The sequence below is a fragment of the Musca domestica genome, unplaced genomic scaffold, assembly GCF_030504385.1.
Source record: "Musca domestica strain aabys unplaced genomic scaffold, Musca_domestica.polishedcontigs.V.1.1 59, whole genome shotgun sequence".
Classification (NCBI taxonomy): domain Eukaryota; kingdom Metazoa; phylum Arthropoda; class Insecta; order Diptera; family Muscidae; genus Musca; species Musca domestica.
Window position 1 is genome coordinate 404,354 of NW_026712362.1, and position 144,179 is coordinate 548,532.

The window sequence follows — 144,179 nt, forward strand, 5'->3', positions numbered from 1 at the left end:
GAGAAAGTATCACTCTCTGTAACCGTCCGTAACCCTTTTTTGAAAATGAGTGGGACAGAGGAAGGAGAGATAGAGATAGAGAGAGTATCACTCTCTGCACATATATGTAGATACTTACTCGTGAGAGTAACTAGTTTGAAGGGACTAAATGATTAAAAATACATTTTCTGTGAAAGACTCATGGATGTTCTTTTTATATCCTCCACGCTTCTGTGGATGGTATATTAGCTTTGTCAATTCGTTTGTAACTCTTCGAAATATTCATGATAGAACCTGCAAAGTGTATATATTCTGGCTCAGCGTAAAATTCTATGACGATTTAGCGATGTCCGTCTGTCAGTTGTAATCACGCTATCTTTCGAACGAATTGAGATAGAAGCATAAAATTTGGCACACATGTGTATTATGCCAGTAGGCAGGTTAAGTTCGTAAATGGGTCATGTCGGTGTATGTTTTCGTATAGCCCCCATATAAAGGTACCCCCTGATATTCGGTATTTTAATGGTTTTAGTCACATTTTTGAATGGAATTGTCTGAAATTCTACACAGGGAGATCCTTCTGAGTACTGTACCCCCTAGAAGAGTATTGTCTATATAGGTCCACGATATCGTATATCCTCCATATAACAGTACCTCCCGATATTCGGTATTTTAATGATTGTAGCCAAATTTTTCAATGGAATTGTGGGAAATTCAACACAAGGAGTTCATTTTGAGTACTTTACTCCCTGAAAGAAAACTGCATATATATGTCCACGTCTTCGTATAGCCCTCAACCAACGGTACCCCCCGATATTCGGTATTTTGATGATTTTAACGACATTTTTTACCGGAATTGTTTCAAATTTCGTATTTGAAGCTCGTAATGGGTACTACAAGCTATGACGGAAAATTTCGTATGCAGATCCCCGTCTTCGTTTATCCCCCATTTAAAGATACCTCCCGATATTCGGTATTTTGTTGATGTTACCGAAATTTTCTACCGGATTTTTATACCCTCAGTCATATGGCTATAGAGGGTATATATCATTTGATTCGGCCAAAATGGGCCTCATCGAAATAAGGGTTTTAGACCCTAGGTGTCTTTGGACCAAATCCGTTTCAAGATATTTGGAGTCGATCTACTGAAGCCCGTCCGTCCGTTTCGACGTATGTCTGTCTGGCTGGGGCGCAAGATAACTCTTGAAGGGAATATCCGATTTGGCCCAAACTTGGTACATCGTAATATTATCATCAAACTTAGATCGAGTTTGGAGATGGGCAATATTGGTCCACTACTTCTGGTACCTCTCCCACAAAAGGCCGAAATTTTCAAAAACGATGTCTTACTGCACAGAAAGAGAAAGGATAAACCGATCTTGTTCCAATTTTGCGAATTATAATATTTGCATCAGTGCTTTACAAGTGCGAAAACTGACAATATCGGTCCACTCCACCTCCCTTGGGGGAGATACCCCCACAAAGTGACAAAATTTGGAATGATTATAACTCTTATAAAATGTAATGTAATAGTCCGATTATCTTCAAATTACAGACATCACAAAATTTTTATTAACCCAAGGTCAGGTGTGAAGATGAAATATATTGGTCCACTCCTTGTGGTACCTCCCCCACACAGGTTCAAAAATTTGAGTAGATATGAAGCTCATAAAAGGCGAAATGAACATCCGATTCCATTTAGACTTGACACATCTCAATTTTTCTATCAACATAAGATCTGCTATGCAGATGGTAGAGATCGGACCATTCCTTCTGGTACCTCCCCTAAAACGGGTTAAAATTTTAAATAGCCAAAACGATCATAAAATGCAAAACAAAGCATCCGTTTGTCCTAAAATGTATCACATCACAGTATTTCTATTAACACAAGCTCTGGTGTGAGGATGGTAGATATAGGTCCACCACTTCTGGTAACTCCCCCACAACGGGCCAACATTTTGAATAACCACGAAACTCATAAAACGCGAAACGAGCATGTGATTATTTGCAAACTCGGCACATCCCAATATTTTGATCAACACAATATTAGGTGTGAAGATGCTACCTTTCCCACACCAAGTCAAAATTTTGAATATTTATAACTCTTATAAAATGCGAAGCATGCATATGTTCTCTACAAATTTCGCGCATTCCAATATTTATACTAACGCAAGATCTGGTGTGAAGATGATATATATCGGCCTATCCCTACCTACCTCTTTGTTTTTTTTTTAATTTTTGAAATACGTAGTTCCTTTTGATGGTCTGCATAGAATCACATTCTGAGTCGATAAATGCAAGTCCGTTCGTCCGTCATTCTGCTCAAAATCGGTTCAGATATAGCTGTAGATCTCATATACATATTATTATTCCGATTTGTTATTTTTTGTCTTCCACAGCCGTAATATGCTCTCCCTAATAACGATATTTGGGAAAATATATTAAATAGAGTTCAGAATTACCCTAGCCAAATTTTATCGAGATCGATTCAGATTTGAATATAGCTCCCATATATATCTTCTCCTTTTATTTTGCACCAAATGTGTAACATTATCCCAAATAGGATGAAATTGGGCACACACAATCATATTGAGCCTAGAAAGATGTATATAAAATTTGGTGAAAATCCGATCAGATATAGCTATAGCTCCCATATATATTGTTTATCCGATTTTATATTTAAGTCCCTTACACCCACAAAATGCTCTCCACAACAACGATATTTAATCTCAGCTATCAGATACAGCATATAAATACCTCTGCTAAATTTTATACAGATCGGTTCAGATTTTGAACGTTCAGTGTGCCTATGAAGCGTAATATCAGTTTAAATAGGATGAATTTTGATGAATTTTTAGTATAAATTAAGAAGAGGATATTAGTTGCTGCTGCTTTAAATTATAGCTGCTCTACAGCCATAATACCCATTGAAAAACGATCATGATTGGTATGATTTAATTTTTATAAATTCCCCATAAAAACGTTTATTTGTTATGGATAGCTCTACTAAATAGGCAAAGTGGTGTAGAGAATCATAGAGTCGACCTGCCCGACCTTTCTTTACTGTTTTTTTTTACAAATTTCATTTTTTTTTAAATTATTTTTGGAAAAGGCCCAAATTAAACATTCATTCATTATTAGTTACTCAATTAGTACACTACAGCCATTCACCACTCTCTCTCTTTTTCTCACCTAAGCAACAATGTATGAGATATCTGTGTGTTCACCAACACAATTGTAAAAAATAAATTGTTTTGAATTTTCTGTCAAAATGGTTTTGGGAGAATATTTAGTTTTGTTCGAGCAGTCGATGAGGAAGTTGCTGTCGGACATTTTTATGAATACACCGTAAGAAATATTGGAACACATAAATATATCAACACTCATATTTGAAAAAAAAATATTTCCGAAATTGTTAAAATTAAAAATGTTAAGATTATCTTTATCAATTGAATTTTATTTGACAGAATTTGTATTCGAATTCGCATGTTAGGAATATAAATTCATTTCATATTGATCGACAAATTTATTGTCCTTCCAAATTAGAGAAATTTTCATATCCCTTGATTTCTATGAAATGATATATACGTTCTTGGTCAATATTGGTGAAAAATAACAGGTTGTGATGTTTGTCATTCTGCTTGTGATGAATAAAATTTTGCTCAAATGTATATTATGTCTGCAGGACTTTTGGTATTGAAAATGGGCCATGTAGGTCCACGTTTTGGTATTGCCTCCATATAACGGTACCTCCCGATAATCGGTATTTTGATGATTATTGTTACATTATTCACAGTTTCTTTTATTCAAGTTTCGTATTTGAATATTGTAATGGTTTATGACAAAAGTTACCTATGCAGGTCCACGTCGTCGTTTTGACTCTAATATAACGGCAACATTCGGTATTTTTAAGATTTTAACTGAATTTTTAACGGATTTTATTTTTTCGAAAATTGCCAAATTCGTTCCAGATGGTGGAGGGTATTCGAAGTTCTGCCAGGCCGAACTTACAGCTCTTTTACTTGTTTTATATTAAAATTAATAATAATTGAAATAATTGTGCAAATATATCTCCGAATTGTCTAATCAAAATATTAATTTTTAGCAACAAAGTTGTTTTGAAAACAGAAAATTTTAAATTGAAAATGTAAAGATAACAAATTATTTCTCACTCTGTAAAGAGAGGCAAAAAAGCACTTGCAATATTTTGTTATTTCAAAACACATACAATCACAAAAAAAATTTGAGGCTCTCTGCCTTGCCCTGCTTTAAATTGCATGCTTAACTTGTAAGTGAGTGGGAGTGTGTGTGTGTGTGAGTGTTTTATGCCCCCCCTCCCCTCTTCCCACATTTGTTTTCCTTTAATTATGTGTCACTTATCCACTAATAGTGGTTTTAGGCCCTTTTTGACAATGACATTCTTTCTTCTATTTCCAACCCCATTTCAATTTACAGTTATGTTGAATGGTCTCTGCATAATCCCAAGGATGGTGTCTACGTCTGGGATGGCATTGCCAATTTGGAGCGTTTCATTAAATATGCCATAGATGAGGATTTGCTGGTCATACTGCGGCCGGGGCCGTACATCTGTGCCGAAAGAGATTTTGTAAGTGAGGGGTGGGAGTATTAAAAGAAATCTATTATGGGGGGACTTAATGGAATGTAATTGTAAGCAGTGATGTAGGGAGTCACGGTATTGGAACTGATGTGATTTTCAGGCAAGAAATGCAACATTGGCCTATACCTCGACTCCCTAACTCTGTTTTGTTACATTCTATTGTCCTCAGAAAATAATTCAATTTCTAAATAAAAAAGTAGTTCCTGTAATACGTTTTTGTTTTTCAGGGAGGCTTTCCTTATTGGCTACTGTCCAAATATCCCAATATAAAGCTGAGAACATCGGATATAAGTGAGTATTGTCATTGTTATAGCAAACACTAGTTATGGCATCTGGTTGACAGATACCTATCATCTTCACAGCAGATTTTGGATGTGTAAAATTTGAAGAGAGTTGGATGCTTTGTTTGCGTTTTTTGAGCGTTTTTTTATTCGAAACTTTGACCCTTTGTGGGGGAGGTACCAGAACGAATGGTCCGATACCATTTTTATAACAAATCTTTTGTTGATGGAAATATTGAGATTTGCCAAGTTTAAATGGAATCGGATATTAATTTCACGTTTTAGGAGCTTCATGGATATTCAAAATTTTCACCCTTTGTGGGGGAGGTACCAGAAGGATTGGACCGATACAATCCATTTTCACACCAGACCTTGGGTTAACAAAAATATTGTGATGTGTGTAATTTGAAGTGGACCGGATGCTTATTTCGGATTTTATAATCGTTTTGGTTATTCAAAACTTTGACCCCTTGTGGGGGAGGTACCAGAAGGAATGGTCCGATCTCTACCATTTTTATAACAGAACTTGTGTTGATGGAAATATTGAGATTTGCCAAGTCTAAATGGAATCGGATGTTAATTTCGCGTTTTAGGAGCTTCATGGATATTCAAAAATTTGACCCTTTGTGGGGGAGGTACCAGAAGGAGTGAACCGATTTCTCCCATCTTTACAGCAGATTTTGTGCTAGTAGATATAATAAGATGTGTGCAATTGGAAGAGAACCGGATGCTTATTTCGGATTAAATTATCGTTTTGATTATTCAAAACTATGACCCTTTGTGAGGGAGGTACCAGAAGGAATGGTCCGATCTCTACCATCCTTATAATAGATCTTGTGTTGATGGAAATATTGAGATGTGCCAAGTCTGAATAGAATCGGATGTTAATTACGCGTTTTAGGAGCTTCATGGATATTCAAAATTTTGACCCTTTGTGGGGGAGGTACCAGAATGAGTGGACCGATATACCCCAATTTCACATCAGACCTTGGGTTAATAAAAATATTGTGACGTGTGCAATTTGAAGAGAACCGGATGCTTATTTCGGATTAAATTATCGTTTTGATTATTCGAAATTTTGACCCTTTGTGGGGGAGGTACCAGAAGAAATGGTCCGATGTCTACCATCTTTATAACAGATCTTGAGTTAATAAAAATATTGAGATTTGCCAAGTCTAAATGAAATCGGATGTTAATTACGCGTTTTAGGAGCTTCATGGATATTCAAAATTTTGACCCTTTGTGGGGGAGGTACCAGAGAAGTGGACCGATATATCCTATCTTCACACCAGACCTGGGGCTGATAAAAATATTGCGATGTGTGTAATTTGAAGACAATCGAACACTTACATCACATTTTATAAGAGTTCTAGTTATTCAAAATTTTGACCCTTTGTGTGGGAGGTACTTGATGGAGTGAACAGATATTGTCCATTTTACCACCTGACCTAGTACTGATGCAAATATTAGGATTTGCAAAGTTAAAGCAAAATCGGATTATCCTTTCCCCTTTTTGTGCAGTAAAATATTTTTTTGAAAATTTCGCCCTTTTGTGAGGGTGGTACCAGAAGGGGTGGACCGATATTGCCCATATCCGAAATCGATCTAAGTTTTATAATAATATTACGATGTACCAAGTTTGGATCGAATCGGATACTTCCTTCGAGAGTTATCTTGGGCACCAACCAGCCAGACAGACAGACGGACGGATATCACTAGATCGCCTCCAAATGTCCTGAAACGGATTTGGTCCAAAGGGACCTAGGGTCTGAAACCTTTATTTCGACAAGACACGTTTTGGCCTCTTCATATATACCCTCTCAAGCCATATGGCTGAGGGTATAAAAATCGTTTCCAGAGTGTTTTCAGTCATTGGGAACACCTGAGAAGTTTATTTGACATTTTCGAGGCATCCTATTATACCCTAAACTTCTTCAGATTTAAAAAGGCATTTCATTTTCCCTTTTTTTCCAGATTATCTCTATGAAGTTCGGATTTGGTACTCTCAGCTAATGGCGAAAATGGATACCTATCTGTATGGCAATGGAGGTCCGATTATCATGGTTCAAGTTGAGAATGAATATGGGTCGTATTACGCCTGTGATAAAAAATATCGTGCCTGGTTGCGGGACGAGACATTGGGTCATGTAAAGGATAAAGCTGTGCTCTTTACAAATGATGGACCCAGTGTGTTGCATTGTGGTCACATAGATGGTGTGGTGTCGGCAATGGATTTTGGGGCGACAAATAATCTGACAGATATTTGGAATAAATTGAGAAGGGTACAACCCAGGGGTCCGTTGGTCAATGCTGAATACTATCCGGGGTGGTTGACGCACTGGGGTGAGGGTATGGCCAGGGTTAATACCAAATCGATTACCAATACTTTTATGTGAGTTTAAAAGAGAGAGGGCTGAGAGAGAGAGAGAGAACTTTCCCTTATTTAAAAATATTTTTTTGATTTTCGTTCCAGAGAAATGTTGAACGATGGCGCCAGTGTCAACTTCTATATGTTTTATGGCGGCACAAATTTCGGTTTCACGGCCGGCGCCAATGATGGCGGTCCTGGACGTTATATGGCCGACATAACCTCCTATGACTACGATGCACCCATGACAGAGGCTGGAGATCCCACATCCAAATATTATGCCCTACGTGAAATTATTTCCCGTTATCTACCCATGCCAAATATTTCCGTACCCGATCCAGTTCCGAAGAAGAAATATGGCACCATAAAACTGCAAAGCTGTTGCTCATTGCTCTCCAAGGCTGGACGCCAACAATTGGCCACCGGAGTGGTTATGTCAAATAAACCCAAATCTTTTGAGGCCTTGGGCCAGTTCTCCGGTTTGGTATTGTATGAGACTTATTTACCCAACACCCGCAAGGATCCCGGGGTGCTACACATACCCGGCCTAAGAGATCGTGCCTTGGTCTATGTGGAAAATGATTTTGTGGGGATTTTATCCAGAGAATCGGTTATCTTTGATTTACCCATACCCCTGAGATCGGGTAAAAAACTGCAGATTCTTGTGGAGAATCAAGGACGCATTAACTACGGACCCATCACAGATGCCAAGGGTATCATTGGTGATGTGGCCTTCGACAAGAAAATCCTTACCAATTGGAATATGACGAAATTCCCATTGGAATCCTATGAGGATATAGAGCGATTAATACAACAGGAAGGTTCCCGCCTCAATGAAATCGATTCGTATAAAATGCTCAACGATGGCCCCACGATATTCTACGGTTCCTTTGAGATCAAAGACTTACACACCTGCGACACCTATTTGGATACGACGGGTTGGAGCAAAGGCATTGCCTTTGTAAATGGTGAAAATTTGGGTCGCTACTGGCCCATGGTGGGGCCACAGGTCACTCTCTACGTCCCAGCCGAAGTACTTAAGGTGGGCGTCAACAATGTTGTACTTATCGAATATCAAAGCGCCGCCGCCACAGCTGAAATCACCTTCACCGATAAACCGAATTTAGACGGGCTTCGGAATTGAAGTCAAGGGGCCGGAGTAGCAGATGGGTTTAGTAAGAAATTATATTTTTATTATATAATTATGTTTTTTAATATATTAATATTACTTCTTTGTGTTTTAATAAAAGTTAATTTTTTAAAATAAAAAAAATAATCGATTTTAAAGGAGTTTTAATTGGCGAAGGATATGTTAAAGAGACTTGGAGACGGATTAAGGATAAAGGTGAGGAGTATAGAGGAGCTCTTCTTAAGGTGCCAGGTTTTCTTTTCATAGAAGACAATCTAAATGCTCAAATGTAAACTCAACTGTCAAAAATTGTTCTTTTGACTGATTTTCTGGATTTTAGGGCTATGGATGCCCCTACGTCCGTCCATCTGTCTGTCTGGCTGGCTAGTGCTCACTATAACTCTCGAAGGGAGTATCCGATTTCGTCCAAACTTGGTACATCGTAATATTATTATCAAACTTAGATCGAGTTCGTAGATGGGCAATGTCGGTCCACCCCTACTGGTACCTCCCCCACAAAAGCTCGAAATTTTCAAAGAAAATATTTTTCGGCACAGAAAAAGAAAGGATAATCCGATTTTGCATCAACTTTGCAAATTCTAATATTTGCATTAGTGCAAGATCAGGTGCGAAAATGGGCAATATCGGTCTACTCCATCAAGTACCTCCCCCACAAAGGGTCAAAATTTGGAATAATTACAACTCTTATAAAATGTGATGTAAGAGTCCGATTGTCTTCAAATTACATACATCACAATATTTTTGTTAAACCAAGGTCTGGTGTGAAGATGGTAGAGATCGGACCATTCCTTCTGGTACCTCCCACACAAAGGGTCAAAATTTTGAATATCCATGAAGCTCCTAAAACGCGAAATTAACATCCGATTCCCTTCAGACTTGGTACATCTCAATACTTCCATCAACACAAGATCCGTTATAAATATAGTAGAGATCGGACCATTCCTTCTGGTACCTACCCCACCAAGGGGTCCAAATTTTGAATAACCAAAATGAGCATAAAATCCTAAATAAACATCCGGTTCTCTTCAAAATTTCACATTTCCTATTATTTCTACTAATACAAGATCTGCTGTGAAGATGGCATATATCGGTCCACTCCTTCGGATACCTCCCCCACTGAGGGTCAAAATTTTGAATATCAATGAAGCTCATAAGTCGCGAAATTTACATCCGATTCTATTCAGACTTGGTACATCGCAATATTTCTACCAACATAAGATCTGTTATAAATATAGTAGAGATCGGACAATTCCTTCTGGTACCTCCCCCACAAAGGGTCAATGTTTTGAATAACGAAAACGATCATAAAATCCGAAATAAGCATCCGATTCTCTTCAAATTGCACACATCCCAATATTTTTAATAACTCAAAGTCTGGAGTGAGGATGGGATATATTGGTCCACTCCTTCCGGTACCAACCCCCCAAAAAGGGTCAAAACTCTCTTCAAATTTCACAAAGACAAACATTTTGTACGAATTATCCAGGATCAGCTGCGAAAAGTGCACCCCAAAATTTTAGATTCGTCCCAACAGTTTATTCCAATACCGACAGGGATCTCAATACAAAATTTCAAAATTCCAGCTTCATCCGTTCACTGTACCAAATACAGTACCATTTAGTACTTTTCGCACTGTTATAATACACACTTCAAAAAATCACCCGTATATCTCAAATCCAGATACCAACGGAGATCTCAATATTGAATTTGAGGATTCCAGCCCTTTCACTTCACCCAATACTAAATTTAGTACCATTTAGTACTTTTTCTACAAATATAGGTTGCATTTCCAAACCACCGCCAAATCTCAAACACAGTTATCATCAATAATCGATATATCAAATTTCAGAATTTTATCTCTATCCCTTCACTCAATACCAAATATAGTACCATTCGGTGCTTTTCGAACAATTATAGTACACACTACCGAAACCACGTCCATATGTCCAGGCAACATATGAATAGCGATCCTAATAACAAAATATCAGATTTCAAGCACTTTCTCCAATACTAAATTGTACCAAATATGGTACTATTTAGTACTTTTTTACACCTTTAGTACCATCAGGAATCCTAATAGAAAGATTTCAAAATTCCAGCTGCATCCGTTCACCTTAAACCAAACTGTACCAAATTTAGTACGATTTAGTACAGTTCACGCACTTTGTACACATTTCCCAAACCACCTTTATATCTCAATCCCAGATACCAATAGAGACCTCAATATCGAATTTGAGGATTCCAGTCCTCTCCCTTCACTCAATACCAAATTTAGTACTATTCGTACAAATAGAGGACGAATTTCCAAACCCACTGCCAAAACTCAAACACAGTTGCCATCAATAATCAAAATATCAAATTTCAGAATTTTATCTCTATCCTTTCACCCAATACCAAATTTAGTACCATTGAGTACTTTTCGTACAATTATAGTACACATTTCCGAAATCAACTCCATATGTCCAGGCATTATAACAAAAGATCCTAATAACAAAATACCAGATTTCAAGCACTTTCCCCAATACTAAATTGTACCAAATATGGTACTATTTAGTACTTTTTTACACCTTTAGTACCATCAGGAATCCTAATAGAAAGATTTCAAAATTCCAGCTGCATCCGTTCACCTTAAACCAAACTGTACCAAATTTAGTACGATTTAGTACAGTTCACGCACTTTGTACACATTTCCCAAACCACCTTTATATCTCAATCCCAGATACCAATAGAGACCTCAATATCGAATTTGAGGATTCCAGTCCTCTCCCTTCACTCAATACAAAATTTAGTACTATTCGTACAAATAGAGGACGAATTTCCAAACCCACTGCCAAAACTCAAACACAGTTGCCATCAATAATCAAAATATCAAATATCCGAATTTTATCTCAATCCCTTCACCCAATACCAAATTTAGTACCATTGAGTACTTTTCGTACAATTATAGTACACATTTCCGAAATCAACTCCATATGTCCAGGCATTATAACAAAAGATCCTAATAACAAAATACCAGATTTCAAGCACTTTCCCCAATACTAAATTGTACCAAATATGGTACTATTTAGTACTTTTTTACACCTTTAGTACCATCAGGAATCCTAATAGAAAGATTTCAAAATTCCAGCTGCATCTGTTCACCCTAAACCAAACTGTAGCAAATTTAGTACCATTTAGTACAGTTCGCGCACTAAGTACACATTTCCAAAACCATCTCCATATATCAGTCCCAGATACCAATAGAGACTACAATATCGAATTTGAGGATTCCAGTGCTCTCCCTTCACTCAATAACAAATTTAGTACTATTCGTAAAGATATAGGACGGATTTCCAAACCACCTCCAAATCTCAAACACAGTTACCATGAATAATCTAAATATCAAATTTCAGAATTTTATCTCAATCCTTTCACCCAACTTCAAATATAGTACAATTCAGTACTTTTTGTACAATGATAGTACACATTTCCGAAACCACCTCCATGTGTCCAGGCAAGACATGAATAGGGATCCCAATGTCAAATCTAAGATTTCAAGCACTTTCTGTTGATCCAATACCAAATTGTACCAATATTGTACTATTTAGTACTTTTCGAGCACTTTTAGCACACATTTCTAAAACTACCTTTTTTATCTCCCAATACAAAATTTCAAAATTCCATCTTCATCCGTTCACCCAAAATCTAATTTAGTACCATTTAGTACAGACCGCGGCCTTAGTACACATTTCCAAACCTACCTCCATATATCAATCCCAGATACCAATAGGGACCTCAATATCGAATTTTGAAGATTCCAGTCCTTTGCCTTCACCCAATACCAAATTTTTGTACCATTTAGTACTTTTCGTACAAATATAGGACAGATTTCCAAACCCTCCGCCAGTTACCTTCAATAATCTAATAGTTATTTAACTAAAAAAGGTTAAAAATCTCAAAGAATTTCTTTAAACAATTTCCCAGTTATTCAATTTTCTCTTTAATTAACTCTTCCGCAGGTGCGTCCTTGTTGCTTTGATTTTCTCCTAGGCTTTAATCCTAGCAATTACAGATGATTAAGGCTCTATTGCAATGGCACATTTGAGGCTTGCTACGTGATTCATTTCAAACACAAACAACAACGACAACCGCATTTCATTTATTTTTAGCATAGATGTGTTTGAAACATCCTAAAAGTATGCACCACTTTTTTAATGGCTCTCAAATTAACACACCCACCACACATTATTAAATGGAACTTAATGAAGTAAAGCAAGACTTAGTATTTTCACAACATCTTAGACATGTAATTGTTTTGAAACAAAACGTAAGGACCATAATGTAGTTCGGCATTAATTTTGCGAAGATATCTTCCGTCTTTTTTTTTTCTTATTTCTTATACTAAAAAAACACACAAAAGTAAAATTTTAAACCTACCACCCCCCAGTAGGTTGAGTAAACAGTCTCAGCGTCATCAGGTTAAGGCATTCACATTCAGTCAGTCATTCATTTGAGCCGTAGGCTCTGTGAAAACAAAATATGACGATTCTGAATGACCACCAACGGAACAATAAGCCAAGGCCAAAATGTCAAATGTTCGTTTTTTTTCTGTTCGTCTGTTGTTTGTTTGTTAGAAAAGATAGCAACAACAATAACAACTGTTGCCAGCATTATGAATTAGTTAAACGGGGAAAATGGTTAAATGCTGCTACTGCCGTTGTAAAAATAAATGGCATATATTTTAAATTCAATAAAAACAAAATTTGAGGATGACTGGGGGGGGACAATAAAATAAAAAAAAAATAAATAAAGATATTAGAAAAAAATGTATAGAGTTAATAAATACTGATTTGACATTTAATTGAAATAAATTATTATAGCTTAAAAATACAGTATTGAGAAGATTGAACTACAAATTTAGTGGCTTAGAAGAGGATTTTATTATATCAAATATTAAAAAAATAGAGATTAAAAATTATTAAAAAAAAAAAAAAATTTAAAAAAATAGATTTCTTGCCGATTATCATTACAAAAATAATGGGTAAAAGTCCGCGTCTTGAAAAAATCATGGAAAGGAAAACCAGTTAAAAAATATTGTCGGTTTTGTCGGCAGATGTATACCCTCAGCCACGTTTATTGAAATATAAGAAATATAAGTAAAAGATTTGTGAAATAACTGACCGAAGCCAGAATCTTGAAATTTTGCATAGAATCTAGAATCTTGGTGCGTAGACGTCTGATGAGGCTGGATTTTTGGAAATTCCAGGCACTCTGGGATTTAAATGTGAGTAAATCTTTTGTGTCTCGTACCATTGCTCGTTACCGTAGACGAAAGTGGACGGAAGAAAACAGGAACATCAGCAGAAAAATGGCTCGTTAGCTGAACATATCGCAATATTCCATTCGGTAAATATTGAAAAATGAGCTCGGAGTAAAACCATCGATCGATTCCAAAAAGTGCATGAACTTACACCGCAACAGAAAGAAACCAGTAAAGAAAGTCTTAAAGTCGGACGGGACCGTCTTTATGATACCCTACACCACTTTGCTAATTTAGTAGAGCTCCACATAACAATAAAAAGTTTTTATGGGAGAATTCCATCATACAAGCTATGATTATAATTGTAATTTAAAGTTCAAAGGAATAAATATGCCGAAGCATTTGTATCTTTTAAATTCGGACTTGTGTTGGTGCCCATTTGGTGCAAAATTAATTTGAAATCAGATAAAGATATATATGGGAGCTATATCCAAATCGGAACCGTTCTCGATAAAATTTGGCAAAGATATTTCTGAGCTGTATTTGATATATTTCCCTGAATATCGTTGTTACGGAGTGCATATTACGGCTGTGGGTAACAAATACAATAAATCGGATGAACAATATATATGGGAGCTATAACTATATCTGAACCGATCTTCACCAAATTTGGCATACTAGCTTCTAGACTCAATTCGGTCGTATGTGCCAAATTTCATCCAATTTGGGCAAATATTAGACGTTTGGTGCACAATCAAAGGTAAATCGGACGAAGTTATATATGGGAGCTATATCCAAATTTGAATCGATCTCGATAAAATTTGACAAAGATATTTCTGAGCTGTATTTGATATATTTCCCCAAATATTGTTGTGAAATAGTGCATATTACGGCGGCGGTGGACAAAAATAACAAATCGGATAAACAATATATATGGGAGCTATAGCTATATCTGAACCGATTTCGATAAAATTTGGCATACTTATTTTCAGGCCTAATTTGGTTGTATGTGCAAAATTCCATACTATTCGGGCTGATATTACACGTTTGGTGCACAATCGAAGGCAAATCGGACGAAGATATATATGGGAGCTATATCTAAATTTTTACCGATTATCTCCAATTTCAATAGGGTTCGTCCTTGGGTCAAACAAATGATTTGTGCAAAATTTCATCCGGATAGGGCAATAAATGCGAACTGTACTCTGTTTACAACAATACATGGACAGACGGACGGACATCGACTCAGAATGTGATTCTATGCAGATCATCAAAAGGAACTATGGGTCTATCTCGTTTCCTTTTGCCTTTTACAAACAAATGCACAAAGATATAATACCCTGACCACCTTGTGGTGTAGGGTATAATAATGTGTTTAAGATCCACGTCTTGAAAAAACCATGAAAATCAAGTAAAAAGGTGAGAGTACATAAGTAGCTTGATATCATGGCTAGGCATATTAATGGAAAAAGGGACGCCGACGACAGAATTCAAGTCAAGAATGTCGGAAATAGCATCAAATTTTAGAATAAGTTTGGATTTGTTGGAATTGGTAACCTTTGACACGAATTATGGCCTTCAAACGGCCAATGAAACCGTCACACGCTGCCCGAATGTTGCTCTGCGGTATTTTGGGCAATTTCCCGAGAAACGCTTGCTTGAGGTGATCGACACTTTGGTATTTTTTAGTGCCAACCTTGCTTTCCAAAATACTCCAGACACAATAGTCCAAAGGATTGGTATCCGGAGATTTTGGTGGCCATTGTGCGCTGGAAATGAAGGGAGGAACCTCATTTTGCAGCCATATTTGGGTGGCGCGTGCTGAGTGCGATGGTTCTGAGTCCTGTTGGTATGTCCAAGGTCTGCGGCCGTTTTTCGGTCACTGCGACGCAGGTTTCGATCAAGTCGCTTCTTTACTTTTCGAACCATTTCTGCTGTTGCTGTTTTCTTCCGTTCACTTTCTTGACGTCACACCTTATGACTTGGTGCGTAGACGTGTAATACGGCTGGGTTTTCTGGAAATTCGTAGCAAAAGGGTACGAATTATTTTGATTTGGAGAAACGAACTGAGCTAGAATTCGGAATGGGAGTCACTGATAGAGTGCAGCGTAGATGTTCCAAATGGTTTTTGGAAATTAGAACATTAAGGTTACGAAAAGTTCTGAAATTATACTAAACTTCTAAAATAGCTCAATTTGGTATTATGTGAACGGATAGAGCTAAATACTTGAAACTTGGTATGAGAATGAAGGTAGGAAACGTACCTTTGAAGCTGTTTTTGGTAAATTGTACTAAGTGTGCGAACTGTACGAAATGGTACTAAATTTGGAACACTTTGGATTGGAGAGAACGGATGAAGCTGGAATTTTGAAATTTTGCATGTCGGTCAATTTTGTTGGGAAAAGATGAGATAAGGCTGGATTTTTAAAAATTCGGACTAGAAGTACTAGAAGTACTAAAAGCACTAAATTTTGTACCTCTTGAGATTTTTTGAACGGATACAGCAAAAATCTTGACATTTGGGATAAAACGTAACTTTGGGAAGTAGCGTTGATGTAAGTAGGTGTTTTTGGAAATGTGGAAATTTAAAATGTCGGTATTTGGGGGCTCTGCTGGTGGTTAGGGCTAAGATAAAGAGTTGGTTTTAGTACTAAACGGTACCCAACTTGGCATTGCGAGACGGGTTACTGCTTAAAATCTGAAATTTGGTATTAGAATCACTTTTGGTGTGTAGGGTCGAGATTCGGAGTTGGGTTTGGAAATACGCACTAAAAAGTACTAAATGGTACTAAATTTGTAAGTTGGGTAAGGTATTGAGTTGGTAATCTACAATTTGACATTAGGATCACCTTTTGAGCGGATTGGTTGATATATGGCGGTTGATTTGAAAATACGTACCAAAAAAGTACGAATAGTACCAAATAGTATAAACTTTGGTATTTGGGGAAGGGATGGAGCTGTATATCTGAAATTATGTGTCTCTGATGTTGTGTAGGATAGAAAAACTACTGGTTTTTCGCAATTCTAAAAATACGTGTACCAAAAGTAATAAAATACACTAAATTTGGTACCATTTGAAATTATATGGGCGAATAGTGGTAAAATCTTGACATTTTGTATCATTTCTGGGAAATAGGCTTGACGTATGGTGGTGGTATTGTTAGATCTGTACTAAATGGTACTAAATTTAGTTCCGTTTGGGTTAGGGTGAACGGTTGAAGCTGGAATTTTGAAATTTTCTATTGGTATCCCTGTTGGTGATTGGTTTGTGGTAAAGAGTTGATTTTGGCAGTGTGTACTACAACTTTATGAAAAGTACAAAATAGTACTATAATTGGTACAATTTGGTATTGGGTGAACAGATAATACTCGTTATTTGGAATTTGGTATTGGGGTCGTTGTACATGTTTAGCCTGGACATATGAAGGTGGTTTTGGAAATGTGTACAATAATTGTACGAAAAGTACGGAATGGTACTATATTTGGTATTGAGAGAAGGGAAATTGTTACAATTCTGAGAAATGGCATTTAGACTGATGGTATCTGGGGTTGAGATTCAAAGGTGAGTTTGGAAATGTGTCTTATATTTGTACGACAGAGGTCACATTTTGAAATTTGATATTGAGATCTCTGTTGATATCTGTAGTAGAGATATGCAGATGGTTTTGCAAATGTGTACTATAATTGTACGATAAGTACTAAATAGTACTAAATGTTGGTATTGTGTGAAGGAATTGAGCTGAAATCCTGACATTTGATATTTAGATAACCGTTGGTATTTGAGGTTGATATTTGGATTGGTATTTGGATTGGTATTCGAAGTCTGCACTATAGTTGTTCGAAAAGTAAAAATTGAATTAAATTTGGTACTGGGTGAAGGGATAGAGCTAGAATACCGAAATTTGTCATTGAGGTCTCCCTTGGGATTGAGATTTGGCGGTGGTTTTTGTAATACGTACTATAATTGTAATAAAAGTACTTAATTTGGTATTGGGTGAAGGAATAGAGCTAAAATCCTCAAATTTCATATAAAACCTTGAAAATCTGAAACTTTAGTAGTTTTGATAAAAAAAAAATGTTGTTTAATTTGACTAATTGTGAATTTTGAGTACTAAAAAGGCCTAAAACGAACTATTGCAATGAATCTAAGCCTTTAAGGTGGCCTTTTGCTGACGACGTATCGGGTAGTCGCTAGTAACAGATATAAATATTGAAAATTGGTACCTTTGTGGGGGAGGTACTGGAAGGGGTAGGCCGATATCTATTATCTTCACCCCAGATCTTGCGTTAGTGGAAATATTAAAATGTGTGAAGTTTAGAAAGAATCGGATGCTTATTTGACATTTAAATCAGCATTTTGAAAATCCTTTGTGGGGGAGGTACCAGAAGGTGTGGCCCAATATGTTCCATATTTACAATAGATCTTGTGTTGATGAAAATATTTGGATGTGCCGAGTTCGGAAGGAATGGGATGTTTCTCTTAAAATTTTTGAACATTTAGTTTATTCAAAATGCTGTGCTCTCTTTATGGGGAAGATACCAGAAGTAGTGAACCGATATAGTTCATATTCACAGCAAATCTTGTGTTGATAGAAATCTCTGGATGTGCTAAATTTTAAAAGAAGGGAATGCTTATTTCGCATTTTATGAGCGTTATGGTTATTCAAATTTTTGACTCCTTTGTGGGGGAGGTATCAGAAGGAGTGGTCCGTTTCATCCGTCTTTTATACCAGATATTTTGTGGTTAGAAATATTGGGATGTGGGAAATTTTGAAGAAAGGTGGACTCTTATTTCATAATTTATAAGAGTCATAAGTATTCCAAATTTTGTATCTTCGTGGGGCGATGCTTAATGGAGTAGGCCAAGATTGCCCATTTTCTCACCTAGCGCTGATAAAAATATTAGGATTTGCAAAGTTTGCCCAAAATTAGATGATATATTCATGTTCTATCAGGTAAATTTTTTTCTGTAAAAAATTTGGGGAGGAGGTACAAGAAAGAGTGAACCGATAATACCCATATCTGAACCTAATCTAAGTTTGATAATAATATTACGATGTACCAAGTTTGAACCAAATTGAATATTTCTTTTAGAGTTATCGCCAGAGGGACACCCTTAAATTGACTCCAAATATCGTGAAATGGATTTGGTCCAAAACCGTTATTTCGATGAGTCCCGTTTTGGGCCTGCACAACTCTCGTGAAAAGACGTTTAAAGAATAAAGAGCCTCTTCGTGTAAGTTCTTAGGAAAATTTCATATCCCTTTAATAATATTTTATTTTTTTTTTAAATTAACTACAATTTTTCTTCCAAGTTTAAAAAAAAAATGGAAAAAACATACTTCCCAGTAAACAATTTTTGCCGAATTCGGTCCGATTTCTGTCAGAATCTCTGAAAAAATGTCCGATTCTGATTCCGAATTCCTTCTGATTTCGGTACGAAAGTTGTATGGACGTGGTCACCGAATTCGGAAAGATTTTCTGAAAAAAATCTGAAAAAATATTAGATTTTCTGGACGAATTCGGTCCGAATTCGGTGAAAATTCTTGAAAAAATAGGAAAAAAAATTAGATTTTCGGAAAAGATTCGGAGGACAACTCCGAATTTCTGAAAGAAATCGGGCAGAATTCGTCTGGAAATTCGGCGGAATATTCAGATTTTCTAAAAGAAATCGGTCAGAATTCGAAAGAAAATTCGGAATAAAATTCAGATTTTCTGAAAAAAAAAACGCTCAGAATTCGGGAGAAAGTTCCGATTTTCTGAAAGAAATCGTTCGGAATTCGGAAGAAATATCGAAAAAATCGTCACACCACTTAAAAATGAAAAAAAAACACATATTTATTTAAAAAACAAACAATTTATTTCGGGTTTCGTAAAAATGTAGTTTAAATATTACATCTATAATACATTTACATTATAAATATTGTTTTTATTAGGAACATAACATACAGTATTTTAATGCACAAAAGAGTTGAACAGATAACAGCACGTTTCTGTTTCAACTGCTAAACGAGAACTAAAAATAAAAAGCAGTGCACACAGAAAACCGGTATGTAGTTGTTTTTGCAATTTTTTTCCATCATATTTTTTTGGGAACGAAAGAGAAAGAGGCTGATTCACAACAACAACAAAACGCACATATTTACAACGGAAAATCTAACAGTTCACAATAACAATAACAAATAGCATTTTTGCTTTGCGCTTTGTTGTTGTTGAGATCTTGAAATGAATGATCACAACAACAACTACTATGGGAGAGAATGTGTCAAACCACCACCATCCGTTTACATGTGGGAGAGAATATGCCAGAGCAATAGACAATCTACTCTCTCCGTTTGTACATTTTTCGAGTTTTTTTCGCTTAAAAACAGGAAAATGTGCAGAAATTCTAAAAAAAAAACGTTTAGAAAATCGGACCAATTTCTATCAGAAATTTCTGAAAAAAACGTCAGAAATTTCGGAAAAAAATCTAAAATCAGAGCAGTCGGAAAAAATTGTTTACTGGGTTCATACAAAATAACATACATATGTATTTTCATATGGACATAGGCCATTCATTCATTGTCTTACAAAATTGTTTATTTGTTCACTTGGATGTCGACAGCGATGTCAAGTAGCCGTTGGACATTCGCATTAATGGCAGCGGTAGTGACCGACTCCCACACACATACATAATTACATACATCATATATATGTATGGTATGATGGACAGTCGATTTGTCGTAGAATCTTATACAACAGATGGTTAATTCTTCATTATTGTTGACATTGTTGCTGTTGTTGATGTTGTTTTAATGGAGAATCTTGTCAAGAAATGTAAACATAACATAGAAGTTGTTTTTTTTTTTTTTTTTGTAATTTTGAAATTATAACATATTCCATGGAATTGAAATAGTCAAAGATCGAATGATTAACTTTGATTTCCCGAAGTCACCAACACATATTTTTAACAACTAATTACGGATGTTTTATGTTCATCATAAATTCCAAGTTTAGCTCAACTTTAAAAACAACCAGAAAGGAAAGCTCAAAAGTCGGGCGGGGCCGACTATATGAGATTCTACACCGCTATGCATATTTAGTAGAGCTCTCGTAAAAAAATGAGCATTTCTGAGCTCAATGAGATATCAGGTGAAAAATATGATTATGGTAGAGACTAAATTCCGAAAGTTGGAGATCTAAACACCAAATCGGATGCAACATATGTATTGGAGCTATAGCTATATATGAAGCGATTTCCATCAAATTTTAAGCATTAGCTTTTTGAACTTTGGGCTGAAATTTGCCATTTGGTGCACAAGAAACCTAAAATCGGACGAAGATATATAGGGGAGCCGTATCTAAATTTGGACCGATCTTGATAAAATTTGAATCATGTATTGCTGGGCTGAATCTAATATCTGGTACTAAATATCATTTTTGTCGGGTGTATATTACGAATGTGAGGCACCAAATCGGATGAAACATATGTATGGAAGCTATAGCTTTATCCGAACCGATTTACACCAAATTTAAAGTACTTATTTCTATATTAAATTCGGTCGAAAGTGCCCAAAATTCACTCCATTTGAACTGATATTAGCCATTTGGTGCACAAGCAACCTTAAATCGGATGAAGATATATATGGGAGCTATATCCAAACTTGAGCCGAACTTGATAAAATTTGATCTATGAATTGCTAGGCTGTATCTGATAAATAAGGGACTAAATAAGGGACTCTGATAACTGGGAGTAAGGGACTTAAACACCAAAATCGGATGAAACATATATATGGAAGCTATAGCTATATCTGAACCGATTTGCACCAAATTTAAAGCACATGCTTGTGGGTTGAATTCGGTCGGATGTAGCAAAATTCACACCATTTGGACTGATATTAGCCATTTGGTGTACAAGAAACCTAAAATCGGATGAAGATATAGATGGGAGCTATATCTAAATTTGGACCGATCTTCACCAATTTCAATAGGGTTCGCCCTTGAGCCAAACAAATGTTATTTAGAAAATTGCATCTCAATCGAATAATAAATGCGACCAGCATTTTGTTCACAAAAATACATGGACAGACGGACAGACAGACGAACGGACAGACGGACGGACATGCATAAATCGACTCAAAATGTTATTCTATGCTGATCACCAAAAAGAACTATGGGTCTATCTCGTTTCCTTCTCCATGTTACAAACAAATGCACAAAGTCATAATACCCTTGCCACTATGTGGTGTAGGGTATAAAAATCATCTGCATTTTCATTGAAAAATACTCCCTAAAACTCTACGTTTTTACTATTACCCCTTAAAATCTATGTATTTTGGGTTTCCAATCTCTGAAGAATTGCTGCTAAAAATCCAAACTTTCTCTTGTAAAAATAATTTCTAAAAATCCACCATTTAGAGGCTGACAGTGATTGAAAAAATACTCCTTAAAATCCACACATGGCGGTGTGATAGACCTTGAAAAAGTAATTTTCAAAAAATCCGCATTTCATAGGCTGATAGACCTTGAATTTGGTTTATAGTCCTTGAAAAGATATTCTTTTAATACCAGATTTTTCAAAAAATACACTTGTACACTACATTTTATGAGCCGATAGTCACAAAAAATCTAAAAAATAGAACTTTCATGCTCTGTTGACCCTTGAAAAAATATAAATTATAAATCCATGTTTTATGGGCTAAAATTGGTGGACTATTAGTCCTTAATACCTTAAAATCCATATTTTATGGAATGGAAGTTTTTTAAAAACTACCTCACGTTTTATGGTCTGATAGTCCTTGCAAAAATGTTCCCCAAAAACCGATGAATAATATTCTAACAAAATTTCAAGTTTCATTGTCTGATTTTCCAAAAAAATCACTTGAAATCTATGTCAGATAGTCCTTGAGGGTGAGATAAAAAAATCCTACAAAGTCAAACGCCATAATTTTTTAATCTTGTTTTTAAAATTTTATAGAATGAAAGCAAAAAATATCGGAAATAGCATCAAATTTTAGAATAAGTTTAGATTTGTTTGAATTGGTCACCTTTGGCACGAATTAAGGCCTTCAAAGGGCCAATGAAACCGTCACACGCTACCCGAATGTAGCTCTGCGGTATTTTGGTCACCTTTGAGGTGATTGCCAACCTTGCTTTTCAAAATACTCCAGACACAATAGTCCAACGGATTGATATCCGGAGATTTTGGTGGCCATTGTGCTCTGGAAATCAAGCGAGGAACCTTATTTTGTAACAATTCATAGGTGGCGCGAGCTGAGTGCGATGGTGCTGAGTCCTGTTGGAATGTCCAAGGTCTGCGGCCAAAATGTTCGAGTGCCCAAGGCTTTAATACACCTCTAGAATATTTTCGCAATAATATTTGGCATTTATTCTAATGCCAAGGTCGATTAATACGAGCGGAGCGGAGAGCAACCATCGGCTGTTATAATGGCCCACACCATCACCATGGCCGGCGCTTGAGTTCTGGTGGCCAACCGAAGGTGCACATTTTCAGCTGACCTCTTTGGCAAGTAAACGCGATCATTCTGTTTGTTTACAAACTACTGGACAACGAATGTTTTCTCATCGGAGAAAACAAAATTCGGCAGTTCACCACTTTCGGCCAAGCGAATCAACTATTTAGCTCCTTTGAGTCTATTTTCTTTCTGTTGCGGTGTAAGTTCTTGCACTTTTTGGAATTTCAATGGCTTTACCCCGAGCTCATCTTTTCAATATTTACCGAATGGAATATTGCAATATGTTCAGCTCACGAGCCATTTTTCGCCAACTGCGACGCGGGTTTCGATCAAGTCGCTTCTTCACTTTTCGAACCATTTCTGCTGATGTTGCTGTTTTCCATTTCCGTCCACTTCCACTTCCTTGACGTCGGACTATGCTACCAGTATCGCGATGGCCAGTATAGCGATGGTAGGAGACACAAAAGATTTATTCACATTTAAATGCTGGAGTGCTCTAACGATAGCCACTTGTGGTTTTCCAGCCAAATATAAAGAAATTAGACTATCACGTTTGAGTTCCATCACGAATAAAGGTGCAAGTACATAAAAAAAGCTTGAAGTCATGGCTAGGCATATTAATGTCAAATTATAATGGAAAACGACGGCAGGATTTTAGTGCGGCTCTGTAATCCCTTTATTAAATGTCACAAAATATTCCTATATCCCATGTCTTCAAGCTTCTTATGTACTTACAGCGTAACTTTTTTTCTGGAAAATTCTCATCAAAATGCCCTGGTTCGCTTGTAAACAATATAATGAGCTGTCACTGAAATAATTTTAACAGCTGTCGGACGAGTGGCTTAGAAATGATAGCAGTCTGTAGTTGGTTGCACTTTTTTCATGTCACCCGCAGACCTTGGACATTCCTACAGGACTCAGCACCATCGCACCCAGCACGCGCCAACCAAGAATGAGGTTCCTCGCTTCATTTCCAGCTCACAATGGCAACGAAAATCTCCGGATACCAATCCGGTGGATTATTGTGTCTGAAGTATTTTGAAAAGCAAGGTTGGCACTAAAAAAACACCAAAGTGTCGATCACCTCAAGCAAGCGCTTCGCCGGGAATCGGCCAAAATATCGCAGAGCAACATTCGGGCAGCGTGTGACGGTTTCATTGGCCGTTTGAGGACCATAATTCGTGCCAAAGGTGACCAATTCGAAGAAATCTAGACTTATACCAAAATTTGATACTATTTCCGATATTTTTTGCTTTCATTCAATAAAATTTAAAAATAATGTAAAAATAATGGCGTGGGACTTTGTTGCAGTTTTTTAGCTCACCCTGTAGATTAAATTTTATTGCTTAAACGGTGTTTATAAAATGTACGTTTCTGCCTCAGATTTAAATTTAAAATCTTCTATTCTTAATTTATTTGTTTTTTTTTTTTCAAGAAATTGTTTAAGTCTTCATGATTGCGATCCAAAAAAAGTATAAATTTAAATAAAAATAAACACTAATTCCAACTCATGAGAATTAGGGAATCAGTTTTTGAATCGGATGTAATTTCCATCTCCCTCAACATAATTAATGATTTCGCCGCGAGTTGCTTGACATGATAATGTCTTGGAGTAAACAAAGAGATGCCAAACATCCAAGCACACACACACGGATAAACCGCACGAACGCACTCATACATTGGCAAATGTCTGTGCATTTCTACGATTTTTACACATTTGAGTATCTAATCCTTAATGAAGTTTTAATATTTTAAATAAAGAATTAAGGAAAGCCCATTCCGTTGCTCATTCTGTTGCTTTGCTACTCACGTTCCCGGCAGCCAACCAACCAACCAACCAACCAGTCAGCCACATAGTATTAACACATCCGCATTAATTATTATTGTTGTTGATGTTGTTTTATGATGCTATTGCGGCGACATTTTGCCGCTGGTTGTTGAGGATGTTTCACAATAACCCCATTCGAATAAAAAAAGAGAGAAATGTTCAACATAACCAACGAATCCGGTATGTGACTATCTGTCATATGTCATAGACGTCCTAGGCCATAAATAGCCATAATAGAAGAAGAAGAAGAAGAAGAAGCATCAGTAGCTTCTTCATGCACGCACACACTCACACACTTACATGATATGGCCAGCCTACAAAAGAAAATCTTTTTATAAGTGAATTTAATGCCGGTATTAATCCCAACTGATTAATGTGCCACACTTTGTCCGTACATCGTAGAGGTGCTAACGACAATGTCTTTCGCATCCTAGAAGCCGATGGTGTTGTTGCAACAACATATCACCGGTATTTTTAGGCCATAAGCATAAAGCGGACTAAATGAAGATACAAGCAGTTAAAGGTATTATTAAAAAATTTTAATGATTTGGACGTGCAACAATGACCAAGGAACTAGCAAGTAATAGTCGGCATTAATGCCTAAAAGTAGGCAACGTGGGATGTTGTAATATTGTTATGTGGCTTTGTGGAAATTTTTAGGTTATGTTGAATGGAAGTTGAAGGTATTTCTTTGAAGGACTTCCAAGATTATAATTGTGGATTTTTAAGCCGGACTTTTTCAAGGATCGTCAGAACAGGAAACAGGGGCTGTATTAAAGAATACTCTTTTTCCAAGGGCAAGTTCAGATTTTTTTAAGAATACATTTTGAAGAACTACTTGATTTCTGTAAGGATTTTGCAAATACTTTTGGACCATGAACCCTGGATTTGCTGGATTTTTTTTAAGGACTGTCAGTTAATAAAATGTGGATTTTTTGTGAGAGCCATGAATTGTGTTTTTTTTTTTTTGAAAATATTTTTCAAGGACTGTGAATAATTTTTTTCCGAAATAATTTTTAAAGGAGAAGTGGATTTTTTTTAATGTGGATATTTAAGGATTATGTATCGTGGATTTTTAATGACAATGATAATATCCATGGACAATGAATCAAACAGCCTTTAAGGACAATTGTTTAAGGGACTGTCATACCATGAAGCGTGGATTTTTTAAGGGATTCTTAAGGATTTTAAGCTCATAAAGAGTAGTTTTTTTAAAGGACTTTCTGTCCATAAACGGTACGAAAAACATTAAATAGTACTAAATTTGGTTTTGGCTAAAGGAATAAAGCTGAAATCCTGAAATTTGATATAGATGTCACTGTAGGTGTCTGCGGTTGAGATTTGGGGGTGGTTTTAGAAATAGGAGCTATAATTGTTTGAAAAATACTAAGTGGTACTAAATTGAATATTGGGTAAAGAGATAAAGCTGGAATCCTCAAAATTACATTGAGGTCTCTCTTGGCATATGATATTGATGCGGGGTTTTTTCGGAAATATGTACAATTATTGTACGAAAAGTACTAAATAAATATATGTTTGTTATTGGGTGAAAGGATACAGCTGGAATCCCTAAATTATATATGGATCTCACTGTTGCTGTCGGTGGTTGAGAGAAGCAGCTGTTTTGGGTACTAAATGTTATTAAATTTCTTAATGGGGGAATTTATAGAGCTGAAATTTAATATTGAGGTCACTGTCGGTTTCTAGGCATTACATATGGAGGGAGGCGTTGGAATATTTTTAAGGAGTAATTTTTAAAGGATTTTAATCCCATAAAATATGGACTTTAAAGGAGAACTTTCTCAGGAATACTAGTTAGATTTTTATTAAAAATTTTTTCAAGGACTTCCAGTCTTAAAAATTTGATTTTTAAAAATAAATCGATTTTTAATAAATTCCTTTGAAGGACATCTAGTCTCAAAAAAGTTAATTTTTAAAGAAATATTTTTAAAGGACTGTAAGTCCATAAAACCTTGACTTTTAAGTATTTTTTTAGGACTTCCAGTTATCGCTCGTGCATTTTGATTTTATTTTAATAAGGGAAATATGTTGATTTTTTCGCTTTCTTGGAGCATCTTGTTTTTCAAAATCTTGAACCCTGTGTGGGGGGGGGGGGGGGGGGGGGGGGTAAAGAAGAAATGGTCCGATCTCTACCATCTTTATGACAGATCTTGTTTTGATGGAAATATTGAGATGTACTAAGTCTTAATGTAATCGGATATTAATTTGGCGTTATATGAGCTTCATGGATATTGAAAATGTTGACCCTTTGGGAGGTACCAGAGGTAGTGGACCGTTGTAACCCATCTTCACACCAGATCTTGGGCTTATAAAAATATTGTGATGTGTGAAATTTAAAGACAAGCGGATCTTCACATCACATTTTATTGGAGTTATAATTATTCAAATTTTCGATTCTTTGTGGGGATGGGCACTTGATGGAGTGGGCCGATATTGTCTATTTTCGCACCTGATCTAGCACTGGTAAAAATATTAGGATTCACAAGTTTTAGCAAAATCGGATTTTCCTTTCTCTTTCTGTGCAGTAGAGTATTTTTTTTTTTTTTTTTTTTTGAAAATTTCAACCTTTTGTGGAAGAGGTACTCGTAAGAGTGGACGGATATGATTCATTTTTGCACCTGGCCTAGCACTATTGTAAATATTAGGATTTGCAAAGTTGGAGCCAAATCGGATTATTTTTTTTTTTTTTTGTGCAGTAAAATACTATTTTTGAAAATTTCCACCTTTTGTGGGGGAGGTACCGGAAGAAGTGGACCCATATATTCCATCTTCATACCAGACCTTGGGTTAGTAGAAATATTGGACTGTCGGAATGTTGAGAAAGTACCAGAACGTTATTTCGCATTTTATGAGAGATGTAAGTATTCAAAATGTTAACACTTTGTGGGGGAGGTGTGAACCGACGTTGTCCATTTTCTCACCTGACCTAGCACTAATGCAAATATTAGGATTCACAAAGTTTGAGCAAAATCGGATTTGCCTTCCTCTTTCTGTGCAGTAGAGTATTTTTTTTTTTTTTTTTGAAAATTTCAACCTTTTGTGGAAGAGGTACTCGTAAGAGTGGACGGATATGATTCATTTTTGCACCTGGCCTAGCACTGTTGTAAATATTAGGAATTGTAAAGTTAAAGCTGAATCGGATTATTCTTTCTTTTTCTGTGCAGTAAAATACTATTTTTGAAAATTTCCACCTTTTGTGGGGGAGGTACCGGAAGAAGTGGACTGATATATTTCATCTTCATACCAGATCTAGGGTTAGTAGAAATATTGAAATGTTGGAAAATGAGAAAGAACCAGAACGTTATTTCGGATTTTATTAGAGATGTAATTATTGAAATTTTTAACACTTTGTGAAGGAGGTGTGAACCGATGTTGTCCATATTTTCGCACCTGACCTAGCACTGATGCAAAAATTAGGATATGCAAAGTTGGAGCCGAATTGGATTATCCTTTCTCTTCCTGTGCAGTAAATTAGTACTTTTTAAAAGTTTGACGTTGTGTGTGGGAGGTACCAGAAGGAGTGGACCGATATTGCCCATCTCCGAACTAGATCTAAGTTTGATAATAATATTGCGATGCACCAAGTTTGGACCAAATCGGATACTGCCTTCGAGAGTTATCGTGAGCACCAGTCAGACAAGCGAACGGACGGACGGACATCTCTAGATCGACTCCAAATGTCCTGAAACGGATTTGGTTCAAAAAGACCTAAGGTCTAAAGCCGTTATTTCGATGAGTCACATTTTTGACCTTATAAAATGATATATATCCTCTCTAGCCATATGGCTGAGGGTATAAAAAGTATACCTAATATAAAACCTTGTTCAGATTGTTAAGATTACAAGGAAACAGATATAGATAGAACCATAAAATCTAAACTGGAATTTGAACCAGGAAAATTTGAAGTGTCAATATGTAGGTATTCAAAAGAGGTCGTTCGAACTAAATGCCATTATATATATTTATATATTGAACTGTTAAATTGGGCGACGGGAATTGTAATATTTTGTGATGCGGAATTATTTATGAAATATTGAACAAACCCTATTTTGCCTTCAAATAAAATTTCGATGGAAATTATTTTTTGGGGTGAAACGAATTCCATTTAATTAAATAAATTTAAATACTTTTTTCTTGCCAACCCCTTATTTTTTGCAGTTGAAATATGAAATTAGGTTCCAATTGATTTTCAAAAAATCGCCAGTTACTTGGAAATTTATGTAAAATAATTTTTAAAATTCAAACAAAACAAGTAAAAAAGCTGTAAGTTCGGCTGGGCCGAACTTTGAATACTCTCCACCATTTGGTAAAAATTTAACAATTTTCAAAAAAATAAAATCCGTTAAAAATTCTGTTAAAATCTTAAAAATACCGAATATTGCCTTATATTAGGGTCTATACGACTACGTGGACCTGCATAGGTAACATTTGTCACAAGCTATTACAATATTCAAATGCGAAACTTGAAAAAATCTGTTTATAAAGTCGCTAAAATCATAAAAATACCGAATATTTGGAGGTACCATGGTGGTTATAAAACGTGGACCTACAAAGACAATTTTCTGTCATAGGCTGTAGTATCCATTATGAACTTCAAATACAAAATTTGAAATAATTCTGGTAAATAATGTTGCTAAAATCATCAAAATTCCGAATATCGGGGGTTCCGTTATATGGGGGCTATACGAAGACGTGGACCTTCACAGACAATTTTCTGTCATATGCTGTAGTATCCATTATGAACTTCGAATACCAAATTTGAAACAATTCCGTTGAATAATGTCGCTAAAATCATCAAAATACCACATATCGGGAGGTACCGTCATATGGGGGGCTATACTAAAACGTGGACCTACATGGGCCATTTTCAATACCAAAAGTCCTGCAGACATAATACACATTTGAGTAAAATTTTATCAACCTACTTCATTTCGTTCGGAAGTTAGAAGCCACAGACGGATGGACATTGTTAAATCGGAAAGAATTTTATGCTGATCAAGAAAATATTTGTTTTGTGTTGTTTAAAATGTAAATTTCGAGATGTTTCAAACAGAATGACAAACATTATATAACCTCCATACTATGGTGGAGGGTATAAAAAGAAAGAGCTATATCAATTTTGCCGTAGTTGTATTAAAATTTTGATGGAAATTATTATTTGTGCTGGAAAAATTACATTTTATTAAATAAATATTAAATATAAACCCATAAAATATTAAATTAAGTTCCAATTGTTTTTCAAAATATCGCCAATAACTTGAAAATGTTTATTTTATTTTTATAATTTGAAAAATGCAAAAGAAACACAATGAAACGTTTAAATTCCATATAATTGTTTTTGAATTCAGTAAAGTGGAATTAAACCAATATTTAATTTATCATTAATATGCACAGAGTAAATTGTCCTCTATTTCCAGCAAATTACACTCTAATTTAAACGCCTATAATATATTGTATTTAATACATATATTTATTTTCCTCCTAAAAGTATGCAAAAATTTATATAAACATACCTTGTTGGCACAATAGAATAATACTGCTTTTATTATTGTTACAATCGCAAAAAATTCACTCACGCACACACACTCTCGCACTGAAATCAATAATTCCACAAAAATTAACTATTTAAAATAATACTATTGTTAATAAAATAATGTTTGCATAATTTACTGCAGTTATTTCGTTTTTAAATAAAAACACACAGCGAGAGAATTTCGTTTTTTCTGTCGCACAACCAATGAAAAATGTAATGCAAAACCACTTCGCGGGTAATAATTAATTTATTTGATAGTTTTTTTATTTTCTTGTAACGGTATTTTTTGTTTTAACTTTTTTTCTCAAAATAAAATCAAAAATTATTATTTTTTAAATTATTGTTTTTTTGTGGCCTCTTTTTAGCCTTTAGTGTGGTGTGTTAACACGCCAAAAGATATGCAACAACTGAGTTGAAGATCAACCACGACACGATGTTAAATACGCCGAACAAAATGTACCACAGATGGCATGCAGAGCCATTGAGAATGCACAACAACACTGAGCACACACACACACACCAAATGGGATATGCTGGTATGTATGTGTGTGTGTGTATTGTCTAACAGTTGACTCCCACAGTACTGGTGGCAGTGGGCAAGGTAAAAAGATAAACATCACACACAGCTCACACACACACGGACACAAATTTAATGCAGGGATGGAAAATCATGTTTGTATTTATGAAAGACCGAAACAAGATACATTTCCCTAATGTTAGCTACATATTATGTTGGAGTCATATGTAAAGGAAATTTTTGACATTTATATTTATCACTTTTATAGCATACTTTTAAGAGCTCTCTACAACTTAATTATTTAAAAAAATAGCCCATACAATTGGGCTGTTCCAGGAACTGCAAAATACCACTAATTTTGCATTTTTTTTTTTGATATCTGAAAGAAAAAATCGGTTATCGTCGTAAAATGTTGTACATTCTTGTATTTCCGGAACAGAGCAAAAATAAACTATATACAATATAATACTATATAATATATTTATGCCATACAGGGCGAGATGAAAAAAACTGTAACCAACTTCAGACTGCTGTCTTTTCTAAACCACCAGTCCGACAGCTGTTAAAATTATTCCGGTGATAGCTCATTATATTATTTACAAGCGTACGAAAAAGCATTTTGGTGAGATTTTTCCAGAAAAAAAGTTATTCGTGATGGAATAACTCAAGCGTGATAGTATGATTTCATTAGACTTGGCTGGAAAACCACAAGTGACTATCGTTAGAGCACTCCAGCATTTAAATGTGAATAAATCTTTTGTGACTCGTACCATCGCTCGTTACCGTGATCCTGGTAGCGTAGCCCGACGTCAAGGAAGTGGAAGTGGACCGAAGAAATCAGCAACATCAGCAGAAATGGTTCAAAAATTAAAGAAGCGACTTGATCGAACCCTGCGTCGCAATGGCCGAAAAATGGCTCGTGAGCTGAACATATCGCATTATTCCATTCGGCAAATATTGAAAAATGAGCCATTGAAATTCCAAAAAGTGCAAGAACTTACACCGCACCGCAGCAGAAAGAAAATAGACTCAAAAGAGCTAAAGGGTTGCTTCGCTTGGCCGAATTTGGTGGTGGTGAATTCCCGAATTTGGTTTTCTCCAATGAGAAAACATTTGTTGTCCAGCAGTTTGTAAACAAACAAAATGATCTTGTTTACTTGCCAAAGAGGTCAGCTGAGAATGTGCACCTTCGGTTGGCCACCAGAACTCAAGCGCCGACCATGATGATGGTGTGGGCCGCCATAACGGCCGATGATCGCTCTCCACTCTGCTCGTATTAATCGACCGTGGCATCAGAATAAATGCCGAATATTATCGCGAATATATTGTGGAGGGTGTATTAAAGCCTTGAACCCCGGCAAAAAGGTCACTATAAGCTTTTCTAATTATAGCAGACTTATACAAAATTTAAAATATTTTTGGTCTGTGAAAGACCTATAGTATACCTCCTGTCTGTGGAAAGCCCAATGAAGGTCTCATTTATGGAAAGGACTTCCAAAAAATGCAAACTTTGAAAGATCTTTAATCTGTTACATACCTTCAAAAGCTTCTTTTTCGTAAGCTTTGCTTCCTATGTAAGACCTTAAAATTATTTGCTCTCCATTGGACATTAAAGTCCTTTAGAAGTTTTTCTATATTCTTTCCTATACAAGACCAACAAGCTCTTCTCTAAAATGAAGGGCTTTAAACGTTCTTCCCTTTATCGCGAACTTTCGAAAGTTTTATTTCTCTATTCAAATTCTCTGCTCCCTAAAACAGACTCACTTAAAAACTCGTCTATCTGTTCAAGACATTAAGAAAGCTCTTCGCTCGATTAAAATATCGTACAAGTGCTATTCTCTCCTAAAATACCTCAAAATCTCCTCTCTTCACTAGCCTTAAAGAGAAGAGCCTTAAAAGTTATTTTCTCTATTGAATAACTTGGAATACTCTTTTCACTAGAAAATATACTCAAATGCTTGGCTTCCTAAAGAAGACCTCTAAAAGCTGTTCTTCCTATGAAAATCCCTCAAAAGCTTTTCTGCCTATTGAAGACCTTCAAAAGCTCTTCACTCGATTGAAATGTCTTCCAAGGACTTTTCTCTCTATTAAATAACACAAAAACTCATTTTTATATTCAATGCCTATAATAGTTTTTCCCTAAAAGCTTTCAAACGTTTCCATATAGCTCCTTTGTCTATAAAATATTTTCCAAAGCTTGGTTTCCTAAAGAAAAAACAAAAGCGCCTTTATCTCTTGAAAATCTTCGAAAGCTCTTATCTGTATAAAATAACTAAAAAAGTTCTTTTCATTCTGTTGAGGACACCCAACAGCTATTCACCCGATGAAAATAATTCAAAAAGGCATTTATCTGCATTAAAGACCACTAAAGCTTCTCTCAACATAATGCCCAAAAAAGTCCATTGAAAGTCATTTGAAAGTCCTTTTCTCTATAAAAAGAATAGTCAAAAGCTCTGATTTTAACAAACCCTCTCTGTTAAAATATCACCGAAAGTTTCTTCTCTTCTCGTCTTTATATTCAATACCAATAAAATCTCTCCTCTCTGTTGGAGACCTTGGAAAGATTTTTTTCTCTATAAAAAGAATAGTAAAAAGCTATACTTTCTAAAAAGGACCTCTAAAAGTTCTTATTCTCATTGAATAAGTTAAAAAGCTGTTATGTCTATTGAAGACCTTCTAAAAGCTCTTTTCTGTATTATATAATATAAATAGTTCTTCTCTATGTTTAAGAAAAAAAGCTCTTATATCGATTTCAATATCATCCTAAGGCTCTTCCCTACATTAAAGACCACAAAAGCTCGTCCTTTTATTCAATGCCTATAAAAGCTGTATTCTCTGTTGGAGACCTTATAAAAAGAATTGTCAAAAACTCTGATTTATAAAAAAGACCTCTAAAAGCTCTTTTCCCTATTGAATAACTTAAAAAGCTGTTATGTCTATTGAAGGCCTTCAAAAACTCTGTTCTCTTCAAAGCTTACCTTAAAATGTTCATCTTTTTATACAAGACCTTCCAAAGCACTTCTCATTGCAAAGAACCGTGGGAAGATTTATCCTATTATGAAAGACCTTCAAAAGTGTGTTTCCAAATATAGAATACTTCCTATTTTAAAGTTGAAAACTTTTAAAAGCTGTTATCTCTATTGAAAGCTAAAACAGTCATTGCCCTATCCTCTCTTCAGATTTAATTTCAAAGATTTTTTTTTTTGATATAAAGATCTTTAAGGGTTGTTCCCTCTACAGAAAACCATAAACTGGAGGGCCTACAAATAGTCCATTAGTCCTTCATAAAAGTTCTCTAAAAGATCTTCTTGTTATGGAAGGCCCCTTCTTAATGGGCCATCCTACAATTCTATTATCTTTATGGAGGACCTCTCCCTTACAGAAGGCCTTTAAAGGGTATATTTAGGAAAACTTTAGAAAATATTTGACATGATTCCTGATGATAGAAGAAATTCCATCCATGGAAGTCCATAAAAATATGTTCTATGTTAAAAAGGTCTTACAAAGGCCTTTCCTTAAAGGATGGCCCTAACATTGTATTCTCTTTGTGGAATATCTTAAGAAGAAAAACATCTACGGAATCTCTTCTTTTTAAGAAAAGAAAAAAAGAAAACCGTTTAAGACTATTCCGTCTATTAAAGGCCTTCAAAAGATAAGATTGCTCTTCCGAAGGTCTTTAAAATCTCTTCTTTTTTAAAAGGTCTTTTCTATGATAGACTTTAAAAATTTATTGTCTCTATTAAATATTTCCATAAGACCTGCTGACTGCTACACAACTTCAAAGGCTGATTTTTAAAAGCATTTTACTCTACCGAAAATATTTGAAAGATCTAGGTTCACTTCAGTAACTCTTCCATCTATTAAAGACCTTTAAAATATTTCGCTCTACCGAAGACCTTTAAAATCTCTTCTCTTCTTAAAAGCTCTTCTCCATTAACCACTTTAAAATTTTATTTTCTCTAATCAATATTTTCATAGGATATGCAGAATGTTACACACCTTCGCTGTCCTCTACTGGGTATTAATGACTTTTAAAAGCTTTTAATTGTACAGAAAATATTTGAAAGCTCTACGCTCACTGTGGAAATATCTTTATTCTATAGGAGAATATGAAAAAGCTCAGTTTTCTTTAGAAAACATTTATTATTTATTTTAGCAATAAAATCTTAACTTCTAAGTGTGTTCTTCAGATATAAGACCTTCTCAAGTCTTTACAGGGTTCAGACAAATATAAGCACTTTTACCCCAAAAAAAGTAATTTTGGTGGGTTTCCCTTTGTATAAAATTTGTAAGTCTATTTTTCCATCCCTGACATCAATCACAGTTGCCATTAAAACTGTCCTCTTCACATACAGGACCTTCTTAAGCCTTCATAGGGTTCAGATAAATAAAAACTCTTTTAACCAAAAAAAAAATTCATTTAGTTGGGTTTCCCTTTGTATACAATTTTGTAAGTCTACTTTTCCATCCCTGACACCAATTAAATTTGCCATTAAAACTGCCCTCTTTAGATATAAAAACTTCTTTAGTCTTTCTAGGGTTCAAAAAAAAACTCATTTAGGTGGTTTTCCCTTTATTTACAATTTGCTATTGTACTTTTCCATCCCTGACACCAATCACATTTGCCATTAAAACTAGAGAAGCAACAATTGGCTGTTTATTTGTCATAGCGTGCCATGAAAGGGAAATCTGTAAAATTCACACAAACATGCATACACCCATACATCGGCAATACACACACAACAAATTTGTATGGATGGGCCTCCTCTCTGAGTGATGCCAAACAACACAAAAAGCCGTACACATTCAAAGAGCCTAAAAGTAGGCACAGGAAAAGATATCATCAGTGAGTGTTCGTTCGTTCTTCGTTCATCGATTCAATGGCATTGCTGGCTGCTGTTGTGATTTGTCAATGTGTTTGTGGCAAACTAAAGAGAAAGAGAGCAAGAGAAGCAAAAAAAGAGAGTTTTTCTGCTTTCCAAATCTCAAGTAATGACAGTAGATTGGGTCGCCTTTAATGTTTGCCTTTCGGTAACACGTTCACACTGAACGGTCATGCGTAATGGTTTTGCTTGTGTGTGTTTCGCAAATGCATGTTTGAGTGTGAACGGCTTTTGTTGAGTTGTGTTTTGGCCAAGTGAACAACAATTTTTTGAATTGTCACACGGATGTATGGGCATTATTGTTCTAGGCATAATTTAAACAACGAGAAAAAAAAGTGAAAACAACAAAAAACACAAAAAAAGTAAAACAATAGCAGCAACAGCAAAAAATACATTTCATTCATATTCAAAATACATTTACAGTTCTTAAGGCGCGAACACACAAACACACATAGGCACACATAGACTCGCACACCACCCAGACACTTAACATTGCCATTGTAATTCTTAACAGCATCAACATCATTGTCACATTTTTGCGACGTTTTTTTTTTTCGCATTTTCCCCTCCCGCCAGCTCCCTCTTTGCATATTATGCCGAAAGAACATTGCCCATTTGGGACCAAGTCATGTACGACATCGAGGGGCAGGCAAACCTAAAACATAATGCAAATGTTTAACAAATATGAATATAATTTTGTGTGTGTGTTTTTTAAGGAGCAAACGTTCTTAATTTCAGCTGAAAATAGTAACATTTATTTTATTTTAGTGTGGAAAAGAAAATTGCACCCTTTTGGCCATTAAGTCTGGGCGGATGTTACGATGACGTGTAGGCGAGTTGGTATTTATGGTATTTGTCCCACATTCGAGGAGTTAGAAAAGTTTTCTGGCACGTAGTGGCAGAAGTGGGGATATCTCGATCGCAAAGACATAATTGTGGGAGAATGAAAGATTTATGAGAAGAGTAGAAAATTGTTACTTGGAAAGAAAAATTTATTGTTCTGTTTATGACTTGACCTGGATTTACAAAAGACAGGACAATAAAAATCATACATAAATTGTCAAAATACCAAAAATTGTTTTTGTGACGTAGGCGTTCAGATAATTGCAAGATCACCTATAAAATATTTTTTTTTGTATATTTTCCGCTGCCTTATTTGCTTGTTGTTTTCTGTCTTTTTTCTCAGTAATATTTAATTATTTTTCTTTTCTTTTTCTTCCTGTTAACAAAAAATTTTAGCATTTACTGTCTTTATACCCTACACCACATAGTGGTAAGGGTATTATGTCTTTGTGAATTTGTTTGTAACATGGAGAAGGAAACGAGATAGACCCATAGTTACTTTTGAGAACCTTCATAGAATCACTTTCTGAGTCGATTTATGCATGTCAGTCCGTCTGTCCGTCCGTCCGTCCGTCTGTCCATGTATTCTTGTGAACAAAATGCAGGTCGCATTTATTATCCGATTGAGATGAAATTTTCCAAACAATATTTTTTTGGCCCAAGGACGAACCCTATTGAAATTGGTGAGAATCGGATCAAATTTAGATATAGCTCCCATATATATCTTCATCCGATTTCGGGTTAAATGTGCACCAAATGTCCACTATCAGGCCAAATTACCTGAATTTTGGCACACCCAACCGAGTTCGGCCTAGAAGCAAGTATATCAAATTTGGAGAAAATCGGTTCAGATATAGCTATAGCTCCCATATATATCTTTCATCCGATGTGATCTTTAAGTCCCTCACATTCCTACTATTCACTCCACAGCCGTGATATTTGGTACCAGGTATTAGATGGAGCACAGAAATAGCTGTTTTAAATTTTATCAAAATCGGTTCAGATTTGGATATAGCTCCCATATATATCTTCATCCGATTTCGGGTTAATTGACCACCAAATGGCCAATATCAGCCCAAATGGCCCAAATTTTGGCACATGTGACCGAGATTAGCCTTAAAGCAAATACAACAAATTTGGAGAAAATCGGTTCAGAAACAGCTATAGCTCCCATATATATCTTCATCCGATTTCGGGTTAATTGTGCACCAAATGGTCGATATAATTCCAAATGGACTGAATTTTAGTACATCGGACCAAATTCAGCCTAGAAGCAAGTATATCAAATTTAGTGAAAATCGATTCAGATATAGATATAGCAACCATATATATGTTTCATCCGATTTAGTGTTTTAGTCCCTTACATTCGTAATATTCACTCCACAACCGTGATATTTGGTAACAGGTATTAGATGGAGCGCAGGAATAGCTGTTTTAAATTTTATCGAAATCGGTTCAGATTTGGATATACCTCCCATATATATCTTCATCCGATTTCGGGTGATTGACCACCAAATGGCCGTAATAGCATCAATTTTGGCAAATCCGACCGAAACCAGCTTAGAAGCAAGTACACCAATTTTAGTAAAAATCGGTTCAGATATAGCTATAGCTCCCATATATATCTTTCATCCGATTTGGTCTTTAAGTCCCTCACATTCGTAATATGCACTCCACAGGAATGATATTTGGTACCAGATATCAGATAAAGCCCAAAATTAGTTGATTTTAATTTTATTAAAATCTCTTCCGATTTGGATATGCCTCCCATATATATCTTCATCCGATTTCGTGTTAATTGTGCATCAAATGGTCAATATCAGCCCAAATCACCTGAATTTTCGTACATAAGACCGAATTCAGTCTAGAAGCTAATACGTCAAATTTGGAGAAACCCGGATCAGAGGTAGCTATAGTTCGTAAAATGCACGATAGAAATAGATAGATTTTAATTATGTACCAAATATCTCATAGAGCTCTAAAATGCCCTGTATAAACCTTTTTACGAGAGCTCTACTAAATATGCATAGTGGTGTAGGGTATCATATAGTCGGCCCCGCCCGACTTTTGAGCTTTCCTTACTGGTTAAAAATTGTCAGACTACGACGAAAATAAAGGCTACATTACACACGGTGTTAGAGTCTTATGAGAAATGACATTTTCTATAATTTTCAGCATTATTTTTATAGCATACCTTTGAGCGCCCCCGGAATTTTTAATATAAAAAACCCCTTAGCAGGGCTGGGCAGAGATACGCCATTTATGTTCTCTCAATTTTGTTACTCTTTGATTATATTGTTTTAAAGTGGCCCTGATTGTGAGTGTGAAAAATATATGCACGCGTACCTCTTGACTGGCCCAGCTTATTAACCCATTCCGCTCCTCTGTTCCATTTTTCGGACAGTAAAAAATTCTGTTTTAAGGGCATTCTAAAGGACTTAGGAACTTTCAAATGTTTTTTTTTATAGAAATAAGACCTTTAGAATGTCTTCAAAAATTCCGAAGGGCGCTTCTTTCAGAAGGCATTCAAAAGAATTAAAGGCCTAACAGGAACTGTTAGAATGAATCTAAAATGTTAACGTCGACTTTTCGCTGACGAAGTTGCGGGCACTGTCTAGAATTTTATAAAATCCACGATTTTTGTTCTGAAAGTCTTTAGAGAATATTTTTAAATTTTCCAGAAAAAAAGTTATTCGTGATGGAATTTTGGCTGGAAAACGTGATACTGGAAGTGGACGTAAGAAAACAGCAACATTAGCAGGAATGGTTCGAAAAGTAAAGGAGCGACGCGAAACGCTCGTCGCAGTGGCCGAAAAATGGCTCGTGAGCTGAACATATCGCAATATTCCATTCGGCAAATATTAACAAGTTAAAAAGCAGTAAGTTCGGCCGGGCCTTTGAATACTCTTCACCTAATGGAACGAATTTGGAATTTTTAGCCGAATATAGCCGTTATATTGGGGTCTATACGACGTGGACCTGCATAGGTATTGTTTGTCATAAGCCATTGCCATATTCAAATTCGAAACTTGAAATAAACGGTGAATAATGTAGCTAAAATCATCAAAATATCGTATATCGGGAGGTATCGTTATATCGGAGCTGTGCGAAGAACTGGACCAGCATAGACAATTTTCTGTCACAGGCTGTAGCATCCATTACGAACTTCAAATATGACATCTTAAACAATTTCGGTGGGTATTGTACCTAAACTCGTTAAAATACCGAATATAGGGAGGTACTGATATATGGAGCCTATACGAAGACCTGGACCTGCATAGACAATTTTCTGTCACAGACTGCAGTTTCCATTACGAACTCTAAATACGTAAATTGAAACAATTCCGATGAAAAATGTCGCTAAAATAATCAAAATACCGAATATAGGGAGGTACCGTTATATGGGGCCTATACGAATACGTGGACCTGCACATAGATAGCGTGATTACAACAGACAGGCGGGCATCGCTAAATCGACTTAGAATTTTACGCTGTACTTTGTTGGGTCTGACATCAGTATTTCGAGGAGTTACAAACGGAATGACGAAGTTAATATACCCTCTATAGTATGGTGGAGGGTATAAAAACACTTTATTGTAGAGCTGAGCAGAGAGTGACACATTTATGTTTTCTCAATTTTGTTACGCTCTAAATAACACTGAAAAAAGTTCTTCCATGGGAGAAACGGTCTTCAATAGGACAAAAAAACCTTCTAGAGGTCTCTTTAATTTTTCCATGGGTTAGAAAGCCTTCAAAAGGTCTTCTCTGTGGACAGAAGAAAAATTTCTTTGGACCAGAAGTAAAACGAAAAATTTTCAAAAAGTTCTTCGAAAAATATTTTTTTAAACAATGGTTGTAGATCTGAAATGTTTTGTAAAAAATCCAGAATTGTAGACCTGAAAGTATTTAGAAAATGGTATTAAAATATTATAGCTCTGAATGTCCTTAAGAAAATATTTTTAAAATGCAGGATTATAGCTCTAAAAGTCCTTTGGAAATTATATCTGTAAGTCCATGATTATAGCTATGATAGTCCTTTACAATAATTTTTTAAAATTCATGATTATGGCTGTGGTAGTCCTAAAGAAAACATTTTTTCATTCTCTACTGTGGCTCTAAAAGTTCTTCGATATAGGTATAAATCTAATTCTGATAGTCCTTTAGATTTCTTTTTTTTAAATCCACTTCTAAAGCTCCGGTCGTCATATAAAATTTTTCTACTGGCTCTTCAGAAAATATCTTAAGAAAGTACAAAATTATATCTCTGTTAGTCCATTAGAAAACCTAAATTTAACTCCACAAGAATAGCTTTTTGGGCATTTTGAAAATATGTTCAAAAAATCAGCAATTGCAGCTCTAATAGTCCTTTTTAATATTTCAGTTACGGCTGTAACTGAAAAAGATTCTCAGGCGGGGAGTTGTGCTTGTAATGTGCCAGTAAAAACCGATTACGTTTATTTCTATAAAAAAAAAACACTATTACATACAACACAATAATCATAAAAAACGGACTTACTTACAGTTTTTGTACTCCCTCACTTAACGGCAATCAGACAAACAATAATCTCAACGGCAGAAATGATCACAACCATGCAAATGAAAGACAAAGAGAAATGCAAAAACCGCGGCTTACAAATGTCATTGTCGATGATCGATTACTATCGATAGATACAATAAATAAACGGCGTTCAGCTGGAACACAATTGGGCGTTTGGCGTCAAATATATTCATAAGAATTCCCTATGTATGGTAGAAAATATTAATAAAATATACCATTTCTTAGATTTTTTCTTTGATTAATAAATTCCATTCAATCGTAAAAAAGTCTGTTGCAACTTATTAAGAAAGGAAGGAAGTAAACGACCAGCTGGAAATGTTTTTAACCCATTCTCTGGAATTAGATTAAATAATAAAATCTATTCCACACATATGTTTGTTTATTTCTGTTTGTTTAATGTCAAAAGGTTAGAAACCAACAGAAAGTATATCCGCTGGCCTTGTTTCTTGGAAATTTTTGTTAAAATAATCAAAGTAAATTTCGTTTTTTTTTTGCATTTATTCATAAATATGTGGGTTGTTTATTTTTATTGATTTTTCATGCAAAATTCCAAGCGGCAATCAGAAGAGTTTTGTAAATTTAGTCGACTGTTGTTTGTTTGTTCAACAAATGGAAACAAGCAAAAGTACTTTGCCAACACCTGGGGGCATTGGGAACAAGGACGAGGCATCATCAGCCATTGAATATCGTAGAAAATGAAAGGCTTGCAAAACAAAAACGGAAATTTTAAAGGAACTCAATTTCCAACAAAAGTTACTATTTTTGTTTATTCGCAAAATCATGATTAATCAAATCCATTCACCTGTCTCCAATTGTCTGGATTTTATTATTAGTTTTATTAATAACAAATTGTTTATCTTACGTCCTCACAACAACACGATAAAATAGTGTAATTAGTTTATAGGCCATATTGCTGTCATAAACTATTGCTGGATATATATATATATAACTTTTATCCATACCCACTTCCTGTTCGTTCTATTTTTGTATCACTTTGTAAAAATCTAAAAACCCCAATAATTATTAAATTAACTTTAGCTTTACGCAAATATGTTTTTATTAGCCAAACAAATGCGCATCGATGTTTTTGTTTTGTTAGTTGTTGTGTGTGTGTTAGCCGCAATATTAATTATAATCGAATTGAATATTGAAATTCGAGTCTAATACAAATATGGCTGATAAGAAATATTTGTTTTCAATAAGCAATTTACCGCCAGATAGACAATTGAACGCCGATTCACTGTGTCTACGGCGATTGGAGGCAATGAAGATATATTCGGTGTCTGTGAGTCATAAATTACACAGGGCAACACAAAAACTCAAATTGCAAATGGAAGCCGGGAAATAATGCCATCTATGTATAAATAGAAGAGGTAATCATAAACTGAGAATTAATAAACACTCAGCCTAAATGAGAGAGGAAAGAATCGATAAAGTTAACATGATGTTCGCAAAGAGCTCAATTTTTAGATATTTCCCTTAGAAAAGGGCTGTTGGAACCAGCCCTTTTCTAAGGGAAATATCTAAAAATTCACACAAAGACTTCTAATAATTAATTATTTTTTCTGTACGCAGCGACATCTTGAGATTGATGTATAGAGAACGTGTTGCTGTATTATAAATAAATGTGCATACTTTACGGCTGAAACGTGTAACTCATGCCTAGTTCTCAACATTTTCAAACTTAAAAAACATTTTTTAAAATTTCGAAAGTTCTTCGAAAAATTGTATGCGAAATCATAAATTCCATATTCATCTCTGTTTTATGGTTAAGAGAAATATTTGACCCTTTGTTGGGTAGGTACCAGAAGGTGTGGACCCATGTATCCCATCTTCACAGCAGATTGTGTTAGTAAAAATAATGGGATGTGTGAAATATGAAGAGAACCGGATGCTTATTTCGGGTTTTATGGTCGTTTTGGTTATTCAAAACTTTGACCCTTTGTGGGAGAGGTACCAAAAGAAATGGTCCGATCTCTACAATCGTTATAACAGATCTTGTCTTGATAGAAATATTTAAATGTACCAAGTCTGAATCGGATATTAAATTCGTGTTTTGTGAGCTTCATGAATATCCAAAATGTTGACCCTTTGTTGGGGAGGAATCAGAGGGAGGGGGCCGATATATTACATCTTCACACCAGACCTTAAGTTAATAAAAATATTGTGATGTGTGTAATTTGAAGACAATCGGACACTTACATCACATTTTATACGAGTTATAATTATTCAAAATTATGACCCTTTGTGGGGGAGGTACTTGTTGGAGTGAACCGATATTACACCTAACCTAGCACTGATGCAAATGTTAGGATTTGCAAAGTTGGATTATCCTTTCTCTTTCTGTGCAGTAAAAGTTTTTGTTTGAAAATTTTGGCCTTTTATGGGAGAGGTACCAGAAGGATTGGACCGATATTGCCCAGCTCCGAACTCGATCTAAGTTTGATAAAAATATTACAATGTACCATGTTCGAGAGTTATCGTGCACACAGACAGATGGATGGACGGACATCGCTAGATCGACTTCAAATGACTTGAAACGGATTTGGTACTAAGAGACCTAGGGTCTAAAACCGTTATTTCTATGAGCCACGTTTTGGCCGTATCAAATGATATATTGTTCTGAAAGTCCATATTTTTTTTTTTCTTAGAAATTAAATATCGTAGTTCCAATATTTCGAAGAAAATTCCTATATAAAACAACGAAAATGTAATTAAAGCTCCCAAAATTTCCTCCGATAATCCAAAAATTTTGGAAGAATTCAAGAAGGTTTCAAATGATTACAAAGATCTCTAATAAATAATTGTATTATATACCCAGCTCCACCTTGATATTGATATACAACGAACCAGAAGTTGAATTAGAATTAATGAGCATACTTTTCGGCTGAAATATCTTTTAGCTTCTCAAGCGTTAACTGCTTTTAGAAATGCAATTTTTTGGACCCTATTGTTAGTGATGAACGTACAATTTATAAAAATGCAATCTCTGACGATATAAATCGAGAAGCTCTATAAAAATTATGTCATGCAAAGTATAGAATATATCCTACAAAGCAATAGGATTGGAAACATTTTTTCAAGGATTTAAGAAATTATGAAATTTTTTCCTTCACTACAACTCTCATGAACAGAAGACTTTTAACAAATGATCTTTTAATCATGAAATAAGCCTCCAAATGGAAGCAATGCCATCTACATATAAATAAATGATTTTGGTGCTGAATAAAATCAGCGACCTGATTAATTGACTTAAGCTAATCGACTTTATTTTGAATTACCACTTTTTTGAAGGTGTGAGAAAAATTTGGAGCTTCTTCTGAGTTTTGCATAAATATATTGGATTATGTGTCTATATGTTATTAAAAGCGCCATCTTGATATTGATCATTCATTAGGTAGAATCAATGCCATCTACATGTAAAAAATGAGTTTATTGATGAATTACAAACTTACTACTTACAAACTTAAGCTACGATCTTAAGAAAAATAAAACAGTTTTGAAGCCTTTAAAAACCCATCCGAAATTTAAAAGAAATTTTGAAAAATATATCAATACGTAATAAAGAGCGCCATCTTGATATTACTATTAGGCAACTAAGTAGTTTTTGCCGAAATTTTTGTTGATGAAACTACTTTTGGTTACTAACTAACTTTTTGAGGTTTACTTATCACAAATTTCTGAAATCTTTTTTTTTAATTAGATTTAATAAAAAATCTATTCCAGAATATGTATGTTTATTTGTATTTATCAAATAAATAAATCAGTTTGGTGATAACTTACTTACTCGAAAATCAGCCGCCGGGTAAATGACTAAAGCTAGTATCTTACAATTTTGCATAACTAATGTTGTAAAGAAGTGATAACTTTTTGAAGTTTCTAAAAAAAATCTTTTCCGAAATGTTCATAAACATCTTGGATAAGGAGCGCCATCTTGTATAAATGAGTTTAGAGATGAACTACTAAAAGTGGGAATACATAGACAGTTTGCCACCATTGCATGGCATATTAATGCCAAATTATAATGGATAACGAAGACAAAATTCAAGTGCCACTCTGACATTTCTTTATAAAGTGTCACTAAATATGACATGCGTCCATACCAAAATGCTTTTATATCCTAACTTTAAATTAATCGAAAATAATGAGCATGAACATCATTTATGTTGTGGAGGTGGGGAAGTTTTATAAACCCCATTCGGCTTCTACATAAAAGTCTAATTTATTGTACCCTTATGTTATCAGGAGCGCCATCTTGATGTTGATATTGAATAATCAAGTAATTTTCCCACAAATATTTATTGATGAACGTACTATCAATTATTATTTGGGAAACTCACTCATTTGACGCTTTCCGAATCACAGCCAAATTTTTGGAATGTAATGTTGTTTTTTTGTGCTACAGTGTAAGTGCTGCATGAATGTATCTCTTTTGTCAATGAACTGTGGGCCTTGACAATACAAATACATAATTAATTAATATATTTCAATTATTGCATATCAGTCAATAAAAACAGATTATACAAAATTGATGTCTACAAAGTGCCGACCCAAGGTGGGTACAGCAATTGAATTGAAGTTATCGCGGGGGAAATGCTGCAATGATTTGCAGAAATTGTGAAATGCGATCACGCGATAGAAAATGATAAATTAATAGGAGAGATAAATGTCTCCCATTTTTTACTAGAGAGAGAAATCTTTTAAACTCACCAGGGAAGGCCGATATATCTTGTGTTAGTAGAAATAATGGTATGTGTGAAATATAAGGAGAACCGGATGCTTATTTCGGAATTTATAATCGTTTTGGTTATTCAAAACTGCCCCTTTGTAGGGAGGTACCAGAAGAAATAGCCCGGTGCTAAGTTTCAATGAAATCGAATGGTAATTTTGATTCTTTGTGAGGGAGGTACCAGAAGAAGTGAACCGATATATTCCATCTTCCCACCAGATCTTGGGTTAATAAAAATATTGTGATGTGTGTAAGCTGAAGATAATCGGAATTTTACATGACCATTTATAAGAGTTATAATTATCCAAAATTTCGAGCTTTTGTGGGAGAGGTACCAGAAGGAGTGAACCGATATTGCCCATCTCCCAACTCGATCTAAGTTTGATTATAATATTACGCAGTACTCCCTTCGGGAGTTATAGTGCGCATCAGCCAGACAGAGAGACACACAGATAGACGGATATCGCTAGATCGACTTCTAATGTCCTGAAACGGATAAAGAGACCTAGGGTCTAAAATCGTTATTTCGATGAGGCACGTTTTGGCCGTATCATATAATATATACCCTCTCTAGCCATATGGCTGAGGGTAAAATTAGTATTTTTTGTGATTTTTGCATAGTCAAATCGTTGCTGGTTATTTATCGGTTTCAATTTTTGGACATGTTGAATTGTGTATGAAATCATTCGTACGGTATGCAAAATCTCCTGAGAGGCCAAGATATGTCGAACGTCTCCTGGTTTATGATTCTGGGTCCTCACGAATACTACGTCTCCTGTAGCACTTGAATATTGTCAAACTGTACACATGTTCGTAGTCTGACGGAACCAGAATGGTTCCTTACTACTTCTTGTTGTTGACTGACTGAGAGGGTGCACATTAAATTGACGACGGTATTCACGCCAATCAATGGATCATTGATTAAAAACATAAATTTTAAAGCTAAAGAGTTGCTTTACTTGGCCGAAAGTGGTGAACTGCGGATTATGGCCGCAGACCTTGGTCATTCCAACAGGAATCAGTACCATCGCATTCAGCACGTGCCACCCAAGAATGGTTACAAAATGAGGTTCCTCGCTTCATTTCCACCACACAATTACCACCAAAATCTTCGGATACCAATCCGTTGGCCTATTATATCTGGAGTATTTTGGAAAGCAAGGCTGGCACTAAAAAATACAAAAGTGTCGATGTTCATAATTCGACATATTTTGAATGGCAATCGGAGCTATAACAAGTAAAAAAACATTACGTTCTGCCGGGCTAAACTTTTAATACCCTCCACCTTAGGGTAAAGGAAACATTAGAGCCCATTATGACTCACATATACCAACTTTTAGAAAAATTCATTGGAAAATGTGCCAAAAATCATCAAAATACCGAATGTCGGGAAATACGGCTATATGGGGCTATACAAAAATGTGGACCCATACATACAGTGTTTCGCCAAAGGAGATAGAACCCATTATGACCTGCAACTACCAGTTTTTAGAGAAATTCGTGAAAAAATCAATAAATAGAGTATCGGAAGGTACCGTTATATGGGGACTATACCAAAACGTGAACCTATACATACAATGTTTCGCCACACGAACTAGGGCCCATTATGAGCTACAAATACCAATTTTTAGACAAATCAGTGAAAAAATATGGCAAAAATAATCAAAATACCGAATATCGGGAGGTACCTTTATATGGGGGTTATACCAAAGCGTGGACCTATTATTATGATTATGAATATATATTTTATTATGGGGTCTACGACGAATATTTAAGGATGTTACAAACGGAATGACAAAGTTAATATACCCTCTATTCCAAGGTGGAGGGTATAAAAAATTATCCTTACTTTATGAAACATTTTGTTAGATTTAAATTTTGTTTTATCTATTAAATGCTTTAAACTTTTTCCCGTACGAAAGGACTTCAACTTGAATAAAAGTTCTATGCAAAGTAAATTTTTTATACTTTCCTTCTTATTGGGTTTCTTTATGGAATACCTAATTTCTTTTCAGGAAACAACGCATAATTCCATTTAAACTGTCGTTAATCACATTTTTACAAGCGCTCTCTCCATCTATCTTTTTTTAAATTATTTCCATTTAAACTGACAGTTAAATCGGAAAATAATCTTTTTCCGTGTATAAATAAATGTAATAGAGTTAATTAAATTAAACAAATACAATTGCATATGGGCAGATGTGTTGATATATCCTCTTTGGAACGCATGTCGGCATGCCAAGTGAGTCCCGGTGTAACGCAATCGTATTTCAATTAAATTGTCATTGCAACAATTTTTAACAGGCAAACAACAAATGCAATCACGCACACACATATGTAGGCAGACAATGATGTCAGAGAAAATAATTCAGGCGGATACGAAATAGTTAACAGAAATGTAAGCGGAAGGAAATGGATGGGATGATAGCCATGTAAATGCGAAGATGTAATAATTTGTAAAAATCCTTATTTGGATAGCCATTTCAATGAAATCAAGGATAATGAGGGAGGAACGGTCCTTCGTTTCGATGTGGGTCAAAGACATTAGACTAGCCTATTATATTATAAGAGAGAGAGATACGGGGTGAGAAAAACAACTGCAACCAACTTCAGACTGCTGTCATTTCTAAGCCACTCGTTTGACAGCTGTTAAAATTATTCCAGTGACAGCTCATTATATTGTTTACAAGCGTACAAAAGCATTTTGGTGAGAATTTTCCAGGATAAAAATTATTCGTGATCGAATTCAAGCGTGATGGTGTGATTTCTTTATATTTGGCTGGAAAATCAAGTGGCTATCGTTAGAGTACTCCAGCATTTAAATGTGAATAAATCTTTTGTGTCTCGTACCATCGCTCATTAGCGTGATACTGACATCAAGGATGTGGACGGAAGAAAGCAGCAACATCAGCAGAAATGCTTCCAAGAGTAAAGAAGCGACTTGATCGAAATCCGCGTCGCAGTGGCCGAAAAATGGCTCATGAGCTGAACATATCATATCAATATTGAAAAATAAGCTCGGGGTAAAGCCATTGAAAATTGCAAGAACTTACACCGCAACGGAAAGAGAATAGACTCAAAAGAGCTAAAGAGTTGCTTCGCTTGGCCGAAAATGGTAAACTACCGAATTTGGTTTTCTTCCATGACATTCCGAAAAAAATCGTTGTCCAGCAGTTTGTAAACAAACAAAATTATCGTGTTTACTTGCCACAGAGGTCAGCTGAAAATGTGCAACTTCGGTTGGCCACCAGAACTCAAGCGCCGGCCATGGTGTTGGTGTGGGCCGCCATAACAGCCGGTGGTCGCTCTCCGCTCATATTAATACGTAACCCGTGGCATCAGAATAAAAGCCGAATATTATCCTGAAAATACTCTGCAGGGTGTATGAAAGGCTTGGGCACGCAAATATTTTGGCCGCAGACCTTGGATATTCCAACAGGACTCAGTACCATCGCACTCAGCACGCGCCACCCAAAAATGGTTACAAAATGAGGTTCCTTTTCAACGCATAATGACCACCAAAATCTTCGGATATCAATCCATTGGACTATTGTGTCTGGAGTATTTTGGAAAGGAAGGTTCGCACTAAAAAATACCCAAGTGTCGATCACCTCAAACAAGCGCTCGGCCGGGAATGGGCCAAAATACCGCAGAGCAACATTCTGACAGCGTGTGGCGGTTTCATTGGCCGTTTAAAGGTCATAATTCGTGCTAAAGGTGACCAATTCGAACAAATCGAGACTTATTCTAAAATTTGATGCTGTTTCCGACAATTTTTTGCTTTCAGTCAATAAAATTTAAAAAAAAAATAAAATGCTGGCGTTTGACTTTGTTGCAGTTTTTTTTATCTCACTCTGTATATTATCCATGGTAGAAGAATGTGGGTAGATGTATCATGCTTGGGAACATTGATATGTCAACATTTTGAAGAGTTTTATCAACAAGTAAAAAAATATTAAGTTCGGCAGGACCAAACTTTTAATACCCTCCACCTTAGGGTAACGGAAACATTAGAAGAAATGAGGCAAAAATCATCAAAATGCCGAATATCGGGAGGTACCGTTATATGGGCTATGCCAAATCGTGGACCTACACATGCAATGTTTCGCCACCGGAGCTGGAACCCATTATGACCAACAAATACCAATTTTCAGACAAATCCGTGAAAAAATGTGGCATAAATTATCAAAATACCGAATATCGGGAGGTACCGTTATATGGGGACTATACCAGAACGTAGACCGATATATCTCATTTTCAATACCAACCATCCTAGACAAAATACAAATTGCTCTGCTAAATTTCGGCGCTCTACGTCAAATAATGTGGGCTGTATCGTGATTTCAACAGACAGACGGACATCGTTAAATCGACTTATAATTTTATGCTGATTATGAATATATATGAAAATATATACTTTATGGGGTCTACGACGAATATTTAAGGATGTTACCAGCGGAATGACATAGTTAATTTACCCTCCTTTCCAAGGTGGAGGGTATAAAAATAAGTAGATTTTCATTTCATTGGACGCAAATCGGATGTTGTTACGATATTTTTTTTACAAAATTCAATAATTTTTCATTTAACATTTTCAATTTCAATATCGGTTTGACATTCATTGTTCCTGCAGCTATGTCGATGCGACTACCTCTATTCTTCTACCATGATATTATCAATATAAAATATGCTACAAAATTTTCAAAATATAATGTGAAAAGGTCAGTTTGTGGCATATGCCATTTATGTGTAATCTGGCCTTTATTTACCGGCCTACTCATGTTAGAAGAATACATACAGTCACAATGGCAAACCAATTCTGAAATTGAACATTTTGAACGAAAAGTTATTAAAATTCGTTAAAATTTTTGATAAATGCATTTCATAACAACCTCCGATTGGCGTCGTATAAGAAAACAAATAAAAATCTATTTATTTTTGAGAAACAAAAAAGATAATTAAAATTCTTGACATATTAATGCTTCCAATCTTAATGCATCTACCTGTATTCTTGTACCGTGTAGCTTCTCATTAAGTACTTAAATATCCATAATTGGTTTCGCCTCTAAATTAACTCTCTTAAAAGGAGGGACTCTTAAGGCTCCTCCCATAAAACCGTCATTTTTGCACAAAAATAGTAAATCTTAAATTTGTTTACATTTTGAACCCGCTGCATGTAAGTATGCCATCATTCAATCATCTATACGACAATGTTCGACGTCATTCCCGTTTCATGAAAAAAAATGACAATTGAAACAGTTGAGGCATTCTATTTACATAGCATCATCATAGACAAATTAGGTATAGACTAAAAAGTTGTCTCATCTGTTATCTTCGAAAAAAGTGCTTCAATAGATGTCGTTCATGCTGTAAGAGAGGTTCAGTAGACTCACTCAATTCTCTCAAAATACAAAATATTGAATATTTTTATGATTCTTTATTATTTATCAATTAAAAACGAAACAGTGACTTTGTTTACTTTAACATTATCCAAATATGTAGTGAAATATAAAAATATAGGAATTAAATATCAGAAAAATGAATAAATTGTTTTCGAAGTCGAGTGACTTCACTAGCACTGAGTGACTTGACTGGCCCAAGATCAACAATAGTGACATCTGCCGGAAGGGGTAAATTTTAAAACTTTTTAGTCTATACCTTAATTTGTCTATGGCATCATCCCATCATACTCTCTCATACTCCATGTCATGTTTTTTCTCTCTCGCATCTGCCACATATGTACCTGTGCAACAGATAGTCGACAAATATTCCATTGTTTATAAATAAAAATGTCAAAAAAAATGGGCATGCGGAAAAAATGCAACTCAGGATAATTGTATTTGTTTGGGGAAAATTGTTTATTGTTTTCAATCACATTTCGTTGGGTGAACATTTTAATAGGGTTAAACAATCATGGAGCTGCATACATACATATATGTATACACACACATCCATATGTAGTGTGTATGGGGACAAAGTAAACGGATTGGCTTAAAACTAATTTCATATTAAGCGATATTAAAGAGTATGTATGGAATACCCTCCAAAGGCTTTCTTTAAATAAAAATCTGTTACAAATATAACCGATCGAAATAAAGGTTAATTTAAGGCTTCTTCAGAAAAGAACCACTAGCTCCTTCTTGTGTCATAATAAATATGACCTATCTTCCTAAATATAAATTACAACATGAGTTCCAAATTCATGGCATTTTTTCATTACTTTTTATTAAAAGTTTTTATTTCTCTATTTAATTTCGATAATTGGTGTTATTGTAAACTAAAATAAAACACACAATATGCAAATAAAACCCAATTCAATTGATCTAAATAATTTACTAAATGCTATTTAAATCAACAATCAGTAATTGTAAACATTCAAATGCACTAAAAAGGCAAAAGTAAAAAAAAAAACAAATACAAAAACATTCACAGACATATGTATTCCTTCATTGATGCATAAAAAATATTTAAGTTAATTAAAAGTATTAGAAAGTCATTTCGATTTTTTTTAATGTTGCAGAAAATCGTTCCGAAAAATTGTTAAAACTTGTAGAGAAAAAGCAAACTGACAGAGGATATGGTTTCGTTTTACTGTTACAATTACAAGTATAAAAAATTGACTTCTTTGTCAAATATTTATTTTATAGTACCTCCTTAGATATGCCGCCGATGGCACGAAATTTATGTCCACCAATTATTTTGCCATTTTCACGCCTTTAAAACCCTTAATTTTTTACTTGATAATCTTAAACAGACTGCTAAAGGTGTGAGTACATTAGCGGCTAGATGTCTTTGCATGGCATATTTTTTGACATATCATAAAGGGATGCGAGAGCCGCATTCGAATCCTGTCGTCGTTTCCCCTTATAATTTGACATTAATATGCCTGGCCATGATGCCAAGCTGCTTATGTACTCTCGCCTTGACATATTAGGCTCATAAATAAGGTGAGAATTGAAAATGGAACAGGACACGTATGAAGATTGTCGATCTGGGTGGGAATACATAAAGCGCTTATTTGGCTTCTTTAAGTCATCGACTGGAACAAGGGAGCCTAGGGTCAATTTGAACTAAGTCAACCTAAAACTCCTTTGTTTCTCTACGAAAAAACCAGCCGATGACTTAAGCCAGCCAAATAAGCGCTTTATGTATTCCCACCTTAAGTTTTCGTTTTTGTACAGAACCCATATAGCAGGTATTGTGAATATTTTGACAATATATTTCAGCTGGCTATTCTGGGCTTTTGATCCTTTTGATCAGAGAGGAGAGCCTGTTTCCAATGCAGAGAAATTTGACAAAGTAAATTACAGAAAATACAGAGATGGAAATGCTTATTTAAAATGACTTCACCTTCATAATTTTTTCAAGGTTTACCATTATTTATAGAAGACAAGTTCTCTGAAAGAAATGCAAACCTAGTAGATTGCATTGTAGAATCAAGAGGGTAAAGTCATTTGAAATAAAAATTCCTAGCTCCTCATTTCCTGTAATTTACCTTGTCAAATTTAAGTGCATGGGAAACAGGTTCTCATCTCTGATTTATGCATATACAAAGGAGAAATTAATTAAAACGCAGCTAAGTTCGTCCGTGCCGAACTTTTAATACCCTCCACCATTTGGAAGGAACTTGAAAATTTTGAAAAAAAAAAAAAAATCTTTCGGAAACTACCACTTAAATGAAAACTTTTATATGGAGGCTACGCGAAGACGTGGACCTACTTATGAATTTTTTTGTCATAGGCTGTAGTACCAATTACGAACTTCAAATACCAAATTTGAAACAATTCCGGTGAATAATGACGCTAAGATAATCAAAATACCGAATATTGGGAGGTGCCGTTATATGGGGGATATACAAGGACGCGGACCTCCTTACGGAATTTTTTGTCATAGGCTGTAGTACCCAGTACGAACTTCAAATACCAAATTTCATAAAATTTCAGTAAATAATTTCGCTAAAATCATGAAAATACCGAATATCGGGATATACCTTTATATGGGGGATATACAAAGACGTGGACCTGCATAGACGATTTTCTGTCATAGGCTGTAGTACCCATTACGAACTCTAAATACGTAATTTGAAACAATTCCGGTGAATAATGGCGCTAAAATCATCAAAATACCGAATATCGTGAGGTACCGTTATATGGGGGCAATACGAAGACTTGGACCTGCACAGACAATTTTCTGTCTTAGGCTGTAGTACCCATTACGAACTGCAAATACAAATTTGAAATAATTTCAGTAAATAATTTTGCTAAAATCATGAAAATACCGAATATCGGGAGGTAGTGTTATTTGGGGGCTATACGAAGACGTGGACCTGCATACGAAATTTTTCCCATAGGTTGTAGTAACCATTGCGAACTTTATATATGAAATTTGAAACGATTCCGGTGAATACTGTCGCTAATATCATCAAAATACCGAATATCGGGAGGTATATGAAAACTGGACCAACATAGCCCATTTACGAACCTAACCTGCCTACTGGTAAACTATGCATGTATGCAAAATTTTAAGCTGGAAATACATAAAGAGCATATTTGGCTGACTTAAGTCATCGGCTGGCTTCTTCGTAAATGAACAAAGGAGTTTTAGGTTGAATTAGTTCGATTTTGGTCCTAGGCTCCTTTGATAATTTCCGAAGAAGCTAGCCGATGACTTAAGCCAGCCAGGTAAGCTCTTTATGTATTTCCACCCTTAGTCTTCTAGCTTTTAGCCTTAGCTTCTCTGGCTGGCTTAAGTCATCGGCTGGCTTTTTCGTAGAGGCACAAAGGAGTCTTAGGGTGACTTAGTTCGATTTTGGCCCTACACTCATTTGATCTTTTCCAAATACTTAAGCCAGCCGAAAAAGCTCTTTATGTGCTTGCACCTATAGTTCTGCCATGGAAAATTCTTGGAGGATCTAAAACAGAGCATAGATGAAGTTCTGCCATCAATGGGATGCCCATTAAAGTCGCATATTTTAATGTATTCTATTTGCAAAAGGTTTCCGTATAATAAATAGAATAGTTGATGTTCCTCTATCCTTTAGGAGATATGTTGAAGGTCTTCGCTACCTCAGGCTAATGACACGTGCTGTCAAAAATTATGGACACATAAGCATACATACACACATATATGTATATATTTATACACACAGCTATTTAAAGAGTCCTCCTAATTTGCTTTACAAACTAACTTCCTGTGGTCCTGAAAAACAACAAGAACAACAACACATACCGACCAACTATTGGACTAAATCTTTTAAACAAACATTTGATGTTTTTTTTTCTGTTTCTCCATTGTTTTCGTTTTTTCTGCTGCTTCTTCTTCTCGTAGGTTGTCAAATAACAACAGCACTAAGTGTAGTTGGCGCAGTCTGACCCCAAGGCATTTCGGTAGTTAAAATGTTTTAATGGACAAAACGCTGCTGAGTTTTTTTATCCAAAGAACAACGACAACAACAACTACAGCATCAGCTACAATGACTAACTGGCTGAGTGTTATGGCCAGTAGGGGTAAACGAGACAATGGACGCTGGATAGTCTGACAATAGAACGGAGCGTTTCAAGGAGTCCGCCATAATATAAATGCAAATGAAGTGCGGAGCAAATCTTAAGATAAGAACGAGATTCGAGGCAACATGCAGTTTTCGAAATACGAAAAATTAAAATTCATAATTTCAGGGACCTAGAACAAGGAGAGTAGAAATATCCTGTAAATCCATGTGTGTGTGTGTGCGTGTGTGGGTTGCTATGTGGGTGAAATGAAAACAAAACTGAACTGAAACATTGGCCAGGGTGTTCAAAAGGAGGGAAAGTGTTGTTGTTCACACATGCACACACACACACACAATCGACCGAAAGTGTTGCCTTCTTCCTCCTGCGATACTCGAAACACTTTTCATAATTGCAGTGTAGACGTAGCTGGCGAATGGTTTTACTGTTTCGCTGGTACATTGATATATTGGGTTTGCCTACTCCGCATTCACTTTCAACAAATTGTTGTCCCAAGTCCATGGGTGTTTTGGAATGAAGGTAGCAATGAGACGACTGCTAAGTTAAGAGCCGTAAAATCAAGACGATGAATGAATGAAAGGCGAACCACCACCAGCACCACTTCAGTGGCAGCCTTGAATGCTTTGCCCGGCCAACATGTGCGGGGCCCACATTCCACACACACACACACACACTTTCATGCTTGTTCGTGGTTGTTTCCGTTTCCGGCTTTTGTTGTCTAAGTATTATTCACACACACTCATACAAACACACACTTATAATCGACAAAAGTCTTCGTATTTATAGCGATGTTGTTCGTAATAGATACGATGTGGTGTTTTGCGATATATAATCAACACATCTCAAAAATATTCTCATCCTCAGTTATAACGGGTATTGAAAAGTGGCAGTTGCCTGTGTGTGTGTGTACGAACTGTGTGGGGTGTGCGAGTAATCTTAAATACCTCTATGAAATTGCACAGTGTACATGGACGAAGGATGTTTTAAAAAAAGTTTCTTACGACGAATTTTTAAACCAAACTATTAAAAAAGCTTTAAAGTTCGGCCGAAGTTCGAAAACAATAAAATCCGTTAAAAATTCAATTAAAATCTTTAAAATACCCAATGTAGCCGTTATATTAGGGTCTATACGACGACGTGGACCTGCATAGGCATAAACCATTACAATATTCAAATGTGAAACTTGAATAAAAAAATTCGTTGAATTATGTAGCTAAAATCATCAAAATACCGAATATAAGGAGGAACTGACATATGGGGCCTATACGAAGACCTGGACCTGCATAGGCAACTTTCTGTCATAGGCTGTAGTATTCATTACGAATTTCAAATACCAAATTTCAAACAATTCAGGTTATTAATATCGCTAAAATCATCAAAATACAGAATATCGGGAGGTACAGTTATATGGGGGCTATACGAAGACGTGGACCTGCATAGGCAACTTTCTGTCATAGGCTGTAGTATTCATTACGAACTTCAAATACCAAATTTGAAACAATTCCGATAAATAATGTCGCAAAAATCATCAAAATTCCGAATATTGGGAGGTACCCCTATATTGGGGCTATACAAAGACGTGGACCTGCACAGACAATTTTCTGTCATAGGCTGTAGTATCCCTTACGAACTTCAAATACCAAATTTCAAACAATTCAGGTTATTAATATCGCTAAAATCATCAAAATACCGAATATCGTGGGGGTACCATTATATTTGGGCTATACGAAGACGTGGATCTGCACAGACAATTTTCTGTTATAGAATGTAGTACTCATTACGAACTCCAAATACGTAATTTGAAACGATTCCGGTAAATAATGTCGCTAAAATCATATGAAGACGTGGACCTGCACAGACAATTGTCTGTCATAGGCTGTAGTATCCCTTACGAACTTCAAACGCTAAATTTGAAACAATTCCGGTGAATAATGTCGCTAAAATCATCAAAATACCGAATATCGGGAGGTACTGTTATATGGGGGCTATACGAAGACGTGAACCTGCACAGTACCCATTATGAACTTCAAATACCAAATTTGAAACATTTCCGGTGAATAATGTCGCTTAAATCATCAAAATACCGAAAAATTTGAGGTACCATTATATGGGGGCTATACCAAAACGTGGACCTACATTACCCATTTTCAATACTAAAAGTCCTGCAGGCATAATACACATTTGAGTAAAATTTTATCAACCTACTTCATTTCGTTCGGAAGCTAGAGTGATTTCCACAGACGGATAGACGGACGGACATCGCTATATCGACATACAATTTTTTGCTGATCTTGAATATATATATACTTTGTGGGGTCTAAAATATAAAATAAAATATATTTCGTGGTGTTACAAACGAAATGACAAACTTAATGTACCCTCCATACCATGGCAGAAGAATACAGGTAGATGCATCAACGCTTGGGAGCATTGATATGTCAAAAAAATTTTAATGTTTTTTTTTCAAATATAAGTAGATTTTTATATGTTTTCTTATACTACGTCATTCGGAGGCTACTATAATTCGCGTTTTTTTTACAATTTTTACAAATTTAAATAATTTTTCATTCAACATTTTCAATTCCAAAATTGGTTTGACAGTTCATTGTCCCAGCAGCTGTGTCGACGCGTCTACCTATATTCTTCTACCATGCTCCATACTATGGTGGAGGGTATAAAAAGGCTCAAAATTAGCTCGAAATGTAAACTAAAACAATGGGGAAACAATCATCTGGGTCGAAGGTGAAGTCTTGCAATCATATGTTTACAATTTTTACAAAATATATTTATTTAATAACATCTAATTGTCAAAAATTTTACTTCTTTTAAATCCATTGTATAGACAGAAATCAGAGATGGGAAACTTTTTTTATTCTGTGAAATTTGATAAGGTAAATTACAGAAAATGCAGATATGGATAGTCTCCTTTGAAATGTATTCACCTTCTTAATTATACCATGGTAGATATGTCAAAACCAATTAAATTTTCTTATTTTATCTTTTCATATTTATTGTTTTTTTTTTTTTTTCATTTTGATTTTAAACCAATAATTTATTGAAAAAGTTGTATTTGTTTGCCATTTGATGACAAATTATAGCTATAAGGTTCAAAATACAGTCAGCGCTTCACTTAATTTGTTTACATTGCAAATGTCAAACTATGAAGCAATGCCAGAGCCCCTCCAGATTTGTGACGCCGTTAAGCTTCATAATTTGACTTTAACGAAGCACGAAATTTGTTTCTGTTTCACCTTTAAAATATTACAAAATATTCTTGCAATTTAGTTTTAGTTTCTGGACACTGTGCAAAGATTGAATTTGAAAAAGGCTTACAATTTTAAATGTGTTTGTTCCATTTACTTTTTGCCTGCCACTCGGATTGCATTTCTAATGCGTTAATATTTTTAGAAAAAACGTGGGTTTTAGTGTAAATTGTTAATTTTTATTTTTTCCTTGCTTTAATTTCAAGCATCCTTCTTAAATTAATTAAATTATAAATATAAGAAGGAATTAAAAGTGAAACGAAAGGAAATGTAAATAATTTTATAAGTACTTGTTATGAGCACAATGTGGCAGAATACTTAGGACATTGACATCATCAGAGTCACAGGGGAAGTGACTTTCACATACAAATATGCAATTTTTATTGACATTTTTTCGCGGTTCCAACGTATTTTAAAGTGAAACAACATTACACAATTTGTCCAGTCAAAATAGACAAATTGCAAAAATTCCCACAATAATAAATTTTGCCATGATAGAATTAAGAAGGCAACTTCGTGCCATTAAATGTTTGAAGTTTTTGAATTATACATACAACATTATTTCATCATCAAAATGTATATACACACAAATTAGTGATGGGAACATGTCTTCTATTATTTTAAATTGGACAAGGTAAATTAAAGAAAATGCATACCTGGATATATTAATTTGAAATGGGAAAACCATGAACTAATGGTGCTATGGCCGGTTACAAAAATTTTCCAATAGATAAAAAATGATGTAGTCGGAAGAATAAAACGTTTTTCGTTATTTCAAGTTTCCTTTAAATAAACACTGTCCGATAAGCAAAAGTTCAGACCATTTTCTTTTAATTATTAAAGTAAAGTTTACTGAATTCATGTTCCCATATTTTATATTGATACTATGGCAATAAAATGGCAATGGACAGGTTTCCATTATAGCTTCAAACTGTTTTTGTAGAAATAATTACAGATTTATTCCACGAAATTAATTACAAAAATTTTAAAGATGTCACTGTAAAAAAATGAAGCATGGTAGAACAATACAGGTAGATGCATCAACGCTTGGGAACGTTGATATGTCAAAAATTTTAAAATGTTTTGTCAAAATTAAGTAGATATTTATATGTTTTCTCATACGACGCATAACGAAAGTTGTTCTGATATTCATACAACATTTTCAATTCCAAAATTGGTTTGACAGTTCATTGTCCCAGCAGCTGTGTAAAAGTTATTATTTTTTACCATTTCTCTTCAAAAATGTATTTACTACATAAAAAGGAAATCCCGAATTCAAAAGTAAGCTTATTTCAATAAAGCACAGCGTTTACATGCAAACTTTAATCTGATATACCACATTTAAACGCCATTCACACAACAGATCCAGTGGATTTCAACTGTCATATTAAATCCACTGGATTCGAGATTCGATTTCATTTGACACATACACAGTGGAATTGTCAGTCAAATTCCAGTCGTTTTAGTGTAAACGTACTTTTATTTTAAATCTTGTATGAAATCTGGTAATAATTGCTCTGTTCCAGAACCAGAAAGAATCTACTAGTATTGCAATTTTGGTAGATATAATAAAGGAAAAATCGGTTATCGTAGTAAAAACTTTTATATTCTTGCAGTTCTGGAACAGACTAAATCTAAATCCACCAAAAATTGTCGTTAATTATCAAAAAATCCATTGTAAAATAAGGAGGTAATACAGTTTTCTAAACACTACTGAAATACAACCTTGCCGTCGTGGCTACACCTATCAGAGTTATTTAAAATGTCATGCAACAAGCGTTGCACATTTATTTGACATTTTTCTTCGATATTTAAATAATATAAACATCGCGATTGAATGAAAATGAAAATTATTTTAAAATTTGATGCAACAGAAATTCATATTTTCCACGTGAACAGGCAACAAATCTAAAACGTTTGGAAACAATACTGCCCCCCTATACTGAAATAAAAATTCAATGGAAAAAATCCAATATTCCATTCATATTTTGTGTTTTTTTCCAATAAAATAATTTTTTGACAAAAAAAAATATAATAAACAAAACCATTTGTTGCACTAATATGTAAGCAAAACTAGTCTTGGTATATAGGTACTACGGGTACCTATCCAACAATTACTTTTCAATAAACCAAAAAAAAAAAAACATTTGTTGCATGTTTAAAAGTTTTTTTTTGACACAGCAAGACTCACGTTTAGATTTGAATTTTTCTTTGTTGAACTGAGCAACCTTTCATCTTGTTCCAAATGTTTTTTAATCAAATTTTAGGCCTTAAGGTGCATATACATAAGAAGCTTGAAGTTATGGCTAGGCAAATTTTGTGACATTTCATAAAGGGATTACAGAGCCGCACTAAAACCCTGCCGTCGTTTCCCATTATAGTTTGACATTAATATACCTGGCTATGATTTCAAGCTTTTTATGTACTTGCACCTTTAAAGACAGTTTCTTGCTTTGCTTATGTCAAGTTATAAAGAAATAATCGAGCCGCACGAGAATTTTGACGCCGTTGCCCATTAGAATTTAGCCTCAACGAAGGAAGATATTTGAATTTGCTTCACATTTATTTTTGTATCAAAAGTTTCTATATTTTTCATATTCACAAGTTTGTATTATTTCACTTTGTAGAAAAGCACAGCTAATGTGCATCCCCAACAAAACAAGCAAATACAACTCTGGGCATCAAACAGCTGACATTTGTCACAAAAAACAAGCAGCTGTTGATAAACCAACAACTACCCAATTTTTGTATACGATTACTTCGGGTACTTTTGACAACTCTGAACAAGTCAGACGACATCCTCACTTGTAAACAATGGAAATCTAGCTGGAGACTCATTATTAAAACAAACAAATACTAATCCTTAGAATTAAACTAACCCATAAAAACCTGTTTCATCATGCTGTGTGAGCTGACTGCCAACTGCTGTCGCATTTGTTTGGGTAAGGCCAAGAAATTGCGTTCGCTGTACAAACCAGTGGACGAAGAAGATGAGCCACCGTATGAAATGTTGCTCAAAGTCACGGGAATAGAGGTGGAACAGGTAAGTGATGAATAGAAGTGGTATTGGATGTATTTCAAATAAAATGATTGGCTATTGCAGGAAGATAAACACACAATGTTGCCAAAGACTATTTGTAAGAACTGTGAGATGTCCCTGAGTATGGCGTTTGAATTTCGCGAAAAGGCTCTGCAGAGTCATGAAATTCTAATGTCCTATGTGGGAGAAATCAAAAAACCTCATCAGCAGGATGAGGAAGGGGAGAAGAATGAAACATTACCTCAGACGAGTGAAATTCAAAACGAAAATGTAACAATTAAGAATGAGGAGGCTGTAAGAACGCCGAGTAGTCCCGGAAATTGCGAGGAGGAAACCTCTACCTATGTAGAAAATGTTGTAATAGAAGATAGAACAGATGCTAGGACTTCGGGAGACAATCTAGAGATGCGAAATAAAGAAGAAATTGAAGCAAATGAAAACAACAATGAAGAACCTCGCACAGAAACCATAGACTATGAAGAAAATGATTTTAATCAAGAAGAATTTTGTTCCAATAGTGAAAATGAAGGTGATAATGACCATAATTATGATGATGATGATGATGAAATGGAAATAACATCAATTATCTCAGAGCATGAAATCGATGTGATACAGCAAAGCATTGAGGATGAGGTGCTGCAAAATCAAGAGCTTGGTCACAATACGCCAAAGAAAAAACGGAAATGTTCCAAATTAAAAGAGAGTAAGACAACAATTGAAATTGTTAAGGATAACTCCCTGTTTGATGAAAATGAAACACAGCCGAAACTTGCCAGAAAAGGAAAAGAGAATGAAAGTTGTGGTGATAGGGAAAAAGTCGAATCAATTGAAATCGATTTGAAACCTAATGGTGGTGATGAATTGAATGTAATGCCCTTGAAAACACGACGTCGAGGGAAGTCCAGAGAAGATGGTAGTCATGCCTATATATGTGATATTTGTGGAAATGTTTTCTCCAAGCGGGGTCGCATGATGGAACATCGCCAGCGCCATGATAAACGGCCAAAATATTCATGCGAGTAAGTTCCAGGCATCATTTATCTTTAAGGTATTTCATTTCTTCTTTGTATCCTTTTCAGATTATGTGATAAGAAGTTTCACATGAGAGAATTATTGCGTAAACACATGTTCTCCCACAGTGGAGGTAAACCACATAAATGTGAATACTGTTCCCGCACATTTTACTACGAGTCTGTGAAGAAAGCCCATGAAGCGTAAGTTCGAAATTCACTTTAATAGCAACAAAAATTAGATCGTTATACTCTTCTAAATCCTTTAGTGTCCACCAGGGCCTAAAACCCTATATCTGTGATGTTTGTGGCAAGGCCTTCAGTTATGGCCATTCGCTAAAGAAACACAAGCTAATACATGCCGAAGTCAAGCTATATCGTTGCGAATATTGTAATAAAGACTTTCGCCTGCAACACCATATGAAACAGCATGAGTTGACCAAAGCTCATAGAAGAGAAGTTCAATTGGCGGGTGGCACAATAGACTATCAAGAAACTCTAACGCCCAACGAAGAAGAAGAAGTATTTACCATTATGGTTGAAGAAGAAGTCACTGATGAATGAATGATATTTATTGTTTTATAGTAGTAATAGTTTTTTTTTTTTTCAATTTGTTTTAGAATATTTTACAAATATTTTGTTTTATTTCAAGAAATCATGATTAAATTCGCTACAGAAAAAAAAACATTTTCATTTATTTTAAACCAATTACCATACCATAGATAACCCTACTTTACCGTAGATGAAACTAGACGTCATCTGCTCTAGCGTAGATGACCGTAGGTGTCATCTACTCCACCGTAGATTACCCTAGACGTCATCTACTCTACGGTAGATGACCCTAGGCGTCAACTACTCTACCTTAGATGACCCTTGGCGTCATTTAATCTACCGTAGATGACCGTAGGTGTCATCTACTCTACCGTAGATGATCCTAGGCGTCATTTACTATACCGTAGATGCCCCTAGGCGTCAACTAATTCATATAGATGATCCAAGGCTTGATCTACTCTTCGGTGGATGACCCAAGAAGTGGTCTAATCTTCGGTGGAAGTCGTCATGCACTCCTCGGAAGATGACTTAGGCGTCATCTACTCTTTTTTATTATTTATTTTTAATTCCAAAACTTAAAACTATTTTTTTCGAGTATCCAATCAATAATCTACCGTAGATGACCGTAGGTGTCATCTACTCTACCGTAGATGATCCTAGGCGTCATTTACTCTACCGTAGATGCCCCTAGGCGTCAACTAATTCATATAGATGATCCAAGGTTTGATCTACTCTTCGGTGGATGACCCAAGAAGTGGTCTAATCTTCGGTGGAAGTCGTCATGTATTCCTCGGAAGATGACTTAGGCGTCATCTACTCTTTTTTATTATTTATTTTTAATTCCAAAACTTAAAACTATTTTTTTCGAGTATCCAATCAGGCAAAATAATTAAAATCTACCAGTACTAAATTCATTCAAATATTGAGAATTTATAAAAAAAGAGTTAAATACCTACTTTCCACGAACACCACGCCTTACAATGCCAAAAAGGAGCGTCGAAAATCCGTATCGCATGTACTTCTATAGAAGCCCACCTTTTTGCTGGTCATTTGACGGAAACGTCGAATGCCCTCGTGAATTTCCTGAACACTTATGGGCTTAACAACTTCCATGCCACGACCCTGGGTGACCTCGGGGCAAATGTGCATCATGGCAGGCGATGCACCCGTTGAGGTGACACGACTAAACGGCTCCGTAATACGATTCGATGAATTCAATCGAGTCAATATGGCATAATCCACAATAACTGCAATGGTTTCATGTGCAAAATATGCCAATATATTCATTGTGGTTGTGGGTATTCTCAAATCAGCCGGGAGATCAAGGAAACGGCGAAATTTATTTTTGATTTTCTCCCCGTGACGACAATAGAACGAAGTCTTGCGTGCCTCATTGAATTCCAAATATTGTTGGCCACTTAATATCTGTGATATGCGATCGGCTCGAAAAAGTCTTCTCGTTCGATCTTCATCGTACATCTCGGGTACATCAATGCCCAATTCTTCATCGGAGTCCTGTTGATCTAAATCCTCCATAAAATCTTGTGGTCTTCCTGTACGTATACTTAGAAATTTCTTAAGGATTCTCATATCCTTTAAATGTTTACGCATACGAGCAATTTTCACCGGATGATTGCGCATCAGGAACTCGAAGTCAGCCTGTGAGGGACAAGGATTGTTTTTACGTTTCATAGCCACCAAAGAGGCTTCGTTAAACATTCCTCGCAGTTGTTGTTGTAGTATGTGTTCCACCAGCTTAACACTTTCCATTCGCGGTTGGTCACTGTCACCAAAGCTACGCATAATATCGGAGATTTCCGAAAGCAGCGAGACATTTTCTTCGACATTGACTACTGCACCACCGGGTGTTGTGGCACCACTACCAGCGGCAGCATTATTTGTTAGGTTGTTATTCATATTGGGCAATAATTTAATAGATTTTTACTTTTTTAAAGGAATCGTTTATTTTTTGAATAAATTCCCTTATTCCGTCTGTCCTTTGAGGGACCTTATAGGTGTTCTCTCTCTTTCTCCTCTCTTGACAGAAACATCTGTTTGCAACATCAAGAATTATTTTGCAGTGATTGACAGATGACCGTGTCATCATTCTTCAATGATTTGCATATGTTCCATTTGTGATTAACGCCGTTATTTTAAATAGCGGCTTGGGTTTTAAATCGGCGCGCTTTGTAACGCCTTTTCCAACTTTATGAGTTTCTATAGAAGAAAAAGGAAGTTTCCAATAAGCTTAGCAATTGTTTTGAAAGAATTTGAAATACCATTGAAAAATACATCAGAATTGATTGGAAAATTAAATAAAAGAGAGTATCATTTACTTTTTGTACAAAATATGCAGATTAGAAGACATTGTGCTGGAATTAAACCGAAATAGTTGCAAAGGCCATGATGAAATTGCTTCCCAACCGTTAGGGTCCCATATTCAAGGCAGTGAATTAGTGAGTCAAATTTTAAATAATTGAAAACTTATAAAAAAAGACAGTCATGTTTGTTTGTTGTTGTTCAAAATTATAGCTTTGAAGGAGTTGTGCCCAAATTTAAAGGAAATTACGAAAACAGTTAACAGAAGATTATGAAAAAGTGGTTTACCAAGCGTTGGGGCCCGATGCGATACATTAGCGGGTAAGTGGCTAATTCATTTATTAAGTTAACCTATTCACCTTTTTTGCATTTCATTTCAAGGTAGTATTTTGGGTGAATTTTTTTTAAGATAAGTGGAATGGACTGTTGGGATTTGGATAATAAACATTAAATTAATGCAATGGCAAGTACAGAAATCCTATTTTGTAGTAAGTAAATTATTCTGGTGTTTAAAAACACAACAAAAATGAATTATAATTCGCTGTTAACATGCAAGTTTACCCCAACCCTTATGTCCCCTACAGTTAGATTTCAATTTTAACATCATATACTTCCTTCCTCAACTTCTTCCCTCAAACCCATCAGCATCGATCTGATATTTTTTCGGTCTGATTTTTTTTTGGTTTTGATTTTTTCCAGGACAGAAATTCATTAAGCTCTTCAATAATAACAATTGTTTCGCCGTGTTGGGTACGGAACTGAGAACCGCGTCGCATATTTAGGTTCCTAAGCCCCAATGAATTTTCCTATGCCTAAGATCGAACTAAGTGGATTTCAAAAAAAAAAAATCTATTGAATATCCGATTTCAAGGATTTTTTATTGAAATATTTGGTAAAGAAATGTTGGCCTGATTTGAGTTTAGGAAGGAATAATTCTTCATGCAATTGTATTTTCGGCAAAAGCATTCGGACACAAATCGGCTTCTCAGATGCTGTAGTAACATTTCGTGCCAACTATATCAAAAAAGGGTCCGATTTAAAGAAAAATGTTTTCTGAAGTTAAGTGCAAAGAAGGATAACTTGCAGCTCTAAATAGGCAAATATAAATATATATGTCTGAATTTTCCACCTACTAGGCACTTCCATACAATTTCGTCCCCGTGAATAATGAAAGTATCGTAAGTTTGTTTTCATATTTTTTATTTATTTAAAACCAATTCTATAAACACTTTAAATAAATATTATTTCTACTTTAAGGTTACTATTCGTCATTTTATATATGTTTTTTAAATTAGTCTATCTTTATATATAACAATAATATCTTATAATGGAAGCTAAAGATTTACAAATGGAGTCAAGAGAGTATTTTGCACAGTTCTTAAAACAAAGAGAATAATATTTCATTATTTTTAGTCGGAAAACCAATGCAGGAGACACAAGAAGTCAATAGAAAAATAAATAAAGATTGGCCTTAGGGCAATATATGTACCAGTAAGTTTGTCAATATATGCACCAGCAAGATAAATAATTATGATTACTTTTTTTAAGAATTTTAGACGCGACCTATATCCCTTCTGCATTGGCCTTCCATTTACACATCAAATCTAAAAACTTACATAATTTATATCGCATTAAATAACATGAATTATGAATAATTTTTCTTATATATTAGCTTATCCAACGAGAAAAAAAAGATTAAAGGAAAAACAAAAACTTGAGGTCAGGACACCTAACCCACCAACGTAAGTAGTAGACTTTTATATTTTAACACCATTTTCTTTAAAAACAAAATATATTTACAGCACAGTTTCTTTTCTTATCTTTTAGATATATTTTTTTAAAAATATACCGTTAAATTATTTTCCGATGAACCCATTGTATCGGAAGCAACCAAATTGCTGGAGGCCCCATTAACACCAACATTTGTTACACTACCATTGGCGCAGGTGATTGTTGTAATACCCGTCTGTTGAGACATTGTCGTCGATGGTGGCTCCCAGGCTCTTTTCTTATTATTGATTTCCGCCGAATGTGGAGAATTTTGTGACAGTGAATCATTTTCCAGTTCATCTTCTTCGTAGAGTTGGCCATTGGCAGAGGCCCTTGAAACGATACCTGAAAAAGGAATTTGATAAATAATGTGAGAAATTTTAAAATTTTGAAGGAAAAATATTTAATGTCTTAATTTTTATTTATATAGGACACCTTAAGAACACCTGTGTAATACGGACTAGTTAATGTAGAAGAGGGGACAATGGTGTCCGTGGATGCATTGAAGAACGATTTAATGGAACATTTTTGAAGAATGTTTTTGGGGTTTGATCTATATTTTTAAGCACAAACCAAACATGAAATAGATTTTTAACGAATATTTTTTCTAGGACCAACAGAATATAAAGTATGGATTTCTAAAGAACGTTTCCAAGGACCAGCAGAGCATGCAATGTAGATTTTTAGAGAATATTTTTTAAGGGCCATCAGACGATGTAACGTGAATTTGTTTAAAGAATATGTTTCCAAATACCAAGGTTTTGCAAAGACCAGGACTGCATGAAATGTGGATTTTTAAAGCATATATTTCAAGGACCATCAAATCATGTAACGTGGATTTTTTAAAGAATATTTTTCTAAGGACAAGCGATTCATGTAACGTGGATTTTTCAAGAATATTTTCCAAGGACCATCAAATCACGTAACGTGGATTTTTAAATAATATTTTTCCAGGACCAGCAGATCATGTAAGGTCGATCTTTTCAAGATAATTTTCCAAAACCACCAGAGCATTTATGGGATCTTTTAAAGTATATTTTTGGGGGACCATCAGCGCTATAATCGAGGGTTTTTTAAACAATATCTTTTCGAGGATTATTAGAGCTATAAACGTTGATCTTTTAAAGAATATTTTTAGAGGACTATCCGAGCAATAACCGCGAACTTTTAAATACTATTTGTTTCGAGCACTATCAGAGCTATCTTGGATTTTCGAGGAGAGAGCTATATCGAGCCATAATCGTAGATTTTTAAACAATAATTTTCGAAGACTATCTGATCTTTAAATGTGAACTTTTTAGCGAATATTTCTCAAGGACTATTAGAGTTATAATCGTGAATTGGAAAAATGAAAACTAACCGAGGAATACCATCGTCATCGTCGATTTTAAACGATATTTTTGAGGACTATTAAATATATAAGCGTAGATCTTTTTGAGAGGATTTTCGAGAAATATATTTCGAGAACTATCAGAGCTATAATCGTAGATTTTTAAACAGTAATTCTCGAAGACTATCTAAGCTATAAATGTGAATTTTTTAGCTAATATTTCTCAAGGACTATTAGAGTTATAATCGTGAATTGAAAAAAAAAAAATAACTGAGGACTATCAGTGTTGTAATCGTCGATTTTTAAACAATATTTTTTGAGGGTAATTAGACCTACGAGCGTGGATCTTTTAGAGAATAGTTCTTAAGGATCATCAGAGCTGTAAACGTGTGTCTTTTAAAGAATGTGTTTAGAGGACTATTGGAGGTGAAATTGTGGAATTATAAACATTTTTTTGGATGACTATCAGAACCATAAATTTGGATATTTTAGCGAATATTTCTCTATTATTTGAGGACATTCAGAGCTATAAACGCAAATCTCTTAAAGAATATTTTTAGAGAACTTTTTGAAGACTATCAGAGCTATAAACGTGAGTCTTTTAAAAAATATTTTTAGAAAACTATTTGAGGACTATCAGAGCTATAAACGTGGATATTTTAAAGAAAATTTCTCAAGGATCATCAGAGCTATAAAAGTGGATCTTTTGAAGAATATTTTTAGAGAGCTATTTGAGGATTATCAGAGCTATAAACGTGGGTCTTTTAAAGAATATTTTTAGAGGACTATTAGTGCTGTAATCGTGAACTTTTAAACAATATTTTTGGGAACTATTTGAGCTGTAATTTTGGATTTTAAAAAAACCTTCTTTCGAGGACTAGCAGAACTATAAGCATGGATTTTTAACCAACATTGTTAGAGCACTAAACTTCCGTTCGATGACTATTAGAGCTACAATAGTGAATTTGAAAGCACTATCAGGAGGTATAACGGATGAGTTTTAAACAACAATTTTTCGAGGAGTATCACACATATAATCGAGAATTTTTTAAACAATATATTTTTTCCGGGAAATCAGAGCTATAAAAATTCATTTTTTGCAGATTTTTTCCAAGTACTATCAAAGCATATAATCAATTTGAATCCTTTACTCACTTCTCACAGTGGCAGCATAGTTCTCACGCTGCCTCTCCCGCTCACGTTCCCTCTCCAAACTTGCTGCCAGCATAGCGGTTGCTCCCATGCCCATATTGCTACTTAAGCTGCTACTCGGCGGCGGATGATAGACTCCACCATTACTTATAGGATTCGCCATGGATATATTTCCATTATGTTTCATATGCAGCACTGAAACATTACCACTTGTCACAGTGGCTCCATTTCCATTCCCCGCCACTTTTTCGTGGGTGACCAAATTTGCCGATGACACAGTGCTGTGACCATGACTGTGCACCCGATTGCGTCCCAATGTGGGTGTCGTCTTTCGCGCCTTATTTTTGTAGTGTACAATGTAACACGTCAAGGCCAGTATGATGAGTATGAAGAGAGCCACAATTATACCAAACATGCCCAATATGCTGTTACTCCATGAGGCTTGGGCCAAGGCCACACCTTCCATGGTAACGGATACAGGGACTGAAGTGCTGCGTGGTGGCACCCCAGTATCGGTGGCAATGGCAATCAGGTGTATTGTGGATTCATTTAGAGTTTGTAACTGTTCGGGTCTCATATAAATGTTTCCGGTATTGTCTATCTCAAATAGGCCAGCATGTTGTCCCCTTAACGACAATTCCAGTTTGTCATTGCGATCACCATCTGCCGCCTCCACTTTGCCTATTACCACACCATCCAAGGACTCCGATCTGGATTGTAAGGTTTGCTGTAAGAAAAAAAGGACACAAACAATTAATTTGCTGCAATCCCTTGGAAGAAACGTGTTTTACTCACACTCTTCGGCACAATAAACTCATAGTGGGTCTCACGAAATCTTGGCTCCCAATCGTTGACATCGGTCACCTCCAAAGTCACCTCTGCGGTGGTATTGGTCATGCCATCTGTGGCCACAACTTGAAACTCATGTTTTGTCATTTTCTCATAATCCAATGCCTTGGCCAATATAACCTCTCCCAAAGAGCCGACTGTGAAAAATTCCGCATTCACCGGATCCGGTATGGTGTATTTCAAATGTTTCCCTGGCTTATTGGTGGGCAAAGCCAAGATACGATTCCCCACGGCGGTGTCTTCTCGTATCCGCATAAAAAATTTCTTCTGGACAAAAGTCAAGGCACTCAAATCGCTGTGCGTCCCAATACCAGGCCTCGATAGTGTAACCGTTGCCAAGGCATAACGATCGGGATTGTCAATTTGTGTTGCTTTCACTACCAGCGTTGCACCATTTGTCAAATCCGAATATCCAATGGGTGTGAGCAGAGTTATAACCCCATTATGCGGATGTATTCGAAAATATTTTGTATCCTGGGATTGGACAATGGAATATTGTATGGGTGCACAAATACCCTCATCCTGATCGATGGCCTTTAACGGCTCCGGACGTATACGCAAATCACCTGGCCTTCCATCTGTGGGTAAATCTGCACTATAAGTTTCCCTTAGAAATTTGGGATTTTGATCATCGGCATCGGTAATGACCACCCTTAGCACGGTATCGGAATATTTAGGTGGGGTGCCCTGATCCTGGGCCCTCAGCTTCACTGTGAAATTTTGCATTTGCTCATAATCTAAAGCTTTTTTCAGAACCAAAGTGCCCTCTAATGGGTTTAGGAATTGTACATATTCTGAATAGGGACCCGGCAGTACTTGATATTCCACTGTGGAAAATGGTCCTTGTTGATCGGCATCCTCGGCCTTGGCTCCTTGCAGAATGCGGGTACCCGGCACTGTTACTTCGGATAGGGTAAGGGTGTAGGGTGTTCCAATCCATTGCGGTGCATTATCGTTGATATCAATCACTCGAACATTGACTGGTATAACGAAGCTCTGGAAGTAGAGAGAGGAGAAAAGAGGAGGTAATAATTAATACATATATAAATTAAATTAAAACGAATATTTTTCAGGGTCTTTTAGAGCTTCGGATGTGAACTTTTGAAGGAATATTTTGCATGAATTATCGGAGCATGACCAGTATATCAAAATTCTGTAAGAAGGGAAGGGAAGAAGAGAGGTAAGAATACATAAAATCTTTATTAAATTGTAATTGTTTCAAAAATTATTTTTTCAGGGACCATCTGGAATATTTTGTAAGGTCTACCAGAGCATAAAACGTGGATTTTACAAGGAGTACTTTTTCAAGGACTATCAGAGCATAAAATATGGGGACTTTTTTCAAAGACTTGGAGCTCCAAGATTTTTTTTACAATATTTTAGGACTACTTTTTAAGGACCAACAGAGCATAAAACTTGGATTTCATATTTTCTAGGACACAGCATGAAAAGTAGATTTTTAAGGAAAATTTTTCAAGGACCTACATAGATTAAGAAAATTTTTTTAAGGACTATGAGTCCATGTTACATGCATTTTCAAGGACTAACATGCATGAACTCTTTTTAAGAATCAACAGAGTGTGAAATTCGGATTTTTTAAGAAATACTTTTCAAGGATCAGCAGGGAATGAAATGTGGACCCATAAGCAATATTCTTCAATTACTCACAGCCCATGAAACGAGGATTTTTTCAAGAAATAAATCTTCAAGGACTGCCAGAATTTTAAAAGCGGACTTTGAAAGAATATTTTTCAAGGACCTATATAGCACAGAATGAGAATTTTCAAGCATTAACAGAGAATGATTTTTAAAGGAACATTTTTCAAAGACTACTTGTGTTTCAATTGTGGATCTTTAAAAATAAATTTCCAAGAACTACTAGAGCATGGGGCGCAGATTTTTAAGAAATATACAGGGTTCGATAAAAAAAACTGCAACAAACGCCATAATTTTTAAATTTTTTTGAATTTATTGAATGAAAGCAACAAATTTCGGAAATAGCATCACATTTTTAAAATAAGTTTAGATTTGTTCGAATTGGTCACCTTTGGCAGGAATTATGGCCTTCAAATGGCCAATGAAACAGTCACAAGCTGCCCGAGTATTGCTCTGCGGTATTTTGGCCCATTCTCGGCGAAGTGCTTGCTTTAGGTGATCGACACTTGGGTATTTTTTAGTGCCAACCTTGCTTTCCAAAAAATACTCCAGACACAATAGTCCAACGGATTGTTATCCGGAGATTTTGGTGGCCATTGTGCGCTGGAAATCAAGCGAGGAACCTCATTTTGTAACCATTCTTGGGTGGCGTGTGCTGCGTGCGATGGTTTGGAGTGTTGTTGGAATAACCAAGGTCTGCGGCCAAAATGTTTGCGTGCCCAAGGCTTTAATACACCCTCCAGAATATTTTTCTCCATAATATTCGGCATTTATTCTGATGTCACGGTCGATTAATACGAGCAGAGCGGAGAGCGACCATCGGCAGGTATGGCGGCCCACACCATCACCATGGCCGTCGCTTGAGCTCTGGTGGCCAAACGAAGGTGCTCACTTTCAGCAGACCTCTTTGGCAAGTAAACCCGATCATTTTGTTTGTTTACAAACTGTTGGACAATGAATGTTTTCTCATCGGAGAAAACCAAATTCGGCAGTTCACCATTTTCGGCCAAGCGAAGCAACTCTTTAGCTCTTCAGAGTCTATTTTATTTCTGTTGCGGTGTAAGTTCTTGCACTTTTTTGGAATTTCAATGGCTTTATCCCGAACTCATTTTTCAATATTTGACGAATGGAATATTGCGATATGTTCAGCTCACGCGACGCGGGCTTCGATCAAAATGCTTCTTTACTTTTCGAACCATTTCTGCTGATGTTGCTGTTTTCTTCCGTCCACTTCCTTGATATCGGGCCACACAACCAGTATCACGGTAACGAGCGATGGTACGAGACACAAAAGATTTATTCACATTTAAATGCTGGAGTGCTCCAACGATAGCCATTTGTGGATTTCCAGCCAAATATAAAGAAATCACACTATCCCGCTTGAATTCCATCACGAATACCTATTTTTTCTGGAAAATTCTCACCAAAATGCTTTTGTACGCTTGTGGACAATATACTCAGCTGTCACTGGAATAATTTTTCACAGCTGTCGGACGAGTGACTTAGAAATGACATCAGTCTGAAGTTGTTTGCAGTTTTTTACATCTCATCCTGTAAGGAGCAAAAGAGCATGAAACGGAGACTTTTTAAGGTATATTTTTTTAAAGACCAACTGAGCATGAAACGCATATTTTTAAGGAATACCTTTTTCAAGGATTTTTACGGCATGAAAGTTGCATTTTTAAAGAAATCCGGTCAACTACCAACAGAACAACCAACGTGGGTTATAAAACAAATGTTTTTCCAGGACCAACAGAACGTGAAACATGGATTTTTAAGAAATATTTTTTACAAGGACAATCTGGATTTTTAAAAACGAACTAAAGATGGAATTTGAATTTTCTTAGGATTTTATTTTCAAGGACCAACCGATAAGGAACAGACCTCTAAATGGGGATTTTTAAGGTAACATTTTCGAGGACTGTTTGGATTTTTTAAGGACGAACAAAGCCTGGAATTTGGATTTTCTTAAGATTGTATTTTTAAGAACCGACAGAAAGGTGGATCTTTAGGGACTACTTTTTTAAGGACCAACAGGTAAGGAACAATGCATTTTTAAGGAGAAATTTTTCAAGCACTATCAAAGCTCTAAATAAGGTTTTTAAGAATTACTTTTTTAAGGATTAACAGATAAGGAACAATGCATTTTTAGGAGTAATTTTCCAAACAGTATCAGAGTTCTAAACGAGGATTTTTAAGGTAACCTTTTCAAGGACTATCTGGATTTTGTAAGGACGAACATTGGATGACATTTGGATTTTCATAGGGTTATATTTTTAAGGACTAAGAAATTATTAAACGTGAATTTTTAAGGACCAACAGTTAAGGAAAAATGCATTTTTAAGGAGAATTTTTCAAGCACTATCAGAGCTCCAAACGAGCATTTTAAAGATTACTTTTTTTAAGGATTAACAGATAAGGAACAATGAATTTTTTAGGAGTAATTTTCCAAGTACCATCAGATCTCTAAACGGGGATTTTTAAGTTAACATTTTCAAGGACTATCAGGGCATGAGAATGGATTTTTAGGGAATATTTTTGATACTTAAAAATGTAGGTCCACGTCCCCCTAGGCCCCCCCCCCCCCAATATTCGGTATTTTGATGATTTTAGCGAATTTATTCACCGGAATTGTTTAAAATTTGGTATTCGAAATTAGTAATAGATACTACAGCCTACGACAGAAAATTGTCTGTGCAGGTCCACGTCTTGGTATAGCCCCATATAACGGTACCTTCCGATATTCGTCATTTTAATGATTTTATGGACATTTTTTCACCAGAATTGTTTCAAATTTGGCGTTTGAAGTTCGTAATAGATACTTCAGCCTATGACAGAAAATTGTCTGTGCAGGTCCACGTCTTCGTATAGCCCCCATATAACTGTACCCCCCGATATTCGGTATTTTGATGATTTAAGCGAATTTATTCACCGGAATTGTTTCAAATTTGGTATTTGAAGTTCGTGATGGATACTACAGCCTACGACAGAAAATTGTCTGTGCAGGTCCACGTTTTCATATAGCCCCCATATAACGGTACCTCCCGATATTCGGTATTTTAATGATTTAAGCGAATGTATTCACCAGAATTGTTTCAAATTTGGTATTTGAAGTTCATAATGGATACTACAACTTAAAACAGAAAATTGTCTGTGCATGTCCACGTCTTCGTAGAGCCTCCATATAACGGTACCTCTCGATATTCGGTATTTTAATGATTTTATGGACATTTTTTTCACCAGAATTGTTTCAAATTTGGCATTTGAAGTTCATAATGGATACTACAGCCTAAGACAGAAAATTGTCTGTGCAGGTCCACGTCTTCGTATAGCCCCCATATAACGGTATCTCCCGATATTCAGTATTTTAACGATTTAAGCGAATTTTTTCACCGGAATTGTTTCAAATTTTGGTAATTGAAGTTCGTAATGGATGCTATTACCTATGACTAGAGATTGTCTGTGCAGGTCCACCTATTCGTAAAACCCCCATATAACGGTACCTCCCGATATTTGGTATTTTAATGATTTTAGGGACATTTTTCTCCAGAATTGTTTCAAATTTGATATTTGAAGTTCGTAATGGATACTACAGCCTACGACAGTAAATTGTCTGTGCAGGTCCACGTCTTCGTATAGCCCTCATATAACGGTACCTCCCGATATTCGGTATTTTGATTTTATCGACATTATAACCGATTTTTTTTTAAGTTTCGCATTTGAATACTTATGACAAATGTTACCTACGCAGGTTCATGTCGTCGTATAGAACCTAATATAATAGCTACATTCGGTATTTTTAAGATTTTAACATAATTTTGAACGGATTTGATTGTTTTTAAGAATTGCCAAATTCGTTCCAAATGGTGGAGGGTATTCAAAGTTCGGCCCGGCCGAACTTACATCTTTTTTACTTGTTTATCATTGCAATTAATTTTCCCCTTGGGATTTTATAGCCCATTTAAAGAATCCCAGTTGCAATTTAATGGCATCTTCACCCAATTGTTTCAACATTCTAAAGCCAATTAATCCAATATCTTGAAGAGATTTATACTTAAATTTAAACATCATTTAAACATTAAATGCTTTGGATTAATGTTCTGATTCCAAAACATTTGATGTTTCTTACCTAGTTTCCTACTCTTCAAATGCCAATACCAACAACAAACAGCAATTCCATGCAATTCAAAAAACCTGCAGGGATTGAGAAGTGGCGGCAAACACTATTCCATGTTATTACCGGCTAATCTAAGGAGAACAATCTACAACTAAAACTTACACATGGCGATGACGACACACTGGTCAATGAACTCAAATGTAAACAGCAAAGCACACATCTCTTACACAACAAAGGCAAGAAAAAACAACAACGCTAACCAAAGTTGGTTGAAAAGTTCTTAAACTTCTGGAGAGTTGGAGAGAGAAAATTGAAAAAAGTTCCAACACTCATTGGGTATGTTACAGGTAGTTAGTCTCCCTTTTTGCTGGTCATATATTGTAGAAAGTATTGCAAGTATTCCCATATATAGTTCCATGTATGTATTCAAGTGTGAGTGTGTGTGTTGAGCCATTAGGAGCTTTTCATTCAAACACATTAATGTCGAATGTTTGAAATAGTTTCTTGAATGACGGTGTATGGTCGTATGACGATTGGTTTAAATGAAATCAAACATCCGCAGTGAGGTACAAGGATCTAAGTGAGAGACACAGAGAGAGAGAGAGAGAGAGAGAGAGAGATAGGGAGAGAAAGAGAGAGTGTCGGATTTGTGAATTATGACGAACTTTTGAAATAGAAAAGGATATCCTGGTGAATTTTTAAGAGCATGGAACGTGGATATTATATCATGTTTTCCAGAGCTTCAAACAAGAATTTTTTAAGACATATTTCCCAAGGTATAGCCGAAACTGAGAGTTAAAAAAATATTTTTTTAACTACTACCAGAATATTAAAGCGTGGATCTTTTAAGAATTATTTTCTATCGACAATAACAGCATGAAATGTTACTTTTTAAGGAATATTTTTTCAAGAGCTACCAGAGGTTTTTCCAGGACAAATAGAGCTTGAAACTCGAGTTTTTTTGGGGAATATTTTTCAAGGACCAATAGAGAATGAGACGTGGATTTTAAGGGAAATGGACCAACAGATCACGAAATGTTAAATTCATAGAGAATATTTTTCAAGGACAAACTGAGGATCTACGAATTGATCCTGAGGGACAATATTTAAAAGAAAAAAATTGGAATATTCCCTGATGGTATTATATGGAACGTGGATATTAAACCATGTGTTTTCAAAGACTTAGAGCTTCAGTCTAAAACTTTTTACGAAATATTTTCTAAGGTTTTACCGAAACGAGAGTTTGAAAAAATATATTTTTTAAGACTATCAGAGTATGAAGCGTGCATCTCTTAAGCATTATTTTATATCGACAATTACATCATGAAAAGTGACTTTTAAGGAATATTTTTCAAGAACTACCACAGAATAACACATGGATTTTTCAAGGACAAATAGAGCTTGAAACGTGAGTTTTTTAGGGAATATTTTTCAAGGACCAACAGAGAATGAAATGTGGATTTTAAGGGAAAATTTTCATGAACCATTTCAAGAACAAACTGAGGATCTACGAATTGATCCTGAGGGACATTTTTTAAAAGAAAACATCTCCTGTATGTTTTCTTTAAATATCAAGACCTCGGTAGATCTTCTGTAATTGGAATTTTCCCAGAAGGTAATATATGTAAAGAATTTACCAAAAGGACTTCTGAATGAAAAGGATATTTTTTATAATCTCTTAGAAGTCATCTAGAGGTCCTTCAGAAAAGAGATGCGTGGAGGACCTTTGAAAGCTCTTCTATATGTAGGAGACCTCTATAAGCTTTTTTATGTACAGAAGGTTCGTGTGAGCTCTTCGACGTTTAGAAGCGTTTTTATACCCTTCACCATACTATGGAGGGTATATTAACTTTGTCATTCCGTTTGTAACTCCTCGAAATACTTATGTCAGCAAAGTATAAATATTCTTGATCAGCGTAAAATTCTAAGTCGATTTAGCCATGTCCGTCTGTCTGTTGTAATCACGCTATCTGTCGAAAGAATTGAGAGAGAAGGCTAAAATTTTCCACACATGTTTATTTTTCCAGTAGGCAGGTTAAGTTCGTAAATGGGCCATGTAGATCCACGTTTTTATATAGCCCCCATATAACGGTACCTCCCGATATTCGGTATTTTGACGAGTTTAGGTACAACACCCACCGAAATTGTTTGAGATGTCGTAGTTGACGTTCGTAATGGATGCTATTGCCTGTGATAGAAAATTGTCTATGCTGGTCCAGATCTTCTCACAGCTCCGTTATAACGGAACCTCCCGATATTTTGATGATTTTAGCTACATTATTCACCGTTTATTTCAAGTTTCGAATTTGAATATGGTAATGGCTTATGACAAACAATGCCTATGTAGGTCCACGTCGTATAGACCCCAATATAACGGCTATATTCGGTATTTTTAAAATTTTAACAGCATTTTTTAAGGATTTTATTTTTGGAAAATTTCCAAATTCGTTCCAAATGGTGGAGGGTATTCAAAGTTCGGCCCGGTCGAACTTACTGCTTTTTAACTTGTTAAAGCTCTTTTTGATCCTGAGGGACACTAAGAAAAAAACTTCTATAGTTTATATGAAGACCTCGGTAGATCTTCTGTAATTGGAATATCCCCAGAAGGTATTATATGTAAAAAAATGTCCCAAAAGGACTTCTGAATTAAAAGGATCTTTTGTATAAGCTATTAGAAGTAATTTAGAGCTCCTTTAGAAAAGAGATTTTTAGAGATTTTTTATATTTAGAAGTCCTCTAAAATATTTTCTCTATGTTTGGAGGACCTTTGAAAGCTCTCCTATGTTTAGAAGACCTCTATAAACTTTTTTATGTGTAGAAGGCACATGCGAGCTCTTTACGTTTAAAAGCCCTTTATAGCCATGTGTTTAGAAGAATATCAAGAGGTTTTCTAAGTTTTGGAAGGCTCTAAAAGAAACATTCTCTTTTTTTCTTTCAGAAGCTTCTTCTTGTAAAGAAGCCCGGAAAATCCTATATATCTTTGGAAAGCCCCTAGAGGCTATTTCAAGTAAAAGGAGATGTCTAGAGCAAGGGTAGTTTTTGTACTCCCCCCATTTTTTTAATCTCCCTTTGCATTGTTTTTGGCTATGGCCCTTATTGTGTGTGAGCTGAGAGCCCTTACAGGTATGGACAACCTCTACAGGCTTTTCTCTATCAAGAATGCGTCTAGAGGCTTTTCTAGGCAAATAAAACCTTTGGAAGCTCTTTCATGTTCTTCCAATTTTGTAAAAAAAAGTCGCTTAGAGCACGCTCGCCTGGCCCTGCTCTTGAGGCTCTTTATGAACCGAAAACCTTTAGAGGCTTTTCTAAAAACTGCTTCTTAGACTCTTCCTGCTTTTTAGAACCTTTAGATATTCTTCCACGTGCTGAGGTTCTGTGAATTAGATATCCATCTCCAGATTCTTCTACGTGTTAAGGTTCTGTGAATTAGATCTTCATTCCAAAGTAGATTCTCGGCAAGCTTTGGGCATTTAGAAAACCTTCCAAACGTCTCAATTCATTGACCTACTCCTATTTGCTTATATAGTCTTTTCCTTATTAAATGAGTTAGTGCTATTAGCTTACACCACCAGCTTTAACAAAAACAAAACTGGATTAGCAGTTCCTGCCAGGTGTTAAAAGGCGAAGTAGGGCCTCTATTGGTATGGTGAGGGGGGTTTCCTTTTTGTGTAGTTTGGTTTTGCACACCACCTACTTTTTTCGCACCAGGCCGTCAAATGTTAGCACTTGTGTTAGGAACTTTTAATGATAACATTATGACATGAATGGGAATTGATTACACTCGAGGAAAAAATGGAAATCAAATTGGAATTTGTGGGAAAAAATTGAATATTAAATTGTTCTAAGATCCGAAAAGAGGATGTCACTGATTCTACTTCTAATTTTTGATGTAAATTTGGTCAGTATTGAATCCATTAGATAAACAGGTTTTATAACCATTCTCTCTCTCTCTCTCTCTCTCTATCTATCTCTAGTAACTCACAAAGAGTAGTAATCTCACCAAGTGCCCATGGTCGCCCTTTTAATAAACGATGCCCTAAATGTTTAATACAGAGCTGAGGAAAAACTATATGGGCTTTTATGAAAATATTTTTTAAGAAAAAATTCAATTTTTTCTAATATTTTTCAAATTCATGTCAACTTTTTTAAAATTGAATATTGTCCTAAATGAACACCATTTTGAAGGAACTTGAAAATTTACAAAAAAAAAAAAAAAAAAAAAAAAAAAAACGTCGAAAAATACAGCTCAAAGGAAAAGTTTTTTTTTTTGGGCTATACGAAAAAGTGATCCTGCATATAGTCATAGGCTGTAGTACCCACTAGCAACTTTCAATACGAATTTTTAAACAATTCAAATTAATACTGTCGGTAATATCATCATAATACCAAATAAAGGGAGGTGCCGTTATATGTGGGCTATGTGAAGGAGTTGACCTACATAGACAATTTTCCGTCATAGGATGTAGTACCCATTACGAGCTTAAAATACGAAATTTGAAACAATTCCAGTGAATACTGTATCTTAAATCATTAAAATACGGAATATCAGGAGGTATCGTTATATGGGGGCTATACGAAAGTGTGGACCTTTATACGCCGTTTTTGTCGTAGGCTGTATTAGCTATTACAAACTTTAAATGCGAAATTTGAGGAAATTCCGGCATAAAAATTTAGCTATAATCATCAAAGTACCGAATATTGTGAGGTACCATGGGCTATATGGGGGCGATATAAAAACGTGGACTTACATAGATAATTTTCCGTCATAGGACCCATTGCGAGCTTCAAATACGAAATTTGAAACAATTCCGGTGAATTGTGTTCCTAAAATCATCAAAATATTGAATATCGGGAGGTAACATTTCCACAATTTTCCGTCATTACGAACTTTGAATACAAAATTTGAAACAATTCTGGTATAAAAACTGTTGTATGGGGGCTATGCGATATAGTGGACCTATATAGATATTTCCCTTCCAGAGGGTAAAGTACTCAGAAGGAACTCAGACAATTCAGACAATTCCATTGGAAAATGTGGCTAAAATCATCAAAATACCGAATATCAGGAGGTTTCGCTATACCGGCTGAGATAAAAAAAAACTGCAACAAAGTCAAACGCCATAATTTTTCCATTTTTTTTAAATTTTATTGAATGAAAGCAAAAAATGTCGGAAATGGCATCAAATTTTAGAATAAGTTTAGATTTGTTCGAATTGGTCACTTTTGGCACGAATTATGGCCTTCAAATGGGCAATGATGCCGCCACACGCTGCCCGAGTGTTGCTCTGCGGTATTTTGGCCCATTCCCGGCGAAGCGCTTGCTTGAGGTATTTTTTAGTGCCAACCTTACTTTCCAAAATACTCCAGACACAATAGTCCAACGGATTGGTATCCGGAGATTTTGGTGGCCAATGTGCGCAGGAAATGAAGCGAGGAACCTCATTTTTTTAACAATTTTTGGGTGGCGTGTGCTGAGTGCGATGGTTCGGTGTTCTGTTGGAATGTCCAAGGTCTGCGGCCAAAATGTTTGCGTGGCCAAGGCCTTAATACACCTTCCAGAATATTTTCGGCATTTATTCTGATGCCATGGTCGATTAATACGAGCGGAGAGCTATTATGGCGCCCACACCATCACCATGGCCGGCGCTTGAGTTCTGGTAGCCAACCGAAGGTGCACATTTTCAGCTGACCTCTTTGTCAAGTAAACACGATCATTTTGTTTGTTTACAAACAGCTGGACAACGAATGTTTTCTCATCAGAGAAAACCAAATTCGGCAGTTCACAACTTTCGGCCAAGCGAAGCAACTCTTTAGCTCTTTTGAGTCTATATTCTTTCTGTTGCGGTATAAGTTCTTGCTTTTTTTGGAATTTCAATGGCTTTATTCCGAGTTCATTTTTCAATATTTGCCGAATGGAATATTGCGATATGTTCAGCTCATGAGTCATTTTTCAGCCACTGCGACACGGGTGGGTTTCGATCAAGTCGCTTGCTTACTTTTCGAACCATTTTTGCTGATGTTGCTGTTTTCTTCCGTGCACATCCACTTCCTTGACGTCGGCCTACGCTCCAGTATCACGTTAACGAGCGATGGTACGAGACACAAAAATATTTATTCAGATTTAAATGCTGGAGTGCTCTAACGATAGCCATTTGTTGTTTTCCAGCCAAATATAAAGAAATACACTATCCCGCTTGAATTCCATCACGAATAACTTTTTTTCTGGAAAATTCTCACCAAAATGCTCTGGTACACTTGTAAACAATATAATGAGCTGTCACTGGAATAATTTGAACAACTATCGGATGAGTGGCTTAGAAATGACAGCAGTCTGAAGTTGGTTGACGTGGACCTGCATACGCGATTTTTTGTCGTAGGCTGTAGTGCCTATTACGAAATTTAAATACGAAATTTGAAACAATTCCGTTAAAAAATATAGTTATAATCATTAAAATCCCGAATATTGGGAGGTACCGTTATATGAACCGACATGGCCCATTTACGAACTTAACCTGCCTACTGGCAAAATACCCATGCGTGCAAAATTTTAGCCTTCAATCTTAATTCGTTCCAAAGATAGCGTAGTTTAATAGTTGGGGTTTTTAAATACCTCTTTCTCTCTCTCAGGCAGCTCTCTCTAATTCTCACAGAAATGTATTCTCATTTAGTGCTCAAGGGCGGCCTTTTCCTAAACATTGCATCTCTCTGTCTCTCTCAAGGTTGCCATACAGTTTTATAAAAGTTTGTTTACCACGTATTTATATTTTTCCCGAATCATCAAAACTCACTATTTTTTCGGGTGTATATCCTTCTTTCCCTACTCGATAGGTTCTAAGTAAATTCCTTAAAGACTTTTCCAACTATACTTGCTCGTTAGTAAGGAAAACTTGCAAAAAAAATATGATTGCCATGCGATTTAGGTGGTAGCGTGTCGGTGCGTGTGGAGGATTTTTGGATTTGGCCACACAAATCACAAGTTAACGGAAGCCAAAAGGGGGTCTAATTTATGGTTTTTGTGTGGAAACCTACATGACACCTAGCACACACACACCCATACACTCATCTCAAGGAGGAAAGTGGTAACATTCTTCCTGCTGCAACAACAACCGCATTGTTAACCCAATATTTGTTGTTTTCTTCTTTGCCCAACAAAGTGAAACAAAGTGGCGGGGTGAATGAATTCTAATGTTACACCCTTTCTATTTCACTGCAATTTTTGGAATTAAGTTTCGGCATTAAATGTGAGGCGTGATTTTGGTGTAGCAAAAAAAAAAAAAAACAATAACACCAAAACTAAATTTGTTGCTATTGCATGCAGCGTAATAAACTTAAGCCAACTTAATTTTGTTACAGTGTAACAATTAAATTTCGCCGAAAAAAAAAAATAAAAAAATTACATGGAGTTAGGTCACTGAACTTACCGGATCTGTGGAATGACGTCGTATACAAATGACATTAACATAAATCGACGAGGGTCCCGTTTTCCCCTCCTTATCTAATTCCACAGCCAATGCCAGATCCTTGGTACCTGGAACAATTTCCACTGGGGCATCTTTTTCTCGCAACGCCAAGTTTATGTCACCATTTTCCAAATCAGGATTGCCGTTGATACGCAACTTCCCAATAATTGTGCCTATGTCCAAGTCTTCACTGGCAAGAAAACTTTCCGCTGAACCGCCACCTTCTAGGTAACAGCGTGAATCAAGTATTGCACTTTCGACAGCTGCAAAAGAGAGAGAGGGAGAGAAAAAGGATAAGGAAATAGGTTTAAAATAAATAAATTGGAAAAATATTTTTACTTCTTGGAAATCTACCTCTTTTATGGCTAAGAACTTATTTGAATGAGGCAAATGCTACATTTTTTGAACTTATGTCTCAAAGTCTCACTTTTCTTCCCGGCAACTTATGCACGTGGGCATTGGTATCTTCTGATGTCTTTGGCATTCAAAATATCTACAAGACCTTTTGGAGGGGTTCTTTTACCAGAAGGGTTTCTTTTAGAATAACTCTTAAAGGACTTTTGCATTTGAAGCCCCTTTTGTAGGAATTCGATATTTTGATTATCTGCTGAAAGTGTTCTAAATATAAAAAAGTCTGCATCTCATAGAAGACCAGAAGAAGGTCCCTTATTCTTTCCTATACAACAATTTATTGACATCTATGTTAATTCATTGTGATTATCATCTAATGAGTGGGGAAATAATTCTCATTTAAAACATAACATCAGATGGAAAAGATGTTCGGTATTCGATCGCCAACTGTGTTGAGCTCTACATTTAGCGAGTTAAGTGCTTTACCCTCTTGATTTTATTACAGGCAAAAACCGACCTCATTTTTCAGACTTATCTGTTTTTATACCCTCTACCAAGGAGAGTATTTTCGTTGGGCGCCATTTCCGAAAAAATGCATCAACAGTAAAATATTTCCATCCCCAAGTGTTAATTTTGAAATATTGAATTAATGCTCTGTTCCAGAATATCGATTATCATATTTTTACATTCTTGCAGCTTCTAGAACCGAGGCTTAATTCATTTTTTTTTTTTCAAAATTACCACTTGGAGATGAACATATATCACTGTTAATGAATTTTTAGAAAATGGCGCCCAACGTCAAATTTTTTTAAATACCCTCGACCATACTATGGAGTTTATATTAACTTTGTCATTCCGTTTGTAATTCCTCGAAATACACATGTCAGACCCAACAAAGTGTATATATTCTTGATCAGCGTAAAATTCTAAGTCGATTTAGTGATGTCTGCCAGTCTGTCTGTTGTAATCACTCTATCTTTCAAACGAATTGAGATAGAAGGCTAAAATTTTGCACATATGTTTTTTTTGCCAGTAGGCAGGTTAAGTTCGTAAATGGGCCATGTAGGCCCACGTCTTCGTATGGCCCCCATATAACGGTATCTCCCGATATTCGGTATTTTGATGATTTTAGCGACATTATTCACAGGAATTGTTTCAAATTTGGTATTTGAGATTCGAAATGGATGCTGCTGCTGCTATGACAGAAAATTGTCTGTGCAGGTCCACGTCTTCGTATAGCCCACATATAACTGTACTTCCCGATATTCGGTACTTTGTTGATTTTAGCGACAATATTCACCGGAATTCTTTCAAATTTGGTATTTGATGTTCGTAATGGATGCTACAGCCTATGACAGAAAATTGTCCGTGCAGGTCTACGTCTTCGTATAGCCCCCATATAACGACATCTCCCGATATTCGGTATTTGGATGATTTTAGCGATATTATTCAACGGAATTGTTTCAAATTTGGTATTTGAAGTTAGAAATGGATACTACAGCCTATGAAAGAATATTGGCCGTACAGATCCACCGCTTTGTATAGCCCCCATGTAACGGTACCTCCCTATATTCGGTACTTTGTTGATTTTAGCGGCAGTTTTTACCGGAATTCTTTCAAATTTGGCATTTGAAGTTCGTAATGGATACTACAGCCTAAACCAGAAAATTGTCTGTGCAGGTCCACGTCGTCGTATAGCCCCCATATAACGGTATCTCCCGATATTCGGTATTTTGATGATTTTAGCGACATTATTCACAGGAATTGTTTCAAATTTGGTATTTGAGATTCGAAATGGATGCTGCAGCCTATGACAGAAAATTGTCTGTGCAGGTCCACTTCTTCGTATAGCCCACATATAACTGTACCTCCCGATATTCGGTATTTTAATGATTTTATCGTCATTATTCACCGGAATTCTTTCAAATTTGGTATTCGATGTTCGTAATGGATGCTATAGCCTATGACAGAAAATTGGCGGTACAGATCCACGCCTTCGTATAGCCCCCAAATAACGGTACCTCGCGATATTCGGCATTTTGATTATTTTAGCGACATTATTCACCGGAATTGTTTCAAATTTGCTAGTTGAAGTTCGTAATGGATGCTACTAAATATGACAGGAGATTGTTTGTGCAGGCCCCCATATAACGGTACCTCCCGATATTCGGTATTTTGATGATTTTAGCTAAATTATTCACCGATTTTTTTTTGTTAAGTTTCGCATTTGAATATTGTAATGGCTTATGACAAAAGTTACCTATGCAGGTTCATGTCGTCGTATAGACCCCTAATATAACAGCTACATTCGGTATTTTAAGTTATTAACTGAATTTTTAACGGATTTTATTGTTTTTGAGAATTGCCAAATTCGTTCCAAATGGTGGAGGGTATTCAAAGTTCGGCCTGCTCGAACTTACAGCTTTTTTACTTGTTTTATATGTTTTCTTATATGACGCTAATCTAAGGTTGTTATGATATGCATTTTTCAACAATTTTAACGAATTTGAATATTTTTTGATTCAATTTTTTTCAATTTCAAAATTGATTTGACAGTTCATTGTCCCAGCAGCTGTGTCAATGCGACTACCTATATTCTTCTACCATGGGTGATGCCATATTACAATATAAAAATGTTTGCCTACTTTATTCAAAAGCGTCCCTTATGGCGTCAGTTTATTGCGTTGCATCTAACACTAGGTTAACACAGCAGTTGGTAAAATACCTTTTTTTGGCAATTATTGTAAACTTTCATCTACGAAATATTAAACAAATGATAATTTTAACATATAACTCTTACCATAGACCTTCAAATCGTACATTACACAAAAAAAATGCAGACCCACAATATCTAATTTTATGACATAACTCACTCAGCACTGCCGGTACGCAATAACGGAAAAAATCAAAATAAATTTAATTGAGAAAGGAAACCTATAAAACAACAAAAAATTAAAAAGAAAAAAATATCAACAAAAAAAATTAATTAACAAAATAAGCAACGAAGCTTGAGAGGAAAAAATGTTATTTAAAGCGAAACATATATTTTTCAAATTAGTAGTTGCAATTACAAAAAAAACAACAACAAAAACTACCTCCAAAAGACATCAAAGTCACTCAGAAAGACAATTTTGTTGGTAAACCATAAATTCATTAAACAACAGCAACAACATCGAGAGAGTTACATTTGTTGCAATGTTACGCAGTGTTACCCTTCCCTCCCTTCCCCCACTAAATGTGCTGCAATGCATGGCAAGATACTGCCGCATATGTGGCCGTTAAGACACAAATCATTTAACCAGAACGCAATGTATATATATGTATTTTTATTACATATATATACATGGCTATGTATTTTGTATCATAGTTTGTCATACAAACACTTCATACATGTGCCATATGCAACATTTAATGAGTCCCAACTTTCGCACACATGACTGGCATTTGGGAAGGGGAGTGAAGGTTTCTTTTTAAATTTGAGTCTACCTCAATTGAACCCGATTTGAATTGTCTTGACTTGATAGACTTCATTACTTATCACCGTGCTTCCCGACGGTATTCCCCAATATTTTTTTTTAATGAAGAGTTTTTTTTATAGACCTCTCCCAAATCAAAGGCGTTGTAGAATATTAGGGTGGAACACAACCAGAATACTTTCCAAAGATCTTTTAATTCATAGCTTACACAGGATGAGATAAAAACAAGTAGAAAAGCTGTAAGTTCAACCGGGCCGAACTTTTAATACCCTCCACCATTTGGAACGAATTTGGCAATTCTCAAAAACAATAAAATCCGTTCACAATTCTGTTAAAATCTTAAAAATACCGAATGTAGCTGTTACATTAGGGTCTATACGACGACATGCACCTGCATAAGTATCTTTTGTCATAAGCCACTGCAATATTCAAATGCGAAACTTAAACAAGTAAAAAACAACATTAAGTTCGGACGGGCCGAACTTTTAATACCTTCTGCCTTAGGGTAGGGAAACATTAGAACCCATTGTGACCCACAAATACCAATTTTTAGACAGATTCGTGGGAAAATGTCCCAAAAATCATAAAAATATCGAATATCTTGAGGTACCGCTATAGGGAGCTATACAAAAACGTGCACCTATACATACAATGTTTCGGCAACGGAGCTAGAACGCACTGTGACCCAAAAATACCAGTTTTTAGACAAATCCGCGAAGAAATGTGGCAAAAATCATCAAAATGCCAAAAATCGGGAGGTACTTTTATATGGGGGCTATACCAAAGCGTAGACCCATACATACAAAATTTCGCCACCGCAACCAGAACCTATTATGACCAACAAATACCATTTTTTAGAGAAATTCGTGGAAAAAATGTGGCAAAAATCATCAAAACGCCAAAAATCGGGAGGTACTTTTATATGGGGGCTATACCAAAGCGTAGACCCATACATACAATATTTCGCACCCGCAGCCAGAACCTATTATGACTAACAAATACCAATTTTTAGATAAATTCGTAAAAAAATGTGACAAAAACCATCAAAATACCAAAAATCGGGAGGTACCGTTATATGGGGGCTATACCAAATGGTGGACCTATACATACAATGTTTTGCCACCGGAGCTAGAACCCATTATGACCCACAAATACCAATTTTTAGACAAATCCGTGGAAAAAATGTGGCGAAAATCATCAAAATACTAAAAATCGGGAAGTACCCTAATATGAGGGCTATACCAAAACGTGGACCCATACATACACTATTTCGCCACCGCAGCCAGAACCTGTTTTGACCAACAAATACCAATTTTTAGACAAATCCGAGGAAAAAATGTGGCAAAAATTGTCAAAATACTAAATATCGGGAGGTACCCTAATATGGGGACTATACCAAAACGTGGACCTATACATACAATGTTTCGCCACCGCAGCCAGTACCCATTATGACCAACAAATACCTATTTTAAGACGAATCCGTGAAAAAAATGTGACAAAAACCATCAAAATACCAAAAATCAGGAGGTACCGTTATATGGGGGCTATACCAAAGGGGAGACCTATACATACAATATTTTGCCACCGCAGCCAGAACCTATTTTGACCAACAAATACCAACTATTAGACTAAATCCATGAAAAAATGTGACAAAAATCATCAAAATACTGAATATTGGGAGGTACCCTTATATGGGGACTATATCAAAACGTGGACGGATACATCTCATTTTTAACACCAACCATCCTTTTCACGGTGGAGGATATATTAAAAATGATATAAATTTTACGATGGTCCCTAATGTCAGTTAACACATGCGAAATTCAGGTTAATAAACAATGTTACGCTACACTGCTCCGGAATGCGGCACAACGTGGCTTTGGCACAACGTGAATTTTGTCGCAGATTTCCTTGCTTAATGGTGAAACACTGCGACGTTTAGCCTCTCGCCTCGGAGATATTGGCACAACAAAAGATGCTGCCAGGCGTAGCAGACTCCAGAGTAACCCTTCTGCTGAGAATATTGCTGCTATAGCTGAGGATGTCATGGAAGCGCCATCAACATCGACGGTCTTTACTGCGAATTTCTGTTTCAAGATTTAAAGATAATTCCGTACATCGTCAAGATGGTGCATCAGCTGTTAGCTGCTGATTGCCAATTGCGGCTAAAATACGCTGAAGCCATCCTTAATCACCACCAAAAAGAAGATGATTTTTCATCAAAAACAATGATGAGACGTGACGAGGCCCATTTCCATTTTAGCGGGTACCTAAATAAGCAAAATTTACGCTTCTGGGGCACTGAAATACCGCTCAAAGTCACTGTATCGTGTACTGTTTTCGCAAAGAAGTAGGTTAATAAAATTTTACTCAAATATGTATTATGTCTGCAGGATTTTTGGTATTAAAAATGGGCCATGTAGGTCCACGTCTTCGTATGGCCCCCGTATAACGGTACCTCCCTATATTCGATATTTTGATGATTTTAGCGACATTTTTCAACGGAATTATTTAAAACTTGGTATATGAAGTTCGTAATGGATACTACAACCTATGACAGAAATTTGTGTGTGCAGGTCCATGTCTTCGTATAGCCCCCATATTACGGTACCTCCCGATATTCGGTATTTTGATGATTTTAGCGCCATTTTTTAACGGAATTGTTTCAAATTTGGTATTTGAAGTTCGTTATGGATACTACAACCTATGACAGAAAATTGTCTCTGCAGGTCCACGTCTTCGTATAGCCCCCATATAACGGTACCTCCCTATATTCGATATTTTGATGATTTTCACGATATTATTTACTGGAATTGTTTCAAATTTGGTATTTGAAGTTCGTAATGGATACTACAGCCTAAGACAGAAAATTGTCTGTGCAGGTCCACGTCTTCGTATGGCCCCCATATAACGGTACCTCCTGATATTCGGTATTTTGATGATTTTAGCGACGTTATTCACCGGAATTGTTTAAAATTTGGTATCTGAAGTTCGTAATGAATACTACAGCCTGTGACAGAAAATTGTCTGTGCAGGTCCACGTCTTTGTGTAGCCCCCATATTACGGTACCTCCTGATATTCGGTATTTTGATGATTTTAGCGACGTTATTCACTGGAATTGTTTCAAATTTGGTATTTGAAGTTCGTAATGGATACTACAACCTATGACAGAAAATTGTCTGTGCAGGTCCACGTCTTTGTGTAGCCCCCATATTACGGTACCTCCCAATATTCGGTATATTGATGATTTTCACGATATTATTTACTGGAATTGTTTCAAATTTGGTATCTGAAGTTCGTAATGAATACTACAGCCTGTGACAGAAAATTGTCTGTGCAGGTCCACGTCTTTGTGTAGCCCCCATATTACGGTACCTCCTGATATTCGGTATTTTGATGATTTTAGCGACGTTATTCACTGGAATTGTTTCAAATTTGTTATTTGAAGTTCGTAATGTATACTACAGCCTATGATAGAAAATTGTCTGTGCAGGTCCACGTCTTCGCGGAATTGTTTCAAATTTGGTATTTCAAGTTCGTAAAAGATACTACAACCTATGACAGTAAATTTTCCAGGTCCACGTTTTGGTATAACCCTCATGGTACCTTAGGATATTCGGTATTTTGATGATTTTAGCTACATTATGAAGAGATTTTTTTTTCAAGTTTCGCATTTGAATATTGTAATAGCTTATGACAAAAGTTACGTAGGCAGGTCCACGTCGTCGTATAGACCCTAATATAACAGCTACATTAAGTATTTTTAAAATTTTAACAAAATTTTTAACAGATTTTATTTTATTTTTTTTTTTTTTTTTGAAAATTTCCAAATTCGTTCCAAATTGTAGAGGGTATTCAAATTTCGGCCTGGCCGAACTTACAGCTTTTTTACTCGTTTTTTTTTTTATTCTGGGCAGTAAATTTTTTTCTTTGAAAATGTCTTTTAATTGCTGGTCTTATAATTCCCATTGTAATTCACATCCCAAATTGAACTTACCCCACCCTAATGTCCCATATTGTTTATACAACAATGTGTGTTCATCGCGTCTATCCCCGACAAAAATTAATTAGCCATATAGAAAAAAAAATTGTGAAAATCGTTATTTTGTCTTCTTCTTCTTCTTTTTCTTTCAGACTTCAGTTTTTTATGCTCGAATTGAGGAGCACTGTATTGAACTATAAATTAAAAAAAAATGAAAGAAAAAAGAAATAAAATTTCTTAAATTAAAAACCATGCAATGGAGATAGCCCCAATTGTGATTGCCATAAGGCAATGCATTAGGGTGAGGTAATGGAATCGGGAACAAACAACCAATGCAATACATCATAGTTTTTGAGACTGAAGTCAAAAAGGGGGTTACACCCTAGTGGGCGACTAAGCGTAACGTCTCGCCTAAATAAATACACACGTATATCTAAGTTATAGACATGTGACCCCTATCTCCAATGGGAGAGACAAGATATCACGGTCAAATGAATTTTGGAAAAATGGCTTACAACTTAATTAAATGTTGCTATAACCCACTCTTGACTACAGATGTTGTTAGTTTTGATCTTTCAGAGAAGTTTCATATCCAACGATTTTATTTTTAAATCTCATTAAATATTTTCAAGTACAAAGAACTGACCAACCTCACCACTCGGTCAATCATTTCTAAAAAAGTGTTAGCTTTAAAAATTGTTTGCAATTTTTTCACAAAAAACAAAAGAAAAACAAATGTGAATTTTACTAGAGCATGACAAAAGCAAAAATAAAACTCGAAAACAATTTTGAATGACTAACAACTAATGGGGAGTTTTTGAAAACCTAGCCAACAGACACGTAACAAATCTGCATTTGTTACCAATTTCGAATGCAAAATAAAGTGGTTAACAACAGGCAAATAACATTTGTACACATTTTTATACCCTCAGCCATATGGCTACAGAGGGTATATATCATTTGATACGGCCAAAACGTGCCTAGTCGAAATAACGGTTTTAGACCCTAGGTCTCTTTGGACCAAATCCGTTTCAGAACATTTGGAGTCGATCTAGCGATGTCCGTCCGTCCGTCCGTCCGTCCGTCTGTCTGTCTGTCTGTCTGTCTGTCTGTCTGTCTGGCTGGCTGGTGCGCACGATAACTCTCGAAGGGAGTATCCGATTTGGTCCAAATTAGCTACAACGTAATATTTTTGTCAAACTTAGATCGAGTTCGGAGATGGGCAATATCGGTCCACTCCTTCTGGTACCTCCCCCACAAAAGGTCGAAATTTTCAAAAAATATATTTTTTGCACAGGAAGAGAAAGGATAACCCGAATTTGCTCCAACTTTGCAAATCCTAATATTTGCGTCAGTGCTAGGTCAGGTGTGAAAATAGGCAATATCGGTCCACTCCATCAAGTACCTCCCCCACAAATGGTCAAAATTTTGAATAATTACAACTCTCATAAAATGTTATGTAAGAGTCCGATTGTCTTCAAATTTCACACATCCCAATATTTATATTAACCCAAGGTCTGGTGTTAAGATGAATAATATCGGCCCACTCCTTCTGGTACCTCCCCCACAAAAGGTCGAAATTTTCAAAAAAAAAAAATTGCACAGAAAGAGAAAGGCTAATCCGAATTTGCTCCGACTTTGCGAATCCTAATATTTGCAACAGTGCTAGGACAGGTGTGAAAATGGACAATATCGGTCCACTCCATCAAGTACCTCCCCCACAAAATATTGAAATTTTGAGTACCCATGAAGCTCATAAATCGCCAAATTAACATCCGATTCCATTTAGACTTGGCACATCTGTCGAAATATTTATATCATATTTTGGGTCCGATAGGAAATGGGCAATATTGGCCCATTCCTTCGGGATCTGCTCCATAGAGGGTCAAACGTTTGAATAACCTTAACACTAGTCAAAATATATTTAGATAATCGAACATAGGCTGAGGGTATATCTCTTGCGGCAATACCGACTGATACTTTTTAACTTGTTTTTCTACCCTCCACCATACTATGGAGGATATATTAACATCGTCATTCCGTTTGAAACTCCTCGAAATACTCATGTCGGACCCAACAAAGTATATACAGAGTGAAATGAAAAAAACTGCAACCAACTTCAGACTGCTGCCATTTCTAAGCCACTCGTCCGACAGCTGTAAAAATTATTCCACTGGCAGATCATTATATTGTTTACAAGCCTACAAAAGCATTTTGGTGAGAATTTTCCAGAAAAAAAATTATTCTTGATGGAATTCAAGCGTGATAGAGTGATTTCTTTATATTTGGCTGGAAAAGCACAAGTGGCTATCGTTATCGTTGTGAATAAATCTTTTGTGTCTCCTACCATAGCTCGTTACCGTGATACTGGTAGCGTATCCCGACGTCAAGGAAGTGGATGGAAGAAAACAGCAACCTCAGCGGAAATGGTTCGAAAAATAAAGAAGCGGCTTGATCGAAACCCGCATCGCAGTGGCCGAAAAATGGCTCGTGAGCTGAACATATCGCAATATTCCATTCGCAAATATTAAAAAATGAGCTCGGTGTAAAGCCATTGAAATTCCAAAAAGTGCAAGAACTTACACCGCCACAGAAAGAAAATAGACTCAAAAGAGCTAAAGAGTTGCTTCGCTTGGCCGAAAATGGTGAACTACCGAATTTGGTTGGTTTGGTCTCCGATGAGAAAACATTCGTTGTCCAGTTGTTTGTAAGCAACAACAAAACAAAATTATTGTGTTGCTTGCCATAGAGGTCAGCTCAAAATATGTGCCTTCGGTTGTCGACCAGAACTCAAGCGCAGGCGATGGTGATGGTTTGTGGCGCCATAACAGCCGATGGTCGCTCTCCGCTCGTATTTATCGACCGTGGCATCAGAACAAATGCCGAATATTATCGCGAAAATATTTTGGAGGGTGTATTAAAGCCTTGGGCACGACAATTTCAACAGGACTCAGCACCAACGCACTCAACACGCGCCACCCAAGAATGGTTACAAAATGAGATTCCTCGCTTCATTTCCAGCTCACAATAGCCATCAAAATCTCCGAATACCAATTCGTTGGACCATTGTGTCTGGAGTATTTTGGAAAGCAAGGTTGGCACTAAAAAATACCAAACTGTCGATCACCTCAAGCAAGCGCTTCGCCGGGAATGGGCCAAAATACCGCAGAGCAACATTGAGAGTAGAGTTGGGTTGAGAGAAATATTTAGATATAGCAAGTTGTAAAGAATCGCTGACTTGTTTCGCAAGTTATGACAGATAAAAGTCTTGGAAATTGTGACCCTTTGTGGGTGAGCTACCAGAAGGCTTTCAAAGATAGTTTTCATCTTCAGAACAGATTTTGTGTTAGCAAAAATAGTTGCATGTGTGAAATTTGAAGGGAGTTCGATGCTTATTTCGCTTTCCTTGAGCGTTTTGTTTCTTGAACCCTTTATAGGGGTATCAGAAGAAATGGTCCGACCTCTACCATCTTTATAACAGACCTTGTGTTGATGGAAATATTGAGATGTACCAAGGTTGAATGGAATCGGATTTTAATGTCGCGTTTTACTAGCTTCATAGATATTCAAAATGTTGACCCTTTTGTGGGGGAGGTACCAGAAGGAGTGGATCGATACCAGAAGGAATGGACCGATACCAGAAGGAGTGGACCATCTTCACTGAAGATGAAATATGAAGATAACTGCATGCTTTTTTCGGATTTTATGATCGTTTTAGTTATTCCAAACTTTGAACCTTTGTCGGGGAGGTACCAGAAGAAATGAACCGATCTCTACCATCTTTATAACAGCTCTTGTGTTAGTGGAAATATTGATATGTGCCAAGTCTGAATGGAATGGGATGTTCATTTCGCGTTTTATGAGCTTCATAGATATTCAAAATTTTGACCCTTTTGTGGGGGAGGTACCAGAAGGAGTGGGCCGATTTATTCCACCTTCACACCAGACCTTGGGCTCATAAAAATATTTGTATGTGTTAAATTTGAAGACAATCGGACTCTTATATCATATTTTATCAGAGTTGTAATTATTCCAAATTTTGACCCTTTGTGGGGGAGGTGCTTGATGGAGTGGACCAATATTGTCCATTTTCGCACCTGACCTAGCACTGAGACAAATATTAGGATTTGCAAAGTTGGAGAAATATCGAAAGATATGAAAATGTTGATATTTTGTGGGGGAGGTACCAGAAGAAATGGTCCGATCTCTACCATCTTTATAATAGCTCTTGTGTTGATGGAAATATTGAGATGTGCCAAGTCTGAATGGAATTTGATGTTAATTTCACGTTTTACTAGCTTTATGGATATTCAAATTTTAGACCCTTTGTGAGGGAGGTACCAGAAGGAGTGGGCCGATTTATTCCACCTTCACACCAGAACTTGGGCTCATAAAAATATTTGTATGTGTTAAATTTGAAGACAATCGGACTCTTACATCATATTTTATCAGAGCTGTAATTATTGAAAATATTGACAATTTGTGGGGGAGGTACTTGATGGAGTGGACCGATATTGTCCATTTTCGCATCTGACCTAGCACCGACGAAAATATTAGGATATGCAAAGTTGGAGCAAAATCGGATTATCGTTTATCTTTCTGTGCAGAAAATATATTTTTTGAAAATTTCGACCTATTGTGGGGGAGTTACCAGAAGGAGTGGACCATCTTAACACCAAACCTTGTATTAATGAAAATATTAGGATGTGGGAAATTTGAAGATAATCGGACTCTTAAATCACATTTTATAAGAGTTGTAATTATTCAAAATTTCGGACCTTTGTGGGGGAGGTACCTAATGGAGTTAACCGATATTGTCCATTTTCGCATCTGACCTAGCACTGACGAAAATATTAGAATTAGAAAAGTTGAGCAAAATTGGATTATCCCTTCTCTCTCTGTACGCTAAAATATTTGCTTTGCAAATTTCGAACTTTTGTGGGAAAGGTACCAGAAGTAGTGGGCCGATATTGTCCATCTCCGAACTCAAACTAAGTTTGATAATAATATTACGATGTACCAAGTTAGGACCAAATCTGATACTCCCTTCGAGAATTCTCGTGCGCACCAGCCAGACAGACAGACAGACAGACGGACGGACGGACATCGCTAGATCGACTCCAAATATCCTGAAATGGACTTGGTCCTAAGAGACCTAGGGTCTAAAATCTTTGTTTCAATGAGGTGCGTTTTGGCCGTATCAAATGATATATACCCTCTCTAGCCATAGGGCTGAGGATATAAAAACCGAACTGAAGATGTTTGACAGTGAAACAAAACTATTTACAATTTTTTTTTTCTGTATATGGAAGACCCCTTAGGGATCTCCTCCAAGAAGACCTTATATAATAATTATTTTGACCCCGTTTGCTGCCTCTTGTCCCACATATACCACGCATCACATGTGCGTGTCATCCTTCTTGTCTCTATCCACCTCTTTACCAGTCTTTGATTTATAGACAATCTCTTCCATAAAAAAATTACCCAAGCCTTCGGTGCCATTGAAGTTGTCTTCGTCGGTCTGCTGCTGCTGCTTCTGCTGTTCTCTTCAATTGAATTCCGTAATTTATTTACTCTGTCATTACATTTTCATACTTCACTGATTTGTTGTTGTGGCTGATGATTAACTTCGTTTTGTAGTAGTTGTTGTTGTTATTTTTGTTGTTGCTGTAGTTGTACAGTTAAATTGTTTGGCAGTTCTTTGCAATGGAGTTGCTGCAGCCAGTTGGAGTTAGTCCTCCTCAGCCAACAAACTTGTTGATCTTTAATAAGTTCTGTAATACTTTCGAGCTTGTTTTTGTTTTTTTTTTTTTGTTTGAACAATTGTTGAAATCAATTTTCGTCGTTTGGCATTCTTTTTTGAGGTTAAAGTTGTTAAACGTAGCAAAATTGTTGTTCACAAGCGTTTGCCTTTTTTTGTGATTTCAAAATTGGCAAACAAATGTTGTGCTGCAGATTGCCCTTAATCAACGACATCTATTATCAGACCGATTGGATTCAGAAAGCGTATTTTTTAGTCATGATTGAGATATTAACTACTAAAATTAAGTGTTAAACTATATAATTGATTAAAGGTAATGATTTAGCTCATTTATTGAAATTACTCAATGACCTTCTTACATGGCCTTCTTAGTTCTCACGGAACGCATTTAAGAGAGAGAGAGAGGAGGAGTTTATAATAGTTAAGTATGACCAAGTTAGAAAATATCAGTCGGTTTTGCCGACAGTCTAATACCCTCAGCCATTGTTCGATTATTTAAATATATTTTGACTTCTGTTATGATTATTCAACCTGTTGACCCTCTATGGAGTGGATTCTGAAAGAATGGGCCAATATTGTCTATTTCGTATCGGATTTAAATTTAATTTAAATTTAATACGATATAAGTGAGGTACCAGAAGGGGTTCGCAGATATATGGATGTGTGAAATTGTAAGACAATCGGACTCTTACATCACATATTATCAGAGTTGTAATTATAATGTAATGTTGACCCTTTGTAGGGGAGGTACTTGAAGGAGTGGACCGATATTGTCCATTTTCGCACCTGACCTAGCAATGACTCAAATATTAGGATTTGCAAATTTGGAGCAAAATCGGATCATCGTTACTCTTTCTGTGCAGAAAATATATATATATTTTTTTTTTGAAAATTTCGATCATTTGTGGGAGAGGTACCAGAAGGAGTGGACAGAAATATTTCATCTTAAAATCAGAATATTAGGATGTGTGAAATTTGAAGACAAGCGGGCTCTTACATCTCATTCTATAAAATTTTTCAAAATTTCGATCATTTGTGGGGGAGGTACCAGAAGGAGCGGAGCGATATATTCCGTTTTAACAACGGATCTTGGGTTAATATAAATATTGGAATGTGTGTGTATTGAAGACAATCGGACTATTACATCAGATTTTATAAGGATTATAATTATTCTAAATTTTTTCCCTTTGTAGGGGAACCACTTAATTGAGTGGACCGATATTATCCGTTTTTACACCTGACCGAGAACTGACGTAAATATTAGGATTTGCAAAGTTGGAGCAAAATCGGATTATTGCTTCCCTTTCTGTGCAGAAAATATTTTTTGTTTGTTTTTTTTTTTTTTTTTTTAATTTCGACTGTTTGTGGGGTAGTTACCATTAGGAGTCGACCGATGTATTCCATTTTGGTACCAGACCTTGGGTTAGTAAAAATATTGGGATATGTGAAATTTGAAGACAATCGGCCGCTGACCTTGGACATTCCAACAGGAATCAGCACCATCGCACACAGCACCCTCGCTTCATTTCCAGCGTACAGTGGCCACCAAAATCTCCGCATACCAATCGGTTGGACTTTTGTGTCCGGAGTATTTTGGAAAGCAAGGTTGGCACTAAAAAATACCAAAGTGTCGATCACCTCAAGTGGCAAGCGCTTCGCCGGGAACGGGCCAAAATAGCGCAGAGCAACATTCGGGCAGCGTGTGACGGCAGTTCATTGGCCGTGTGAAGGTCATAAGTCGTGCCAAAGATGTCCAATTCGAACAAATCTAAACTTATTCATAAATTTGATGCTATTTCCGATATTTTTTGCTTTCATTCCATAAAATTTAAAAAAAAAAATTTTTTTTTTATCTCACCCTGTAGAGTAGAAATCTCGAAATTTGATATTGAGGTCTCTGTTGCTATTTGGGATGGTTCTAAATTTGGCATTGGTTGAAGGCATAGAGCTGAAATCCTGAAATTTGATGTTGATGTCACTCTTGATTTCTGTGTTAGATTAGAAAGGTGGTTTCGGAAATGTGTTTTATAATTGTACGAAAAGTACTAAGTTGTACTAAATTTGGAATTGAGTGAAAGGATAGGACTGGAATTCCGGAATTTGATATTGAGGCCTCTGTTAGTAACTGGAATTAAGATATGGAGGTTGTTTTGCAAAGGCGTACTAAATTTCATCAACAAGTTGTAAATGGTACCACTTTGGGAGTCTAGGATAGAGAGATGTAAATTGTTCTGAATATACATATTGAATGTTACCAAATTCAAATTTGGGTAGAGGAATAGATCTGAAATTTTGAAATTTGATATTGAGATCACTGTTGTTAGAAAAATTGGATTTTGGTACAATTTCCAATGGGTTTACTGATATTCTCCACGGTAAAACATGTAAAAAAGCTGTAAGTTCGGCCGGGCCGAACTTTGAATAACCTCCAACATTTGGAACGAATTTGGCAATTCTGAAAAAACAAAAAAATTCGTTAAAAAATTCTGTTAAAATCTTAAAAATACCGAATGTAGCTATTATATTAGGGTCTATACGACAACATGAACCTGCGTAGGTAACATTTGTCATAAGCCATTACAGTATTCAAATGCGAAACTTGGAAAAAAATCGGTTACAATGTCGATAAAGTCAAAATACCGAATATCGGGAGGTACCGTTATATGGGGGCTTTACCAAAAGATTTGGACCTGCACAGACAATTTTCTGTCTTAGGCTGTAGTATCCATTGCGAACTTTAAATACCAAATCTGAAACAATTCTGGTGAAAAAATGTCCATAAAATGATTAAAATACCGAATATCGGGAGGTACCGTTATATGGGGGCTTTACGAAGAGGTGGACCTGCGCAGACAATTTTTTGTCTTAGGCTGTAGTATCCATTGCGAACTTTAAATACCAAATTTGAAACAATTCTGGTGAAAAAATGTCCATAAAATCATTAAAATACCGAATATCGGGAGGTACCGCTATAGCGGGGCTATGCCAAAACGTGGACCTACATGGCCCATTTTCAGTACCAGAAGTCCTGCAGACATAACATACGTTAGAGCAAAATTTTATTAATCTACAGGGTTGCCCATATTCGACGGACCTTTGGGCCCATTCCAATCGACGAGGCTTGTCCGCAGGCAACATTCTTTGCGTCAATTGAATTTTGTACGGGAACAAATGCAAATCAATGCGAATAATCCGTTGTAAAGTGGACCGAGCCATGCCCAACTGTTGAGAACGGCGTTTTTGGCTGTTCTAGGGGATCTCTCAACACTGGCTCGTGCGGCAGCGATATTCTCGGCCGATCGCCTTGGTCGACTTTTATATGGCCTCTTCGGATTAGAAAGAGCCTTACCAGTCGAAAATTTTTCGTATAAACGCTTAATGGTGTTCTTAGAAGGCCACTTCCCACATTTCTTAATGTTTTAAAGGCACATTGAGTTTTCACAATTGACTTCTTGTAAATTTCAACTATTTCAGAGCGCTCGCGTGGCGTGTATTGGTTCATGGTAAAAATCTGCTTGGACTGACGCTTCAAACGCGGTATGTCATTAAGCGATGTGACATCTCTGTCAAAAGTTATGGCGTTGCCAGAAGGGTCCGTCGAATATGGGCAACCCTGTACTTCAATTCGTTCGGAAGCTAGAGTCATGTCCACAGACGGATAGAAGGACATACGGACGGGCATCGCTAAATCGACATAGAATTTTATGCTGATCAAGAATATATACACACTTTGTGGGGTCTAAAATGTATATTTCGAGGTGTTACAAACGGAATGACAAACTTCATAAACCCTCCATATTATGGTGGAGAGTATAAAAACGCCTTACACGAATTGTTGGAACGAATCTAAAATTTTAGGTTAGACTTTTCAAAGTAGCATGCATTTGCTAGTTGACCACAAAATTTTATAAAAACGTCTTCAAGGTGTATAGAGAATCCAAGAGGCATTCCTTGTCTCCAAAGAGGAGCTTAAGATAAGGAGGTAATACAAAAAATTGGATCGATATATTTCATTTTTAACACAAATTATCCTAGACCTAATGTAAATTATTATGCCTAACATAAAAGCTCTACGTCAAATAATAGGGAATGTAGCTCGAAGGAATATTTGCTGGTGTTACAAATCGAATGGAAAATTTTATAAGACCTATTTTCTAATTTTTTTTTTGGGGGGTGGGGGGTGGGTGGTATAAAAGTCCCTAAGAAGAAAAGATTAGTGGCCTGGAATGGGTACCCCTAAACGTTTTATATTGACAATTAAGGTACTCTAAATTTATAAAATGGGTCTTGGGGTTTCCTTCGGCTATATAGGATCATAAGGTCTTCTAAGGACCACAAGAGTTTTTTTTTGCCGTTGACAACATCTCATAATTTCCTCAAAAACAAAACTTTCTTCGAAATTCCAACATTTAATTACTGTATTTATTACGAGTGTCCGCAAAAAGTGGCACGTCTCAAAAACTAAAAGTAATGACGGACACAATTACCTTAAATACGTGAGAGAAATTTGCCGACAGACAGACTAAAGATGAGTCTGGCCGGATAATAGAGACATAATAAAGTGTCGCGACACTTAACATCCATTCGGAGGCAAAAGTTTAAACAAATTACTGACCGCCGGTCACTGTCAACGGTCACAGAGGTTTCTACAGACAACAATAACAAAAAACAGAAAACAAGATTTTAATAATGGCCCATGATGACCAAGAGTGGGGAAGATCTTTTCATAACGGATAACGAGCAAATTGTCATGTTTAGCAAAAAGTGTTTTAATTGTCGCAATGTAAATAAGAACAGGTCAGAAAAAAAAAAAATTAGAAAATTTCAAACCAAAGAAACTTATTTAAAAAAAAAAAAAAAATGAAATTTTGAGTTTTAATTTAAATGTAATTTTCTGTCATAAAATGTTGTTGTTTTGTTATACCCTCCACCATAGCATGGAGGGTATATTAAGTTTGTCATTCCGTCTGTAACACCTCGAAATATACATTTTAGACCCCACAAAGTAATATTCAAAATATTCTCGATCAGCATAAAATTCTATGTCGATTTAGCGATGTTCGTCCGTCTGTCCGTCTGTTCGTTTGGGTAAATCCCTCTAGCTTCCGAACGAATTGAAGAAGATTGATGAAATATTACTCAAATGTATATTATGTCTGCAGGACTTTTGGTATTGAAAATGGGCCATGTAGGTCCACGTTTTGCTATAGCCCCCATATAACGGTATTTTCCGATATTCGGTATTTTGATGATTTTAGCGACATTATTTACCGGAACTATTTCAAATTTAGTATTTGAAGTTCGTAGTAGATACTACGGCTTAAGAAAGAAAATGGGCCATGTAAGTCCACGTTTTGGTATAGCCCCCATATAACGTTACCCCACGATATTCGGTATTTTGATAATTTTAGCGACATTATTTACCGGAATTGTTTCAAATTTGGTATTTGAAGTTCGTAATGGATGCTACAGCCTAAGACAGAAAACTGTCTGTGCAGGTCCACGTCTTCGTAGAGCCCCCAAATAACGATACCTCCCGATATTCGGTATTTTGATGATTTTAGCGATATTATTTACCGGACTTGTTTCAAATTTGGTATTTGAAGTTCGTAATATATACTACAGCCTATGACAGGAGATTGTCTGTTCAGGTCCACATCTTCGTATAGCCCCCATAGAACGGTACCTCCCGATATTCGGTATTTTGATTATTTTAGCGACATTATTCTCCGGAACTATTTTAAATTTGGTATTTGAAGACCGTAATAGATACTACAGCATAAAACAGAAAATGGGTCATGTAGGTCCATGTCTTCGTATAGCCCCCATATAACGGTACCCCCCGATATTCGGTATTTTGATGATTTTATCGACATTATTCACCGGAATTATTTCAAATTTAGTATTTGAAGTTCGTAATGGATGCTACTACCTATGACTGGATATTGTCTGTGCAGGTCCACATCTTCGTATAGCCCCCATATAACGGTACCTCCCAATATTCGATATTTTGAAGATTTTAGTTACAATATTCACCGAAATTGTTTGAAATTCCGTATTTGATGTTCATAATAGTCTACAGCCTATGACAAACCAGTAAAGAAAGTCTTAAAGTCGGGCGGGCCGATTTTATGATACCCTACACCACTTTGCTAATTTAGTAGAGCTACACATAACAATTAAAAGTTTTTATGGGAGAATTCAATCATACACGCTATGATTATAATTATAACTTAAAGTTCAAAGGACTAAATATGCCGAAGCATTTGTATCTTTAAAATTCGGAATTGTATTGCCCATTTGGATAAAGATATATATGGGAGCTATATCCAAATCTGAACCGATCTCGATAAAATTTGCCAAAGATATTTCCGAGCTGTATTTGATATATTTCCCTGAATATCGTTGTTACGGAGTGCATATTACGGCGGCGGTGGATAAAAATAACAAATCGGATGAACAATATATATGGGAGCTATAGCTATATCTGAACCGATTTCCATCAAATTTGGCATACTAGCTTCTAGACTCAATAGACTCGTAAGTGCCAAATTTCATCCCATTTGGACAAATATTAGACGTTTGGTGCACAATAAAAAGTAAATCGGACGAAGTTATATATGGGAGCTATATCCAAATCTGAACCGATCTCGATAAAATTTAGCAAAGATATTTCTGAGCTGTATTTGATATATTTCCCCAAATATTGTTGTTGCAGAGTGCATATTACGGCGGCGGTGGACAAAAATAACAAATCGGATGAACAATATATATGGGAGCTATAGCTATATCTGAACCGATTTCGATCAAATTTGGCATACATATTTTTAGGCCTAATTTGGGTGTATATGCAAAATTCCATACAATTCGGGTTGATATTACACGTTTGGTGCGCAATAAAAGGCAAATGGGACGACGATATATATGGGAGCTATATCTAAATTTTGACCGATTATTTCCAATTTCAATAGGGTTCGTCCTTGGGCCAAACAAATGATCTGTGCAAAATTTCATCTGGATCGGGCAATAAATGCGACCTGTACTTTGTTTACAAAAATACATGGACAGACGGACGGACGGACATGCATAAATCGACTCAGAATGTGATTCTATGCAGATCATCAAAAGGAACTATGGGTCTATCTCGTTTCCTTCTGCCTGTTACAAACAAATGCACAAAGACATAATACCCTGACCACCTTGTGGTGTAGGGTATAAAAATGGCTATGCAGGCCCACGTCTTCGTATAGCCTCCATATAACGGTACCTCCCAGTATTCGGTATTTTGATGATTTTTATTATTCACTGGAATTGTTTCAAATTTGGCATTTGAAGTTCGTAATGGATACTACAGCCTAAAACAGAAAATGGGCCATGTAGGTCTATGTCTTCGTATAGCCCCCATATAACGGTACCTGCCGATATTCGGTATTTTGATGATTTTAGCGGCATTATTCACCGGAATTGTTTCAAGTTTTGTATTTGATATTCGTATTGGATGCTACAGCCTATGACAGGAGATTGTCTGTTCAGGTCCACGTCTTCGTATAGCCCCCATATAACGTTACCTCACGATATTCGGTACTTTGTTGATTTTAGCGACATTATTCACCGGATTTTTTTCAAATTTGGTATTTGATGTTCATAGTGGATGCTACAGCCTATGACAGGAGATTTTCTGTTCAGTTCCACATCTTCGTATAGCCCCCATACAACGGTACCTCCCGATATTCGGTATTTTGTGATTTTAGCTACATTGTTCACCGATTTTTCTTTTTTTTTTCAAGTTTCGCAATTGAATATTGTAATGGCTTATGATAAAAGTTACCTGTGCAGGCCCATGTCGTCGTATAGACCCTAATATAACAGCTACATTCGGTATTTTTAAGATTTTAACAGAATTTATTAACGGATTTTATTGTTTTTAAGAATTACCAAATTCGTTCCAAATGGTGGAGGGTATTCAAAGTTCGACCCGGCCGAATTTACATCTTTTTTACTTGTTTTTTTTTTCTATAAATTGTATATCTCTAGTTTACGATTTAACCTCTGTGGCGGATATCCGCAAATCATCAACGAAATTGAAAGTGTTTTGAAAAAAAAAACACAAAAAAATGTTACTTCAGTTACTCCAGGGCTAAGAGAAATTTCGAAAATTACATAAAAAAGCAAAAGACCTACAACAACAACAAAAACGATCTACAAAATATGCTACGCAAAAATTGTTCAGCTTCATATTTTCCATTTTTCCACATTTGCTTTTGGAGGTTTTTTTCTTTGCCAATTCTCTACCAGCCACATGGTGGTGGCTTTACATAAAAATAATCAACGTCATGTAAAGAAAGTGAAATTCTGTTTTTTTTTTTCTTAACGCCAACGACTAAGCAACACCAAGTCAGGCATATTTGAGGCTCAAAGCCATCTACCAACACGATGAAAAGTTCAAAAACCAAATAATTTGTTTGAAACAAAAAAAATAAAAAAGTCTTAGCAAAAAAACCCATTCGTTCTGCTGAGTGATTTTTACAATTGTTTCAAGAAAAATACGAAAAAAACAACACTTCAAGTTGGAAATTCATTAGAGGTTTTGAAAAAAAAAAAAAAATGAAATTTGTTGTTTTTACTAAAAGTTAAGAAGAAGAAAAAACAAAAAACAAACAACAAAAAGTTCTCGAACCTATGACATAAGAGTTACGGCTTAATTAGCTGTTGTGTTAATGAAATGCTACGCATTTTTCCGTTTCGATGAGCGATGATGAAATAAACATAACTTATGATCAGTAGAGGTGAGGGTACATAAACAGCTTGAAGTCTACGCATGGCATATTTTGTGACATATCATAAAGGGATGCCAGAGCCGCACTCGAATCCGGCCGTCGTTTCACCTTATGATTTGACATTAATAAGCCTAGCAATGATGCCAAGCTGCTTATGTACGAGTATCCTCACTTTACAGATAAAAAATATACTTCATTTTAAATGGAATACTTCTCGAAATCCTCTTGTGGAAACATTAAATCTTTTCAGGTCCTCCATTGATATTTAAAGACCTCTTGAGTTCTTTAACGGAGAATAGACGAGCACTATTGCCACAAAAGATTTTGTTAGGACTTCCTTGGGTAATATATTAAAATACGGGTTATAGCCGACCTCTTGAGGTCGTCTAACGGCAATATGTTCTATCTTTGCAGACCTCTTGAGGTTATCTTTGGATAATTCACGACCTCTTGAGGTTCTCTATTGGCATTTCACGATCTCTTGAGGTCGATTTCCTTAGGTCTTTTATTGGAAATAGACATATTGCGATCCTTTATGGGAAATAGACGTTTTCTAGAAGTCCTCTTCTCTATTGGTAATAGTCGACTTCTTCAGGTCCTTTATTGGAGAGGTCCTCTATTGACAAAAGACTACTTCTCGGGCCCTCTATGAGGTCTCCTAATGGCAATAAGTTCTCTATTGGCAATAGTCCACTTTTTGAGGTCCGTTATTGGAAAGAGAGGTCCTCTGTTGGTAATAGACGACCTTTGGGGTTCCTCTATTGGAAATAGACGGTCCTCTATTTACCAAAGGCACTTTGGGCCACTGTAGGGGGAATAGACGACCTCTAGAAGTCCTCTAATATCAATAGGTTCTCTAACTGCCATAGTTAGCCTCTTAAGGTCCTTTATTGAAAAGAGATTTCGTTTTGAGGCCTTCTATTGGCAATAGACAATCTTTTTTTAGAAATAGAAATAGACAAACTCTTGAGGTTCTCTATTGACAAAAGACAACCTCTTGGAACCCTCCATGGGGAATTGAGGACCTTTAGTGGTCCTCTAATGGCAATAGGTTCTCTATTAGGCAATAGTTAGCCTCTTAAGGTCCTTTATTGAAATGAGAGGTCGTCTTGAGGCCCTCTGTTGGCAATGGACGGCCTTCGGGGTTCCTCTATGGGAAATAGGTGACCTCTTGAAATCGTCTATTGCAAATAGGCTTCCATAATTGGAAATAGGCGACCTCTTAAAATCCTCTATTGGAAAAAGGCCACCGCTTGAGGTCTTCTATTGGCAATGGGTTCTCTATTACGCAATAGTTAGCCTCTTTAGGTCCTTTATTGAAATGAGAGGTCGTCTTGAGGCCTTCTGTTGGCAATATACGGTCATCGGGGTTCCTCCATTGGAAATAGGTGACCTCTTGAGATGCTCGAACCGAAATAGAATTCCTTTATGGGAAATAGGCGACCTGTTGATATTCTCTATTGGAAAAATATACCCTCTTGAAATCCTTTAGACGATATTGTGAGGTTATCTTGGGTTCCTCTATTAGCAAAAGACAGCCTCGTGAAGACCTCTATGGAAAATAGAAGACCTCTTAAGGTCTTCTATTGCAAAAAGACAATCTCTTAAGGTCCTTGACAAAGAAATCTCTTGAGGTCCAATTGGTAATAGACAACATCTTAAAGACCTTCATTGGCAAGATACGAGCTCTTGAATAGCTCTATTGGCAATAGACTAGCCCTTAACGTCCTTTTTTATTTGGTAATGTTAGGCCCTTAAGGACATTTGTTGACAACAGAAGATCTCTTGGGCCTCTCAATCGAAATTTGTCGATCTGCCGAGGCCTTAGCAATAGAAGAAGCATTTCTAAGGACAACTTCAGATCCTCATTCAGAATACCTCCTAATGTATTAAGAAGAAATTCCAAAGTCCTCTGTCAGGGTACCTACTTTGGCAATGAAAAATGTTCTAAGGCTCCTTCTTTAAGTTTATCCTTTTGACAATAGAAGATCTTTTTAGGTCTTTTGGACGCCCCTAGCTTGAGAATTTCTATTGTAGACCAAATATCTCCATCATTTTTCGTTTTTTCCGAAGACATGTAAGCTTGGCCATATTTTATAACCTTTCATTGAAATGTATTCGAAATTTATTTCCCGAAGAAAGTAAAAGTATATTTTTCAATTATAAAATCTTCATAAATATACAATTTCAAAATCCTGCTTGCCAAAGAAAAATTACCCCTAAAACCACAAATTAAATACCAACTTCCATCGTAAACCTTTCAATAATCTCTTGCGGTGCTTTAATCCAATTAACTTAAGCGCTAAGCTTTAACAGTTTTTTCCTTGTACAAAAAAAAATATTTTTATGACGTACATTGACCGGTTAGCGGTGGCCAACTCCTCATCAAAAGCTACGATGGCTGGGCTGGGTTCGGATGGCTAGCTACCTTACTGGGTAATTGCGCCCATAACCATAAAATCTATGACTTAATTTAAGTCAATTCCAATGAATTGTTGTGATTGCACCATTTAGGAGGAGATGCGAAGCAAAACACCAAAGAGAAAGAGAGAGAGAGAGGAGAGAGAAAGAAAGAGGTCCAACATGTTTTCGTTGGTCATAACTCGGTTATGATTTTTTTGTGGGAAACCACAACGGAACATGTTTCAAAGTCATCAACGCAGTTAGGCAACATTGTTTTCAAAGAAAACTTTTTCAAAATGTTTATGTTTTTTTCTTCCAGTTCGGTGATAAACCACGGCTTTTTATTGGGAAAGTTATAAATTGTGGAAATTTATGAAATAATTTCTTCACTTCAAAATCGTAGTTAGGACATAAATTTGATAGTTGGAAATGGCAAATATTGTATTTATTGGTGTTGTGAAACGGGGGACCAGGTAATTGATATGAAAATATATGGGAATTTTGAAATGGCGTTAAGTATTTATCCTTTGAAAGAAAGGATAAATTTATTGAACAATAAAATTGTTAAGCTTAAAAACTTTACGTTAAAAAATAAAATCGCATGACTTCAAAACCTTAAGAGGTCTGTTGTTGCCAACAGGAGATTTCAGGTGATTTATATTTCCAAAATAAGACTTCAAGGAACTTCTACGGTCAAGACAATTGGGTGTTTTTTTATTGAAAGAGGACCGCAAGAGGACTTTTATTGTCAGTGGGGGACCCCACAAGAGACCTATTATCACAAGAGCACATAAAAGAGTGTTTTATTAGCCTACAAGGGACCTCAAGAGTTCTTCAAGTGCACTAGATGGTCCCAATGGGTCTTCTGCTATCGATGGAGAACCTCTGTTTTCAAAACTGACCTTCAAATTATTGTCGAACAAGAGTTCCGACCTCAGTTAAGGACTTCAACATAGACAGAGGTCCCCAATAAGTCTATCTCAAATTGCTATTTGAGTTGAAAGCTTTTTCTAGAAGAGGTCTTCTGCTGTCACTGTATGAGGGCTTCTGTTGGCCATAGAGGTGGCCAAGAGATCTTTCATTGATAATTGGATATCTCTTTTCAATCGAGGACCAAGAGGTGTTTTCTGCTTACCCAAGAGGCTTTTATTGTCAAACGAGGTCTCAAGTGGTTTTATCTCTCATTCTCTTAAAAAAAATTATCTTTTTTCAACAGAGGACTTGATACTATTATTTTCAAATAAAAAGTTTTCAGTATAACAAGTAAAAAAAAAAAAAACAAAAACATTAAGTTTGGACGGACCGGACTTTTAATACCCTCTACCTTTGGATAAAGAAAATATTTTTACATAAAAGTATCTGAATTCAAAAGTGTTCTACTTCAAACTACAAATACCGGCAAGACCGTTTGGATAACACTGTTAAACGGCCTCTGTGGGTCAGGCCGTTGTATGGGGTCATACCAAAACGGGAACCTCCATAGACAATTTTATACTTCAAGGATTGTCAACTACTAAATTTTTTTAAATACCAAATTTGACATAATTTCGGCGGTAAATATGCCTAGGAGTATCAAAATACCGAGTATAGGTGGGTATCATTATATGTACGCCATGGGAAAATGGGGACCTAAATTCTCAATGTTCTTCCACCGGAGGAAGAAACCCATTACGAACAACAAATACCAATTTTTAAACAAATCCGTGAAAAAATGTGGCCGAAAATCGTCAGAATACTGAATATTGGGGGGAAAGTACCTTTAAATATCGGCTATACCAAAACGTGGACAACAATACAACTTGTTCTGTCAAATTTTGAAGCTCTACGCCAAATAATGTGATTTCAACAGGCAGACAGATGGACAACGTTAAATCGACATAGAATTTTATGCTGATAATGAATATATATACTTTAGGGATATTACAAAAGGTATGACAAAGTTAATATGCTCTACCTGTCAATTGGGTTTTGAAGGTTCAAAAAAATTTATTGAAGATCCATAAACTCAAAGTCCCTTCAAAACGATATCCGCGGTTATTGGTTTGACAATTGCTTTAAATAGGCCTGAAAGTTTCGCCAAAAATCTTACGATTATTGGTCTAAACCCATTTTTAAAAATCCACGTTTGAGGGCCTTCTAAATATCCACGATAACGAGCTCAAACTTCGACCTGAAGATCCATTATAATAGACCTAAAAGTCTTTCCAAATTTTTTGTAGATCCACCATTTTACACCTTTTGTACAATCCGACCCAAAGTATGTCTATGATTATGGACCTTGAAAGATAACATAAATATGTTACAAAAATCGACAATAATGGGTCTCAAAAACAAAAAATCCACAATTAGGGTCTTAAACCCCCCTTAAATGTGTTAACAATGAAGAATAATTGACCTCAAAGTCCACAAGAAAAATCTATTTTAAAAAGCCTCGTTTCTGGGCCTGAAACCTCCTCAAAACAATCTAAAAATATATTTTAATAATGTATAGGGTTTTAAAATCCATGTTTATTGACCTAAAAGCTCTTTCAAGAATTTGTTTTAAAATCGACGTTTATAAAGCTGGCAGTCCCTAAAGGTCCTCCCAAAAACATGTTTTAAACGACCACGTTTATGTACCTAAAAGTCTTCAAAAAAATTTAGTTTTATAATTCATGTTTATGGGCCTGAAAGTACGCTCTAATATGTTTTGAAAAATCCTCGTCCCCCAAAAATAGGATTTTTAAAATCCACGTTTATGGATCTAAAAGTTCTTTCAAGGATTTGTTTAAAAATCGACGTTTATAAAACTTGAAGTCCTCCCAAAATGGGTTTAAAAATTCACGTTTATTGACCAAAAAGCCCTCAAAAATATGTTTTAAAAATCCACGTTTTTTGGCCTAAAATCCCATTCAAGAATTTGTTTAAAAATCTGCGTTTATAAGGCTGGGAGTCCCCCAAAAGTGACTTAAATTCTTAAAAAACTACTTTTGCTGGACAAAAATTCCCACAAAAATAAGTTTTTAAAAAGTTTTTTCAAGAATTTGTTTAAAAATCAACGTTTATAAAGCGTGAAGTCTTCCGAAAATGGGTCTAAAAAATCCACGTTTAATAATTCAAAAATACCTCAAAAATAGGTTTTGAAAATCCTCATTTATTGACTAAAAAAAAAGAGTTTTTGAAATCATCGTTTATTGACAAGAAATTTCCCCGAAAAAGTTTTTAAAAATCCACGTTTATTTAGACTATTAATGTCCCCAGAAAAAAATTAACATTTATCGACTTCAAACTCCGAAAATATGTTTTGAAAATCCACGTTTATAGACCTGAAAATTCCTTCAAAAAATATGTTTTGAAAATCCACGTTTATGGAACTGAAAATTTCTTCAAAAAATATGTTTTTAAAATCAACGTTTATGGACCTGAAAATTCCTCCAAAAAATATGTTTTGAAAATCCACGTTTATGGACCTGAAAATTCCTCCAAAAAATATGTTTTGAAAATCCACGTTTAAGGACCCGAAAGATCCTCCAAAATATATTTTTAAAATATAATGTACCTGAAAATTTCTCTTAAAAATATCCTCCTCCTTTCTCTAAAAAAAATCCTCCTTTAATTCCAAAATTAAATTCTCCCAAAAAAGGTCTTTAAAATTCACGTGTGTTTGCCTAAAAATCCATTCAAAATTTTTTTATTAAAAATCGACGTTTATAAAATCCCCAAGTTAATTGACCTATTGGTCTCCACAAAAATATATATAAAAATTCTCGTTTATGGGTCTGTGAGAACCTTAAAAAATATGATTCAAAAAATCCACGTTTATGGAGGCGAAAGTCCTTCTAAAGCTAGATTTAAAAAATCTACGTTTAATGACCTTTAAGTCTGCCCAAAGATAGATTTAAAAAATCCACGTTTATGGAGACGAAAGTCCTTCCAAAGATAGATTTTAAAAATCTACGTTTATTGACCTTTAAGTCTGCCCAAAGATAGATGAAAAAAAATCTACGTTTAATGACCTCTAAGTCCGCCTAAAAATATGCTTTAAAAATCCACGTTGATTGACCTAAAAGTTCGCCCAAAAATATATGTCATAAATATCTGCACAAAAATATTTTTTCAGAATCCACGTTAATTGACATTAAACTCCGCCTAAAAATATGCTTTAAAATACACGTTTATTGACCTAAAAGTGGTTCAAAAAAAATATATTATGAATATCTCTCATTTATGGAACTAAAAGTCTCCCAAGTATCTGCACAAAAATATTTTTTTCAGAATCCACGTTTTAAACTCCGCCCAAAAATATGTTTTAAAATACACGTTTATTGACCTAAAAGTAGTGCCAAAAAATATATTATGAATATCTCACATTTATGGAAATTAAATTCAACCAAAAATATATTTGAAAAATTCACGTTTATTATTCCAGACCTCAGAGGCCCAGTTAAAGATGAAGAAGCCTTCTGTCTGCGGTAACGTCTTTTGTTTGAAATTTAAACATTTTTCTCTTAAAATATATAACTCAAAACAATTGCCTTATAAATAGCACCAACTTACCATCAATTTGCAGCACAAGGCATATCAGGCCCACGGCTATGATCCAATGATATATAATCCACATTTTTTTCAAATGACTGAAATTATCTCCAAATGGTAACGACACTTATAGGGGCTCCTCCTATTTATAGTTGACTATAAATCACCAATTATCACACTCGAACACACACACAGAGACACTTTCGAACACTTGTTGCTTGTCCTCAATTCGGAACAGAGTATTTCCTCCACTTTTTTTGGAACACTTTTCCAATTACACCTTCCAATCGCCTTTCGGAAAACACCTGATGCTTGTTTTAAATTTTCATAATCGAGATAATAATACACGGCAATCACGGTCGACAAGGGGCGACATGACAAGTAACGTTGCAACATGCAGTGGTAAAAAATATACATATATGTTGCAAGTAGCACACACACACATGTATATACACTTATGAATAATTGCAACCTTTGTTGGATAAGTTATTAATTTTGCTTTTGTTTCATTTTTTGTTACAGAAATCCGTTTGATTGTCTAAACATCGATAGTGGCTGCTGAGATGTTGAAATCTCTCTTCTCTCGAAAAAAATGTGGAGAGGGAGACACACTTTCTGCTCTCTGACACTGAGACAAGGCTGATGAATAAACGTTTAGTTCGAAGACAAGTTCAAAACAGTTAACGGAATGTATGAATGAATGCAACAGGCTGGCAGTCAGAGTGGCTGGGGAAGGTTGCAGCAGCACCATAACCGAGTGGCAGTATTTTGAGTGAATGGCATTATTTGCAAGGCAACATGGGAAACATATTTTGTAGGGGGCGAGAGGGGAGAAGGGGGAACTCAGGCAAACTGTGATGACGAGCGATGATTGTGATGATGAGGATGGTGTTAAAGAGTTTCTGTTACCAAAAAAAAAAACACCTTGGTAAATGGCTAATGCCAAACAAAAACAACAACATCAAAAAAACACTTCAAAGTATCTTGGCGTGTTTCACAATTGAGGCAGAAGCACACAGACACTCCACACACTCTCTCTTTAGCCACTAAATTTTATGGCCAAGAAGGCTCGTTCTCTTGCCACTGTTTTATTGTTGTTTTTACTTCTTCGTTTTTTTTGTAATTGTTGTTGTTGTTATAAATGTTTCACATACACTTAATTTAACATTTGCGTTTTGTAAGCTATTTTTGTTGTTGTTGTTGTTGTTTTTTATTACACTTTTTTATTTCTATTCTAGTTTCAATAGTTGGTGGAGGTTGGGTTGTTGTTGATTTTTACCTAGAAATTTGTTGATTTGAATTTTTCCGGCTTTATGTGGTATTATTTTGGTATCTTCTTCTCCTACTCTTCTTTTTTTATTTTTCTATTTTTATTTTATTTTTGTTATATCAGATGTTCCACTAAATCGAAATTCCTATTTAGTTCAACACTTAACGCTTTTGCTTACCCCCGCCATTTAGTTTAGATTTTATTTTCGTTGAAAGATTCGAATCTATTTTATGGAGTTTGTTTTGGATTTGAATTCACATAGTTCTGGAACAAAGAAAGGGTTATTTGGTGAGAACAATTCGTTTTAAAATTTTATGATTTGAATTTAAAAAGAAGAAGTGAGAAAGTCTGGTTGATATTCTGTAACACTCTCAGAGTGGGTGGTGGGTGGTGAAATTTTGAATGATATTTAATACGAAACCAATGATATTTAGAGAAACCTCCTTTAGATAAAGCTCTAGCTCTTACAAATCGCTAAATTTTTCACTAATAGTTCAATAAAAATGCTGTTCAATTTCCCCTTATTTTTATACCCTCCACCTTTGAAAGGAGGGTACATTAACTTTGTCATTCGGTTTGTAACATGTCTAAATATTCGTCGTAGACCCCATAATGTATATATATTCATAATCAGCATAAAATTCTAAGTCGATTTAACGACGTCTGTCCGTCAGACAGACAGACAGACAGACAGACGTCTGTTGAAATCACGATACAGGCCACATTATTTGACGTAGAGCGTAAAAATTTAGCAGAATAATTTGTATTGTGTCTAGGACGGTTGGTATTGAAAATGACATATATCGGTACACGTTTTGGTATAGTCCCCATATAACGGTACCTCCCGATATTCGGTATTTTGATGATTTATGCCGCTTTTTTTCATGGATTTGTCTAAAAATTGGTATTTGTCGGTCATAGTGGGTTCTAGCTCCGGTGGCGAAACATTGCATGCATGGGTCCACGTTTTGGTATAGTCCCCATATAACGGTACCTCCCGATATTCGGTATTTTGATGATTTATGCCACATTTTTTCACGGATTTGTCTGAAAATTGGTATTTGTTGGTCATAATGGGTTCCAGCTCCGGTGGCGAAACATTGCATGCATGGGTCCACGTTTTGGTATAGTCCCCATATAGCGGTACCGCCCGATATTCGGTATTTCGATGATTTTTGCCACATTTTTTCACGGATTTGTCTGAAAATTGGTATTTGTTGGTCATAATGGGTTCCAGCTCCGGTGGCGAAACATTGCATGCATGGGTCCACGTTTTGGTATAGCCCCCATATAACGGTACCTCCCGATATTCGGTATTTTGATGATTTTTGCCGCATTGTTTCATGGATTTGTCTAAAAATTGGTATTTGTCGGTCATAGTGGGTTCTAGCTCCGGTGGCGAAACATTGCATGTATAGGTCCACGTTTTGGTATAGCCCCCATATAGCGGTACCGCCCGATATTCGGTATTTCGATGATTTTTGCCACATTTTTTCACGGATTTGTCTGAAAATTGGTATTTGTTGGTCATAATGGGTTCCAGCTCCGGCCAGCCCCCATATAACGGTACCTCCCGATATTCGGTATTTTGATGATTTTTGCCGCATTGTTTCATGGATTTGTCTAAAAATTGGTATTTGTTGGTCATAGTGGGTTCTAGCTCCGGTGGCGAAACATTGCATCTATATGTCCACGTTTTGGTATAGCCCCCATATAACGGTACTTCCCGATATTCGGTATTTTGATGATTTTTGCCACATTTTTTCACGGATTTGTGTGAGAATTGGTATTAGTTGGTCATAATAGGTTACAGCTTCGGTGGCGGCACATAGCATGTATGGGTTCACGATTTCGTATAGTCCCCATATAACGGTACCTCCCGATATTCGGTATTTTGATGATTTTTGCCGCATTGTTTCATGGATTTGTCTAAAAATTGGTATTTGTTGGTCATAATGGGTCCTAGTTCATGTGGCTAAACATTGTATGTATAGGACCACGCTTTGGTATAGCCCCCATATAGCGGTACTTCCCGATATTCGATATTTTGATGATTTTTGCCACATTTTTTTCACGGATTTGTCTAAAAATTGGAATTAGTTGGTCAAAATAGGTTCTAGCTCCGTTGGCGAAACATTGTATGTATAGGTCCACGTTTTTGTATAGCCCTATATAGCGGTACCTCCCGATATTCGATATTTTGATGATTTTTGCCGCATTTTCCCACGAATATCTCTAAAAATTGGTATTTGTGGGTCATAATTGGCTCTAATGTTTCCATTACCCTAAGGTGGAGGGTATTAAAAGTTCGGCCCGGTCGAACTTAATTTTTTTTAACATTCCTACCCTTGAAGAAGGAATTAAAAAAAAAAAAAATCCAATTTATTTTAATCTCTGTCTTTTAGTACTTCTTACTTCCCTTGAAGTATAAATATGCAATAATCCAGAGTTTTTAGCTCCTTTGAGCATAAGTTACTACTAGTCCATTCCGGTCGTAAAACTGCCGTATTTCACTTCCTGTGAGCCACAATTACTCTCGTACAATATTATAACGTTTTAACTCTCTGCGAACGCTCATTTTGGTACATTTCCTATAATTTATTACCTTTTGTACGAATTTACAAAAATCCATCCCTATGTCAGGACTAGTAAGTGCGCGCTACTTCGGCAACGAAAAGTTCATCTTAGAAGTTTTAGATTCGTTCCAACAGTTCGAGTTAGGCCTTTTTAGTACTAAATTTGTACAATTTGATCAGTTTGACAATATTTTTTTATGAAAACTTCCTAAATCGTACTAAATGTTCAGACCTTCAAATTATTCAAGTTTTTCCTTCCTCGGAGATATTTATATAGGAAAATTTTTACCTATTACACTAAAAAAATCTTCAAAATCTTTAATTTTGAATTTTACCGAGGAGGAACCCATATCCAATTTTTCTGTCCACATATGAGCCCTCTCCAAATGTAAACCCCAGAAACCAACATTGACCTCAATATCAAATTTCAGCTCCATCCTTCACTCAATACGAAATTTATTAACATTTAGCATGCATATTCAAAACAATCTACATCTCTCCATCCTAGAAACCAAGAATGATCCAAAATTAGTAGTATTTAGTGCTTTTTGAACACTTATGGTATGTATTTCCAAGACTACCTCCATATCTCAATTCCAGATACTAACAGAGACCTCAATATCAAAATTCGGAACTCCGGTTCTTTTCCTTCAGTCATTACCGAACTTAGTACCATTTAGTACAATTAAAGTACGCCACATCCAAAACCAGCTCCTTCTCTCAACCACAGACAGCAACAGTAATATCCATAGCAAGTTTCAGCACTTTAGCTGTATTCCTTCACCCAATACAAAATTTAGTACTATTTAGTACTTATCGTACCATTATAGTACATATTTCCAAAACCACCTCCATATTTCAATACCGAAAATTTCGGAATACCAGTCCAATTCCCTCGCCCAATAACAAATTTAGTACCATTTAGTACATTCCGTACAAAAATATAGGACACATTTACAAACCACTGCCAAATCTTTAACACAATACCATTAGTGATCAAAATCTCAAACTTCTTCGAAAAAAATTGGAGGTCACATGTCGAGAGAAAAATTAAAACGGGCTCTATCCATAAAAGGCATCTAAAGGCGTTTCAAGTAATAACCACTGCTTGATGAAGACTTTGATTTTCATATACCCTACACCACCTAGTGTTGAGGGTATTATGTCTTTGTGCATATGTTTGTAAAATGGAGAAGGAAGCGAAATAGACCCATAGTTACTTTTGAGGATCTACATAGAATCACTTTCTGAGACGATTTATTCATGTCAGTCCGTCCGTTCGTCTGTCCATGTATTTTTGTGAACAAAATGCAGGTCGCATTTACTGTCCGATTGAGATGAAATTTTCAGATACAGCTCAGAAATAAGTGTCTAACATTTTTTCAAGATCGGTTAAGTTTTGGATATAGCTCCCATATATATGTTTACCCTATATCAGGTCTATTGTACCCTAAATGGCTAATATCAGCCCAAATCGACTGAATTTTGGCAATATCGATGGAATTCAGCCCAGAAGCAAGTACTTCAAATTTGGTGAAAATCGGTTAAGATATAGCTATAGTTCTCCTATATATATGTTTCATCCGATTTGGTGCTAAAGTCCTCCACATGCGTAATATGCACTCCACAGCTATGATATTTGATGCAACACAAAAATACTTCTGCCGAATTTTATCGAGATCGGTTTAGATTTTCATATACCTTCGATATGCATCTTCATCCGATTTTACCGTTATTGTCCGCCATGCATGTAATATCAGCCCAAATTGGATAGATTTTTTTTATATATTCAACCGATCTTATTGAAATTCGGTTCAGTAGATATCTATTGCTCCAAGAAATATTTTTATACCCTCCACCATCGTATGGAGGGTATATTAAGTTTGTCCTCGAAATATACCTTTTAGACCCTACAAAGTATATAGATTCTTGATCAGTATGAATATCTAAGTCGATTTAGCGATGTCCGTCCGTCAATCCGTCTGGGGAAATCACTCTAACTTCCGAACGAAATGAAGTAAATTGATAACATTTTACTCAAATGTATATTATGTCTGCAGAACTTTTGGCATTGAAAATGGACCATGTTGGTAAACGTTTTGGTATTAGTCCCATATAACAGTACCTCCCGATATTCAGTATTTTGATGATTTTAGCGACATTATTCACCGGAATTGTTTCAAATTTGGTATTTTAAGGTCGTAACGGATGCTACAGCCTAAATTGTCTGTGCAGGTCCACGTCTTCGTATAGCCCCCATATAGCGGTACCATCCGATACTTGGTATTTTGATGATTTTAGCTACATTATTCACCGATTTTTTTTAAGTTTCACATTTGAATATTGTAATGGCTTATGACAAAAGTTACCTAATGGACCTGTCGTCGTATAGACCCTAATATAACAGCTACCTTCGGTATTTTTAAGATTTTAACAAAATTTTTAAAGGAATTTATTGTTTTTGACAATTGCCAAATTCGTTAAAAATAGTGGAAGGTATTCAAAGTTCGGCCTGGTCAAACTTATAGCTTTTTTTACTTGTTTTTATTATTATTAACAAATATATATATATTTATATTTATTTTTTTAAAAAACCTATAAAAATACTTCTAGAGATTATCTAAATTAAATTTCAACTACAAATTTTATAACCCTATTCCTATAAAATTTCAACATTGCCCAACGATATCCCTCCAAATTGTTATCGACATCAAATCTTGTTCTGTAGTTCGACATAATTTCTAATATTATTGACACAATTTTATGGCAACAATTGATTTACATTTAAATTTTCAAAAGCAGAAGCATTTTCATGGTTTCTGCATAGAAAGTAAGAAAAGTGGAACAGATTTTGAAAAAAAAAAAAAAAAAAATGAAGACAAAACATCTGACATAGAAAAGAATGGTAATTTGTGGTAATTTTAGGCTTCGTTCAACTTTATAAACATCGCGATTAGGGGAAACAAAATAATCAGAAAAACAAATAAACAAACGTTCAGAAACAAAACAAAGTAGTTGAAATCTCAAGTCTTAAGAGGTTTAGGAGAAGGGAGAGAAAAATGGGAAAAAAAGAGACAGGTATTGAGGGGAACAACAAAGGCAAGAATGGTTTCTGATCTGGGAATGATGTCAGAAGTGAATTTTGAAAAAAATAATCGGAAGAAAAAATTATATGAACGACTAAACATCGATTTTAAGAAAAATATGCCAAAAATGAGAAAAAAAAGTAATTTCTGCTATTGGGCGCCATTTTCGCTTAGCAAGTAATGAAATAGGGACCAATGTTATCCCTTTCCTCTTGATTAAAATATTGAGGGCCCGGCTCTTTATATCCATATGAAGATGAATGCCAAAGCCTACTTTAATCTGGAATCTGTCAAAAAGCAAGGAACAATATTTCACAAATTTGTAAATGTTTATTTTAATCAAAAAAGAGATGATTCTATATCCTCAGCTACATGGCTAGATATGATACGGCGGAAATGTGCCTCATCGAAATAACGGTTTTAGACTCTAGGTCTCTTTGGACTAAATCCGTTTAAGGACATTTGGAGTCCGTTTTAGGACATTAGGACATTTGGATCCGTCCGTCTGTCTGTCTGGCTGGAGCGCACGACAACTCTCGAAGCGATTATCCGATGTGGTCCAAACTTGGTATATCGTAAAATTATTATTATCGAGTTCGATGGGCAACAAGGTCGAAATTTTCAAAAAAAAAAAAAAAAAAAAGAATAAATATTACTGCACAGAAAGAGAAAGGATAATCCGAATTTGATCCATCTTTGCAAATCCTAATATTTACATCAGTGCTAGGTCAGGTGTGAAAATGGACAATATCGGCCCACTCCATCAAGTACCTCCCCCACAAAGGGTCGAAATTTTGAATAATTATAACTCTTATAAAATGTGATGTAAGGATCCGATTGTCTTAAAATTTCACACATCCCAAATATTTTTAAGAGCCCAAGGTCTGCTGTGAAGATGGGATATATCGGTCCACTCCTTCTGCTACCTCCCTTAACCCTTCAAGGGTTAAAATTTTGAATATCCATAAATCTCATAAAACACGAAATTGACATTCGATTCCATTCAGACTTGGTACATCTCAATATTTCCATCAATACAAGATCAGTAATAAGGAGGGTAGAAATCGGACCTTTACTTCTGGTACCTCCCACTCAAAGGGTCAAAGTTTTGAATAACCGAAACGATTATAAAATCCGGAAAAAGCATCTGACTCTCTTAATTTTTCACACATTCCATTATATCTTCTAACACAAGATCTGCTGTAAGGATGGGATATATCGGTCCACTTCTTCTGGTACCTCCCCTACAAAGGGTAAACATTTTGAATATCCATGAAGTTCATAAAACGCCAAATTAAGATCCGATTCCATTCAGGCTTGGCACTTCTCAAAATTTCCATAAACACAAGATCTCTTATAAAGATGGTAGAGACCGGACCATTTCTTCTTGTACCTCCCACACAAAGGGTCAAAGTTTCGAATAACCGAAACTATTATAAAATCCGAAATAAGCATCTAACTCTCTTCATATTTCGTGTATCACAATATTTTTATTAACTTAAGGTCTGGGATATATCGGTCCACTTCTTCTGGTACCTCTCCCACAAAGAGTCAACATTTTGAATATTCATAAAACACGAAATTAACATCCGATTCCATTCACACTTGGTGCATCTCAATGTTTCTATCGACACAAGATTTGTTATAAAGTTTGTAGAGATCGGACCATTCCTTCGGATATCTCCCTCACAAAGGGTTATAGGTTTGAATAAGCAGAAGGATTTTAAAAACCGAAATAAGCATCCAGGACTCTTCAAATTACACACATCACAATATTTTTAGCAACCCAAGGTCTGGTGTGAAGATGGAATATATCGGTCCACTCCTTCTGGTACCTCCCCCCCTTTGGTTCAAGATTTTGAAAAACCAAACGCTCAAGGTAAGCCAAACAAATTCAAATTTCACACATACAAACATTCTTGCTAACACAAGATCTGTTGTGAAGATGATATATAACTGCGAACCTCCTCTGATACCTTCTGCAATTTATGATTTCCCATAAATTGGATATAGAAGTTCGATTTTCTTATAATTTTGGTCAGACCAATATTTTTATCTGTATTAGATGAAGCATGAAAATGGAATACTTCGGTCGACAGGCACGGCACATTTTAACATTTTCTTAAAATTATCACATATCTCATGCAAAGTGAAGGAAGTTACCATATATAGTCCGAACATGACCCATCGCAATATTTATGTCACATTTATTTAAGTCCCATAAGGAATGGACAATATTGGCCCATTCTTTCATAACCCACTGCATAGAGGGACAAGGGTTTGAATAATCACAGCTGAAATCAAAATATTTTTAAATAATCGAATATTGGCTGACGGTATAGATCTGTCGGCAAAATCGACCGATACTTTTTTACTTGTTTTTTTTTTTTTTTTTTTTTTTTAATTTGCCAAATAATTCCTTTCACTTCTCAAACAGAGGTGTCGCTCGACCCAAATTCTTTCGCGATAAAAGCCAATAAATCATGACATCCTTTTTGGGAAATGTTATCCGCAAGGAACAAGACCAACACTAATTGGATGTAACCTGGATTTTTCTTCACCACCTCCCACACTTCTTCTTCCTCGATATTTACAACTTACTATCTTGGAATTCTTGGATATTTTCCATTTTCACCAATAAGAAAACAGCAAGCAAGTATGGAATAATGAGACCAACCACCTCCTTGTTAGAAGTGACACACAATGCAGGGATGGAAATATTACATTGACCATATTTTTTATTAAGGAAAATATAAAAATGTATTTTTTTTTTTAATTAGCTTCAATTGATAGAAGAGTCTTTTGTGAACTTTCTATAGGATTTGTCTGGAAGGTAGTTATTTTATTGTTCTTAGGTACGATGTCCTAAAGATCATCCACGGATAGAAGACTTTCTATTAATTTTCAGCAGCTAGAAGTCTACTCTTCTGTCTTCCATAAAAATACAACCTTCCAGAGATCTTTTGTGGATAAAAGTCCTTCAGAAGATGGCTTTATAGATATAAGACCTTCTATAGGCCTTCCATGTATAGAAGGCCTTTTACAGATCTTCCAGGGAAAGAATATCCAAAGAAAATATATAGGACCTTCCACAGATTAAATATCTTCCACAAGTCTTCTATGGCCCTCTATAGAAGTTGTATGGATAGAATATTGTTTCTGGAGTTTATGTGGATAGAAGACATTCTATAGGTCTTTTATGAACAAAATACCTTCGATAGGTCTTCCACGAATAAAAGGTCAAATTTAGATCGTTTATAGATAAAAGAGCTTTTCAAAAAGTCCTTTAAGAATACAAGACTTCATATAGGTCTTCAATAGCTTAAAAACATGCTACAGGTTTTCTTTGGATTGTAGGTCATCTATATATCTGAATTAAGGAACATTTTTAGGTCATAGATGGATTGAAGACTTTTTTGTGGCCTTCTATGGATGGAAGACTTTATCTATGGAAGACTTTATGAATTGAAGATCTTCCATAAGTTTTATATGTGCAGAGAAGATTCTGTGAGTCTTCTATGGATGGAAGGATCTTCTATAGCACTTTAGAAATAAGAAGACCATTTATACGCCCTCTATTAATAAAATACCTAATTTGGCCATACAGATGAAGCCTTAGGCTTTTAAAAATGACAAATCTTCCATAATTTTTCTAAAGGTGGAGGATATAAGTTCTTTCAGAGGATCCGTATACATATAAGACATTTTACTGGGATTCCATAGATAGAAGACCATTTTTTAAGCCGTATATAAATAAAATATCTCGTATGGACCGTGTGTAAACTTAAGATCTTCAAGGGGACTTTTGTGGGGATAGAAGACCTTCTGCAGTTATTTTTTTTTGCGGATAGTATAACTTTTTTTCGCTCTTGTGTAGACAGACGGGCCCAGATACCAACAGACACCATAATATCAAATTTGAGAATTCCAGCCCTAGTCGTGCACCCATTTCCAAAATTTAGTACCAATTAATAATTTTCGAACACTTATAGTAGATCTTTTCAAAATTACATCAATCTCTTAACCAGAATTTTATTCTTTTTTATCTCTATCCCTTCAATCAAAATCTAATTTAGTACAATTTAGTACTTTTTGTACGAATATAGGTCTCATTTCCAAAACCACCTACATATCTCAATTCCAGATACCAATAGACACCACAATATCAAATTTGAGAATTCCAACTCTATCCTACCAAATTTACTACTATTTAGTACTTTTCGTACAAATATAGTACACATTTCCAAGCCTCCGCTTAACCTAAAAGACAAATCACCATCAGTAAACCTAAATGTCAAATTTCCGAATATTATCTCAATCCCTTCACCCAATACCAAATATAGTACCATTTAGTACTTTTCGTACAATTATAGTAAACATTTCCGAAATCACCTTCATCTATCCAGGCTACACATGAACAGCGATCCTAATACCAAATTTTCGATTTCAAGCACTATATTTTCAACCAATAAAAAAATTGTACCATATATAGCACTATTTAGTACTTCTCGTACGCCTGTAGTACACATTTCCAATGACAACCTATTTATCTCAAACCTTCCACCAACTAGAATCCCAATACAAAATTTCAAATAATCAACTTCTTCCTTTGACGCAAAACCAAATTGTACCAGGTTTTAGTACCATTTAGTACGGTACACCTCCTAACATCAACTCCATTTCCAATAATTGATCCTCATCACAAATTTCGAGATTTTACCACTAGCCGTTCACATAATTCCAAATGGTACCAAATTTAGGTACCAAATGGTACAGGCATTGTTAGAATTTCGAAAAACCTTTAAGTTGTACTTTTCGTACTTTTTTGGTACGTATTTTCAAAATCTCGCGCCATGGAAAATAGAACTTCTTCAAAAAATATCTTAAAGGTATAGGGCAACGTTTTTAGGAAATTCGGACTAAAAGTGTACTGAAAGTACCAAAAAGTTGGAAATTTAGTACATTTTAGTACTTTTAGTACACTTTTAGTACACTTATAGTCCGAATATCCAAAAAAACCTAGCCCTATACTTTTAAGGGATTTTTGAAAAAGTTTTATTTTCCATCCCTGTTTTTTGACCTCCTACTACTACAACAAATTTCCTTGTCTGCTTGTCCTGCATTTATCACAGTCTCTTCCTTTGGCATAATTGTTTTGCACACCCCTCCTACCTCCCTCGAATGAAACACAACTATTTTTGTAACGCGTTAACTATTTTTAACCTCAACGAAGGAAGAGGGGAGGCACTTGGCCAAAGGCGCCAGACGAAGGGTATGCATTGTTATTTCAACACCGGCACCACGACTACCACCACCACCACATTCAAAACAAAAACTTGACCGGAAGTCGGAAACATTTAAGAAAAAGTCATTCACCTGCAACCAAGTTTGCAACAACGTTTTTTTGTTTTTTAAGTGGCCTGGGCTGTGATGAGCGGCGAATTGCTTGAACGAAACAAGTGCAGGTTTTTGGTAGTGGCAATGGGGACGGTGACGACGACTCTCGACGGTGGTGGTTGTGGTCAAAGTGCCTGGCCTTTGTTCGGCGGCCAAGTAACTTTTATTTGCTGTTTAGATTTTCAGGTTGTGGGCTGAGGGTAGCAGAGTTGTCTGGCATTCCCTTGTTCCGGCCTCATTTCATATTGTTGCATTTTGGCTTTCTTGTTTTCCGTCCCCTCCCCTTCTCCTCCTCCCTTCTCCCCACTGTCCAGACATGCAACGCATCCATTAAGCCGCTAGTTTTCACTTGTTTCTGAAGGAGTTATTGCCATGGAATTATTGTTTAACTAAAATTTGTAGCCTCTTTTTTTCTGGGTTACTTCCAGAGGAGGAGGTGGCGGTGGTTGGCGATTACAGTCCAGTTTTACATTAGCATAGCTGTTATTTCCCTTCAACATTTTTTTCTTGGTTATTGAAATCAAGAGGGGTGGGAGGGGGCAACTTCTTTATGTGTCACTCACATAATTACGGCTTAATGATTAGTTTTCCTTGTCCACATTTCGGGAGGGTTGATTCCTATCGCCAAAGGAAGGCTTTCGGAAAGGGGATTGCACTTTCCAGCAATAGTGTTAGAAATTTATTTTGAGGAACAAATATTGAATTGAAAGGCATGACTGAACTGTGTGGAAGGCAACTGTACTTTTAGGTGTTGACAGATTAAGAGAATGGGAGCTGTGTTGAATACTTATACTACTATACCTATTACTCCTATATAATATATATTCAGAATCTATTACTGCTTATGCAAGGATCTTGGAGAGACTCAAATTTTGTTATTATAGGTCATCTATATATCTGAATTAAGGAACATTTTTAGGTCATAGATGGATTGAAGACCTTTTTGTGGCCTTCTATGGATGGAAGACTTTATCTATGTCTCGCATGAATTGAAGATCTTTCATAAGTCTTATTTGTGCAGAGAACATTCTGTGAGTCTTCTATGGACGGAAGGATCTTCTATAGCACTTTAGAAATAAGAAGACCATTTATACGCCTTCTATTAATAAAATGCCTAATTTGGCCATACAGATGAAGCCGTAGCCTTGTATAAATGACAAATCTTCCATAATTTTTCTAAAGGTGGAGGATATAAGTTCTTTCAGAGGATCCCTATACATAAGAGACATTTTATTGGGATTCCACAGATAGAAGACCTTTTTAAGCCGTAAATAGATAAAATATCTCGTATGGACCGTGTGTAAATTTAAGATCTTTAAGGGGTCTTTTGTGGGGATAGAAGACCTTCTGCAGTTATTTTTTACGGATAATATACCTTTTTTGGTCTTCTGTAGACAGACCTGTCCAGATACCAACAGACCTCTCAATATCAAATTTGAGGGGAGGGGGATTGGGAGAGTGAGGGAGGGGGGTGGGGGAGAGAGGAAGGGGGAGGGGATGGGGAGAGAGAGGAAGGGGGATGGTGAGAGAGTAGGATCTACTCATATTCATAAGAGAGAACTTTCGTGTTTTCTTTTCATACTATTCACCATACCATATCTCAATTTTAGATACGGAAACGGACCACTCAATATCAAATTTGTGAATTCCAGTCCTATTCCTTTACCCAATACCAAATTTAGTACCATTTGGTACTTTTCTTACAAATGTAAGTCACATTTCCATAACCACCTCTATATTTTAACTATAGACACCAATAGTGACCTTTCAACTCTATTCCTTAACCCTACACAAAATTTAGTACCCGTTAGTACTTTTCGAACAATTATAGTATGCATTTGCAAAAAACATAATATTTCGGGATTCCAGGTCTATAAATTCGCTCAATACGAAATTTGAGAACATTTAGTACTTTTCGTACAATTAAAGTACACATTTCCAAAACCATTTCCATATATCAATTAGAGATGCCAACAGAGATCTCAATATCAAATTTGAGGATTATAGACCTATCGCCAACTTTAGTACCATTTAGTACTACTATTCGTACAAATATAGGACACATTTCCCATTCACCGCCAAATCTCCAACCATCAGATACCATCAGTAATCTAAATATCAAATTTCAGCATTTTATCTCTATCCCTTTATCCAATAACAAATATAGTACCATTCAGTACTTTTCGTACAATTATAGTACACATTTCCGAAACCACCTCCATATATCCTGGCTATAAGTGAACAGCGACCCAAATACCAAATTTCAGTTGTGAAGCACTTTTCCTTCACTCAGTACCAAATTGTGCCAAACATCGTACTATTTAGTACATTTCGTACAATTATAGTACACATTTCCGAAACCACCTCTATATGTCCAGGCTACAAATTTCCTTTTTCAAACACAATCCCTTTAGTAAATACCGAATTGTACCAATTATAGTACTATTTAGTACATTTCGTACAATTGTAGTACACATTTCCAAAATCACCTTTTTATCACAAACTATCCCCTAAAAGGGACCCTGATATACAATAGCAAAATTACAGCTTCATCCACTCACTCTAAACTAAAAGGTTCCAAATTTAGTACCATTTAGTACAATTCGCACACTTAGAACACATTTCCAAAACCACTTTTATCCATCGAACTTACTTTCCAACCTTAATTCCCACACCAGTTTTTTGCTATATCCGTTCCCATAATACCAAATGGTACCATTTTCGAAGATTAGTACTATTTTAGAAGTTTTTCGTAACATTAAAGTTCCAATTTCCAAAAATCCTTTTCAGAATTTTAGCACACTCCGTTCGTCCAATACAAAGTATTTACCTACAGGGACCCCAATATAAAATTTCAAAATTCCAGCTTCACCCGTTCACTCTAAACTAAAAGGTTACAAATTTAGTACGATTTAGTACAATTCGCACACTTAGAACACATTTCCAAAACCACTTTTATCCATCGAACTTACTTTCCAACCTTAATTCTCACACCAGTTTTTTGCTATATCCGTTCCCATAATAACAAATGGTACTTTTTTAGAAGGTTAGTACCATTTTAGAACTTTTCGTAACATTAAAGTTCCAATTTCCCAAAAATCCTTTGGTACATCTATCCTGCTCTTCATCAGTGACTCTCACTCCCAGGTTCAGAATTTTAGCTCACTCCGTTTGTCCAAAACAATTTTTTTTTAATTTTTGGTACATTTTAGTACTTTTCGTGCCCTTATCACAGTTTTTGGCTATATCTGTTCCCATAATACTAAATGGTACCATTTTCGAAGATTAGTACCATTTTAGAAGTTTTTCGTAACATTAAAGTTCCAATTTCCAAAAATCCTTTGGTACATCTATCCTGATCTTTATCAGTGACTCTCATTCCAAATTTCAGAACTCTAGCTCACTCCGTTTGTCCAATACATTTTATTCAAATTTTAGTATATTTAAGTACTTTCGTACCCTTATCACGCGTCTACGCACCAAGACTGACCCTCGGGCCAAATTTCAAGATTCTAGCTTCAGCTGTTTCGTCTGGGCCATGATTCTGGATCAGTCAGTGAAAAAGGTTCCTATGGACCATAAAAAGGGTACTCTAATAAAAGTGGGCCTTTGCGATTTTCCAAATAAAATAGGAATTCTTCTCAGCTTAACGGGGTTTCTTTCCCTCTCTCTCTCTTTGGTTCCTTCTCTGTAGCCCCCTCCATGGAGTCCTTTTCCCTATGTAAGAGCACCTCTAAAAATCTTTTGAATTGATGTAGGTTTTCCGGTTTTGGGGGAAGTGTTACCTTTTCGGTATAGAAAAGGCTTCTTGGATCCTTTTTCAAAGAAAGCGGGTCTCCTGTGTCGAGAATATCCTCAGTGTATTTCTAAATGGAGTTTAAATTTATTTTTCAATAGAGAAGTGAACACCCAAAGTCCTTTGAGTGTAGATATGAACCTTAGGCTGATTTTATTTTTATTCTTGAAGTTTATTTTTTAGGTCAATAGAGGGTCTTTGGGCTTGAGAAGGGTTGCTAGGATAGTCTTCTCTAAAGAAGGTCTCCATAGCTATGTTGGTCCATGAAGAACCCTCAATATATTTTGTATGGAAGATTATGGTCCTGTATGGAAGAAATACGACATTTTTTCCTGTACACATAAAATCAGATCCTTTATGCCCTTTCTCTCTTGAATAGGCCTGACGGGATTTCTTTTCTGGTCTAGAAAAAAAGGAATAGGATATTTTCACCTGTACACATAAAATCAGATCCTTTATCCCTTTCTCTCTTGAAAAGGCCTGACGGGAATTTTTTCTGGTCTGGAAAAGAAGCTACCTCAGGAACCATATGTTATCTTTTCATACAAAATAAGACCTTCAGTATCATTACCTAAATAGAAAAGGACCCTATGGAAAGTGCCTCTTTCCCATATAAAATATGATCATCAGGATCGATTCCCATATAAGAGATCTTCTTAACAAATCATCATTTGCGCCTATTACTTTATAGAATGAAGACTTTACTTTATTTTTGTGGATATAAATCAGAAGGTCCTTTTAATGGTATGAGAGGCTCTTAAGGGCTGCTCTCTTGCTTCTTGATAGAAAATGTATTTAATTTTATGCTGATCAAGAATATATATACTTTGTTGGGTCTGAAATGAGTATTTCGAGGAATTACAAACGGAATGACAAACTTAATATACCCTCCATAGTACGGTGGAGGGTATAAAAATATGGCATTTGACATTGTTGCAGTTTTTTTATCTCACCCTGTACATAGAAAATGACCCTCTGGAAAGCACCTCTTTCCCATGTAAAATATAATCATCAGGATCGATTCCCATATAAGAGAACTTCTTAACGATCATCCTTTGGGCCCTTTTCTTTATAGAATGGAGATTTTTTCTTTATTTGTGTGGATATGAATCTGAAGGTCTTTTTAATGGTATTAGAGGCTCCTTAGGGCTGTTTTCTTGCTACATGATAGAAAATTTACCGTTCCGTTTTTATAAGAGGACCTGTTAGTCCTCTGTAAAAATATTAATAGAGCCTCTCTTGGTAGATGACCTTGTCTGTCATCTATTCTACAGTAGGTGACCCTTTCAGTTCATCTTTCAAGGGTCATCTGCAACAAATCGCAAGTTTCTATTTTTTTTTTGTAATCCATTGCTGTTGTCATTAAAAATTCGAGGGCGTTGCAGAATATCTCCAGCACAATTTCACTTCACTTACATATTTTATTTATATTTTTAATAAATTATTTTCGTATTGAAAATTTTCAAACTTTGAGGTTAGGAAATTTAGATTTAATTTCGTACACAATTTTATGAAGAATCCTCCCAAGCCTTTGATTCGTTTCGTATCTTTAAATTTCCTGTGGCTAAGTATCCACCTCGGTATACATTTGAATAATATCACAAGTTTTCAAATTCTCCTTAAATTTCCACTTTGCATTTGAAATTATTTTTCAAAATCACTTCCGATTTTTTTTTGTAATTTTTTACATTTTCAAAATTTTTTATACATTTTCGCGAACATATTTCCTTTATTTTCCCGATCCAAAAATGCATTTTCCAACATTTTCCGTTCGTTGATAAATTGCAAAGCGTTTTTGTTTTTTCTTCTCTTCGTTACAAATTTACAAATCAACGTTACCACGAAGCGTTCCAACTGTTAACTGAATTTAATGCCGCAACCGAAAACTTCGCCTGGCTGCCTTGCCTGTCTTGGGGTTTTCAGCCGGGCGTAACGCCACCAAGCAACAGTCCGTCAGTTAGTCAGCCAGTTAGCAAAGCCTTTTTTTACGTTTATTTCTCCATTTGGTTTTATTATTGTAATGGAGTATTTGTTGTACTTCATTGTGGTATTTGTTGTTGTTGTTGTCGTTGATATGGTGTTTTTGTTGTATGCTCGTATATCCGCTCTCGGCTACTCATTCATATGTCTGTTTCTTTTGGCTTTGTTTCATTTTATGCTCTGGTTTTTCATATGTTTCAAATATTCCTCGGAGTTGGAGAGATGGAGGAGGTGGTCGGTCTTCGAATTCTCTCGAAGTGGAGTCGTTACAAACTGTTTATGGTAGCGGTAATTTTTCTTTAAACGTCGGTAAGTTCAACTAGAATTGGTAACAAATTCCAGTGGGAAAAGTTCCGATTTGGGGAGATTATTTTATTTTTATGGGAGGGCCGTTAAATTTTTTTGGTGATTGATTCAAGGAACACTTGGTTTTGAAAGAAATTCTAAGTTTCTAATCGAAATCGCAAGTAGCAATTAAATGATTAATATCTCTCCGAATTAGGGCAATGAGATTTTGAAAATAATCCTCCGAAGAAATCTACGATTTCTTGGAAAATTTGTTAGAAAATCCATTTTTTGCTAAAAGAAATTCCAAAAATATTCTAAAAAAGGCAGAGAGAAATGGTTAGGGGCAGGGAGAATATATAGACGGGCAAATATGTGAGGGAATTATTTTACACGAGTTAAAACTCAAGAGGACTTTTCAAGACAAGCTGACGTTCTACAAGTTTCTATAGGCGACCTAATGTCCTAGGAGTCTTTGTAGACGAGCTGGCAGGCCAGGAGACTCTATGGACGAGATGATATACCAAAATTTTCTACAGGTGACTTGGCACCCAAGGCTATGCCAGAAGTCTCCAGTGACGAGCAGACTGACCAGTAGTCTATATAGACGAACTGGCATTCCCGGTCTCTCAACAGAGAAGCTAGCATCCCAAGACACTTTACAGACAAACCGGCATCTGAAGATTCTCTATAGTAATTCTTATGGAAATTCCAAAAATGTTCTAAAACCAGTCGAAGAGAAATGGTAAAGGGCAAGGGAGAATTTATAGACGGGCTAATAGGTGAGAGAATTATTTTACACGAGTTAAAACTCAAGAGGACTTTTTAGAGGAGTTATAGCTCAGGGACACTATTTAGACCAGCTTGGGGTCAAGAAGTTTTAATAGACGAGTTTAAGGAAAGGTAGGTTTTATAGACCGGTTTAATACCTGGGAGTCATTTCGCAGCGTTGAAAGCCTTATAGGAGAGTTGAAAGTCCTTGTTGAAGAGTTGAAAGTTAGGAAATATTTTTTAGACGAGTTGCAGATCAGTGTGACTTTTTAATACAAGTTGGAGCCTGGAGTGATTTTAGGCGAGTCCTAGGCCGGGTAGATTTTATAGACGTATAGACTTCATAGATGATTTAAAGCCAGGGAGCTATGGCGAGTTGAAGCCATGAAGTAGTTTAGACGAGTTAATAGACGAATTAAGGGCCATGGGGTCTTTTTAGATCAGTTGAAGCCATGAAAATTATTTTAGGCGAGTTGAAACCGTGGAAAAATTTAGGCGACTTAGTAAACGAATTGAATGTCTTGGGATTTTAGACTAGTTGAAGCCAGGAAGTTATTTTAGGTCAATTAAAGTTATCGAGTTATTTTCGATGAGTTGAAAATAGGGAAGTATTTCTTGTCGAATTGTACTCAGGGTGGCATTTTAGACGAGTTGAAACCATTGAGTAATTTTTGGCGAGTTGAAGGCCAGGGCTACTTTTTAGACGAGACGAATTTCAGGGAGTTTTTATAGAGATGTTAAAAGCCAGGATATCTTTTAAGGAGTTAAAAACCAGGAAGTCTTTTAAGACGAGTTGAAGCAAGAGCATTATTTTAGGCTATTTGAAGGGCGAAGATTCTTTTTCGGGCGATTTGGAGGCTTGTGATTCCTTCTGGGCGTATTGAAGTCGTTGGGGGTTATTTTAGGCGAATTGCAGCATGTAAATCTTTGAATTGAAGACATTGGTAACTTTTTAGACCAATAGGGTGTTATTTTAGACGAGTTGAATCCATGGCTTTATTTTAGGCCGTATATCTTTTTGGGCGAGTTGAAGCCGTTGAGCCATTTTAGGCGAGTTGGTTGGGTCTTTGTAAACGATTTGAACACCAAGGGAACTTTTTAGACGAGTTGAGTTATTTTAGGTGATTCGGGGGCCAGAGAGTCATTTTAGACAATCTGAAGACCAGGATTTTTCTTTATACGAGTTGAAGCCAGGACATTATATTATTTTGACTTTTTAGACGAGTTGAATACCAGGGAGACCAGAAACTTTTTTTTGACGAATGGAAGCAAAGTCGTCATTTTATACGATTTGGAGTCTGGAGATTTCTTTTTTGGGCGAGTTGAAATTATTGGGAATTATTTTAGTCGAGATTCAGCCATGAGAGCCTTTAAATTGAAGGCAATAGTGACTTTTTAGACCGGTTAAATACAGGGTGTTTTTAGACGATTTAAAGCCATGACATCATTTTAGGCAATTTGAGCCGGGGTATCCTTTTGGGCGAGTTAAAGACATTGACTCATTTTAGACCACTTGTAGACCGTTGTGTCTCTATAAATGATTTAAAGAGCAAAGGGGACTTTTTAGACGAGTTGAGATATTTTAGCGATTTGGAGTCCGGAGAGTCATTTTAGACGATTTTGAAGTCGGGGAGTAATTTTAGGCGAGTTCAAGGTCAGGTAAGCTTTTTATACCAGTTGAAGCCAGAACATTATTTTTCTGTGAAGTTTTAGACGAGTTGAAACTGTGGAGCTTTAGACGAGTGGAGCATCCAAGAGTCTTAATAGACGAGCTGGCAACTTGGAAGTCGGAAAAGACGAGCTGAGGTCCCAGGAGTATTTATAGATGAGCTGGCGTCCCGGGAGTATCTATAGACGAGCCGGCAGGCCAGGAGACTTTATAGACGAGCTGGTGTCCCAAGACTAGACCACAGGTCTCTGTTGACGAACTGAATGTCGTCAAGAGTCTCTATAGAAGTCTTTATGGACGAGCTGACGTCGCTTGAGTCCCTATAGATGAACTAGAGTCCTTTTGGTTTCAAAAGATGAACTGCCTAAACAGGAGTCTCTGTAGACGAACTGACATTCCAGGTGTCTCTATGGAGAAGTTAGCCTCCTAAGAGTATCTATAGGGAAGTCTTTCGAGGATTCTCAATAGACGAGCTGAAGGCCAGGGAGTCTCAAGAGACGGACTGAAGGCCTGGGATTCTCAAGAGGCCAGCTAAAGGCTCGGGATTCTCAAGAGGCGAGCTGAAGGGCCAGGCCTTCTCTCTATACGTCCTGTCGTCTCAGGGGTCTCAAAAGTCTCTCACCTTCTCGCTGAAGGTCCAGAAAGGCTTGAAAGATAAGCTGAAGACCCAGGGTCTCTTTAGCCTCCAAGAGAAAATTTCGTTACTTATTTATCCACCTGTCATCGGTTACATATATCCCACTCCATGCTACTCGCCTCCTCCATTTTCTGATAATGGAGCCATGTGTTTCCACATCGCTCGTCAAGCGTTTCAATTAAAGTTATTTTTATTTGTTTTTTTCTTTCGATTTTTCTTCCAACTTCAAAATTAAACCCCTCAGTTGAAAGTGGTAGCTGATGAAGAAGACGATAGCGGAGGAAGACAACAATGTCGATACTCAAAGACAACAAAACACAACATTGCATTTTGGTTCTTCATTATGGCCAAGTTAGTACGAGGCTTCATGTTACTCACGCTCATTTGTTGATGGTGGTTGGCAGGGCAAGGGGAGGTTAGTAATTTAAAACTAAAATGCGCGCACGCGCCTCAGCTCAAAATTTGTTAAATGAGAATCAACTGGTGGTCGCTCCATCCATCCATTCATCCGTCGCTCGGTAATTGTTGTCGGAAAGTACATCGCTATGGTTTCTCGCCAGGTTTTGTTGCAAAGTTTTGGCTGATGGCTGTTGGTGTGTGTCTTCTTTCAACGCTTCGCATTTGAATTTGTTGGAGTTGTATTTTTTTGCTTTGTTTTGAATGGTTTTCTATTTTGAACTCTTCTTTGTTTTTAGCCATTTTTCCGTTCTTTTGTTTTGTTTTTATTTATTTGTCCGCTAAACAGTGTCAAAGGTGGGGTGAAGTTTTTTTCAGTTGTTGTTATTGTCAGATACCGAATGCAAAAAACAAAGGAGACCATAGGTGAAATATGAAATGGGGATACCTAGATGGGCAGATGAAAGTTGTATTCGGGTGGAATGGAAAGAGGAGGTCTATAGAGGTATATCGTCTATAGACACGCCAGGGAGTCTCTATAGACGAGCTGGTGGGCCAGGGAGTCTCCATAGACGAGCTGGTGGACCAGGGAGTCTCCATAGACGAGCTGGTGGACCAGGGAGTCTCCATAGACGAGCTGGTGGACCAGGGAGTCTCCATAGACGAGCTGGTGGGCCAGGGAGTCTCCATAGACGAGCTGGTGGGCCAGGGAGTCTCTATAGAGGAGCTGGTGGGCCAGGCAATCTCCATAGACGAGCTGGTGGACCAGGGAGTCTCCATAGACGAGCTGGTGGACCAGGGAGTCTCTATAGAGGAGCTGGTGGACCAGGGAGTCTCCATAGACGAGCTGGTGGACCAGGGAGTCTCCATAGACGAGCTGGTGGACCAGGGAGTCTCCATAGACGAGCTGGTGGACCAGGGAGTCTCCATAGACGAGCTGGTGAGGCCAGGGAGTCTCCATAGACGAGCTGGTGAGGCCAGGGAGTCTCCATAGACGAGCTGGTGAGGCCAGGGAGTCTCTATAGACGAGCTGGTGAGGCCAGGGAGTCTCTATAGACGAGCTGGTGAGGCCAGGGAGTCTCTATAGACGAGCTGGTGAGGCCAGGGAGTCTCTATAGACGAGCTGGTGAGGCCAGGGAGTCTCTATAGACGAGCTGGTGAGGCCAGGGAGTCTCTATAGACGAGCTGGTGAGGCCAGGGAGTCTCTATAGACGAGCTGGTGAGGCCAGGGAGTCTCCACAGACAAGCTGGTGGGACAGGGAGTCTCCACAGACAAGCTGGTGGGACAGGGAGTCTCTATAGATGAGCTGGTGGGCCAGGGAGTCTCTATAGACGAGCTGCTGGGCCAGGGAGTCTCAATAGACGAGCTGGTGGGCCAGGGAGTCTCAATGGACGAGCTGGTGGGCCAGGGAGTCTCAATGGACGAGCTGGTGGGCCAGGGAGTCTCAATGGACGAGCTGGTGAGGCCAGAGAGTCTCTATAGACGAGCTGGTGAGGCCAGGGAGTCTCTATAGACGAGCTGGTGAGGCCAGGGAGTCTCTATAGACGAGCTGGTGAGGCCAGGGAGTCTCTATAGACGAGCTGGTGAGGCCAGGGAGTCTCTATAGACGAGCTGGTGAGGCCAGGGAGTCTCTATAGACGAGCTGGTGAGGCCAGGGAGTCTCTATAGACGAGCTGGTGAGGCCAGGGAGTCTCTATAGACGAGCTGGTGAGGCCAGGGAGTCTCCACAGACAAGCTGGTGGGACAGGGAGTCTCTATAGACGAGCTGGAGGCCAGGGAGTCTCCACAGACAAGCTGGTGGGACAGGGAGTCTCTATAGATGAGCTGGTGAGGCCAGGGAGTCTCTATAGACGAGCTGGTGAGGCCAGGGAGTCTCTATAGACGAGCTGGTGAGGCCAGGGAGTCTCTATAGACGAGCTGGTGAGGCCAGGGAGTCTCTATAGACGAGCTGGTGAGGCCAGGGAGTCTCTATAGACGAGCTGGTGAGGCCAGGGAGTCTCTATAGACGAGCTGGTGAGGCCAGGGAGTCTCTATAGACGAGCTGGTGAGGCCAGGGAGTCTCTATAGACGAGCTGGTGAGGCCAGGGAGTCTCCACAGACAAGCTGGTGGGACAGGGAGTCTCTATAGACGAGCTGGAGGCCAGGGAGTCTCCACAGACAAGCTGGTGGGACAGGGAGTCTCTATAGATGAGCTGGTGAGGCCAGGGAGTCTCTATAGACGAGCTGGTGAGGCCAGGGAGTCTCTATAGACGAGCTGGTGAGGCCAGGGAGTCTCTATAGACGAGCTGGTGAGGCCAGGGAGTCTCTATAGACGAGCTGGTGAGGCCAGGGAGTCTCTATAGACGAGCTGGTGAGGCCAGGGAGTCTCTATAGACGAGCTGGTGAGGCCAGGGAGTCTCTATAGACGAGCTGGTGAGGCCAGGAGTCTCTATAGACGAGCTGGTGAGGCCAGGGAGTCTCTATAGACGAGCTGGTGAGGCCAGGGAGTCTCTATAGACGAGCTGGTGAGGCCAGGGAGTCTCTATAGACGAGCTGGTGAGGCAGGGAGTCTCTATAGACGAGCTGGTGGGCCAGGGAGTCTCTATAGACGAGCTGGTGGGCCAGGGAGTCTCTATAGACGAGCTGGTGGCCAGGGAGTCTCTATAGACGAGCTGGTGGGCCCAGGGAGTCTCTATAGACGAGCTGGTGGGCCCAGGGAGTCTCTATAGACGAAGCTGGTGAGGCCAGGGAGTCTCTATAGACGAGCTGGTGAGGCCAGGGAGTCTCTATAGACGAGCTGGTGAGGCCAGGGAGTCTCTATAGACGAGCTGGTGAGGCCAGGGAGTCTCTATTGACGAGCTGGTGAGGCCAGGGAGTCCTTATAGACGAGCTGGTGAGGCCAGGGAGTCTCTGATAGACGAGCTGGTGAGGCCAGGGAGTCTCTATAGACGAGCTGTGAGGCCAGGGAGTCTCCACAGACAAGCTGGGGACAGGGAGTCTCTATAGACGAGCTGGAGGCCAGGGAGTCTCCACAGACAAGCTGGTGGGACAGGGAGTCTCTCTAGTGAGCTGGTGAGGCCAGGGAGTCTCTATAGACGAGCTGGTGAGGCCAGGGAGTCTCTATAGACGAGCTGGTGAGGCCAGGGAGTCTCTATAGACGAGCTGGTGAGGCCAGGGAGTCTCTATAGACGAGCTGGTGAGGCCCGGGAGTCTCTATAGACGAGCTGGTGAGGCCAGGGAGTCTCTATAGACGAGCTGGTGAGGCCAGGGAGTCTCTATAGACGAGCTGGTGAGGCCAGGGAGTCTCTATAGACGAGCTGGTGAGGCCAGGGAGTCTCTATAGACGAGCTGGTGAGGCCAGGGAGTCTCTATAGACGAGCTGGTGAGGCCAGGGAGTCTCTATAGACGAGCTGGTGAGGCCAGGGAGTCTCCACAGACAAGCTGGTGGGACAGGGAGTCTCTATAGACGAGCTGGAGGCCAGGGAGTCTCCACAGACAAGCTGGTGGGACAGGGAGTCTCTATAGATGAGCTGGTGAGGCCAGGGAGTCTCTATAGACGAGCTGGTGAGGCCAGGGAGTCTCTATAGACGAGCTGGTGAGGCCAGGGAGTCTCTATAGACGAGCTGGTGAGGCCAGGGAGTCTCTATAGACGAGCTGGTGAGGCCAGGGAGTCTCTATAGACGAGCTGGTGAGGCCAGGGAGTCTCTATAGACGAGCTGGTGAGGCCAGGGAGTCTCTATAGACGAGCTGGTGAGGCCATGGAGTCCTCTATAGACGAGCTGTGAGGCCAGGGAGTCTCTATAGACGAGCTGGTGAGGCACAGGGAGTCTCTATAGACGAGCTGGTGAGGCAGGGAGTCTCTATAGACGACTGGTGATGCCATGGAGTCTCTAGAGAACGATCTTGAGGCCAGGGAGTCTCTATAGACGAGCTGGTGAGGCCAGGGAGTCTCTATAGACGAGCTGGTGAGGCCAGGGAGTCTCTATAGACGAGCTGGTGAGGCCATGGAGTCTCTATAGACGAGCTGGTGAGGCCAGGGAGTCTCTATAGACGAGCTGGTGAGGCCAGGGAGTCTCTATAGACGAGCTGGTGAGGCAGGGAGTCTCTATAGACGAGCTGGTGAGGCCAGGGAGTCTCTATAGACGAGCTGGTGAGGCCAGTGAGTCTCTATAGACGAGCTGGTGAGGCCAGGGAGTCTCTATAGACGAGCTGGTGAGGCCAGGGAGTCTCTATAGACGAGCTGGTGGGCCAGGGAGTCTCTATAGACGAGCTGGTGGGCCAGGAGTCTCTATAGACGAGCTGGTGGGCCAGGGAGTCTCTATAGACGAGCTGGTGGGCCAGGGAGTCTCTATAGACGAGCTGGTGGGCCAGGGAGTCTCTATAGACGAGCTGGTGGGCCAGGGAGTCTCTATAGACGAGCTGGTGGGCCAGGGAGTCTCTATAGACGAGCTGGTGGGCCAGGGAGTCTCTATAGACTAGCTGGTGGGCCAGGGAGTCTCTATAGACGAGCTGGTGGGCCAGGGAGTCTCTATAGACGAGCTGGTGGGCCAGGGAGTCTCTATAGACGGTATCTGGTGGGCCAGGGAGTCTCTATAGACGAGCTGGTGGGCCAGGAGTCTCTATAGACGAGCTGGTGGGGCCAGGGAGTCTCTATAGACGAGCTGGTGGGCCAGGGAGTCTCTATAGACGAGCTGAAGGGTCCAGGGAGTCTCTATAGACGAGCTGAAGGGTCAGGGGAGTCTCTATAGACGGCTGAAGGGTCAGGGAGTCTCTATAGACGAGCTGAAGGGTCAGGGAGTCTCGATAGACGAGCTGAAGGGTCAGGGAGTCTCCATAGACGAGTGAAGGGTCGGGGAGTCTCCATAGACGAGCTGAAGGGTCAGGGAGTCTCCATAGACGAGCTGAAGGGTCAGGGAGTCTCCATAGACGAGCTGAAGGGTCAGGGAGTCTCCATAGACGAGCTGAAGGGTCAGGGAGTCTCCATAGACGAGCTGAAGGGTCAGGGAGTCTCCATAGACGAGCTGAAGGGTCAGGGAGTCTCCATAGACGAGCTGAAGGGTCAGGGAGTCTCCATAGACGAGCTGAAGGGTCAGGGAGTCTCCATAGACGAGCTGAAGGTCAGGGAGTCTCCATAGACGAGCTGAGGGTACAGGGAGTCTCCATAGACGAGCTGGTGGGCCAGGGAGTCTCCATAGACGAGCTGAAGGGTCAGGGAGTCTCCATAGACGGCTGAAGGGTCAGGGAGTCTCCATAGACGAGCTGAAGGGTCAGGGATTCTCCATAGACGAGCTGAAGGGTCAGGGAGTCTCCATAGACGAGCTGAAGGGTCAGGGAGTCTCCATAGACGAGCTGAAGGGTCAGGGATTCTCCATAGACGAGCTGAAGGGTCAGGGAGTCTCCATAGACGAGCTGAAGGGTCAGGGAGTCTCCATAGACGAGCTGAAGGGTCAGGGAGTCTCCATAGACGAGCTGAAGGGTCAGGAGTCTCCATAGACGAGCTGAAGGGTCAGGGAGTCTCCATAGACGAGCTGAAGGGTCAGGGATTCTCCATAGACGAGCTGAAGGGTCAGGGATTCTCCATAGACGAGCTGAAGGGTCAGGAAGTCTCCATAGACGAGCTGGTGGGCCAGGGAGTCTCCATAGACGAGCTGGTGGGCCAGGGAGTCTCCATAGACGAGCTGGTGGGCCAGGGAGTCTCCATAGACGAGCTGGTGGGCCAGGGAGTCTCCATAGACGAGCTGGTGGGCCAGGGAGTCTCCATAGACGAGCTGGTGGGCCAGGGAGTCTCCATAGACGAGCTGGTGGGCCAGGGAGTCTCCATAGACGAGCTGGTGGGCCAGGGAGTCTCCATAGACGAGCTGGTGGGCCAGGGAGTCTCCATAGACGAGCTGGTGGGCCAGGGAGTCTCCATAGACGAGCTGGTGGGCCAGGGAGTCTCCATAGACGAGCTGGTGGGCCAGGGAGTCTCCATAGACGAGCTGGTTGGCCAGGGAGTCTCCATAGACGAGCTCACCTTTCACTTTCAAATTCCCCTCCACCCTAATATTCCCAAATAATTAATTTGCTTTCTCCAAAGAGATGAAATTCAATCCATTTACCCATTCATCGCCGACCAGCCAGACGAATTGTAAACAAAGTCAAAACTTTGAACTTTACCCCCTTTTTTTGGTTGGAGTTTTGAAGGGCAAGTCATGTTGATAGTTTTGATTTCTGTTTACACCTTTTGTCATTTCTCCCTTGGCAACGCTGCCAAGGCAAACAAAGCCGGGGCTCCAACAAAAAACCGCTTCACATCAATAACATTTTTGGTCTGGATGCATTTCCTTTCCGGTATTTCGTTTTTTTGGCGCGTCACAATTTTTACGAGACATAATTTCACTTTTTTTTCGTTTCTCTTTCTCTTTTGACCAAATAAAAACAAAGGGGTATCAACGAAGTGATAGTGTGGTGGTGGTGGAGAGGGCGGGTTTTCATTTTATTCTGTATGTGTGTTCTACATGAGTAAATATTTATCATAACAAATGTATTCATTTTAGGTGGTTAGTACGTAACTGACTTTGTGGAGGCAAGGGAGCCTCAGTAGAGGAGTTGGAGGCCAGGGATTCTCTATAAACGAAATGAGAGTCAGGAATACTCTGTATGTCACCTAAGGGCCAGAAGGTCTTTATAGACCACTCAAAATCCAAGGAAATTGTATACGAATTCAGATTCTAATAATTCTCGAGGTAAAGCTCGTCTATAGAGACTCTCCGGCATTCAGTGCTTCCATGGAAACTCATTGGCCCAACAGCTCTTCTATGGAGACTTACTGACTCTCCTGGCGCCACAGCTTTTCGTTAAAGACATCCTGCCTTTCAGTCCGTCTATAAAGATTATGTGGTGGTTTAACTCGTCTATAGAGATTCCCTGGCCCACCAGCTCGTCTATAGAGACTCCCTGGCCCACCAGCTCGTCTATAGAGACTCCCTGGCCCACCAGCTCGTCTATAGAGACTCCCGGCCCACCAGCTCGTCTATAGAGACTCCCGGGCCCACCAGCTCGTCTATAGAGACTCCCGGGCCCACCAGCTCGTCTATAGAGACTCCCGGGCCCACCAGCTCGTCTATAGAGACTCCCGGGCCCACCAGCTCGTCTATAGAGACTCCCGGGCCCACCAGCTCGTCTATAGAGACTCCCGGGCCCACCAGCTCGTCTATAGAGACTCCCGGGCCGGGCCCACCAGCTCGTCTATAGAGACTCCCGGGCCCACCAGCTCGTCTATAGAGACTCCCGGGCCCACCAGCTCGTCTATAGAGACTCCCGGGCCCACCAGCTCGTCTATAGAGACTCCCGGGCCACCAGCTCGTCTATAGAGACTCCCGGGCCCACCAGCTAGTCTATAGAGACTCCCGGGCCCACCAGCTCGTCTATAGAGACTCCCGGGCCCACCAGCTCGTCTATAGAGACTCCCGGGCCCACCAGCTCGTCTATAGAGACTCCCGGGCCCACCAGCTCGTCTATAGAGACTCCCGGGCCCACCAGCTCGTCTATAGAGGACTCCCGGGCCCACCAGCTCGTCTATAGAGACTCCCGGGCCCACCAGCTCGTCTATAGAGACTCCCGGGCCACCAGCTCGTCTATAGAGACTCCCGGGCCCACCAGCTCGTCTATAGAGACTCCCGGGCCCACCAGCTCGTCTATAGAGACTCCCGGGCCCACCAGCTCGTCTATTGAGAATCCCTCGCCCACCAGCTCGCCTATAGAGACTTCTGGCCCACCAGCTCCTCTATTGAGAATCCCTGGCCCACCAGCTCGCCTATAGAGACTCCCTGGCCCACCAGCTCGCCTATAGAGACTCCCTGGCCCACCAGCTCGCCTATAGAGACTCCCTGGCCCACCAGCTCGCCTATAGAGACTCCCTGGCCCACCAGCTCGTCTATTGCGACTCCCTGGCCCGCCAGCTCCTCTATTGAGACTCCTTGGCCCACCAGCTCGTCTATTGAGACTCCTTGGCCCACCAGCTCGTCTATTGAGACTCCCTGGCCCACCAGCTCGTCTATAGAGACTCCCTGGCCCGCCAGCTCCTCTATTGAGACTGCCTGGCCCGCCAGCTCCTCTATTGAGAATCCCTCGCCCACCAGCTCGCCTATAGAGACTTCTGGCCCACCAGCTCCTCTATTGAGAATCCCTCGCCCACCAGCTCGCCTATAGAGACTTCTGGCCCACCAGCTCGCCTATAGAGACTCCCTGGCCCACCAGCTTGTCTATTGAGACTCCCTGGCCCGCCAGCTCCTCTATTGAGACTCCTTGGCCCACCAGCTCGTCTATTGAGACTCCCTGGCCCACCAGCTCGTCTATTGAGACTCCCTGGCCCACCAGCTCGTCTATTGAGACTCCCTGGCCCACCAGCTCGTCTATAGAGACTCCCTGGCCCACCAGCTCGTCTATAGAGACTCCCTGGCCCACCAGCTCGTCTATAGAGACTCCCTGGCCCACCAGCTCGTCTATAGAGACTCCCTGGCCCACCAGCTCGTCTATAGAGACTCCCTGGCCCACCAGCTCGTCTATAGAGACTCCCTGGCCCACCAGCTTGTCTATAGAGACTCCCTGGCCCACCAGCTCGTCTATAAAGACCCTACGGTGTTTTAGATCGTCTCTATGAACTCACTGACCTTCAAGTTGTTCATAAAGTCTTCTGAGCTGAAGGTTGGTCTATACAGACTTTTTGATCTCCAACCCATCTTCATATACTCCCTCCTCGAATTTTGTACGTTAATTGTAATTGTACACTTATTATTATTATTATTATTTTTTTTTTTTTAATCCAAAATCCTTCCTTACCAACTCAAAATAATTTTCAGCGCTGGTGTTGACGTTTTTTACCTTTGAACATTCAGTTAATCGTTTTGTAAAGTGTACAATAAATCGCATGTACCAACCAACTAGCTGAGACAATCACCATTTTTGACTTTACCCTGTTGCTGGTGCATTTTATTTTTCCTTATGCTGTTTCCTGTTCCCTGCTGTAATGTACAGTTGATTGATGAAGTCTTTTTGTACAGTAC

The 144,179-nt window shown here is 37.1% G+C and overlaps 5 protein-coding genes across 10 annotated transcripts in view; 2 read left to right on the forward strand and 3 right to left on the reverse strand.

The window, feature by feature from the left end:
- The window catches only part of LOC101890434 (beta-galactosidase), a 267,558-nt gene extending 259,040 nt beyond the window's left edge, over nucleotides 1–8,518 (forward strand). For all 5 annotated transcript variants that reach the window (XM_059129018.1, XM_011294842.3, XM_059129019.1 and 2 more), the window contains 4 exons: nucleotides 4,435–4,585; nucleotides 4,825–4,888; nucleotides 6,853–7,270; nucleotides 7,352–8,518. In XM_059129018.1, coding sequence (XP_058985001.1) covers nucleotides 4,435–4,585; nucleotides 4,825–4,888; nucleotides 6,853–7,270; nucleotides 7,352–8,390 — 1,672 coding nt within the window. In that variant the 3' untranslated portion in view covers nucleotides 8,391–8,518. The remainder of the gene's footprint in view (nucleotides 1–4,434; nucleotides 4,586–4,824; nucleotides 4,889–6,852; nucleotides 7,271–7,351) is intronic.
- Nucleotides 1–30,788, reverse strand: part of LOC101891591 (tachykinins) — a 71,988-nt gene extending 41,200 nt beyond the window's left edge. Inside the window, exon 1 of one of the 2 annotated variants that reach the window (XM_059129023.1) lies at nucleotides 30,453–30,788. The gene's annotated coding sequence lies outside the window, so the exon portion shown is untranslated. The remainder of the gene's footprint in view (nucleotides 1–30,452) is intronic. The other variant, XM_059129022.1, reaches the window with a different exon arrangement.
- A 30,736-nt stretch (nucleotides 30,789–61,524) lies between these two features.
- LOC101890257 (zinc finger protein 98) lies at nucleotides 61,525–63,401 on the forward strand. The gene is made up of 4 exons (XM_005184991.4): nucleotides 61,525–61,814; nucleotides 61,875–62,830; nucleotides 62,891–63,025; nucleotides 63,091–63,401. Exons 1-4 carry the CDS (start codon nucleotides 61,671–61,673, stop codon nucleotides 63,383–63,385), a joined length of 1,530 nt encoding a protein of 509 aa, XP_005185048.2. The 5' UTR covers nucleotides 61,525–61,670; the 3' UTR covers nucleotides 63,386–63,401.
- Nucleotides 63,402–64,181: 780 nt separating this feature from the next.
- Nucleotides 64,182–65,362, reverse strand: LOC131805623 (transcription initiation protein SPT3 homolog). Its single transcript, XM_059129015.1, has one exon. It carries the CDS (start codon nucleotides 65,288–65,290, stop codon nucleotides 64,349–64,351), a length of 942 nt encoding a protein of 313 aa, XP_058984998.1. The 5' UTR covers nucleotides 65,291–65,362; the 3' UTR covers nucleotides 64,182–64,348.
- Nucleotides 65,363–66,944: 1,582 nt separating this feature from the next.
- LOC131805620 (protocadherin Fat 4-like) lies at nucleotides 66,945–113,377 on the reverse strand. Its single transcript, XM_059129010.1, has 5 exons — nucleotides 113,314–113,377; nucleotides 83,988–84,289; nucleotides 70,740–71,789; nucleotides 69,948–70,671; nucleotides 66,945–67,807 (listed from the first exon to the last, which is right to left on the reverse strand). The coding sequence occupies exons 1-5, from the start codon at nucleotides 113,375–113,377 to the stop codon at nucleotides 67,530–67,532; spliced, it is 2,418 nt and encodes an 805-aa protein (XP_058984993.1). The 3' UTR covers nucleotides 66,945–67,529.
- Nucleotides 113,378–144,179: the final 30,802 nt, after the last annotated feature.

Excerpts from the sequence above, each read along its gene's own strand:
- LOC101890257 (XM_005184991.4), top strand. The coding sequence starts at position 61,671 with ATGCTGTGTGAGCTGACTGCCAACTGCTGTCGCATTTGTTTGGGTAAG. Across the intron at positions 62,831-62,890 it reads CGGCCAAAATATTCATGCGA|ATTATGTGATAAGAAGTTTC; the intron begins GTAAGTTCCAGG and ends TATCCTTTTCAG. Across the intron at positions 63,026-63,090 it reads GTGAAGAAAGCCCATGAAGC|TGTCCACCAGGGCCTAAAAC; the intron begins GTAAGTTCGAAA and ends TAAATCCTTTAG.
- LOC131805623 (XM_059129015.1), bottom strand. The coding sequence starts at position 65,290 with ATGAATAACAACCTAACAAATAATGCTGCCGCTGGTAGTGGTGCCACA.
- LOC131805620 (XM_059129010.1), bottom strand. The coding sequence starts at position 113,377 with ATGTGGATTATATATCATTGGATCATAGCCGTGGGCCTGATATGCCTT. Across the intron at positions 70,672-70,739 it reads AGTTTATTGTGCCGAAGAGT|CAAACCTTACAATCCAGATC; the intron begins GTGAGTAAAACA and ends TTTTTCTTACAG. Across the intron at positions 67,808-69,947 it reads CTATGCTGCCACTGTGAGAA|GTATCGTTTCAAGGGCCTCT; the intron begins GTGAGTAAAGGA and ends TTCCTTTTTCAG.